The sequence below is a fragment of the Eurosta solidaginis genome, chromosome 3 (genome assembly GCF_040869045.1).
Source record: "Eurosta solidaginis isolate ZX-2024a chromosome 3, ASM4086904v1, whole genome shotgun sequence".
Taxonomy (NCBI): Eukaryota; Metazoa; Arthropoda; class Insecta; order Diptera; family Tephritidae; genus Eurosta; species Eurosta solidaginis.
In genome coordinates this window covers 115,725,487-115,869,665 of record NC_090321.1, presented here as the reverse complement: position 1 = coordinate 115,869,665, position 144,179 = coordinate 115,725,487, and the positions used below count along the sequence as shown (strand labels likewise).

Here is a 144,179-nt window from a genome sequence, read left to right as displayed (position 1 = left end):
GAAGTTGGTTGTAGTCCCTCCTAAAAAATCGATATTCGTGTCAAGATTCGACAGGGATACTACTGAGGAGGATCTGAAATCGTATATCTTCTCAAAAAGGAAAACCCATGACGTAACAATTCGGAAATTTAATTTTAGTTATGAAAGAAACGTATCTTCCTTTAGATTAGATGTACCTATTGACCATTTTGACACTATCTTGAGTAACAATTTTTGGCCCTCTGGGGCACTTGTGCGGGAATTTGAATATAGGCGGAATAAGAGTGTTCCAAACTTGGCAAAGATCCCTGTTAATAACACTGAGTCAAAAAACTGAACGAAAAATCTGCTTTAGATATACTTTACCAAAATGTTAGAGGCTTAAACACCAAGTTAACAGAACTGTTTTTAAAATCATTTAACTCAAGCTACGATATAATTGCTTTAACCGAAACCTGGCTGAAACCTCATGTTTTTAACTCAGAGATCCTCTGTAATGACTACCAGATATATCGAAATGACCGCCTGAACAGGGTTGGAGGTGGGGTTCTGCTTGCTGTACACTCTTCAATACCATCTGAAGAGATTTGCGTAACCGCCACCGATACAACTGAGTTCTTGTGCATACGCACACAACTAGCAAATATCCACATTTATTTGGCCATCTGTTATATCCCGCCATCTTCTGAACTGTCCGTTTATATGAATCACATTTCCTTGCTAAGAACTGTTAATTCGATGCTAAAGCCTTCCGATTCCATTATTGTCTTGGGTGACTTCAATATGCCACACATATCATGGTGCATCTCTGACTTTAATATCGTACCAGTTTCGTCAAAGTCTTCCAACAATGAATTTCTAGACGGAATGTCTGAGCTGTGCCTTCAACAAATCAACATCCAATCGAATAAATTCGGAAGAGTGTTGGATTTAGCCTTTGTGGATGATGAATCTAAATATTCCATTAGTCGATGCGAACCCATTATTGAACCTGAAGATGCTTACCACCCTTCCCTCAAAATAGTTTACGAAGTTGTAAATTATGCTTGTAACAGCGGAAATAAACGATACGACTCCAGTTATCGCTTCGACTTTGCGAAGGCCAATTTTAAAAAATTAAATCGTGATCTATCTCGAATAGTGTGGCCAACATTTAATGCTGATGTGGAGCAAAGCGTTTCTCACTTTTACAATACCATTTACTGTCTTTTTGAAAAATACGTACCTAAGCGGATTTGTGTACATTCCGATACAAGCCAAGTATGGTTCACTAAAGAGCTTAAAATTTTAAAGAATAAAAAGTCTCGATCTTTCAAGTTGTTCAAAAAGACGGGTTTACATAACCATTACTTACAGTACTCGATTCTACGCTGCAAGTATTTTCAATTGAACAAAAAGTGTTACAAAGCTTATCTTTGTAAAATGAAAAGAAATATAACTTGCAACCCGAAGGCATTTTACGGATTCGTAAACTCTAAACGCAGGGTGAAAGGGTTTCCATCATCCATGAAATTCCAAGATAATATTTCCAGCGATGATCAAGAGATCGCCGACTTCTTTGCGGAATTTTTCAAATCAAATTACTCTACTGAGACCAACGTTCCACCTAATGAATACCCATACCATATTGATTCATGTTATTCAATCAGAGCTCCATTTATATCTTCAGAAGATGTATTATCTTATTTAAAAACTTTAAAAGTATCATATTCATACGGCCCCGACAGGATCCCGACACACTTTCTTAAAAAATGTGCCGCAAACATCTATCAGCCGCTAACAGATTTATTTAATTTATCTTTAATTTATGGCGTTTTCCCAACAATATGGAAGGAATCTTTTCTTATTCCGCTTCATAAAAATGGAAGCAGGTCTTCAATAGAAAACTACCGGGGCATAGCAAAGTTATCCGCTATCCCAAAGTTATTTGAGGCTATTGTTACCCACCACCTAACATTCCCTATTTCCCCCATAATTGCAAGCTCGCAGCATGGGTTCTGTAAGGGCAAATCACCTATCACCAATTTACTAGAATTTACCACCCACGTTTCTAATGGATTTAGAAAAGGCCTTCACACTGATGTAATTTACACCGATTTCAGTAAAGCTTTCGACAAAGTATCACACCCATTACTTACTCGGTTTTCAACCCCGTCTTATATGTTGGATTTCTTCGTATCTTGGTTATCGTACGCAAAAAGTAATCTTTAAAAATACACTTTCTGGGGTCATCAATGTTTCTTCTGGTGTTCCTCAGGGCAGCCATCTTGGTCCGATTCTGTTCTTGTTGTTCATAAACGATATATCTGGTACAATTAAATACTCAAAAATCTTGATGTACGCAGACGATGTAAAACTTTTCAAATCATGTGCCTCGGTTGAGGAACATTCCTTGCTTCAAATGGATTTAAATCACTTGGTTACCTGGTGCAATGTAAATTATATGCCGCTCAATCTCAAAAAATGTAAATTCATGTGTTTTTCTCGGAGAGTTTCGCCACCAGCTTCATATACAATTAACAACTATAGTCTAGAAACTGTAAATAATTTTATTGACTTGGGAGTCATGATGGATTCCAAACTTAGTTTCAATCTTCATATTAATGCTACAGTGAATAAAGGCAAAGGTGTTTTTGCATTTGTTAAACGGTGGTCAAAAGAATTTAACGACCCTTACATAACTAAAGCACTTTTTACAACATTAGTTAGGCCAATATTAGAATACGGCTCGATAATTTGGAATCCGCGTTATCAAGTCCATGCAGACAGTCTCGAATCAATACAAAAACAATTTTTACTATTTGCCTTAAGAAATTTCCAATGGGACTCTTTAACTAATCTTCCACCTTATACTAATCGATTAAAGCTTATCAATCTTCCAACTCTTGCTAGTCGAAGGGAAATGCTTGGTGTGATATTTATGACAAAACTTTTAAATGGATCAATTTCGAGCCCATTCCTTCTGAATGAAGTGAACTTTTGAGTTCCCTCTCGGACATCGAGACACTTCAAACCTCTTCTGCTGAAACAATGTAGAACGAATTTCGAACAAAATGAACCTTTTCGGCGTTTATGCCAAGATTATAACTCTCACTCAAACACATTTGATAGTTCTCACCTCTCTAAATTAATGTATACTACGTTTGCTTCTGTTCTCTTTAAGTATTACGCTTGGCTGATGAAATTTCTTCTGTAGCTGAGCAGTCTCAGATCATGACGCTTGACAAACCGCTGCCCATCAAAGACTCGGCAAAATAAAAAAAAAAAAAAAAAAGTTATTATATATATATATAAATCGATCGCGTGAACAGGATTAGCCTGGTTTCATTGGGCCACTTGAGGGCAGCGCGCTGCCACAACGTCCATTAAAAAAAAAAAAAAAAAAAATCAGCTGTTCGATGCGGCCACCTTGTATCGTTCCGCCATGCAGACAATGACATTTGCTTTGACAAATGACATTTTTAAGCACTGAACACACCAAAAACTAAGAAGCGGAAACGGAAACGGAACGCTGCCAACAGAGTTGCATTGTGCTTTTGACTTCATTAGGCATTCGATTAGCTACTAATGAAATAATAATAGATTCGAATTTTGTAGGGAAGATTGAGCTCAATAAGCGTCTTAATGTAGAAAATTGCCTTTATTATTCAATAAGCCGTCTGTGTGAAAATAGTATTAGCGACAATGCTAATTAAACAATATTTTCAGCAACACGTTTATGGATGTGTGTAGCGCTAAAATCTGCAATTTATTTTTCTATTAATATTCACAGATTCAACAATATAATTAATTCAACTTACACTTGTGTTTAACTATGCAAATATAAGCTACTTGATTACAAAGATATTTATTGATAAAAATTTGATTATGCTGTTAATTTTAGTTGTTTAATGAAATACTTTCGCTCGCTTCCAAAGGCTCGTTGAAAAGGAAAGATGTTGATGTTAGCGGAGAACAACAGGTGAAAATGCACTGACAGCTGACGAGCGGGTTTGTTTCGTTAGCACAGGTTATGGCGCCGCGCTAACAACTCAACGGCGTGGATTTAACCACACTACCAGCGACGTAACATCCCCCCTCCGTAAACTTCGTAAACCTTGGAGGTTTACTCCTTGACGTCCAGCTTGGCGAGCTTCACGACGGGACGAGTGAGTAATCCATCGGTTGTTCTCACGACTGCGCTGCTCACCTCTCCATCTTTGCTCCTATGAACGTCGACTACTATACCCTTTCGCCAAATATTCCGTTTGGTGTTGTCGTCTACTATAATGACGATGTCGTTAAGTTCAACGGGATCTGGTGACCTTTCGAACCATTTTGCACGCCTTGTCAAGCTGGGTAAGCATTCGCGAATCCATCGCTTCCAGAATTGATCTGCTATCTGGTTTGAGATACGAAATATTTTGTTGAGTGTAGGACCGCTTCCTTTAGTTTCATCACCCACGCGAATACCACTCGAACTTCCTAAAAGGAAGCGGTTGGGTGTTAATGCCTCCATTTGCGGAGCGTCAAGGGGCAGGTAGGTCAGCGGACGAGAATTTAAAATATGTTCCACGTCAGCTAAAGTCGCCCGAAGGCACTCCTCTCTCAAACTTGTTGTTTTCAAAATATCCATTAAAATTGATTTGACTGATCTAACCATTCGTTCCCATGAGCCACCCATATGAGGTGATACGGGTGGTATAAAGTTCCACTTTATTTTTGGATAGCGGCATTCAACATCACCGCACGACAAGCGCTGAATTTCTTCTTCCATAACGCGGCTAGCTCCGCGGAAATTCGTTCCATTATCCGTCCAAATACAGTGGGGAGTACCACGTCGCGCCATAAACTGCTTTAAAACCAGTAGGAATGAATCAGTGGAAAGCGAAGACGATATTTCGATGTGGACAGCGCGGATCGTCAAGCACGTAAAGAGAACTCCCCATCGTTTCTCACGGCGTCTGCCAACGGCTACTTCGAAGGGCCCAAAAAAGTCAATGCTTGTGTTCGTGAAAAGCCTGGAGAATGTCGCTAGCCTCTCTTTTGGAAGTTCACCCATTTCTGGCGGTCTCGGAACAGCGCGCCGAATTCGACACCATTGACATGATTTTGTCGTTTCCCTAACTACTGCCCTCATGCCTGGTATGAAATAACGCTGTCTCATTTCGTTGACCACTATTTCATTGTGATGATGGTGCAATTGACGATGATAAAGGTCGACGATGAGCTGCGTTATGCGGCTGCGGCGTGGTAAGATTAAGGGTCGTTTTGTTTCAAATGAAACGTTTTCTGCCATATCGATTCTACCCCGTACTCTAAGCAGACCTAAGTCGTCGATGTATGGCGAGCACTTAAAGGGGATGCTTTCGCGTGGAACTGTCTTACCGGCTTTGATACAATTTATTTCCTTTCAAAATGCATCTTCTTGATAGCACCAAATAATAGCGAACTCAGCAGCTTCTACATCAGCTGCTCCGATAAAGTTCTTAAAATGACTTGATACATTTGCTACCCGTGAAATATTTTGGAGAAAGAGAAGTATGCAACGCTGGGCTCTGCACAGCTTTTCCCAGGTAGAGAACCGCGAAGGGTCGGGTATCGAAATCCCCAATGGTGACTGTTGCGACGATTGCATCTCTACATGACAGATCAATTCCGTCTCATATTTTTCGTTGAGATTTGCTGCAGGCCACTTCTTCAGTTTCTTGCAGGAATGGTGGCCCTGTGAACCACCTATTTGTGCTGCTAAATTCTGGATCTTTTGCCCATTTCGTACCTTCATCTGCGACGTTATCCACTGATGGAACCCAGCGCCACTCGTCAACTTTGGAGTCCTCTAATATCTCTCCCACACGTACTGCAACAAATTGTTGAAACTTCCTTGCGTCTGACCTTATCCAGAATAACACATTTTTAGAGTCACACCAGAATAAGCGGCGATTGATTGCGACTGAAAGTTCATTTGAAATAAACCGACATAGGCGAAGTCCCAATATTGCACCCATTAATTCTAGTCTTGGAATCGATACCGGTTTAAGAGGGGAGACCCTTGTTTTAGACGCTACTAGACTGCAAGGGATATCTGGCCCTCGCTTTGCTCGCAGGTAGACTACGGCAGCGTAAGCATCAATACTAGCATCCACGAAGGTGTGCAATTCCAGTTCCTCCGAAAAACTTACCAGCGGAAAACAACGTGGAATGCGAATATCTGGGATTTTTCGCAAGTTACGAACCCAACGAAACCATTTCTCTTCTTCTTCACGATGGAGAAGTTCGTCCCACTGGACAACGGAACGCCATACCTCCTGCATAAGGATTTTCGCGTAAATCATAAAAAACCCAAGGAGGCCCAAGGGTTCAAAGACCGTCATTATTACCCTTAAGATTTGCCGGTTTGAGGGAGTGATGTTTTCGTCTAGGACGCCTTTCGGAAAGTTTTTGAAAAATGAGAAGGTGTCGTCACTCGGGAGCCACCACATACCAAGCACCTTCTCGTGCTTCGCGTCTGCTTGGTCGATATTTTTAATACCGTGGACCGAATGGCTCGTTAATGCAAATAAGACATCTTTGGAGTTGGATATCCAGTTACGCATCTCGAGTCCCCAGTCGGCGTGAATATCTCTCACCTTCGTAGCCACACGTATCATCTCATCCACTGAAGTCGTGCTTTGCAGCCAGTCATCCACATATGTGTTCTCCAAAATGGCCTTAACTGCTACAGGATGTTCATCTTGGAAACGTGACGCGTTTTTATCTTTGACGAAATTCGATAACGACGGGGAACAGCTTGCACCAAAGGTCATGACCTGCATGACGTACGTGTCCGGATCCCTAGTGGCATCGCCATCACGCCACAAGAACTTTTGCGCAACCTGGTCATCCGCGCACACACGTATCTGGTGGAACATCTCTCTAATATGACCACAAAGGGCAATAGGCCTCTCCCGAAACCTAATGAGTATGCCTATTAGTGAGTTAGAGAGATCCGGTCCTTTCAACAGTACGGAATTGAGTGCCACGTTATTGACTGCGGCAGCAGCATCCCAAACTAGGCGTCTTTTATTTTTGTTTACATTGGTCACAGTAAATATGGGAATAAACCACGATTTGCGGCTAGCTATATTTTCTTCAGGTGTCGTCTTCCTAATGTAGCCTTTTCGTTCATAATCCCTAATTGTATCGATGAGGAAAGATTTCAGATCCGGATCTCGGACCATTTTATTTTCCAAACAGCGAAGGCGGCGGTAAGCCATCGGCAAAGAATTCGGTAGTTCAATGTGGTCGTGTTTCCAGAGTAGTCCAGTTTCCCATCGTTTCTCATCGGGCAGATACCGTGTTTTCAAGTCCATAATAAGCTGACAACGTTCATTCTCCTTTGACATCAAAGGTTTAAGGGGACGGGTACCTATAGCCTCAAGCGAGAAATGGGACTTTACGAGTTCTTCGAGACGACCGTCAACGTTACATGCGTGCAATACGCGGGAGAGGGAAGTATCCGCTTCATCTTTTCGGCCGTAAACTGACCACCATAACTTGCACTTTGCTGCCATAAGATCGTCTCCCTTGCCTTCCCGTATCTCCAAAGGCGCACCTAATTTTAAATTATCAAGGCCTATAAGGATTCGTGCTCGCACCGCTTTGTATGGAGAGATTGGAAGATTCTTAAGATGTCCACGCGCAGTTATTGTAGACAGTTCAAGCGTTTGAACAGGTAAGTTCAGGTTTGATACCGTACGGACGCCGTGTAAACAAAATTGTTTCGCACCGTTTCTTTGGGCGGAAATTTGGATGGATACACATTTCGAGTCAGCTTCGCTCTGCAAAATTTCCCCTGTCCACTGCAAACATAGCTCCTTTGTTGGTCCGTCGATGCCAAGTTCATCTGTCACTTCATGTTCGTCCAGAGTACAAGCAGACCCTTCGTCTATAAACGCAAACGTGTCAATGGACTTTCCTTTATTGTAGAGTGTTACCGGAACGTACCGAAATAATGCTTGAGAATTCTTTCCATGAAACATAACAGTGTCGTTCTTTGTACCTTGGTTGGATTCCGAGGCCCTAGCATTAGTTTGCGCGGAACCATGCAGCAACGGGTTATGTCGCATTTTACAACCATCAATACCACATAGCTTACTTGAGTTGCACCGACGGACGAAATGCGAGATCGCGAACCATCCGCCATCTTGCATCTCTGCTCTAGTTTCGAAAATCAGCACAATCGGAGAGACGATGGTCCTTACCGCATTTAGGACACCTATCCCCCTTATTCGCATCGACGACATCGTGTACCATTAATCTTTCGCCTCGTCTGTGAGCAGACTTTTCTTCTGTTTGACCAGACCCATTGCTAATTGGAGTAACCTGACTAGCACACGTTGCTAGATTAAAGAGCCACTCATCGAACAACTTTAAGTCTACCCTCATGTGTGTCAACCTATATCTACCCCAATCTAGTTTCAACTCGCATGGTAATTTCGTTAAAAGTTCATTTATTAGCATTGGATCGTTCAAGTAATCGCTCAGCCCGATCGCTTGTATGGTTGCGCGGTAATTTTGCAGTGCCAATGCAAAATTTATTAGAGTTTCCATCTTTTCCATTTTTACGTTCGGATGTTGTCGTAGTTTTCGCTGCAAAGTGTGATGTATAACGTCAGGTCGCCCATAGAGCATTCTCAATGTTTCAATAGCTAGAGAAATCGTACTCGGCATCATTAATTTTCCACGTACGGCTTCAAGTGCCGGGCCTGTGAGGCACTTTTGTAGTCGTATAAGGTTCTCTTGATCGGTGAAACCACACCTTTCCGTAGACTGCTCAAAATTCGTGATGAACACGGGCCACTCTTCAAGGTTACCGGAAAACGTTGGTAAATCTTTGGACATAACGTGGCGCGTAGCAACCTGAGAGGACGAGAGGGTTATATCAGCCAACGAGGGGTGAAACGAATGATTTCCTGTTACATTAGTCGGGTTTGGCAAAAATATTCGCGTGGGGCATTAAAGGTGTCGTACCGTGGAGCGGTGCTAAATTTCTATTCACATCTGCATTTGAAAAAATACCTGCAGTATTAGGTAAACCCATACCTGAAAACAATCCGCTGTCATGCATGGTGGAGCTAGGTCCGCCAACCCTACCTGCCCATGGGTATTGAGACCACGTATACACTGGATCGTAGCCAAACCCAGCTAAACCTATGGAGGATCTTGTGTTGTTTGGCCCTATGCTATATAGTGCCGATACAAAGGCCGACAACGCATTCGTCGTATAAAATATTTTTTGGGAAGTGTTTCGATTATTTATGTTGAGACTGTTTAACTCACCACAAATATTCAGTGATGGACTTGCATTTTCAGTTCCGTGCGATGCAGAGGTATATGTCATAGGACACCAAGTTACCTGAGTTCTTTCTTCGCCTATGGGAGCAATTATAGATGCACTTGTGCGTGGTATGCCTGCGCGCTTACGTGGTTTCTCCGTTCGTAAAATCCCTGACCGTCTACGAAGTGGTGACGTTTCGGTTTCAGCAAAAACACCTCCAGCTTGACGAGGGGTTGATGCGATAACTGTACTTGCCTTAGTTACAGTTCCCAATCCAGCCGTAGTTGTTAGCGCAGGTGGTGGCGCGAGCATCTCCATTGACGCGCTCCCAGTACTAACAGTGTCGCCGGTAGAGATAGCAACGCCAGTCGTGGCTGTTGTAACGGAATTGGTAGTGAAGATAGTTGTGTCGGTGACTATACCATCAGAGGGTATGCCGCTCACCTTCGATAAACTAAATGCCATTTCACCTAGTACTTTAACTAAAGGTTGAGGTTATGTCGCACCGCGTGATTAGTGTCCCCAATGCAGTCTATAAAGCTGAGATTTAAAGTTGTAAATCCCTGTGTTCTGCAAGCTTATGAAGAGCTCTCGAGCGAAGTATTGATCAAACAAGTATTTTAGAAATGTTAGCGACAATGCTAATTAAACAATATTTTCAGCAACACGTTTATGGATGTGTGTAGCGCTAAAATCTGCAATTTATTTTTCTATTGAGATTCACAGATTCAACAATATAATTAATTCAACTTACACTTGTGTTTAACTATGCAAATATAAGCTACTTGATTACAAAGATATTTATTGATAAAAATTTGATTATGCTGTTAATTTTAGTTGTTTAATGAAATACTTCCGCTCGCTTCCAAAGGCTCGTTGAAAAGGAAAGATGTTGATGTTAGCGGAGAACAACAGGTGAAAATGCACTGACAGCTGACGAGCGGGTTTGTTTCGTAAGCACAGGTTATGGCGCCGCGCTAACAACTCAACGGCGTGGATTTATCCACACTACCAGCGACGTAACACTTACGTTTATTCCATTTCGCGATTTTTGCACTAAACAGCTGATTTCTGTTTACTTTATTTAGGTCACCACAGAATGGTGAAAAGCACAGGTCGTAGAGTTTTTTAGAGTTGTCAATTTATGCTCAGAATAGAAATAATTGTCAACTTGATAAAAATCTTGATTACTTATCAACTTATTGACAATTTGTCAAATGCAAGAATAGGGCTGTAAGAGTCTGTTTCCCTTACCTATACGACTGCTGCTGGAAAAGAGGGGGCGGAGGCTGATGTTCGGCATTGCTACCGACTCTACTATGGATATTGTTGTTATGAGTGAGAGCGGCCGTATGAGCTGGTGGCGACGTAGGGCTCGAGCAGCAGCGGGTACTTTTTGTGACTTGCTAAGCAGCAGATCTGCTGAAAGATATTGGGGGCGATGAGGCGTATACTATGGGACGCCATTGGGCGTGAACAGCAAGGTGCCACAAAAGATTTATAAAAGTTACGAAGGCGTCGGGTTTTGGGATCTAGCCCAGAATAACCTGTCCGATGCAACCATCACTTGCACGTGACACATTGGCAGGAGAATGACCGCCCTAAAATATTCTTTTCCGGCATTCGCAGCAAAACCATTTCTCAGGACCGGGGTCAGGAGAAGGACCCGGATTGGGTTCGACACCTTCCCGGAGCAGGACAGTATGGCGCAGTCCCGCTGCAAGGAGCTACTGGGAGGATGACAATTTGTGGGGTAAAAGTCTAGTTGAGGGTTCAACTACTAATACGCTACCAAAGATATCGAGAGAAGTGCCAAAAGACGCGTATTGACCTCGACAAGAATAATCCGAAGGCGGAAAAGAAAAATGTTCTCTCCGTCCGGAGATATTTGCAGATGAACTAGGCGATTTTCATGTGGTTGTTGTAATGTTGTTTACTCACAAAAAAAAATTGTGAACATAAGTGTTTTGCGTGGATATAGTTTTGGTCTCCAAACCGATGTTGGACCCACCCAGGGTAATTTTTTATAAGCGCGGCCGAAGACCGCCAATGCAGAGAGGTGCTCTGCGCAAAAATACTATGGATCCCATCCCATGTGTCGGAGGCACCCGCGGGTATTTTTTCGGTTTTTCGTTAATATCTTTTGAACGAGTCAAAATTTTTATTTTCCGCCTTTGGATTAATAATACTGATGTCAAGACGCGTCGTTTGACACCTCTCTCGATATTTTTGGTAGCTTATTAGCAGTCTACCCCTCAACTAGACTTTTACAGCGACTCCTACCAAATCGTGGTACACTGTGCAAAATATTCCCCCAAGAAATGTAAATAAACAAAAAAATATATAAAATTCAACTCTGCTGCTTTCACCTGCATATTAGCTGTGTTTTTTTACATCTATAGACGTTTACGCTTAAACTTTATATCTCCCTGATCTTTCCGGTTTCTTCACCTCGCGCAACTTGGCATTATCGTCAACAAAATCGACGGCCACCCTGTTTACGACGTGGAAGGAACAGATGTCGCAAATATTGGACGTACGTGTCGATGGTGTCACACTACCGACTGTCGTTCACCCAAACATCTTAGAGGTAACGTTCCATAATAGTCTAACCTTCAAGGCTCATGCCACCGAGATTGTTTCTAAAGTACAAAGTCGCAACAAAATCCTGAAGTCGCTTGCCGGCAGCACATGGTGAAAAGATAAAGAAACGTTGCTGACCACGTATAAAGCAATTGGCCGGCCGCTCATGAGCTACGCGTCACCAGTCTAGTCGCCTGGTCTTAAAAATACACACTGGAGAAGGCTACAGGCCTGTCAAAAGGCTGCAATAGAACTGCCACCGGACGTCTCCTTATGACTCCCGAACACCATCTACATAGTGAAGCCAAAGAGCTCAATATTAAAGATCGCAATGAAATGCTGAACAAACAGTTCTTGCTTAATTGTCACAAACCAGGACATTCTAGCAAACAAGTGCTTGATATAGCACCGCCTCCACGGCGATTAAGGGAACACCTCCTAAAGCACTATGACGAGATCCGGCACCTACCTACTCAGCCGCTTGCTTCAGACCCTTAGTCAAATTCACACAAATTCGGTAAACGCCTTTGTCAAGGCGCGCCCGGTGAACCCCGTTATTAATATGCAATATCCCACCCTTGCACAAAAAGAAAAAAGCACACTACCAAGGGAAACACGAGTCACCCTGGCCCAACTTCGTTCTGGATATTGTAACAGGTCAAACTCTTACTTGTCCAGAATCAAGCCCCACATACGTAATGTATGTCCTGCATGTTATGTGTCCCCACTTGGCACCAAACATCTTTTCAATTATAATGGGGAACCTACGCCTCTAACACCCATCTCCCTATGGTCCGCCCCTGCTGAAACAGCCGGTTTCCTTGGATTCCCTTTAGAGGATTTTTATGAAAATTTGTGAGTGGTTGTGCCCATTTAATGGGGCGAAGCACTGTTAATACAACAATATGGACTGCTAAGCGTCAAACTTTAAATATACCTCTGAAATGGCTGCGCATAAAATTGGTACTACTAAATTTCAATACGCATTATACCTACTCAGATATAACTGAAATAAGTTTCTATGTTTCACCTCTACACTAATTCTATGTATCACCTCTTAAAATGGTGCGTGTCCGCTATTCATCGCAACTAATTCAGCAATATGTTATACACTATGGCCATCAGAATGTTGTGTCTCTGGTTTTAGGTACACCGTGTGCTGTAGCTAGTTATTTAAACACTGCCGCTAGATGTGTCTCCTAAGCACTATTTACGGCATTATTATGTATAACGCAAAGCGACGCGAGGAGTCACTTTCACCCAAGGGAAAACAAATTCGTATCATATAAGAGCATTCATTCACTTCAGTGACTCTCGGTGACTGCAGGTAATTGTCTTACGTTTTTTCGTATTATATAGCGACGCAAAGTGTCATGAACACTCATTTTTGCTGTCAAAATATTCACTTGCTTCTGGGTCGCGTTTGCTTCATTCACTTCGCTTTTTTATTGTCGTTTTTTTATAATTTGAGTAAAAACTGAACAATATTAACATTTCGTGAGAAAAAATATTGAAATTTTCCATAAACAGCCGATAAAGGTTATGTAACAGAGCCTTAATAAATAATAAAATGTCAACCTGTGTTCAAGTTGCTGCAACACCCGTTGTCTACTCACGGGTGTGGAACAACTTGAACACAGAGCAAATCGGCTGGCAGAATGATAATTAAAATTTTGGACTTGGTGTGTGCGTCGTGAAATTATTAAAAACTAAAATAATTAAGCTAAGCCTACAAACTAAACTAAGTGTAGGCAAATTATAAAACATTTCTTTAATTTAATAAAACCTAATAAATAAAGAACTAAACTAAAATTACCGTGTGTGGCAATTTGGTGTCTTGAGTGGAGTAACTGCGTTGCGCGTGCAAAGCGCACGTCCATTTTTCGGAGGTTCATAAGATGAACCTTACAGTTATATTTAGAGCTTCATTCAATGTGGATGCATATTTCTTCAAATTTCACAGGAATAAAAAAAAGCGAAACCTATAAAAATTATAGCCAGGGACCCAAATTGTTATTCCTTTTGTAATAAAAGTCCTTCAGAAAAATTTAATGGTGGTATGGCCTAATAGGTTCAATGTGGTCATATTAAATCGTTCCCGATATGGTCGAGCTTGTACCTTAATGGTGCTTGTTACCGGAACATACCGGGTATATATCCGCTAAAGGACCATCAACAGCGATAACACTCCCCGAAACCTTCGGGGAGTTTCTATTATTAGTAGCAAAAATTGTAGTGTCCCTACAGGTTTCAAATCCAGATATTTACGATAATGAATTGGTAAACATTTTTTTTCATTTGGACGAACCGTATCTTAGTTATGGGGTCGCACTTTTATTCTGTTCTTAAAAAATAGAAGTCCGGATTTAACTTTTATTTTCGGCCTTATAAAAAAAAAGTCCGGATTTGATGAAGTTAGGGACTCCCTCGGTGTAATTTGGGGGATATTCCGGAATGGTTTTGGGACTCCATTGGGTCGTCCCGGCATCATATAGTGGTCATCCCAATCATCCCACAATGACCCCGAGGAAGTCCCCAAAAGCATCCCAGAATGTCCCCCAAATGACCACGATAGTGTCCCCAAAAACATCCGGGAACGCCCACTAAATGACGCCGGGACGAACCGATGGAGTCCCCAAACCTTCCCATAATGTCCCCCAAATGACCCCTAGGGAGTCCCCAAAAACATCCCGGAACGACCACTAAATGACCCCTAGGAAGTCTTCAAAACCATCCCAGAATGTCCCCCAAATTATCCCGGGGGAGTCCCCCAAATTACCCCAAGGGAGTCCCCAAAACCATCCCAGAATGTCCCCCAAATGACCCCGGGAGGACCCAATGAAGTCCCCAAAACCATCCAGGGATGACATCCAAATGACCCCAAGGGAGTCTCCAATGCCATGCCGAAATGACCCCCATTCCCATTTCGGGGCTAGCAGCATAAAATGAGATATATCGCTCCAATTGCTCATGCGTAGCACGTTCCAATTTTGATTTCCTTGAAAGAACCATGATTTTAAACTATTTGTTACAAAAAATAATGAACAGTATTTAATTCTTACGTTTATTCCATTTCGCGATTGTTGCACTAAACAGCTGATTTCGGTTTACTTTATTTAGGTCACCACAGTATGGTGAAAAGCACAGATAGTAGAGCTTTTTAGAGTTGTCAAGTTATGCACAGAATAGAAATCATTATACAAAAAATAAGGTAGTTCCACTCAAAATTTTTTGACGTATTTGGGGATTTTTCAAGTTTCATAATATTTGTTGTTTTGCCAGAATCGTTGCCATACCGTTACTGCTTAAGGCGAAATTGTGGTTTTTCGAGATGGAAATTTCCTTTAGAAAGAAAACGCAATGGTCGTCTGAGATAATAATAATATGTTTTGGCACGATTTATGTGATATATATCCATTGAGAATACAGTAAAACATGCAATTTTATTGAAAAATATTGGATAATGACTCATACATTGGTTAATGACTCATATCTTTATGGCAGCTTGACCCCTAGATAGAAAAAAAAAAATACACAAAAATCCTGTTGATATTTCTCAAGGCATTTTGCGAAAAAGTGTACCTCCAAAGTCTGCACTTCTACGTCAATGCTTAAAGTGCACAGAATGTGTATAGGCTGGGCCCTGGTACAACGGGCAAAAACACTCTCATAACTAGTGGCTAACCTGCAGAGCTACAGGGAAACGTTCTCCCTAAAAAACTGTTTAACAATTCCCTCTTAAAGCGCAACGCTGGAATTATACGATAAATAAAAAAAATAAAAAATGAGGACTTTCTTATTAAGAAATTACGGAGTCGGTTTATAAGGACATCTCTTGAGCAAGCAATTGACAAACGTGTATGTTTCGTCAAAATGTTCTGAGCAAACGTACGGACACTTAAAAAGGCTATATTCTCTTGCTTTGTATACTTCCATCCATGTTTCTTCCACCAAAACAATTTTCGGGAGCTCGAAAAACTGATTAAACACCTTTTCTAGGCTGATATTTCGTTATAAAATATTTCCAAGGCGTGGGGCTCATTTTTTTCTTTTTTATTTAAAATACCTATGAAAGTAATTTAGTCAATTTCGTTAATATGAAATCCATCAAAATTACAAAAATTCGTAAAATTTTTCAATATGGTAGCCTGTTTTTGGTGAAATTGTCATTGTCCTCGCAAAAGTAGAGTGGCTAACGTCACACTAACGGGAACTACCTCCATTTTTTGTATCATGATAGAAATATTTGTCAACTTGATAAAAATCTTGATTGTCAACTTATTGACAATTTGCCAAATGCACAGAATCGGGCCGATAGTCTTGTTGAATTTTGACTAAAACACTTTAACAATAGCTCTTGTAAAAGGATTTTGGGATTTAAAACTATAAAGGTAGAGCGCGTGTTTAAATTTTAAATAATCAATTAGTTAATCCCAAGTACATGGTTTGCCTTAAATTGAAAGATTGCGCTCCACCTTATTAGTTTTAAATCACAAAATTCTATTACAAGAGCTATTGTTAAAGTTTTTTAGTCAAAATTCAACAAGACTATCAGCCCTATTCTGTGCACTTGACAAATTCACCATCTTGCTTATTTGTCAGGTTTGACAATTTATCAAGTAATTGCTATTCTATGTAAAAAATTAAAAGCTTTTTCGCTGACAAATTGTCATTAAGTCAAACGCTCTTGATAATTTTATTACACGGATAAATTTAAATTAGAATTCTGTTATTGTGCGATCGAGAGAAAATGGAAGAACATTTATTACTTTTGCTATTATTGTGGCAACATCCTCCTGGGGTTTTTGGGGCTAATTTCGGGATGGTGTTTGAAACTCCCTCGGGGTCCTCCCGGGGTCATTTAGGGGTCGTTCTGGGATCTTTTTGGGGACTCTCTCGGGGTCATTTGGGGACATTCCGGGATGGTTTTGGGGACTCCATCGGGTCCTATCGGGGTCGTTTGGGGGACATTCTGGGATGGTTTGGGGACTCCATCGGGTCCTCCCGGGGTCATTTTGGCGGGCATTCTGGGATGGTTTTGGGGACTCACTCGGGATAATTTGGGGAACATTTTTGGATGGTTTTGGGGACCCCTCGAGGTAATTTGGGGGATATTCCGGGATAGTTTTGGGGATTGCATGACTAAATGACGCCGTGACGACCCGATGGAGTCCCCAAACCCATCCCAGAATGTCCCCCATATAACCCCGGGAGGACCCGATGGAGTCCCCAAAACCATCCAGGAATGACCCCCATATGACCCCGAGGGAGTCGCCAAAACCATTCCAGAATGTCCCACAAATTACCCAGTGGTAGTCCCCAAAACCATCCCAGACTGTCCCCCAAATTAACCCGAGGGATTCGCCAAAACCATCCCGGAATTACCCCCAAATGACCCAGAGGGAGTCGCCGAAACCATCCCAGAATGTCCCCCAAATTACCCCGGAAGGACCCGATGGAGTCCCCAGAACCAACAAGAAATTACCCCGAGGGAGTCCCCAAAACAATCCCAGAATATCCCCCAAATTATCCCGAGGGAGTCCCCAAAACCATCCCGGAATGTCCCCTCAAATTACCCCGAGGGGTCCCCAAAACCATCCCAGAATGTCCCCCAAATGACACCGAGAGAGTCCCCAAAAAGATGCCGGAATTACGCCCAAATTACCCTTAGGGAGTCCCCAAAACCATCCCAGAATTACCTCCAAATGACCTCGAGTGAGTCCCCAAAAAGATCTCGGAACTACCCCTAAATGACCCCGGGAGAACCCGATGGAGTCCCCAAAACCATCCAGGAATGACCCCGAGGGAGTCTCCAAAGTCATGCCGAAATGGCCCCGAAAAAACCCCGCGGATTATTTTTTGCTATTCCCATTTCGGGGTTAGCAGCATAAAATCAGATATATCGCTCCAAATGCTCATGCGTAGCATGTTCCACTTTTGATTTCTTTGAAAAAACATGATCTTAAAATATTTGTTACAAAAAATAATGAACAATATTTAATTCTTACTGTTAGCGACAATGCTAATTAAACAATATTTTCAGCAACACGTTTATGGATGTGTGTAGCGCTAAAATCTGCAATTTATTTTTCTATTAATATTCACAGATTCAACAATATAATTAATTCAACTTACACTTGTGTTTAACTATGCAAATATAAGCTACTTGATTACAAAGATATTTATTGATAAAAATTTGATTATGCTGTTAATTTTAGTTGTTTAATGAAATAATTTCGCTCGCTTCCAAAGGCTCGTTGAAAAGGAAAGATGTTGATGTTAGCGGAGAACAACAGGTGAAAATGCACTGACAGCTGACGAGCGGGTTCGTTTCGTTAGCACAGGTTATGGCGCCGCGCTAAGAACTCAACGGCGTGGATTTATCCACACTACCAGCGACGTAACATTCCCCCCCTCCGTAAACTTCGTAAACCTTGCGAGGTTTACTCCTTGACGTCCAGCTTGGCGAGCTTCACGACGGGACGAGTGAGTAATGCATCGGTTGTTCACACGACTGCGCTGCGCACCTCTCCATCTTTGCTCCTATGAACGTCGACTACTATGCCCTTTCGCCAAATATTCCGTTTGGTGTTGTCGTCTACTATAATGACGATGTCGTTAAGTTCAACGGGATCTGGTGACCTTTCGAACCATTTTGCAGGTCTTCTCAAGCTGGGTAAGCATTCGCAAATCCATCGCTTCCAGAATTGATCTGCTATCTGGTTTGAGATACGAAATATTTTGTTGAGTGTAGGGCCGCTTCCTTTAGTTTCATCACCCACGCGAATACCACTCGAACTTCATAAAAGGAAGGGTTGGGTGTTAATGCCTCCATTTGCGGAGCGTCAAGGGGCAGGTAGGTCAGCGGACGAGAATTTAAAATATGTTCCACGTCAGCTAAAGTCGCCCGAAGGCACTCCTCTCTCAAACTTGTTGTTTTCAAAATATCCATTAAAATTGATTTGACTGATCTAACCATTCGTTCCCATTAGCCACCCATATGAGGTGATACGGGTGATATAAAGTTCCACTTTATTTTTGGATAGCGGCGTTCAACATCACCGCACGACAAGCGCTGAATTTCTTCTTCCAGAACGCAGCTAGCTCCGCGGAAATTCGTTCCATTATCCGTCCAAATACAGTGGGGAGTACCACGTCGCGCCATAAACTGCTTTAAAACCAGTAGGAATGAATCAGTGGAAAGCGAAGACGATATTTCGATGTGGACAGCGCGGATCGTCAAGCACGTAAAGAGAACTCCCCATCGTTTCTCACGGTGTCTGCCAACGGCTACTTCGAAGGGCCCAAAAAAGTCAATGCCTGTGTTCGTGAAAGGCCTGGAGAATGTCGCCAGCCTCTCTTTTGGAAGTTCACCCATTTCTGGCGGTCTCGGAACAGCGCGCCGAATTCGACACCATTGACATGATTTTGTCGTTTCCCTAACTACTGCCCTCATGCCTGGTATGAAATAACGCTGTCTCATTTCGTTGACCACTATTTCATTGTGATGATGGTGCAATTGACGATGATAAAGGTCGACGATGAGCTGCGTTATGCGGCTGCGGCGTGGTAAGATTAAGGGTCGTTTTGTTTCAAATGAAACGTTTTCTGCCATATCGATTCTACCCCGTACTCTAAGCAGACCTAAGTCGTCGATGTATGGCGAGCACTTAAAGAGGATGCTTTCGCGTGGAACTGTCTTACCGGCTTTGATACAATTTATTTCCTTTCAAAATGCATCTTCTTGACAGCACCGAATAATAGCGAACTCAGTAGCTTCTACATCCGCTGCTCCGATAAAGTTCTTAAAATGACTTGATACATTTGCTACCCGTGAAATATTTTGGAGAAAGAGAAGTATGCAACGCTGGGCTCTGCGCAGCTTTTCCCAGGTAGAGAACCGCGAGGGGTCGGGTATCGAAATCCCCAATGGTGACTGTTGCGAAGATTGCATCTCTACATGACAGATCATTTCCGTCTCATATTTTTCTTTGAGATTTGCTGCAGGCCACTTATCTTCAGTTTCTTGTAGGAATGGTGGCCCTGTGAACCACCTATTTGTGCTGCTAAATTCTGGATCTTTTGCCCATTTCTTACCTTCATCTGCGACGTTATCCACTGATGGAACCCAGCGCCACTGGTCAACTTTGGAGTCCTAATATCTCTCCCACACGTACTGCAACAAATTGTTGAAACTTCCTTGCGTCTGACCTTATCCAGAATAACACATTTTTAGAGTCACACCAGAATAAGCGGCGATTGACTGCGACTGAAAGTTCATTTGAAATAAACCGACATAGGCGAAGTCCCAATATTGCACCCATTAATTCTAGTCTTGGAATCGATACCGGTTTAAGAGGGGAGACCCTTGTTTTAGACGCTACTAGACTGCAAGAGATATCTGGCCCTCGCTTTGCTCGCAGGTAGACTACGGCAGCGTAAGCATCAATACTAGCATCCACGAAGGTGTGCAATTCCAGTTCCTCCGAAAAACTTACCAGCGGAAAACAACGTGGAATACGAATATCTGGGATTTTTCGCAAGTTACGAACCCAACGAAACCATTTCTCTTCTTCTTCACGATGGAGAAGTTCGTCCCACTGGACAACGGAACGCCATACCTCCTGCATAAGGATTTTCGCGTAAATCATAAAAAACCCAAGGAGGCCCAAGGGTTCAAAGACCGTCATTATTACCCTTAAGATTTGCCGGTTTGAGGGAGTGATGTTTTCGTCTAGGACGCCTTTCGGAAAGTTTTTGAAAAATGAGAAGGTGTCGTCACTCGGGAACCACCACATACCAAGCACCTTCTCGTGCTTCGCGTCTGCTTGGTCGATATTTTTAATACCCTGGACCGAATGGCTCGTTAATGCAAATAAGACATCTTTGGAGTTGGATATCCAGTTACGCATCTCGAGTCGCCCGTCGGCGTGAATATCTCTCACCTTCGTAGCCAGACGTATCATCTCGTCCACTGAAGTCGTGCTTTGCAGCCAGTCATCCACATATGTGTTCTCCAAAATGGCCTTAACTGCTATAGGATGTTCATCTTGGAAACGTGACGCGTTTTTATCTTTGACGAAATTCGATAACGACGGGGAACAGCTTGCACCAAAGGTCATGACCTGCATGACGTACGTGTCCGGATCCCTAGTGGCATCGCCATCACGCCACAAGAACTTTTGCGCAACCTGGTCATCCGCGCACACACGTATCTGGTGGAACATCTCTCTAATATCACCACAAAGGGCAATAGGCCTCTCCCGAAACCTAATGAGTATGCCTATTAGTGAGTTAGAGAGATCCGGTCCTTTCAACAGTACGGAATTGAGTGACACGTTATTGACTGCGGCAGCAGCATCTCAAACTAGGCGTCTTTTATTTTTGTTTAAATTGGTCACAGTAAATATGGGAATAAACCACGATTTGCTATATTTTCTTCAGGTGTCGTCTTCCTAATGTAGCCTTTTCGTTCATAATCCCTAATTGTATCGATGAGGAAAGATTTCAGATCCGGATCTCGGACCATTTTATTTTCCAAACAGCGAAGGTGACGGTAAGCCATCGGCAAAGAATTCGGTAGTTCAATGTGGTCGTGTTTCCAGAGTAGTCCAGTTTCCCATCGTTTCTCATCGGGCAGATACCGTGTTTTCAAGTCCATAATAAGCTGACAACGTTCATTCTCCTTTGACATCAAAGGTTTAAGGGGACGGGTACCTATGGCCTCAAGCGAGAAATGGGACTTTACGAGTTCTTCGAGGCGATCGTCAACGTCACATCCGTGCATTACGAGGGAGAGGGAAGTATCCGCTTCATCTTTTCGGCCGTAAACTGACCACCCTAACTTGCACTTTGCTGCCATAAGATCGTCTCCCTTGCCTTCCCGTATCTCCAAAGGCGCACCTAATTTTAAATTATCAAGGCCTATAAGGATTCGTGCTCGCACCGCTTTGTATGGAGAGATCGGAAGATTCTTAAAATGTCCACGCGCAGTTATTGTAGACAGTTCAAGCGTTTGAACAGGTAAGTTCAGGTTTGATACCGTACGGACGCCTTGTAAACAAAATTGTTTCGCACCGTTTCTTTGGGCGGAAATTTGGATGGATACACATTTCGAGTCAGCTTCGCTCTGCAAAATTTCCCCTGTCCACTGCAAACATAGCTCCTTTGTTGGTCCGTCGATGCCAAGTTCATCTGTCACTTCACCAGAGTACAAGCAGACCCTTCGTCTATAAACGCAAACGTGTCAATGGACTTTCTTTATTGTAGAACGGAACGTACCGAAATAATGCTTGAGAATTCTTTCCATGAAATATAACAGTGTCGTTCTTTGTACCTTGGTTGGATTCCGAGGCCCTAGCATTAGTTTGCGTGGAACCATGCAGCAACGGGTTATGTCGCATTTTACAACCATCAATACCACATAGCTTACTTGAGTTGCATCGACGGACGAAATGCGAGATCGCGAACCATCCGCCATCTTGCATCTCTGCTCAAGTTTCGAAAATCAGCACAATCGGAGAGACGATGGTCCTTGCCGCATTTAGGACACCTATCCCCCTTATTCGCATCGACGACATCGTGTACCATTAATCTTTCGCCTCGTCTGTGAGCAGCCTTCACTTCTGTTTGACCAGACCCATTGCTAATTGGAGTAACCTGACTAGCACACGTTGCTAGATTAAAGAGCCACTCATCGAACAACTTTAAGTCTACACCTATATCTACCCCAATCTAGTTTCAACTCGCATGGTAATTTCGTTAAAAGTTCATTTATTAGCATTGGATCGTTCAAGTAGTCGCTCAGCCCGATCGCTTGCATGGTTGCGCGGTAATTTTGCAGTGCCAATGCAAAATTTATTAGAGTTTCCATCTTTTCCATTTTTACGTTCGGATGTTGTCGTAGTTTTCGCTGCAAAGTGTGATGTATAACGTCAGGTCGCCCGTACAGCATTCTCAATGTTTCAATAGCTAGAGAAATCGTACTCGGCATCATTAATTTTCCACGTACGGCTTCAAGTGCTGGGCCTTTGAGGCACTTTTGTAGTCGTATAAGGTTTTCTTGATCGGTGAAACCACACCTTTCCGTAGACTGCTCAAAATTCGTGATGAACACGGGCCACTCTTCAGGGTTACCGGAAAACGTTGGTAAATCTTTGGACATAACGTGGCGCGTAGCAACCTGAGAGGACGAGAGGGTTATATCAGCCAACGAGGGGTGAGACGAATGATTTCCTGTTACATTAGTCGGGTTTGGCAAAAATATTCGCGTGGGGCATTAAAGGTGTCGTACCGTGGAGCGGTGCTAAATTTCTATTCACATCTGCATTTGAAAAAATACCTGCAGTATTAGGTAAACCCATACCTGAAAACAATCCGCTGTCATGCATGGTGGAGCTAGGTCCGCCAACCCTACCTGCCCATGGGTATTGAGACCACGTATACACTGGATCGTAGCCAAACCCAGCTAAACCTATGGAGGATCTTGTGTTGTTTGGCCCTATGCTATATGGTGCCGATACAAAGGCCGACGACGCATTCGTCGTATAAGATATTTTTTGGGAAGTGTTTCGATTATTTATGTTGAGACTGTTTAACTCACCACAAATATTCAATGATGGACTTGCATTTTCAGTTCCGTGCGATGCAGAGGTATATGTCATAGGACACCAAGTTACCTGAGTTCTTTCTTCGCCTATGGGAGCAATTATAGATGCACTTGTGCGTGGTATGCTTGCGCGCTTACGTGGTTTCTCCGTTCGTAAAATCCCTGACCGTGTACGAAGTGGTGACGTTTCGGTTTCAGCAAAAACACCTCCAGCTTGACGAGGGGTTGATGCGATAACTGTACTTGCCTTAGTTACAGTTCCCAATCCAGCCGTAGTTGTTAGCGCAGGTGGTGGCGCGAGCATCTCCATTGACGCGCTCCCAGTACTAACCGTGTCGCCGGTAGAAATAGCAACACCAGTCGTGGCTGTTGTAACGGAATTGGTAGTGAAGATAGTTGTGTCGGTGACTATACCATCAGAGGGTATGCCGCTCACCTTCGATAAACTAAATGCCATTTCACCCAGTACTTTAACTAAAGGTTGAGGTTATGTCGCACCGCGTGATTAGTGTCCCCAATGCAGTCTATAAAGCTGAGATTTAAAGTTGTAAATCCCTGTGTTCTGCAAGCTTATGAAGAGCTCTCAAGCGAAGTATTGATCAAACAAGTATTTTAGAAATGTTAGCGACAATGCTAATTAAACAATATTTTCAGCAACACGTTTATGGATGTGTGTAGCGCTAAAATCTGCAATTTATTTTTCTATTGAGATTCACAGATTCAACAATATAATTAATTCAACTTACACTTGTGTTTAACTATGCAAATATAAGCTACTTGATTACAAAGATATTTATTGATAAAAATTTGATTATGCTGTTAATTTTAGTTGTTTAATGAAATACTTCCGCTCGCTTCCAAAGGCTCGTTGAAAAGGAAAGTTGTTGATGTTAGCGGAGAACAACAGGTGAAAATGCACTGACAGCTGACGAGCGGGTTTGTTTCGTAAGCACGGGTTATGGCGCCGCGCTAACAACTCAACGGCGTGGATTTATCCACACTACCAGCGACGTAACACTTACGTTTATTCCATTTCGCGATTTGTGCACTAAACAGCTGATTTCTGTTTACTTTATTTAGGTCACCACAGAATGGTGAAAAGCACAGGTCGTAGAGTTTTTTAGAGTTGTCAAGTTATGCTCAGAATAGAAATATTTGTCAACTTGATAAAAATCTTGATTACTTGTCAACTTATTGACAATTTGTCAAATGCAAGAATAGGGCTGTAAGAGTCTGTTTCCCTTACCTATACGACTGCTGCTGGAAAAGAGGGGGCGGAGGCTGATGTTCGGCATTGCTACCGACTCTACTATGGATATTGTTGTTATGAGTGGGAGCGGCCGTATGAGCTGGTGGCGACGTAGGGCTCGAGCAGCAGCGGGTACTTGTTGTGACTTGCTAAGCAGCAGATCTGCTGAAAGATAGTGGGGGCGATGAGGCGTATACTATGGGACGCCATTGGGCGTGAACAGCAAGGAGCCGCAAAAGATTTATAAAAGTTACGAAGACGTCGGGTTTTGGGATCTAGCCCAGAATAACCTGTCCGATGCAACCATCCCTTGCACGTGACACACTGGCAGGAGTATGACCGCCCTAAAATATTCTTTTCCGGCATTCGCAGCAAAACCATTTCTCAGGACCGGGGTCAGGAGAAGGACCCGGATTGTGTTCGACACCTTCCCAGAGCAGGACAGTATGGTGCAGTCCCGCTGCAAGGAGCTACTGGGAGGATGACAATTTGTGGGGTAAAAGTCTAGTTGAGGGTTCAACTACTAATACGCTACCAAAGATATCGAGAGAAGTGCCAAAAGACGCGTATTGACCTCGACAACAATAATCCGAAGGCGGAAAAGAAAAATGTTCTCTCCGTCCGGAGATATTTTCAGATGAACTAGGCGATTTTCATGTGGTTGTTGTAATGTTGTTTACTCACAAAAAAAAAATTGTGAACATAAGTGTTTTGCGTGGATATAGTTTTGGTCTCCAAACCGATGTTGGACCCACCCAGGGTAATTTTTTATAAGCGCGGCCGAAGACCGCCAATGCAGAGAGGTGCTCTGCGCAAAAATACTATGGATTCCATCCCCTGTGTCGGAGGCACCCGCGGGTATTTTTTCGGTTTTTCGTTAATATCTTTTGAACGAGTCAAAATTTTTATTTTCCGCCTTTGGATTAATAATACTGATGTCAAGACGCGTCGTTTGACACCTCTCTCGATATTTTTGTTAGCTTATTAGCAGTCTACCCCTCAACTAGACTTTTACAGCGACTCCTACCAAATCGTGGTACACTGTGCAAAATATTCCCCCAAGAAATGTAAATAAACAAAAAAATATATAAAATTCAACTCTGCTGCTTTCACCTGCATATTAGCTGTGTTTTTTTTACATCTATAGACGTTTACGCTTAAACTTTATATCTCCCTGATCTTTCCGGTCTCTTCACCTCGCGCAACTTGGCATTATCGTCAACAAAATCCACGGCCACCCTGTTTACGACGTGGAAGGAACAGATGTCGCAAATATTGGACGTACGTGTCGATGGTGTCACACTACCGACTGTCGTTCACCCAAACATCTTAGAGGTAACGTTCCATAATAGTCTAACCTTCAAGGCTCAAGCCACCGAGATTGTTTCTAAAGTACAAAGTCGCAACAAAATCCTGAAGTCGCTTGCCGGCAGCACATGGTGAAAAGATAAAGAAACGTTGCTGACCACGTATAAAGCAATTGGCGGGCCGCTCATGAGCTACGCGTCACCAGTCTAGTCGCCTGGTCTTAAAAGTACACACTGGAGAAGGCTACAGGCCTGTCAAAAGGCTGCAATAGAACTGCCATCGGACGTCTCCTTATGACTCCCGAACACCATCTACATAGTGAAGCCAAAGAGCTCAATATTAAAGATCGCAATGAAATGCTGAACAAACAGTTCTTGCTTAATTGTCACAAACCAGGACATTCTAGCAAACAAGTGCTTGATATAGCACCGCCTCCACGGCGATTAAGGGAACACCTCCTAAAGCACTATGACGAGATCCGGCACCTACTTACACAGCCGCTTGCTTCAGACCCTTAGTCAAATTCACACAAATTCGGTAAACGCCTTTGTCAAGGCGCGCCCGGTGAACCCCGTTATTAATATGCAATATCCCACCCTTGCACAAAAAGAAAAAAGCACACTACCAAGGGAAACACGAGTCACCCTGGCCCAACTTCGTTCTGGATATTGTAACAGGTCAAACTCTTACTTGTCCAGAATCAAGCCCCACATACGTAATGTATGTCCTTCATGTTATGTGTCCCCACTTGGCACCAAACATCTTTTCAATTATAATGGGGAACCTACGCCTCTAACACCCATCTCCCTATGGTCCGCCCCTGCTGAATCCGCCGGTTTCCTTGGATTCCCTTTAGAGGATTTTTATGAAAATTTGTGAGTGGTTGTGCCCATTTAATGGGGCGAAGCACTGTTAATACAACAATATGGACTGCTAAGCGTAAACTTTAAATATACCTCTGAAATGGCTGCGCATAAAATTGGTACTACTAAATTTCAATACGCATTATACCTACTCAGATATAACTGAAATAATTTTCTATGTTACACCTCTACACTAATTCTATGTATCACCTCTTAAAATGGTGCGTGTCCGCTATTCATGGCAACTGATTCAGCAATATGTTATACACTATGGCCATCAGAATGTTGTGTCTCTGGTCTTAGGTACACCCTGTGCTGTAGCTAGTTATTTAACCACTGCCGCTAGATGTGTCTCCTAAGCACTATTTACGGCGTTATTATGTATAACGCAAAGCGACGCGAGGAGTCACTTTCACCCAAGGGAAAACAAATTCGTATCATATAAGAGCATTCATTCACTTCAGTGACTCTCGGTGACTGCAGGTAATTGTCTTACGTTTTTTCGTATTATATAGCGACTCAAAATGTCATGAACACTCATTTTTGCTGTCAAAATATTCACTTGCTTCTGGGTCGCGTTTGCTTCATTCACTTCGCTTTTTTATTGTCGTTTTTTTATAAGTTGAGTAAAAACTGAACAATATTAACATCTCGTGAGAAAAAATATTGAAATTTTCCATAAACAGCCGATAAAGGTTATGTAACAGAGCCTTAATAAATAATAAAATGTCACCCTCTGTTCAAGTTGCTGCAACACCCGTTGTCTACCCACGGGTGTGGAACAACTTGAACACAGAACAAATCGGCTGGCAGAATGATAATTAAAATTTTGGACTTGGTGTGTGCGTCGTGAAATTATTAAAAACTAAAATAATTAAGCTAAGCCTACAAACTAAACTAAGTGTAGGCAAATTATAAAACATATATATATAATTTAATAAAACCTAATAAATAAAGAACTAAACTAAAATTACTGTGTGTGGCAATTTGGTGTCTTGAGTGGAGTAACTGCGTTACGCGTGCAAAGCGCACGTCCAATTTTCGAAAGTTCATAAGATGAACCTTACAGTTATATTTAGAGCTTCATTCAATGTGGATGCATATTTCTTCAAATTTCACAGGAATAAAAAAAAGCGAAACCTATAAAAATTATAGCCAGGGACCCAAATTGTTATTCCTTTTGTAATAAAAGTCCTTCAGAAAAAGTTAATGGTGGTATGGCCTAAAAGGTTCAATGTGGTCATATTAAATCGTTCCCGATATGGTCGAGCTTGTACCTTAATGGTGCTTGTTACCGGAACATACCGGGTATATATCCGCTAAAAGACCATCAACAGCGATAACACTCCCCGAAACCTTCGGGGAGTTTCTATTATTAGTAGCAAAAATTGTAGTGTCCCTACAGGTTTCAAATCCAGATATTTACGATAATGAATTGGTAGAAAAAATTTTTCATTTGGACGAACCGTATCTTAGTTATGGGGTCGCACTTTTATTCTGTTCTTAAAAAATAGAAGTCCGAATTTAACTTTTATTTTCGGCCTTATAAGAAAAATGTCCGGAATTTATTAGTTTGTAGATTTTTTTGAAAAAGGATGCATGATTCGTCATGAAAATGCTATCGGTTTCCCCGGAATCCCATAAACTTTCACAAAGGAAACGTTTTAACCGGACTTTTACGAGTCAACAAAAAAAACCTATTAAATGAGTCACTGATTAGAACTAACAGTTATACTATGGTTTTGTCACTGTTTTATGTCAAAACCTAATTACGAGTAATAGGAAAATAATAATTTTATTGTGGATGCTTAATAACTATAATAATTATACCTCCGTGCTACTTTTTTTTTAAATTTTCATATAAATCAGTGATTCTGCTGATTCTAGAACAACGTAGTAAATTAAGCCACAAAGGTGTATCGCAAATTATCTGTCTCGTCGGCAAACATCGATACAATTCAGGTACGCAACATCTAAGCCCAGAAGAATTAAACAAGGGGTACCACAGGGTGGTATCCTATCCTCGCTTCTGTTTAACTTCTTCATATCGAATCTCCTTTCACCACCAGAAAGAGTTACCATTCTATCCTACACCAATGACTTCACGATAAAGGCTACAGGTCCCGGGCCACCCATCGATGAGCTAGGTAATAAAGTAAAAAACCATTTCCTTATTTACAACATGGACGCGCCAAATGTCGACCATATTGAACATCCACGCCGATGGCATCACGCTACCGTCTATCTTACACCCAAAAATCCTATGTGAGACGTTCGATCTGGATCTACATTTGGGAGAGCATGCAACCGAAATTATCCCTACAATCCAGAGCCGTAATAAAATCCTTAATTCCCTTTGCCGGCAGCACTTTGGGTAAAGATAAAGGGACGCTCATTACCACTTACAAAATAATTGGCCGGTTTCTTGCATGCTACGCGTCCCCGATATAGTCGCCAAGCCTAAAGGCCACTGGAAGAAAATGGAGGCCTGCCAAAATACTGCCTTCATAACCGCTACGGCCTTCCTTCTTATGTCCCAGAACACCGTCTACATAATGAGGCGAGAGTACTCCCCATTAGGAAGAGAAATGAAATGCCAATCAAACAGTTTCTGTTAAATACCCAGAAACCTGGGCATCCCAACAGACATCGGATTGATGAGGCTACACCTCCCAGCGACTTAAGGGGTCATCACCATAAGCATTATGAGGAAATACGGCACCTGAGAACACACCCGTATGAAGCAGAAAAGCGCAAAGAGATCCTCAGTGATATCCACATACAGGCGTCGGACCTCTATGCCAGGAATTGCCTGGAAAATCCGGTACTCAAAGAAAATATTCCAGAACTAGCAGAGGAAGTACTCACTCTCCCTAGGGAAATGCACGTCACTCTAGCTAAACTTCGATCTGGGTACTGTAAGGCAAGGTGCACACGAGGCTACGCGTCATAGACGCTACAGGCGAAATTTGTACGCTTTGATGCCGAACACATGTATTTGAATGGAGAGTTGCATACGAGGCGTCAGCTGCATGAAAGCGACAAAGTATGAAATTTTCGTGTAGCTAAGCGTAAAGCAATGTTGGTCGCTGAGCGTACGTACGCTTGAAAAAAAGGAAGAACAAAATGTTTGTTTACATTTTTTGTATGCAAATTTGTGTAATTTGTTAAAAAATGTTACTTTAGTTAATAAAAGTGCGTGAAAGGTATATTACCAAAGCGGAAAAGAGTATTAAACATTACAACAGCATTGTTAGACATTGTTGAAGCGTTTAAAAGGCTAAAAAGTGTTGGAAACTAGAAATCACCCTTTTCTCTAGTCCGCGGTGGTTTAAAATTGCCGTTCATAATTTACAAAGGCACGGGGATGCAAACAACGTTTAATACCTATTTTCCTTTGATTTCGGGGACGGATATAGCTGAAGAAATTTAATTTTTTATTTTTTTCAATAATTGTTTGCTTTTTGTAGCGACCATCGAAAGTAGCTTCGTGTGCAGATCTTGAGGCGTAGAGAAATTGTAGCTATATGAATTATCTTGTACGCGTCTATGACGCGTAGCCTCGTGTGCACCTTGCCTAACAGGAATTTTGTAATAAATTTCGAACACAAAATATTAAAAAAAAGAAATTAGAAAATTTGCAATACTCTAGAACTGCTAATACGCGCCCAAAAATATCGTGAGAGGTGTCAAACGAAAAGGAAAATATTAGCTCGTTCAAAATTTATTAACGAAGCGCCGAAAAATTACCCCGGGTCCCTCCGAAACCGGGGGTGGCATCCATAGTATTTTTGCGCAGAACACCTTTCTGCGTTGACAGCCTTCGGCCGTGCGTGGGATTAAAATTAAATGCGTGCAAAATCCCTTTGTACACAAAACTTTTTTCAGTGCACAACATTACAACAACCATATGAAAATTGCCAACTTCAACTGTAAATATCTACGGACAGAGATAACATTTTTATTTTCCGCCTTCGGATTGTTGTTTTCGAGGTTAATAAGCGTCTTTTGACACCTCTCTGGATATTTTTGGACGCGTATTAGCAGTCGACCCCTGTTATAGACTTTTACCAGAAATTTTGTTTGCCTTAAAAAATTTCAGCTTTTATATTGTGAGAAAGAACAGGTTAACGTTACAAAGAGTGTAGCGTTAACAACTGCAATGAGGCTGTGCCTAGGGAAGCTTGAGCGCAGCCCATACGGCCATAGTGGTATGAGCTTCAAGGCGCATGGTACCAAAATTGCAGCTGTAGTGCAAGGCCGCAACAAAATCCTCAAATCGATTGCCGGCAATACTTGGAAAAGAGTTAAGGAAACATACAAAATTCAATCGCAACTCGTAGCCACTTTTATTAAGTACACACACTCCAAAAAGCTGCAAGCCCTCCACAACACTGCCCCGGAATTTAAACGGAATTTGCCATGTCACAAATATTTTTATGCTATATATAAACTATAGTTATGAACAGCTCAATATAAAAGAGCACATTGGAAAATAAACAAGTAATTGGTTTTAAAAACATTCAAACAATCAATATTGAAATGTTTTCTTTTTTTTACCATTGTCAGGTCGTTGAAACAATATTATTCCGAAAAAATTGCACTACAAAGTTTTCCGAAATAACAAAAGTAATAAGTGGCTATACTTGCTACGTATTTGGTTTGACAGTCTCAGTGAATACGTAGTGACTACGTAAGACGATAAACGCAAATACTTAAGAAGTTATAAAATACGAATTCTGGGTGAATGTGAATGTAAGTGAATGCGATGCAAACATTCACGGTGACATACATAATATGGGCCTTAAGCGTGGATAAGTTTTTTTTTTTCACGTGCAGATGTAAACGTAAACGCGTATAAAAAAACACGGCAATTGTACCATAATTCATTTACTACCATCATAGGGATGTGTTGAAATAGCTGATATTCGCCATACTGCAGAGCTTTCGTAAATAAATTTATCGGTACTTAGAAGTAAGTTTCGTCCCTACATATTAATGTTGACTATTTTTTAAAACATGGTTAAACGCAGCTTATTTTTACTTGTTGGAAATCATCGGGTCCCTCTTATACGCTTCCGTAAGGGGGGAATTAAAATAAATGGATTCTCGGGAAAGGTATCTGGTTTTCAAAATGTGAGTTTGTCCAAATTGGTTGTGTAATATCGTTATGCCTTCAGTTTTCGGGAAAATGTGGAATATTTTGAAGTTGAGGGGTCGAAAGCTAATACGCGTCAAAAAACATCAAGAGATATGTCAAAAGACGCGTATTATTCTCGAGAACAATAATCCGAAGGCGGAAAAGAAAAAATTTATCTCTGTCCGGAGATATTTGGGTAATAGTCTAGTTGAGGGGTCGACTGCTAATACGCTACCAAAAATGGTAATAGTCTAGTTGAGGGGTCGACTGCTAATACGCTACCAAAAATATCGATAGAGGTGTCAAACGACGCGTCTTGATATCAGTATTAATAATCCGAAGACGGAAAATTTTAAACGTTTTAACGCGTTCAAAAGATGTTAACGAAAACCGAAAAAAGACCCGCGGGTACCTCCGAAACCGGGGGTCGGATCCATAGTATTTTTGGTAATAGTTCAGTTTACGGTACCCACCGAAATTTGGCCCAAAATTTTCGAGTGAGGTTACAAAAGACGCGTATTCACGTCTAGATCAAGAATCCGAAAGCGGAAGTTAACTTTTTTTACCCGTTGAAAAGATATTAACGAAAAACCGAAAAAAACCCGCGGGTCCCTCCGAAACCGGGGGTGGGATCCATAGTATTTTTGCGCAGAACACCTTTCTGCGTAGGCGGCCATCGGCCGCGCTTATAAAAAATAACCCTGGGATACGCCATGCCATGTTATGAACTAGTGGACAGGGTGGAAAAAGGAAACGATTGAGGGTCGTCTAGAAAGGCCGGGTAAGTCTTGTCCTACGACTGCCGCGTGTGCGCTGGCTCGGTCCCTAGCCCTAACAAGACAAAATATATTGCACACGACTCAAAAAAAAAACACCCATCGACTTACCCATTGACATCCATACTTACTCCTTCAGAGCTTCGACGCCCATCACCTTGCAGCACATGTAGATGGTTTGGCTGCTCTAGACCCACCCAACCATTGCCTTTAATGTGGTTAAAAAGGCCCCAATAAACTCTCACTATCCTTAATCAGACGAAACTAATAGATTTATGTACTCATGTTAACAATATTTTTATTACAATTCAAAGCATGATTTATCTTAGAAGTAAAGATAAGGAGTCAAAGCTATCTTATAAGTTGTACAAACCACCAATTCAAAAAAAAAAATTACATTACTTAACTTCTAACAATTTTTGTTTGGGGGTACTTAAATGCATATCCCTAACCTACCTCAACAGCTGATCTGTATATGTATGGTCATTGAACTATCTTTTTCAAGAGAATGGAAAATCATATGTACAGGTTACATATTCATTCACATACGTATGCTTTCGGAGGGCGAAAAAATAAAAAAAACTGATATGTATGTAGCTGGGATTGATGACTTTGTCATCAAAAGAAAATAGGTGGAAAAAGAGAAAAAAAAAACCACTTGTTGATCACTAACTTTGGCAATCGCAACTAAGAAAGAAACTCATCCATATGTACATATGTATGTATATATATATATGCATATACAGGTTCTCACTCAAATCATTCCGGTCAAATGAGAGTATTAGCTAAAATAACCAAAGCTAGGCACACTATGGTCAGGTGTGTAACCACACGTAAATGTATGCATAAATATGTACATAAATCAAAGCGACTTAATATTTTATTTGTTTACAAAAGAAAACATAATAACCATGTTACTTACATGTGGAGCATTTCGACGTAGCGTTGAGGCCTTCTCGCTGTGACGTAGTGCTGAAAATGAATGCGTTATCTCGCCTAACTCCCTGTTGTTGTTGTTGTTGTAGCAATGCTCGCCCCACCTAATAGCCGCGACCGATCACAAATTGTCATCAATATCCTCTAACGGGAGTCCAAAGAAACTTGCCGTTTCAACAGGGGTGGACCATAAGGAAAGGGGTCTTAGAGGCGTTGGTTCCACATTACAATTAAAGAGATGGTTGGTGTCATGTGGGGACACATTGCAAGCGGGGCATACATTTTGTATGTCGGGGTTGATTCTGGATAGGTAATAGTTTAACCTGTTACAGTATCCAGCACGAAGTTGAGCAAGAGTGACACGCGTTTCCCTGGGGATTATGCGTTCCTCTTCCGCGAGTTCTGGATATTTTTCTTCAAGTACTGGATTCACCGGGCAATTCCCGACATAAAGGTCCGACGCCTGTCTATGGAGTTCACCAAAGACCTGCTTGTGTTTTTTCGCTTCATACGGCTGGGTTCTCAGGTGCCGTATTTCCTCAAAATGCTTACGGAGACGACTCCTTAGGCCCTTAGGCGGTGCTGGTTCATCAATCAGATGTCTGTTGGGATGCCCAGGTTTCTGGGTATTCAACAGAAACTGTTTGGTCAGCATCTCATTTCTCTCCCTGATGGGGAGTATTCTCGCCTCATTATGCAGATGGTGTTCTGGGGACATAAGAAGACAGCCCGTGGCGATTCTGAGAGCAGTATTTTGGCAGGCCTGTAGTTTCTTCCAGTGGATAGTTTTTAGGCTTGGCGACCATATGGGTGACGCGTAGCACGTAATCGGCTGGCTAATTGCTTTGTATGTGGTCATGAGCGTTTCTTTATCTTTTCCCCAGGTACTGCCAGCAAGGGATTTGAGGATTTTATTACGGCTCTGAATTCTCGGAACAATTGCGGTTGCGTGCGCACCAAAATGTAGATCCTGATCAAACTTCACACCCAAGATTTTGGGGTGTAGGACAGTCGGTAGCGTAGTGCCATCGACGTGGATTTTCAATATGGTCGACATTTGGGGCGTCCATGTTGTAAATAAGGTCGCGGAAGATTTAGTCGGTGACAATGCCAGGTTTCGCGTGGCGAAAAAACTGGAGAGATCAGGGAGATAGCCCTTTATTTTATTGCATAGCTCATCGATCTCTGGGCCTGGGCCTGTGGCCATTATTGTGCAGTCATCGGCGTAGGAAACGATTGTGACTCCTTCCGGTGGTGAAGGTAGCTTAGATATGTAGAAACAAAAGTGGGGATAGGACACCACCCTGTGGCACCCCTTGTTTAATTCTCCTTGGTTTTGATGTTTCGTTTCTGAATTGCACCGATGCCTGCCGACCACCCAGATAATTTGCGGTCCACCTTTTACGACATTGGGGAAGGGTAGACCCTTCCAGTAGCCCGTTTCTGTATCCTTGCGATACGAATTATATCGCAAAAAGCAACCCTGATGCTTTGTTATCGCAAGGTAGTGTTTCTGTATGAGTGTTGAATATGTATTTTCGTTATTTCTTGCGATATTCATATCACTAGCTCCGAAGGTGGTAGCATACATTTTCTGTAATTTGAATTTTTTGTATGCTAAGCTGCTTTTCATTTTTTCATTCTTGAGTTTGTCAATTTTAGCATTTAAAAAAGCTGCAACACCAAAAATATTTCACGGTGAACGTGTGAATACTTAATAGAGAGCAGAAATTTGTTTTTTGGGCGAGATTGAGCAGAAAAGCGAGGGATTGTCTCTGATGAAGTGTGAATTTGGAGGAAGAAATATTGATCAATTTATTATATACATCTAAGAACTGTCCATACATATATCAGCAATGGAGTTGGATGCCAAGCTTTTAGTTTTGAAGAAAGTATTGCATAATACTACGCTCATATGACGTGATGAACCAATTTTCGTATACGCCGTTTATTTAGACAGCGAAGTCGATATTAAATGGAAGATTTTACAGAAAAGCTTTTCCGGCACTTACACGAAATGATTAAGACCTTTTCTTGTTCTGTAAATATGCTGCACTTATACAGCGTGAACAAAAACGTAAAGGATTTTCTAAAAAATATACAAAAGAATTATAGGAAGGGGGACTTTCTGAAGTAAATGTACATAAATATTCTCGGTAAAAACGTCGGAACCCAAAGGTTCAAAATAAGTTCGGCAAGGCGAATGTTTTTTTGGATTGTGTCGTGAATCCAAATGTTTATTCCTGCTTGTTTATGTATACTAACATTTTATGTTTTTATTTGCAGACAAATGAAATAAAAGATGACCTAGAATTTTTGGATCTTACTAACCAAACTCCAAAAGTGACTTCAAGGGCGACTCCACAACCAAAGACAAACTCTACCGTACTCGACCCAGCTACATCTCAACCTGGTTATAATACTTTCAGCGGTGCTTTTGCCGAAAAAAAACATATGGAAGACCAAGACGAAAGGCAAAGAGAATTTAATAATGGGCAACAAAAATTAACCTGCGAAATTTTAAATACGCTTAAAGCCATACACGAAACCCTCAAGTCAATAGAAATGTCGTTAAAACCACAGTCTATTAATGATTAAATTACCATTATACACATTCTCAAAAGCCATTACAACTTAAAAATGCCCAGCATCAGCGTTTTTCTATAAACTGGTTGAAAGAATATATCTCTAGCGACAGACAAAAAAAACCGTGGCCGTAGTCAAAAATATAGGACCAAATTTAAACACAAATATATGTAAATTTTATCTATTTTACGTTGTTTTGTCAATTTCTAAATTTTTTTTCATAATTTTATATCAACAAGCATAGTAATTAATTTGGAACACTCCAAATTCGAGAAACTTTTTAAGTCACCCCAAGCTTTAAAATAGTTTTCTTAATCTTAAAAACTTTCTGAATATGCATTTTTTTAAGGCCCATTTCTCTATATAAACTTATTTCTTTTGTTTGGGAGAATATGCTAAACACTTCAGAAAAAAAAAAATTGTCAAAAATAAGCAGAAATTTTAGGATTAAAGTTGAATTTTTTTATCTAGTATTGATGGAATTCTGGTTTTCTGGAATTTTCTTGAAATTTGAATAAAGTGTTTCAAATTAATTGCAATGCTTTGTACATACATATAAAGTATCTATTTCATACAAAACTACTTATGAAATGAATTTAATGAAGAAATATTGAATATTGAAACAATAGTCGCAAAGTAGTTTATATAGTAGTGCATACATATTAATTATAATTAAATAAATCAGCATTCAAATAGATAACGTTTTCTTTTTTCTCTAACTCATTACACAACATTAATATAAACGTAATAACGCACCTGAAAACACATTACAACTTCCATTATATTTAATAATTATATTTACAAGAAAAAAAATATCATTTATATATATAAATAATTATAGTTAAAAAATTGTTGTTCTTGTTGTTGTAGCGATAAGGTTGCTCCCCGAAGGCTTTGGGAGGTGTTATCGATGTGATGGTCCTTTGCCGGATACAGATCCGGTACCATAGCACAATTAAGGCGCTAGCCCGACCATCTCGGGAACGATTTATGTGGCCACATTAAACCTTCAGGCCATTCCCTCCCTCCCCACCCCAAGTTCCATGAGGAGCTTGGGGCGTCAGAGCCTCGTCTGTTAGTGAAACAGGATTCGCCGCGGATAGGTGACAATTGGGTTTGGAGAAGCTATATATTGCGCTGCCACCTGAAGGGTTGCGCCACACAGCCCCTTGAATCTGGTATTTTAGTCGCCTCTTACGACAGGCATACCTACCGCGGGTATATTCTGATCCCCTAACCCGCTGGGGGTGTTCTGCGCATATATGTAATACTCCTATATTGCTACAAAAGGCTAGGTACATTCCCAAACATCAGAGTGCCGATATATTGATGTTTAAACGTTTTTGTTTTTGTATTCAACATTCGAATGTACCTAAATTTAAATTTTTTCTTGTCACACTTATGCTGCTACAATCACACAAATTTTATGGACTGTCTTGTTTTGATTTCGAATTCAAAACACATTGCGAGCATTTTCTATTAGCAATATAGGAGTATTACATTTATGGTTCTGTGAGAACTTTATTGAATGGTCTCATTCTGTCTGCTGTGTATAATTTTATGCAACTTGTTTGCCTTTTTCACCTTGGTCGCTAATTTTGTTCTTGCTAGTCTAAATTGTACAATTATCCGTAGCCAATCAACGGCCAGTATCCTCTTTTCTACAATCCCAGGGAAACGTATTCGCCGGCCTGCAGCTCAACCAAATCCTTTTTACGATCTGGAAGGGAATGAAGAGGGTAGAAGGGTTAATGCGGTTTCCCGAGATGGTCGGGCAAGTACCTTAATGGTGGTATTTTCCGGAATGTACCGAATCAATATTCTGTCCACATCGACAACAGCAAAACTCCCGAAAATCTTCAAGGAGTCTCCTTATCACTAGAGTGAAAATAGTTTTCGATCCGTGATCTTGAGCGGGAAGCTATTGTTATACTGGTCATTAGCACCGACTGTTGATTGTCCCTTAACATTTTACAAATAATATCATTAACCATTTGTAAAGAGGCATATCCCGGTATTATTTACCCATCGGTTAAGAGCCAAAACTGATTCTTCGCCAGGAATCTGGCCACCACGTTTCTCTGCATACTTCAATGTCAGCTTAGAACGAGCCAAGGGGTATCTATGCCAAGTTAAAACCTTGAATGCCAAGTTTTCACAACCCGGTAACGGATGAATATTAGCCATACTAAAGACCATATTACATTGGGTTAACCGCAGACAAGCACTTAATTCTGGCATATGATGTTTGCGCGCAGAAGCATTATGTTCATACCAACGTTTTACAGCATTAAAAACACCTTTCTCGCACCGTACATGCAAATTGTCTCTTTCTATGATAGGTTGCAACTTTTTGGCGTCAAAATCTAAAAATTCACTGCTCTGGGTTACCTGCCTGGGAAACCAGCTAACGTAGGTGAGTCATATCGTCCGATATCTCTCCTATCACCAGTGGCAAAGACGCTTGAAGCCATTTTGCTCCCTCATTTCCAAGCACATTTGCAGCTAGCCCCTCATCAGCATGGCTTCAGAAAACTCCATAGCACTACCTCCGCGCTAAATGTCATTAGCACCCAGATAAATTGCGGTTTGAATCAATATCCCCACCATAGAACAGTACTCGTAGCGTTAGACCTATCAAAAGCTTTTGATACGGTCAACCATGGCTCGTTACTGGAAGACCTGGAAGGGTCCACCCTTCCCCCATGTCTTAAAAGGTGGACCGCAAATTATCTGGGTGGTCGGCAGGCATCGGTGAAATTCAGAAACGAAACATCAAAACAAAGGAGAATTAAACAAGGGGTGCCACAGGGTGGTGTCCTATCCCCGCTTTTGTTTAATTTCTACATATCTAAGCTACCTTCACCACCGGAAGGAGTCACAATCGTTTCCTACGCCGATGACTGCACAATAATGGCCACAGGCCCAGGCCCAAAGATCGATGAGCTATGCAATAAAATAAACGGCTATCTCCCTGATCTCTCCAGTTTTTTCGCCTCGCGAAACCTGTCATTGTCACCGACTAAATCTTCCGCGACCTTATTTACAACATGGACGCCCCAAATGTCGACCATATTGAACATCCACGTCGATGGCACTACGCTACCGACTGTCCTACACCCCAAAATCTTGGGTGTGACGTTTGATCAGGATCTACATTTTGGTGCGCACGCAACCGCAATTGTTCCAAGAATTCATAGCCGTAATAAAATCCTCAAATCCCTTGCTGGCAGTACCTGGGGAAAAGATAAAGAAACGCTCTTGACCACATACAAAGCAATTAGCCAGCCGATTACGTGCTACGCGTCACCAATATGGTCGCCAAGCCTAAAAACCACCCACTGGAAGAAACTACAGGCCTGCCAAAATACTGCTCTCAGAATCGCCACGGGCTGTCTTCTTATGTCCCCAGAACACCATCTGCATAATGAGGCGAGAATACTCCCCATCAGGGAGAGAAATGAGATGCTGACCAAACAGTTTCTGTTGAATACCCAGAAACCTGGGCATCCCAACAGACATCTGATTGACGAACCAGCACCGCCTAGGGGCCTAAGGAGTCATCTCCGTAAGCATTTTGAGGAAATACGGCACCTGAGAACCCAGCCGTATGAAGCGGAAAAACACAAGCAGGTCCTTGGTGAACTCCATAGACAGGCGTCGGACCTTTATGTCGGGAATTGCCCGGTGAATCCAGTACTTGAAGAAAAATATCCAGAACTCGCAGAAGAGGAACGCATACTCCCCAGGGAAACGCGTGTCACTCTTGCTCAACTTCGTTCTGGATACTGTAACAGGTTAAACTCTTACCTATCCAGAATCAACCCCGACATACAAAATGTATGCCCTGCTTGCAATGTGTCCCCACATGACACCAACCATCTCTTTAATTGTAATGTGGAACCAACGCCTCTAACACCCCTTTCCTTATGGTCCACCCCTGTTGAAACGGCACGTTTCCTTGGACTCCCGTTAGAGGATATTGATGACAATTTGTGATCGGTCGCGGCTATTAGGTGGGGCGAGCATTGCTACAACAACAACAACAACCTGCGAGATAATAAAACAATAAATTTAATGCTCAAATAATCGCACACGTTGATTTACATGCATACAGTTTTGTGTTTCGTAAGCCAGAATTTTTTCATTTAGTGTCTCACACTGAGTCTACTTCTCCAGACTATATGCTGGCTGCAATGTGAAATGGGTTATATTCTCTATTATAAAATCAGCAGTTTGCAACAGCGCCTTTCAATTGTAGTATTAAAGCCGCTTTTAACAGCCGATCCACATTGTCAATGGTTATGAGCGTTTTGCCGGTATAGTAAAAGGTGATTAAGCGCTCGAAAGTGTCGCTGTCGATATTGGTGGTTTCTATAAGTGGACAAATCCCGTTGTCCCTTTTGAACAGTTCACCGAAATAAGGGCTTGCCGCCGATAGAATTAGACGATGAGCCGTAATTCTGTAAATACATATATAACAAGCGTAGTTAATATATGTGACATACAAGCTGCAATAGCGTTAATTCAAATAAAAGTTTACTTACAAGGAAGATGGATTTGTTAATTTGAATGTCACATCAACTAAACTCTGGTCGTCAAAAAGTTCATATATTTGAAACAAAAGGTTTTCAATAAAGTACTTGGCTCCATCTGAGGCGTTGTCGTGTGATGTTACATGCTGCCATTGCTATTGCGTCAGGAAGTATAGTTTTTTTGTAATTTTGAATTTTAGAATGTTAGATTACTTACTTGGATACTCCGTGGTGTATGCTTTTAGTTCGGAAGGTTGTCGTTGTTATATTTATGGACGTTATTGAAGTAGTTGCAATATATCCAGGAATTGCCCGATCGAAATAAAAAAACGGTATTTTTTCCGGTTTTGGGAATTGAATATTCCAATTCCAATAGCTGGCAAGAGGACGCTTAGATTGCCTCTTAAATCGCAAGATTAACAAACGTATAAGGGTAATATACTTGCGACATTCAGACGTGCCTAAGCAGCTAACACGTCGCAAAGTAAATACCTGTAGCACAATATTTTTCTTTTATTATTATAGTCAAGTGATGATTGTAAATCACTTATAATACCAGTTTAAGCAAAAGTTCACAATTTATATAATGAATCTTGAACTTCTTCTCTTGCTATTATTATTTTTTTTTTTTTGGGTTCAAAGTTCTATGGCCGCCAGGATCAATTGAATCTCTAATAGGCCAGGTTGTATTCCAAATGTGTTGTGATTCCAGTAGTGTTGTTGATTCCAGGTTTGCGTTTTAGTTTTAAGGTTCCAGGTTATATTCGACTCGTGTGAGGTTTTGTAGTTTATTACAAAAAGTTTTTGTATGTACAAATGTGTTGAATGAAACGAAATGACATTTGGTCAATTGACGTTTGTTTGGCGAGCGCATTTCATATGACATGTTGAAGTCATAACGACCGAGTAACCGACGTGCATTGGTTTATGCTTGGTGGATGGCATACAGGATTACAAACAAAATTTTGTTGTATCCTTTATACAAAAAATTATAATATACATATACGGTACAAAACATGTTTTTACATGAAATTTATTAAGCATTGATAGCTAGTCAAGTTAATTAAAATTTAAAAGTGGCTTTTTGGAAAAAATATATGAGCTCAGTGATTTTGGCTAAATTGTTATCACATAGAATATCTTTAAAATTATGATGATTTTTAAAAAGATTGAAGGTGTCACGGGTGTTGCTGAGAAGTCCACATACGAAAGTTTGATGAATGTAGTCATCAATATGGCCGCATCTACATCTTTCGGATCTGTTGGCGCCAATTTTAAATAAATAGGACTTGTCATATGTGTGACCTGCCAAGATTCTGTTTAGTCTCTTCAGTTCCGTTGTCGGAAATTTTAATTTCCTGAACCAGCAGTGATTTTTCCTGGTTCTATGTATGTCTGCATATAAATTTGGATGTTCAATTGAAAATTCCAAAAATTCGTTGTACCAAGTGTCGTGTATTTCATTTCGAATGAGTCTAAGACCCTCTTGTATGGTAAGTTTAACATCTTTGAAGATGTCAGTTTCGGTTGCGTTCTTGGCAATTGTATCGGCTCTCTCATTTCCTGGAATACCCATATGACTGGGTGTCCAGATTATGTGTACTTGATTGAAATTGTGATTTTGAATAGTACGAAAAATATTTTGAGCTATGTAGTTATTGGTTCGACGGTCTTTTAAAATGTGACAAACCGCTAGACTATCTGTGAAGATAGCTATACTTTCACTTTCGTTTGTAATGGCCAAATTAATGGCTTCCTCTATGGCTAATATTTCACCAAAGGCAGAAGAGGATTTGAAGGGCAAACAAAAAGAGTGTTCGCTGTTGGTGTTTAAATAAAAGATACCACAACCAGTTTTGCTTTCGCCAAGAGAAGCATCTGTAAATATAATGTCGAAAGCTAAATTTTTGTAATTGTCAATTATTTCATGATAGTTTGCAACAGCATATTCATTTGTCATATTGGCTTTTTTTAAGTTTAAAATTTTGTCTCGGATGATGATCTTGGGGTAAGGGAAAGAAAAATCCACCGTACCAAGACTGTTGAAAATCCATTTGAATTGGTTGTAAATTGTTGTGTAATTAGTGTTTAAATGAGAATACTCAGTTATAGAAGATCTTATTGGATCATTTGTAGTGAATATCGTAACCATTTCTTTTGCCATAAGCCACTTACATCTTCCTTGGGGTGGAAGTTCGTTTGCGATAGCATAAAGTAGGGGTACCGGCGTAGACGGAGTGAGACCTAAAGCTCTACGTAAGAATTTGTTTTGCAGTGATCGAACTTTGTTGTGTGAAGATTGAGCAGCATTTACACAGGTTGTGCTACAGTACTCAATTTTGGACCTTACTAAGGACTTATATAAATTTAAACCAGTTTGCGGATGAAGTCCTGATTTGATATTTGTTAGACATTTGAATAAGTTGTTATTGGATTTTGATTTTTCCATGACGTTTGAGAAATGTTCCTTCGCACTAAGGGATGAATTTATGTACCGCCCTAAGACTTTAATGTTACGGACTTGAGCTATATTGATGCCATTTACTTCAACTCTCCATTCTTTCTTACTGCTTTGGTTGATGTACATGGCTTTAGTTTTGTTTGGATTGAAACTGAGGTTGAGTAGATTGCATTTTTCCATTAGAATGTCTAATTTTGATTGAAGATTGAAATTTGCTTCAATGAAATTGTTTCCTGATGAGATTATAAACAAATCATCAGCAAACTGGTAAATATGTGTGTTGTCATCACTGAGATTGTGTAAGGAGGCTGTATATAAATTAAATAGAAGAGGCGACAGACAGCTGCCTTGAGGAAGGCCATTAAAAACTTCAGATTCGTCATTACCTAGCCTTAATTTCCTATATGATAAGAAATTACAAATCCATTCTATGTATGCTTCATTGATTTGCATGTCCAAGAGAATGTTTTTAAGAATATGTATATCTACACAGTTGTATGCGTTACTAAAATCGACTGTACATAGAATGGAGTGAGCTTTATTACTTTTCAGAACTTTAAGTTGATGCAATATGTTATTTACACATGAGGTTGCCGATCTATTTTTCCTATAGGCAAACGTTGATAAAGGTAACTTGTTGTGTTTTTCTAAGAAGTTATATATTCTGTCTTTAATGCATGTATTTAATAATTTGAGAGGGACAGATATTAATGAGATAGGTCTAAAATTTTCGAAATTATTTAGGTCTTTCTCCTTTTTTGGGACTGGAACAATTTTTATTGTTCTCCAGCTGTCTGGTATTTTATTGGAAAGGAAAATGTCATTTAGTGCTGCTCGGAAATTATTAAAGGTAACATCAGGGAGTGACTTTATCATGCTGTAGGAAATTTTATCCGCTCCAGTAGCTGTGTCCTTTTTCTTTTTCTTAAGAGCATTTTGCAGATCTTCGTATGTTATGATTAAGTTTGGGTCTGTGTCTGTGGCAATGTTAATTTCTAGTCTGGTAGATATTTGATGAACTTGATTTTGTAACATGGTCAGGAAATTTAAGTTATTATCACTGTTCCATGCATTTTTACTATTGGAACTATAATCCCCCCTGATGGCTTTAACGAACTTCCACCCATTTTTATCAATACCGGAGTTCAGTTCTTTAATTTTATTATCAAAATTGGCTTTTTTGGCTCGCTTTATTTCTTTTTTCCAACGTTTCCTCGCTTCTGTTAGAGCATGATAGTTTTCGGGATTTGGATATCGTTTGGCTTTTTTGAAAGCAACAATGAGGAACCTATAAAATTTTTCAGTATTGTAATCCCACCAGCTTTTTAGTACTTTTGAATCACTTTTTGTGACAGTAGCATTCTTAATTTCTTCCTGGAATTTGTTTTCAAACATTTCTAAATTGGATTCGCATTCAAGATTGCTTAAGTTTTTTAATAACTTTTTTTTGGACAAAAAGGTGGTAATGTTTGTTTTGATGTTGTTTATGTCAATAGTTATAGGATAGTGGTGACTACCCCCAATTCTGATTTTATCCACTGACCATTTAAAAGGGGCATTGAAATTGGAAAAAGCGAGATCAAGTACAGATCCACCTGGTGATCTGATATCTTTTTGGAACGTGTAGTCTCCATTATTAAGTATTTGGAAAGTAGATTCCTGAATCAAATTGAAGAGATGCTTTCCTTTGCTGGAGCTTAATGTGTCACCCCAGTTGCTATGCCTGGCATTAAAATCTCCAATGAAAAGAGTATTTGGAAGCGAGTCAAGAAAATTTAGAGTTCTTTGGATTTCAATGCTGAATTCGGAGGTATTTACCCTGGGTGGAAGGTATGCTGTGCATACAGTTAGGTTTGGTTTAAGATTTGTTGTTTGTATAACTAAAATGTCAAAGTTGGTAGCAAAATTTATTTTTTTGAATTTTATGGTATTTTTGAGGGCTATTGCGACACCCCCATAACCATCTTCTCTATATTTTTTGATTAAATTGAATCCTATAAGTTTTCTATGAGTACTAACTCTAGTTAAAAAAATTTCATTAAAGCAAGCTATATCAAAGTTATATTTAGATAAATAAAATTCAATGGCATCTAAATTTGCTTTAAATGATTGGCAGTTTAGTTGTAAAATTAACATTAAGGTTTTTTGGAATGTGACAAGGCATTAATTTTTTCCTCGTCCAATTTTATCATTAGTCTGTCATATTTGGATTTAACTTGGAAAAAACCTTCCAAGACTTCCTTGTTATTAATTTGGAGGGATATTGTTTGGGTGACTTTCATGAGATCAGTCATGACTTTTTCAAATTCTTTTACAATACCTTTTTGGTATTCATCGGTTTCAAATGCAGGTTTAGTTGATAGTTTCTTTTCTCGTTTTTCAGCAGATTTTGGAGTTATTTTTCTCCTGACAGCTATTTCATCACCTTTGCTGGCTATTTCGCTATATAACTTTCTTGTTAAGCGTTTGTTTACTACTACTTCCCTGTCATGAAAATCATCAGAATTGTGTGGAAGTGTTGGAAAATGTGTTTCCTCATCCAAATCAAATATGTCGAACCTGTTTTTGGTAGGGAAATACGTATTTAAAACTTCCTTCCTGCTGAGACTCTTGACTGTCTTGATACGGTTTATTGTAATTTCCCTCTCCCACATTGCACATTTGTTTTTTTCTTTGGCACTGTGGCCAGTTTTACCGCATAGAATACAATTGTTACTTTGGCAATTTGCGTTTTTGCATTCATTACTGCCGCAGTTTATGCATCTTTCCTTGGCTTTGCATCCTAACATGGTGTGGCCAATACGACCACATTTTGAACATTGCCGTAAGGGCGGGATGTAGTAATCTACATCAAGTTTAGTATATTCGAAGAAAATTGATGTTGGCAGTTCTCTTCCAGTAAACCCAATTTTTATTGAATTTAATGGAGTTTGTTCACCAGTTGTGGGATCTTTTCTGATAAATCTGCGTACAGACACTATTGGTACACTCGACTCAGCTTCTTTTAAAATATCTTGTTCCGAGTAGCATGTGGGAACACCTCTAACTACCCCATATATTTCTAAGGCTGTTCTGGGAACAAATTGCCTTAATCCTCTTTTGGCTAGGCGTTCGTCCATTATGAAGGAGTTTGCCGAATAGGTATTCTTGAAAATTACTTTATAGAGCGTTCTTCCTAAGGCCTTGACATGATCAATGTCACGAAAACGTAAGTCTTTTATTTGGCTACATAAAGTAAGCCCAGTTGTAAATTTTTCGTTTTTTAAGCTGGGGCATTGGGAGCTATCTACTAATACAAAAATTTCACCAGTAAATCTGGGAGGATATAAAATTTTTAATGAGTCATTGTTGTTGTTTTTTGGTACATCACTGTGCTGTTGTGTGTTGGCAACACTGCTTTCTGCAGTAGTTTTGTCATTTGTTATGTCCGTTGTTTTTTGTGTTAATGTTTCGTTTGTCTTTGTTCCTGTAGCTAACGGAGTCTGAGAAGACGCAACAGAATCCCCGTTACCTACATTTTTTTCCTTTATTCTGACGATGCCGTTATTCGACATTTCAAAGAATCTCGTGACATTTTCATCGTTTAAAATTTTAGGCTTTTTTGTAGGCCCACGTTCACCATCTTTACTTAAAGACGATGAAGATGCCATTTTGGTGTTTCTTTTTCGTGTCCCAACGGACACTCTATCTTTAAATTTACCCAGGAGTGAGCTTTGGAGCTGCACTCTAGGGTTGAAATTTATTAATCTTTTCTAGAATTTAACAATTTAGCCACTTCACTTACCCAGAGTTTTTATTATGCTTGTCAGCGTTTAAAAATTGTCCTTTTTGTTTGTAGCACTAAAGCACAGTTTATTTATAAAACATATTAAAGCACTTTCGTGCATATAAACGCACTACATACGTTTTCAAGACTTTATTTTATCTATTTTGTTTCAATTTGCGACACATAAAACAATTGCGAATACAAAAACAATAAAATTTATCACTTAGTGTGCAAAGAAGAACTGTACTTCACAATTTATAAGTTTCACTTTAAAATTTAGTTAAACCATCCACACTCGCTAAAGGTTGCACTCGGAATGGCATCTCTTGCTATTAAAAAGAATTTGTGTTTGTTATTATATCTTTTTCGCTATTGGTGACAGATCCTATGTTCCATTTCGATTGTTCCATCGATATGATAAAAACTCACCACTATTATATCGCTAGGTGAATTGAGTGCGTTACAGAAACACTTTTCATATCGAAAGCGATACGTGCCTTGCGATAGCAAATCGATCGTATTATAACGCAAGGTTACAGAAACGGGCTACAGGTCTTGCAGTAATGAGCCATGGTTGACCGTATCAAAGGCTTTTGATAGTTCTAGCGCTACGAGTACTGTTCTATGGTGGGGGTATTGATTCAAACCGCAAGTTATCTGGGTGCTAATGACGCGCGGAGGTAGTGCTATGGAGTTTTCTGAAGCCATGCGGGGCTAGCTGCAAATGTGCTTGGAAATAAGGGAGCAAAATGGCTTCAAGCGTCTTTGCCACTGGCGATAAGAGAAATATCGGACGATATGACTCACCTACGTTAGCTGGTTTCCCAGGCTTTAGTAGCGGGACCACCTTGGCCATTTTCCATTTCTCGGGTATGGCAAAGGTGGAGAGAGACAGGTTGAAGACATGCGCTAAATATTTGAAACCCTCTTTCCCTAGGTTTTTAAGCATCGGCATGGCTATGCCGTCTGGGCCCACTGCTTTGGATGGTTTAGCGCGACCAATGGCGTCCTCAACCTCTCTAGCGGTGATGGTGATTGGTGACGCGCTGAATTTGTGTTTATGTGCGTGTCTATTGGCTCTCCGTCTATCTTTGTCGACCGTAGGATGCATTATATATTGTCGGCAGAAAGCGCTCGCGCATTTTTCCGCATCCGATAGCACCTTATCGCCAAAGGCGATGGAAACTTTGTCTTTGTGCTTAGTCGGATTCGATAGGGACTTTACGGTGGACCAAAGTTTATCTACACCGGTAGAGAGGTTACAACCTCTTAGGTGCTCTTCCCATTTCGCCCGCGTGTGTTCGTCCACAAGCAATCTGATGCGTTGGTTTATATCCCTTATTTGGGGGTCGCCTGGATCAAGCTGTCTTATAAGGTCGCGTTCCCTCGCTAAGCTCGCGGCCTCCGCCGGGAAGTGGGGCCGGTTTTCGGGAATTCTCCCGGCGGGAATGAAATGTGCCGAGGCGGATTCAATGACCTTACGGAAGGCACGCTCCCCTTGGCGGGCATCAGTCGGGATAGGGAGGGCAGCAAAGCTGCTGTCTGTTGCAGATTTATATTCTTCCCACTTTCCTTTTTTGAAGTTTATGAAAGTGCGTTTTTCGGTGACGATGAAGTCGGCGTTACGCTCGAACGAAATAAGTATGGGCAGGTGGTCGGATGCCAATGTTACCATCGGCTGCCAGTTGACGCAGTTTACGAGTTCTGCGCTCACGATTGAAATATCTGGCGAGCTATGACAGCTTCCTACCATACGTGTGGGGGCGTCTCCGTTTATTGTGCAGAACGACGTTTCTTCTATTTGATCCACCAACATCTCACCCCTACTGTCCGCCCGCAAGTTTGAATGCCATAGGTCGTGATGGGCATTGAAATCGCCTAAGATAATTCGATTGTTGCCAGTGAGTAAGGCCTCGATTTTAGGGCGGTATCCACTGGGGCAACAGGTGACAGGAGGGATGTAGATGTTGATGATTTCTAGATTTGCATCGCCTGACCGGACAGATAGGCCTTGACGTTCTAAGACATTGTCCCTGCGGTCGATGCCAGGATCAAATATATGATATTGCACAGAGTGGTGTATAATAAACGCGAGGCCGCCTCCATTTCCGCTCTCGCGGTCCTTCCTGTGGACATTATACCCAGAGCAGGTCTGCAATGCAGATCTTGCTGTGAGTTTAGTCTCTTGAATCGCAGCAATGCGGATGTTGTGCCGCTTCATGAAATCGACTATCTCCGTAATCTTCCCAGTTAGTCCATTACAGTTTAACTGCAGAATTCTGAAGTGCATGAGGGGTGACGCCGCCACTCTAGGGGTAAGTGACGGATGACTACGCCTAGGTTGTGGAAGGCCAGGTCGCAATTGCTGTTGTGGCCTTGGGACTGGGCGCCCTTGGGCAAGCATTGGGGTACCCGGATGATTTGGGTTTGCGACGTGGCAACATGGCGCGATTAAACCCGTCGAGGGGTTGCCGTCGCGGAGACCAGAACATCTAGGAAAGTGGCACAACCCAAGGCAGGAGCTGCATTGGGCGGATGTCGCAAACCTATATATTCTGTGCTGGCAGACGGTGCAAACGGAGGTAGGGACTAAGAGTCTGTTTCCCAGACCTGCACGATTGCTGCCAGAAAAGAGGGGGAGAAGAAGACGGGGGCAGGGGCTGATGCTCAGCATTGCTACCAGCTCTACTACGAAGGTAGTAGTTATGAGTGGTATCAGCTGTTTGAGTTGTTGGCGTCGTGGGGCGCGAGCAGCAGCGGGTACTTGTTGTGGCTTGCTGAGCAGCGAGGCTGCTGGAAGGTAGTGGAGGGGCGCTTAGGCGTAGACTACGGGACGCATTTGGGCGTGAGCAGCAAGGAGCCACAAAAGATTTATAAAAGTTACGTGGACGTCGGGTTTTGGGATCAAGCCCAGAACAACCTGTCCGATGCGGGACACACTGAACAGAGTATGACCGTCCTAAAAAGATTCTTTTCTGGCAAATGCAGCAAAACCATTTCTCAGGACCGGGGTCAGGAGACGGACCCGGATTGGGTTCGATACCTTCCCGGAGTAAGAGAATATGTAGCAGTCCTGCTGCAAGGAGCTGCTGGGAGGATGACAATTTGTGGGAGGGACGAAACAAATTAAATGGGGACACACTGAAATGACAGTCCTTGGTCGGGAAAAATCCGAGTCGCTCCGGTACATAGAACCGACTGCCTTGGGAAGCCTAACTCCCTAATAATTACTGCTTCGAACAACTAGTTATTACCCTCTTTTAAATCAAATAGTAGTTCTTTTTATGTATTTCTTCCTTATATGACGAAATTTCGCAACATAACGAAGAGACTAAAAAGAAACAATATTTATCCTAGGGAAAATTCGAGTAGTTTCGTGGCCATTTTTATTTACGCCACTGTAACTACTTATTTGAGTGAGCGCAGAGTTTATTTTTCTATTGAGATTCACAGATTCAACAATATAATTAATTCAACTTACACTTGTGTTTAACTATGCAAATATAAGCTACTTGATTACAAAGATATTTATTGATAAAAATTTGATTATGCTGTTAATTTTAGTTGTTTAATGAAATACTTCCGCTCGCTTCCAAAGGCTCGTTGAAAAGGAAAGATGGTGATGTTAGCGGAGAACAACAGGTGAAAATGCACTGACAGCTGACGAGCGGGATTGTTTCGTAAGCACAGGTTATGGCGCCGCGCTAACAACTCAACGGCGTGGATTTATCCACACTACCAGCGACGTAACACTTACGTTTATTCCATTTCGCGATTTTTGCACTAAACAGCTGATTTCTGTTTACTTTATTTAGGTCACCACAGAATGGTGAAAAGCACAGGTCGTAGAGTTTTTTAGAGTTGTCAAGTTATGCTCAGAATAGAAATATTTGTCAACTTGATAAAAATCTTGATTACTTGTCAACTTATTGACAATTTGTCAAATGCAAGAATAGGGCTGTAAGAGTCTGCTTCCCTTACCTATACGACTGCTGCTGGAAAAGAGGGGGCGGAGGCTGATGTTCGGCATTGCTACCGACTCTACTATGGATATTGTTGTTATGAGTGGGAGCGGCTGTATGAGCTGGTGGCGACGTAGGGCTCGAGCAGCAGCGGGTACTTGTTGTGACTTGCTAAGCAGCAGATCTGCTGAAATATAGTGGAGGCGATGAGGCGTATACTATGGGACGCCATTGGGCGTGAACAGCAAGGAGCCACAAAAGATTTATAAAAGTTACGAAGACGTCGGGTTTTGGGATCTAGGCCAGAATAACCTGTCCGATGCAACCATCCCTTGCACGTGACACACTGGCAGGAGTATGACCGCCCTAAAATATTCTTTTCCGGCATTCGCAGCAAAACCATTTCTCAGGACCGGGGTCAGGAGAAGGACCCGGATTGGGTTCGACACCTTCCCGGAGCAGGACAGTATGGCGCAGTCCCGCTGCAAGGAGCTACTGGGAGGATGACAATTTGTGGGGTAAAAGTCTAGTTGAGGGTTCAACTACTAATACGCTACCAAAGATATCGAGAGAAGTGCCAAGGGATTTAAGGGGTTGTGTAGCGCAATATATAGCTTCTCCAACCCAATTGTCAGCCTCACCTTCGAGCGGCGAATCCCGTTTCACTAACAGACGAGGCTCTGGCGACCCCAAGCTCCTCATGGAACTTGGGGGTGGGGAGGGAGGGATGGCCTGAAGGTTTAATGTGGCCATATAAATCGTTCCCGAGATGGTCGGGCCAACACCTTAATGGTGCTGTGTTACCGGAGCGTATCGGATCTGTATCCGACAAAGGACCATCACATCGATAACACTCCCCAAAGCCTTCGGGGAGTAACTAATCGCTACAACAACAACAACAACAGAGAAGTGCCAAAAGACGCGTATTGACTTCGACAACAATAATCCGAAAGCGGAAAAGAAAAATGTTCTCTCCGTCCGGAGATATTTGCAGATGAACTAGGCAATTTTCAATGTAATGTTGTTTACTCACAAAAAAAAAATTGTGAACATAAGTGTTTTGCGTGGATATAGTTTTGGTCTCCAAACCGATGTTGGACCCACCCAGGGTAATTTTTTATAAGCGCGGCCGAAGACCGCCAATGCAGAGAGGTTCTCTGCGCAAAAATACTATGGATCCCATCCCCTGTGTCGGAGGCACCCGCGGGTATTTTTTCGGTTTTTCGTTAATATCTTTTGACTCGTTATTTTCCGCCTTTGGATTAATAATACTGATGTCAAGACGCGTCGTTTGACACCTCTCTCGATATTTTTGGTAGCTTATTAGCAGTCTACCCCTCAACTAGACTCCTACCAAATCGTGGTACACTGTGCAAAATATTCCCCCAAGAAATGTAAATAAACAAAAAAATATATAAAATTCAACTCTGCTGCTTTCACCTGCATATTAGCTGTGTTTTTTTTTACATCTATAGACGTTTACGCTTAAACTTTATATCTCCCTGATCTTTCCGGTCTCTTCACCTCGCGCAACTTGGCATTATCGTCAACAAAATCCACGGCCACCCTGTTTACGACGTGGAAGGAACAGATGTCGCAAATATTGGACGTACGTGTCGATGGTGTCACACTACCGACTGTCGTTCACCCAAACATCTTAGAGGTAACGTTCCATAATACTCTAACCTTCAAGGCTCTTGCCACCGAGATTGTTTCTAAAGTACAAAGTCGCAACAAAATCCTGAAGTCGCTTGCCGGCAGCACATGGTGAATAGATAGATAGATAGATAATTAATTGAGGATCGCACTGTGACAATTGGTCTATTGTGCCCTCAACTGCTTCACAACACCTCATCCAAGCCGACATCTCTGATGAACCCTAGCAGTTCACCTGGCTTGAGGGATTTGATGTGAGAATGCTCAGGCCATGGTGAGCCCATAAACTTAGCTCTACGTCTTGAGATTGCATCGCACTCCAAGAGGATATGGTCCGCCGTCTCCGCTGATCGATCACAAAATCGGCATGTGTTGTTCGATATTATACCCAGCCTTTGCATGTGACTGTTCAGTCTACAGTGTCCTGTAAGAATAGCTGTTAGAATTCTTAGGTTATTTTTCGAGAGGCCTATAAATGCCCTGTATCAAGTTGTGCAGTAACCCCCTAACAGTAGCTTAGATTGCCTCAGGCCTGGCATATTACGCCAGTGTTTTTCCCTGTTTTCCTTTTCTTCTGCTAATAGATGCCCCCTAATTTCCTGCGGGCCTACTGGCAGGAACGGCTCAGGACCAATAGGTCGTATCGTTGCTGCCTCTCTGGCCAGGCTGTCCGCCTGCTCGTTTCCCTCGACTCCCCTGTGCCCAGGAACCCAGGCCAACAGTAGTTCATTGTGTGCTCCTAGTTGATTCAGCCTTTCCACGCACTCAAGGACTAGTGCTGATTTTATTTCAAATGCCGAGATGGCCTTGAGGGCGGCCTGGCTGTCATTGAGTATGGCAATTTTCTCATTGGAGTATTTTCGCTGAAGGTTCAGGTCCGCGCACTGGCTTATGGCGAATACCTCCGCTTGAAAAATGCTCGGGTACGATCCCAGAGGTATTGATATCTTGGCTCTGGGTCCAACGACTCCAGATCCAATCCCCTCTGGGGTCTTCGAGCCATCGGTATACCATACTATACTGTTTAGCTGCTGAATGCTCTCAATTCTGTTTTCTTCCCACGTACCCTTGTCTCCCAGTTCTACTTTATATCTTTTCTCATATACTATCTGCCTGAGGATATCATCCCTCGGGAGTGGAGAGATTGCGATCTTCTCTCTCAATTCCTCCATGTTCCGAGACGATATGACTTTACCTTTGCCCGAGCCCTCCTTGACGATATTAAGGAGGGCTCGCTTGGCTGACTGCTCTATCGATAAATGCAGCGGGGTTAGATCGAGGATAGCTTCCAGCGCTGTTGTGGGGCATGTGCGCATAGCTCCCGTGATGCACACGCATGCCAGTCGCTGAAGTTTTGACAGTGCTTGCCTCGTCGTCGCCCGAGTTGTTCTTGATGCCCAGGCTATTGAGCCATATGTTATCATAGGTTTTACTATCATGGTATACATCCATCTTAGCACGTGTGGGCTGCAGCCCCATGATTTGCCTGCTAGACGTTTGCATACCATGATGGACCTCGTGGCCCTAGTCTTCATGGAGTCGAAGTGTTGTTTCCATAAGAGCTTGGTGTCAAACATGATCCCCAAGTATTTCACTGCGGTTCCATATTCTAGTTCCACGCCATCTATTGTTATTGCTCTCAGGGCTGGTAGGACCCTTTTTCTGGTGAAGGGGATGATGGTTGTCTTAGATGGGTTGATGTTAAGACCCACATTGGCGCACCATTCCCTTGTAATGTTCAATGCTCTTTGTATTATATCACAGAGCGTACTCTCGAATTTACCCCTTGCAATTATGACGATGTCGTCAGCATATCCTTGGCATCTTATGCCACTGTCTGATAGCTTTTGCAGGAGTTCATCCACTACTAGGCTCCACAAAAGGGGTGACAGGACACCTCCCTGGGAGCACCCTCTCGTGGTAATAACCTTAACTGCGCTGCTGCCTACTTGAGCTTCAGCGATTCTTGTACGGAGTAGATTGTCAATCCATCTCTGGATAGGCAACTGAACTCCTCTTCTCTGCAGTGCTATGTTTACGTTTTCGTGAGATGTGTTGTCAAAGGCACCCTCGATATCAAGGAAAGCGCAAAGCACTGTTTCCCCTGTTTCGAACGCCCTCTGTATTTCAGATGATAACTGGTACAGAGCTGTATCCGTGGACCTACCCGCTCTGTAGGCATGCTGGCTATAATATAGGGGCCAGCTCTTGAGGGCGTTCGACCTGATTTCTTGGTCTATTATCTTTTCCATTGCCTTCAAGACAAAGGAGGTTAGACTTATTGGTCTGAAGGACTTTGCTTGTGAATAGTCCTTTTTACCTGCTTTTGGTATGAATACTACTCTTGCTCTTCTCCACATCGTGGGTATATATCCCAGTGCCAGGCTATCTCTCATGATCCTGGCGAGATGTGGGATGATCTGTGTCCCTTGCTGCATTAGCGCCGGGTAGATGCCATCCACCCCCGGAGATTTGTATTTCTCAAAAGATTCCACTGCCCATCTGACTCAGGCCTCACAAAAGAGGGAGTTTGCTAGTTGCCAGTCTGATGGGGTTGGTCTAACTCTGGGGAACACAGGTTCCGGTACTTGCGGTGAGGCCTCAGGAAAATGCGCTTGCAGCAAGGCCTTTGCTCGCTCTTCCCCCGTTTCGGTATAGTTACCGTCTGGGAGTCTGATTGCTAGGTTTGTCTGTCTCTGCTCTTTGGCTAGGGCCTTGTGTAGCCTTGCCGCTGCAGGCGTGCTGGAAATTCCCTCACAGAAATTCCTAAAACTTTCCCTTTTTGCTTTTCTTATCTCCTTATTGTACTTAGTTAGATTCTGGGTGTATTCCTCCCAGTTGCCGGTTCTCCTTGCCTCGTTAAAGAGTTTCCTGACTTTCCCCCTTAGCAACGTCAGGTCATAAGACCACCAGGGGGTTGCCTTCTTACCTTTAATCAAGGAGACCCGGCAACTGGAGTTATAGGCATCTATCATTATTTGATTTGCCCTTTCCACCCTGCTCTCTAACTCGGTACAATTGGTACTTCTGCCTTTACTCTTAAGGCTATCTATGTTAGCTTCTATAATACTTTTGTAGCTGTCCCAGTCTGTTTTCCTGGGATTTCTTCTATGGTTGGTTTGCCCCGACACAGCGCCCAGCTCAAACCTTATGATTCTATGGTCCGAAAGGGAGGGTTCTTCTGAGACCCTCCATCTCGAGATCATATTCTCAGTTAGGTTGTTGCCGAGCGTTATATCAAGGACTTCTGCCCTAGCTCTCGTAACAAACGTCGGTTTACTCCCGACGTTGTATATGCTTAAATCATTACTGGCTATATATTCTAGCAAACACTCACCCCTTTGGTTGGTATCACTGCTGCCCCATTCCGTATTGTGGGAGTTAGCATCGCTTCCTATGATTAGAGGAAGTTTCGCTCTTCTGCAGTGAGCTACCAGCTTCTGTACGTTATCTGGGGGGACCATGTTGTCGTCCCCCGGGAAGTAGGCTGCGGCTAGCACAATGCTGGAGTCTTCACCATTGACTTCCGCATCTATTTGTACCGCCACCAGATCTCGACTTAAAAACTCTGTGTTGCAAAAATAGTTAATATCTGCTTTAAGCATTACACATGCTCTAGGTCTCTGCTGGGAGAGATCCCAAATTACTCTACTGTTACTTACATTAAGGCCCCTCACCTGTCCCTTGTATGCCCAAGGTTCCTGTATGAGGGCTATGCCCAGATCATCCGAGGCAAACCTCCTCGCCAGTACAGCCGAAGCTGCAATGGCGTGGTGGAGGTTGATCTGGGCTATCTGTATGCTTAAGCCGGTCATTTTGGCCCGGCCGGCCTCATCGGGTCGTCGTAATCCGACAGCCCGCTTTCGCTGTCCTCCCGCTTGTCCAGTGCCAGCTCTTGGAGATCCAAGCCCTCAATGAGCTCCTGTGTGGTGGGTATTTGTTGTTCCGTTTGTTCCGCGGCCTCATCGCTATTACTCGCTGCGGTACGAGAGTTTGTAGTCACACGAGCCTTGATGGTGTCGGTGCTCGCATCTGACATGTCCTCGTCCGACATCTTGCCTATGTCGGCGTCCTCGACCGCCTTGTCTTCCTGCCGCTCACTATTCCCTGGTAGCTTCTGCCTCGAGGGTCTTACTTGGATCAAGCCGTACCTGTAGTGCAGCTTGAATCCATTCCTACGTGTGAGCTGGTAGGATTCTTCATCAATGCCCACGTCGAGACGTAGGCCCGTTTCTTCAGCGCTGCTATTTATAACGCGCCACCTCTGCGTCTTAAGGCCCTCGTTCTGGTTAGCGAGGAGCCGGATCGCAAATTCTCTGGGGCGGTCCGCACTCCTGGGGAGGAACATTGTCACGTTATGCGTGGGCGGTATGTCATCCCCGCGCCTTGTGCGTAATTGTGCCCCTTTCCCCCCTCGAGTGTTGGCACTACTTCCTCGAGCCACTTTGCGGTTTTCTCGCCCTCGCAGTCAACGAGGAGGAGCCCTGCTCGGAAGTACACCCCGCAAAATACTAGAGCATGCCCACACCCCCTGAACACTCCATCCATAATTAGCTCCTGGAGATTTGTCAGGTCCTCCTGACTTAGGGCATCCGCCGGGTAGTTCCTGGGCAGCACAGCCACTCGGGTACCCCTGAGGGCATCCGAGTAGCTCTGCTGTCTTGGTGCTACTTCAGCGGGTCTCCCAGTCGCCCTGTTCAAATTCTCCCGTCGCATGGTTGCCGTGTTCTGCGGAGCATGGGCCCGTTGCCTCTTTGAGCTGGGAGTTTCCTCCGGTGTGATCTGCCCGATCCTACGCTTTCCAGCGGGAGCGGGTGTATGCTGGCCAGCTACCGCTGGCTGTTCTTTACTTCCGACTCTGTTTCTCCGTTCGGCGGTCGCTGTACTGTTCTCGTGGGCTGGTTTATGCCTGTGCTCGTCTGCCCTGGCTCTTGCTTCCCTGGGCGACAGGCCCTCCTCAAGGTATCGGAGATACCATTTTGTACCAGACCCACTTAGTCCCAAGCGCCATTTATCTGTAAGCGATCCTGGTCTGCCCGGTGGTGGTAGTGCAGGTTGCCTGCCCCTGTTATGCCTTCTGTTGGGCCGCTTCCACTCTTCCCGGTTTCGCTCGGTGTCGCTCCCTTTCTGGGACCAGTCGCAGCTGCCTTGTGAGCTGCTTCCAGAATCCTGCCTCGACGGTGAGCGCCCATGTTTACTTGGCTCCCTAGAGGGCCTGCTGTGGTTGTTTTTGCTACCTTCGCTCATTTGTATAGAGGTACTGTCGGAGCTACGCCTAGTTGGTGTACCTCTTTCCTCGGGGGGCCCGCGCTGCTCTATGGTGGTACTGGGCCCTCCATGGTTCGCGGGTTTGTTCCTGGACGCCTGCCCCTCCTGCTCTCCTTTTTTGATGTGCCCGCGCTGCTCACCAGTGGCCGAGATGCCTCTGGGGATCGCGGGTTTCTTCGCATTTTGCTTACTATGCTCTTCTGGCCCGCGTTGCTTTCCTTGGGTTTCTGTATTGCCCTTAGGGTTTGCGGGTTTAAGAGCCGGTTCTCTGCGCACTCCAGCGCTGGTGGAGGGAGATTCATCGTCCCTCATATGCTCTAAAAAGAGCATTGCCTCCTCTCTAGAGAGGCTGTCCAGGAATTTCCTGGAGTATCTGCGTGGCCTGCTACTGCTTTGCCCGCTGCTCTTATTGGAGCCCGTTTTCTTTGTTGCGTTGCTGTTGTTGTTTGTTTTTTTGTTCTTTTTATTTGTTTGTTTATCCATTCTTGTCGTACGACAACATGCTTGACGTGGCAAGCGTAGTTGTCAATTATTTAAGTGGGGAACTGGGTTGGTCCGCCGCGGCAGAGCCCCTTGACGCGGTAAGGCCATGGTTACTCCCCAAGGTGGCCCGGTGTTGGGGAGGCGCCGTTATAATACAGCCGGTGTTGTGAACCTCCTGGCTGCAAACCAGTCCAATGGGCACGGTGACGCATGACACCCTGGATTAGGAGGTGACAGTTCCTGGTTACCGATAGCATTCGACCATATCTGTCAGGTGAGTGCGGTTGCGCCGCTCCCATCTGACCAATTAGTATCAAATGCGATCGGCATAAGCCCTGCACCGCTACAAGGTGACTGTCTTCGCAGAGGTGGTGAATAGATAAAGAAACGTTGCTGACCACGTATAAAGCAATTGGCCGGCCGCTCATGAGCTACGCGTCACCAGTCTAGTCGCCTGGTCTTAAAAATACACACTGGAGAAGGCTACAGGCCTGTCAAAAGGCTGCAATAGAACTGCCACCGGACGTCTCCTTATGACTCCCGAACACCATCTACATAGTGAGGCCAAAGAGCTCAATATTAAAGATCGCAATGAAATGCTGAACAAACAGTTCTTGCTTAATTGTCACAAACCAGGACATTCTAGCAAACAAGTGCTTGATATAGCACCGCCTCCACGGGGATTAAGGGAACACCTCCTAAAGCACTATGACGAGATCCGGCACCTACCTACACAGCCGCTTGCTTCAGGTCCTTAGTCAAATTCACACAAATTCGGTAAACGCCTTTGTCAAGGCGCGCCCGGTGAACCCCGTTATTAATATGCAATATCCCACCCTTGCACAAAAAGAAAAAAGCACACTACCAAGGGAAACACGAGTTACCCTGGCCCAACTTCGTTCTGGATATTGTAACAGGTCAAACTCTTACTTGTCCAGAATCAAGCCCCACATACGTAATGTATGTCCTGCATGTTATGTGTCCCCCTTGGCACCAAACATCTTTTCAATTATAATGGGGAACGTACGCCTCTAAAACCCATCTCCCTATGGTCCGCTCCTGCTGAAACAGCCGGTTTCCTTGGATTCCCTTTAGAGGATTTTTATGAAAATTTGTGAGTGGTCGTGCCCATTTAATGGGGCGAAGCACTGTTAATACAACAATATGGACTGCTAAGCGTCAAACTTTAAATATACCTCTGAAATGGCTGCGCATAAAATTGGTACTACTAAATTTCAATACGCATTATACCTACTCAGATATAACTGAAATAAGTTTCTATGTTTCACGTCTACACTAATTATATGTATCACCTCTTAAAATGGTGCGTGTCCGCTATTCATCGCAACTGATTCAGCTATATGTTATACACTATGGCCATCAGAATGTTGTGTCTCTGGTTTTAGGTACACCCTGTGCTGTAGCTAGTTATTTAACCACTGCCGCTAGATGTGTCTCCTAAGCATAGTTTACGGCGTTATTATGTATAACGCAAAGCGACGCGAGGAGTAACTTTCACCCAAGGGAAACCAAATTCGTATCATATAAGAGCATTGTTGTTGTTGTAGCAATGCTCGCCCCACCTAAGAGCCGCGACCGATCACAAATTGTCATCAATATCCTCTAACGGGAGTCCAAGGAAACTTGCCGTTTCAACAGAGGTGGACCATAAGGAAAGGAGTGTTAGAGGCGTTGGTTCCACATTACAATTAAAGAGATGGTTGGTGTCATGTGGGGACACATTACAAGCGGGGCATACATTTTGTATGTCGGGGTTGATTCTGGATAGGTAAGAGTTTAACCTGTTACAGTATCCAGAACGAAGTTGAGCAAGAGTGACACGCGTTTCCCTGGGGAGTATGCGTTCCTCTTCCGCGAGTTCTGGATATTTTTCTTCAAGTACTGGATTCACCGGGCAATTCCCGACATAAAGGTCCGACGCCTGTCTATGGAGTTCACCAAGGACCTGCTTGTGTTTTTTCGCTTCATACGGCTGGGTTCTCAGGTGCCGTATTTCCTCAAAATGTTACGGAGATGACTACTTAGGCCCCTAGGCGGTGCTGGTTCGTCAATCAGATGTCTGTTGGGATGCCCAGGTTTCTGGGTATTCAACAGAAACTGTTTGGTCAGCATCTCATTTCTCTCCCTGATGGGGAGTATTCTCGCCTCATTATGAAGATGGTGTTCTGGGGACATAAGAAGACAGCCCGTGGCGATTCTGAGAGCAGTATTTTAGCAGGACTGTAGTTTCTTCCAGTGGGTAGTTTTTAGGCTTGGCGACCATATGGGTGACGCGTAGCACGTAATCGGCTGGCTAATTGCTTTGTATGTGGTCATGAGCGTTTCTTTATCTTTTCCCCAGGTACTGCCAGCAAGGGATTTGAGGATTTTATTACGGCTCTGAATTCTCGGAACAATTGCGGTTGCGTGGGCACCAAAATGTTGATCCTGATCAAACGTCACACCCAAGATTTTGGGGTGTAGGACAGTCGGTAGCGTAGTTCCATCGACGTGGATGTTCAATATGGTCGACATTTGGGGCGTCCATGTTGTAAATAAGGTCGCGGAAGATTTAGTCGGTGACAATGCCAGGTTTCGCGAGGCGAAAAACCTGGAGAGATCAGGGAGATAGCCGTTTATTTTATTGCATAGCTCATCGATCTCTGGGCCTGGGCCTGTGGCCATTATTGTGCAGTCATCGGCGTAGGAAACGATTGTGGCTCCTTCCGGTGGTGAAGGTAGCTTAGATATGTAGAAATTAATGTTTCGTTTCTGAATTGCACCGATGCCTGCCGACCACCCAGATAATTTGCGGTCCACCTTTTAAGACATGGGGGAAGGGTAGACCCTTCCAGGTCTTGCAGTAACAAGCCATGGTTGACCGTATCAAAGGCTTTTGATAGGTCTAGCGCTACGAGTACTGTTCTATGGTGGGGGTATTGATTCAAGCCGCAATTTATCTTGGTGCTAATGACATTTAGCGCGGAGGTAGTGCTATGGAGTTTTCTGAAGCCATGTTGATGAGGGGCTAGCTGCAAATGTGCTTGGAAATAAGGGAGCAAAATGGCTTCAAGCGTCTTTGCCACGGGCGATAGGAGAGATATCGGACGATATGACTCACCTACGTTAGCTGGTTTCCCAGGCTTTAGTAGCGGGACCACCTTGGCCATTTTCCATTTCTCGGGTATGACAAAGGTGGAAAGAGACAGGTTGATGCGCTAAATATTTGAAACCCTCTTTCCCTAGGTTTTTAAGCATCGGCATGGCTATGCTGTCTGGGCCCACTGCTTTGGATGGTTTAGCGCGACCAATGGCGTCCTCAACCTCTCTAGCGGTGATGGTGATTGGTGACGCGCTGAATTTGTGTTTATGTGCGTGTCTATTGGCTCTCCGTCTATCTTTGTCGACCGTAGGATGCATTATATATTGTCGGCAGAAAGCGCTCGCGCATTTTTTCGCATCCGACAGCACCTTATCGCCAAAGGCGATGGAAACTGTCTTTGTGCTTAGTCGGATTCGATAGGGAATTTACGGTGGACCAAAGTTTACCTACACCGGTAGAGAGGTTACAACCTCTTAGGTGCTCTTCCCATTTCGCCCGCTTGTGTTCGTCCACAAGCAATCTGATGCGTTGGTTTATATCCCTTATTTGGGGGTCGTCTGGATCAAGCTGTCTTATAAGGTCGCGTTCCCTCGCTAAGCTCGCGGCCTCCGCCGGGAAGTGGGGCCGAATTTCGGGAATTCTCCCGGCGGGAATGAAGTGTGCCGAGGCGGATTCAATGACCTTACGGAAGGCACGCTCCCCTTGGCGGGCATCAGTCGGGATAGGGAGGGCAGCAAAGCTGCTGTCTGTTGCAGATTTATATTCTCCCCACTTTCCTTTTTTGAAGTTTATGAAGTCGGCGGTACGCTCGAACGAAATAAGTATGGGCAGGTGGTCGGATGCCAATGTTACCATCGGCTGCCAGTTGACGCAGTTTACGAGTTCTGCGCTCACGATTGAGATATCTGGCGAGCTATGACTGCTTCCTACCATACGTGTGGGGGCGTCTCCGTTTATTGTGCAGAACGTCGTTTCTTCTATTTGATCCGCCAACATCTCACCCCTACTGTCCACCCGCAAGTTTGAATGCCATAGGTCGTGATGGGCATTGAAATCGCCTAAGATAATGCGATTATTGCCAGTGAGTAAGGCCTCGATATTAGGGCGGTATCCACTGGGGCAACAGGTGACAGGAGGGATGTAGATGTTGATGATTTCTAGATTTGCATCGCCTGACCGGACAGATAGGCCTTGACGTTCTAAGACATTGTCCCTGCGGTCGATGCCAGGATCAAATATATAATATTGCACAGAGTGGTGTATAATAAACGCGAGGCCGCCTCCATTTCCGCTCTCGCGGTCTTTCCTTGAGGGGTGACGCCGCCACTCTAGGGGTAAGTGACGGGTGACTACGCCTAGGTTGTGGAAGGCCAGGACGCAATTGCTGTTGTGGCCTTGGGACTGGGCGCCCTTGGGCAAGCATTGGGGTACCCGGATGATTTGGGTTTGCGACCTGGCAACATGGCGCGATGAAACCCGTCGAGGGGTTGCCGTCGCGGAGACCAGAACATCTAGGAAAGTGGCACCACCCAAGGCAGGAGCTGCATTGAGCGGATGTCGCAAACCTATATATTCTGTGCTGGCAGACGGTGCAAACGGAGGCAGGGACTAAGAGTATGTTTCCCTGACCTGCATGATTGCTGCCAGAAAAGAGGGGGGGGGGGGGGGGGAAGAAGACGGGGGCAGGGGCTGATGCTCAGCATTGCTGCCAGCTCTACTACGAAGGTAGTTGTTGTTGTTGTTGTTGTAGCGATTAGGTTACTCCCCGAAGGCTTTGGGAGTGTTATCGATGTGATGGTCCTTTGTCGGATACAGATCCGATACGCTCCGGTAACACAGCACCATTAAGGTGCTGGCCCGACCATCTCGGGAACGATTTATATGGCAACATTGAACCTTCAGGCCATCCCTCCCTCCCCACCCCCAAGTTCCATGAGGAGCTTGGGGCGCCAGAGCCTCGTCTGTTAGTGAAACGATATTCGCCGCTCGAAGGTGAGGTTGACAATTGGGTTGGAGAAGCTATATATTGCGCTACACACCCCCTTGAATCCCTACTACGAAGGTAGTAGTTATGAGTGGTATCAGCTGTTTGAGTTGATGGCGCCGTGGGGCGCGAGCAGCAGCGGGTACTTGTTGTGGCTTGCTGAGCAGCGAGGCTGCTGGAAGGTAGTGGGTAGGGCGCTTAGGCGTAGACTACGGGACGCCCTTGGGCGTGAGCAGCAAGGAGCCACAAAAGATTTATAAAAGTTACGTGGACGTCGGGTTTTGGGATCAAGCCCAGAACAACCTGTCCGATGCAACCATCCCTTGCACGAGACACACTGAACAGAGTACGACCGTCCTAAAAAGATTCTTTTCTGGCAAATGCAGCAAAACCATTTCTCAGGACCGGGGTCAGGAGACGGACCCGGATTGGGTTCGATACCTTCCCGGAGCAAGAGAAATGTAGCAGTCCTGCTGCAAGGAGCTGCTGGAAGGATGACAATTTGTGGGAGGGACGAAACAAATTAAATGGGGTCACACTGAAATGACAGTCCTTGGTCGGGAAAAATCCCGAGTCGCTCCGGTACATAGAACCGACTGCCTTGGGAAGCGATATAAGAGCATTCATTCAGTTCAGTGTCTCTCGGTGACTGCAGGTGATTGTCTTACGTTTTTTCGTATTATATAGCGACGCAAAGTGTCATGAACACTCATTTTTGCTGTCAAAATATTCACTTGCTTCTGGGTCGCGTTTGCTTCATTCACTTCGCTTTTTTATTGTCGTTTTTTTATAAGTTGAGTAAAAACTGAACAATATTAACATTTCGTGAGAAAAAATATTGAAATTTTCCATAAACAGCCGATAAACGTTATGTAACAGAGCCTTAATAAATAATAAAATGTCACCCTGTGTTCAAGTTGCTACAACACCCGTTGTCTACCCACGGGTGTGGAACAACTTGAACACAGAACAAATCGGCTGGCAGAATGATAATTAAAATTTTGGACTTGGTGTGTGCGTCGTGAAATTATTAAAAACTAAAATAATTAAGCTAAGCCTACAAACAAAACTAAGTGTAGGCAAATTATAAAACATTTCTTTAATTTAATAAAACCTAATAAATAAAGAACTAAACTAAAATTACTGTGTGTGGCAATTTGGTGTCTTGAGTGGAGTAACTGCGTTGCGCGTGCAAAACGCACGTCCATTTTTCGGAGGTTCATAAGATGAACCTTACAGTTATATTTAGAGCTTCATTCAATGTGGATGCATATTTCTTCAAATTTCACAGGAATAAAAAAAAGCGAAACATATAAAAATTATAGCCAGGGACCCAAATTGTTATTCCTTTTGTAATAAAAGTCCTTCAGAAAAAGTTAATGGTGGTATGGCCTAAAAGGTTCAATGTGGTCATATTAAATCGTTCCCGATATGGCCGAGCTTGTACCTTAATGGTGCTTGTTACCGGAACATACCGGGTATATATCCGCTAAAATACCATCAACAGCGATAACACTCCCCGAAACCTTCGGGGAGTTTCTATTATTAGTAGCAAAAATTGTAGTGTCCCAACAGGTTTCAAATCCAGATATTTACGATAATGAATTGGTAAAAAATTGTTTTCATTTGGACGAACCGTATCTTAGTTATGGGGTCGCACTTTTATTCTGTTCTTAAAAAATAGAAGTCCGGATTTAACTTTTATTTTCGGCCTTATAAAAAAAAATGTCCGGATTTTATTATTTTGTAGATTTTTTTGAAAAAGGATGCATGATTCGTCATGAAAATGCTATCGGTTTCCCCGGAATCCCATACACTTTCACAAAGGAAACGTTTTAACCGGACTTTTACGAGTAAACAAAAAAAAAACCTATTAAATGAGTCACTGATTAGAACTAACAGTTATACTATGGTTTTGTCACTGTTTTATGTCAAAACCTAATTACGAGTAATAAGAAAATAATAATTTTATTGTGGATGCTTAATAACTATAATAATTATACCTCCGTGCTACTTTTTTTTTTAATTTTCATATAAATCAGTGATTCTGCTGATTCTAGAACAACGTAGTAAATTAAGCCACAAAGGTGTATCGCAAATTACCTGTCTCGTCGGCAAACATCGATACAATTCAGGTACGCAACATCTAAGCCCAGAAGAATTAAACAAGGGGTACCACAGGGTGGTGTCCTATCCTCGCCTCTGTTTAACTTCTTCATATCGAATCTCTCACCACCAGAAAGAGTTACCATTCTATCCTACACCAATGACTTCACGATAAAGGCTACAGGTCCCGGGCCACCCATCGATGAGCTAGGTAATAAAGTAAAAAACCATTTCCTTATTTACAACATGGACGCGCAAATGTCGACCATATTGAAAATACTTACAAAATAATTGGCCGGTTTCTTGCATGCTACGCGTCCCCGATATAGTCGCCAAGCCTAAAGGCCACTGGAAGAAAATGGAGGCCTGCCAAAATACTGCCTTCATAACCGCTACGGCCTTCCTTCTTATGTCCCAGAACACCGTCTACATAATGAGGCGAGAGTACTCCCCATTAGGAAGAGAAATGAAATGCCAATCAAACAGTTTCTGTTAAATACCCAGAAACCTGGGCATCCCAACAGACATCGGATTGATGAGGCTACACCGCCCAGCGACTTAAGGGGTCATCACCATAAGCATTATGAGGAAATACGGCACCTGAGAACACACCCGTATGAAGCAGAAAAGCGCAAAGGGATCCTCAGTGATATCCACAAACAGGCGTCGGACCTCTATGCCAGGAATTGCCTGGAAAATCCGGTACTCAAAGAAAAAATTCCAGAACTAGCAGAGGAAGTACTCACTCTCCCTAGGGAAATGCACGTCACTCTAGCTAAACTTCGATCTGGGTACTGTAACAGGAATTTTATAATAAAATTCGATCACAAAATATTAAAAAAAAGAAATTAGAAATTTTGTAATACTCTAGAACTGCTAATACGCGCCCAAAAATATCGTGAGAGGTGTCAAACGAAAAGGAAAATATTAGCTCGTTCAAAATTTATTAACGAAACGCCGAAAAATTACCCCGGGTCCCTCCGAAATCATAGTATTTTTGCGCAGAACACCTTTCTGCGTTGAAAGCCTTCGGCCGCGCGTGGGATTAAAATTAAATGCGTGCAAAATCCCTTTGTACACAAAACTTTTTTCAGTGCACAACATTACAACAACCATATGAAAATTGCCAACTTCAACTGTAAATATCTACGGACAGAGATAACATTTTTATTTTCCGCCTTCGGATTGTTGTTTTCGAGGTCAATAAGCGTCTTTTGACACCTCTCTGGATATTTTTGGACGCGTATTAGCAGTCGACCCCTGTTATAGACTTTTACCAGAAATTTTGTTTGCCGTAAAAAATTTCAGCTTTTATATTGTGAGAAAGAACAGGTTAACGTTACAAAGAGTGTAGCGTTAACAACTGCAATGAGGCTGTGCCTAGGGAAGCTTGAGCGCAGCCCATACGGCCATAGTGGTATGAGCTTCAAGGCGCATGGTACCAAAATTGCAGCTGTAGTGCAAGGCCGCAACAAAATCCTCAAATCGATTGCCGGCAAAGGCTAAAAGTGTTGGAAACTAGAAATCACCCTTTTCTCTAGTCCGCGGTGGTTTAAAATTGCCGTTCATAATTTACAAAGGCACGGGGATGCAAACAACGTTTAATACCTATTTTCCTTTGATTTCGGGGACGGATATAGCTGAAGAAATTTAATTTTTTATTTTTTTCAATAATTGTTTGCTTTTTGTAGCGACCATCGAAAGTAGCTTCGTGTGCAGATCTTGAGGCGTAGAGAAATTGTAGCTATATGAAATATCTTGTACGCGTCTATGACGCGTAGCCTCGTGTGCACCTTGCCTAACAGGAATTTTATAATAAATTTCGAACACAAAATATTAAAAAAAAGAAATTAGAAATTTTGCAATACTCTAGAACAGCTAATACGCGCCCAAAAATATCGTGAGAGGTGTCAAACGAAAAGGAAAATATTAGCTCGTTCAAAATTTATTAACGAAACGCCGAAAAATTACCCCGGGTCCCTCCGAAACCGGGGGTGGCATCCATAGTATTTTTGCGCAGAACACCTTTCTGCGTTGACAGCCTTCGGCCGTGCGTGGGATTAAAATTAAATGCGTGCAAAATCCCTTTGTACACAAAACTTTTTTCAGTGCACAACATTACAACAACCATATGAAAATTGCCAACTTCAACTGTAAATATCTACGGACAGAGATAACATTTTTATTTTCCGCCTTCGGATTGTTGTTTTCGAGGTTAATAAGCGTCTTTTGACACCTCTCTGGATATTTTTGGACGCGTATTAGCAGTCGACCCCTGTTATAGACTTTTACCAGAAATTTTGTTTGCCTTAAAAAATTTCAGCTTTTATATTGTGAGAAAGAACAGGTTAACGTTACAAAGAGTGTAGCGTTAACAACTGCAATGAGGCTGTGCCTAGGGAAGCTTGAGCGCAGCCCATACGGCCATAGTGGTATGAGCTTCAAGGCGCATGGTACCAAAATTGCAGCTGTAGTGCAAGGCCGCAACAAAATCCTCAAATCGATTGCCGGCAATACTTGGAAAAGAGTTAAGGAAACATACAAAATTCAATCGCAACTCGTAGCCACTTTTATTAAGTACACACACTCCAAAAAGCTGCAAGCCCTCCACAACACTGCCCCGGAATTTAAACGGAATTTGCCATGTCACACATATTTTTATGCTATATATAAACTATAGTTATGAACAGCTCAATATAAAAGAGCACATTGGAAAATAAACAAGTAATTGGTTTTAAAAACATTCAAACAATCAATATTGAAATGTTTTCTTTTTTTTACCATTGTCAGGTCGTTGAAACAATATTATTCCGAAAAAATTGCACTACAAAGTTTTCCGAAATAACAAAAGTAATAAGTGGCTATACTTGCTACGTATTTGGTTTGACAGTCTCAGTGAATACGTAGTGACTACGTAAGACGATAAACGCAAATACTTAAGAAGTTATAAAATACGAATTCTGGGTGAATGTGAGTGAATGCGATGAAAACATTCACGGTGACATACATAATATGGGCCTTAAGCGAGGATAAGGTTTTTTTTCACGTGCAGATGTAAACGTAAAGGCGTATAAAAAACACGGCAATTGTACCATAATTCATGTACTACCATCATAGGGATGTGTTGAAATAGCTAATATTCGCCATATTGCAGAGCTTTCGTGACTAAATTTATCGGTACTTAGAAGTAAGTTTCGTCCCTACATATTAATGTTGACTATTTTTTAAAACATGGTTAAACGCAGCTTATTTTTACTTGTTGGAAATCATCGGGTCCCTCTTATACGCTTCCGTAAGGGGGGAATTAAAATAAATGGATTCTCGGGAAAGGTATCTGGTTTTCAAAATGTGAGTTTGTCCAAATTGGTTGTGTAATATCGTTATGCCTTCAGTTTTCGGGAAAATGTGGAATATTTTGAAGTTGAGGGGTCGAAAGCTAATACGCGTCAAAAAACATCAAGAGATATGTCAAAAGACGCGTATTATTCTCGAGAACAATAATCCGAAGGCGGAAAAGAAAAAATTTATCTCTGTCCGGAGATATTTGGGTAATAGTCTAGTTTAGGGGTCGACTGCTGATACGCTACCAAAAATGGTAATAGTCTAGTTGAGGGGTCGACTGCTTATACGCTACCAAAAATATCGAGAGAGGTGTCAAACGACGCGTCTTGACATCAGTATTAATAATTTGAAGGCGGAAAATAAAAATTTTAACGCGTTCAAAAGATATTAACGAAAAACCGAAAAAAGACTCGCGGGTACCTCCGAAACCGGGGGTCGGATCTATGGAATTTTTGCGCAGAACACCTTTCTGCGTTGGCGGCCGCGCTTATAAAAAATAACCCTGGGCTACGCCATGCCATGTTATGAACTAGTGGACAGGGTGGAAAAAGGAAACGATTGAGGGTCGTCTAGAAAGGCCGGGTAAGTCTTGTCCTACGACTGCCGCGTGTGCACTGGCTCGTTCCCGGAGCTTCAGCCTGGGGCAGGGTATTAAACAGCTGCAGGACCCAGACACCTTCTCCCTAATCCCTAGCCCTAACAAGACAAAATATATTGCACACGACTCAAAAAAAAAAAACACCCATCGACTTAACCATTGACATCCATACTTACTCCTTCAGAGCTTCGACGCCCATCACCTTGCAGCACATGTAGATGGTTTGGCTGCTCTAGACCCACCCAACCATTGCCTTTAATGTGGTTAAAAAGGCCCCAATAAACCCACTCTCACTATCCTTAATCAGACCAAACTAATAGATTTATGTACTCATGTTAACAATATTTTTATTACAATTCAAAGCATGATTTATCTTAGAAGTAAAGATAAGGAGTCAAAGCTATCTTATAAGTTGTACAAACCACCAATTCAAAAAAAAAATTACATTACTTCACTTCTAACAATTTTTGTTTGGGGGTACTTAAATGCATATCCCTAACCTACCTCAACAGCTGATCTGTATATGTATGGTCATTGAACTATCTTTTTCAAGAGAATGGAAAATCATATGTACAGGTTACATATTCATTCACATAAGTACGTATGCTTTCGGAGGGCGAAAAAATAAAAAAAACTGATATGTATGTAGCTGGGATTGATGACTTTGTCATCAAAAGAAAATAGGTGGAAAAAGTCCGGGTGTGGTATAACCGTGGCTACCGCCACGGTGATGCACAAATTTTTTTGTGGGTACAAACACAACAACAACCACATGGAAATCGCCACCTTCAACTGCAAATATCTCCAGACAGAGATACAATTTTTCTTTTCCGCCTTCGGATTATTGTTTTGGAGATTTATACGCGTCTTTTGACACCCCACTCGATATTTTTGGTAGCGTATTAGCAGTCGACCCCTCAACTAGACTATTACCCCAAAAATATCGATAGAGGTGTCAAACGACGCGTCTTGACATCCATCAGTATTAATAATCCGAAGACGGAAAATTTTAAACGTTTTAACGCGTTCGAAAGATGTTAACGAAAAACCGAAAAAAGACCCGCGGGTACCTCCGAAACCGGGGGTCGGATCCATAGTATTTTTGGTAATAGTTCAGTTTACGGTACCCACCGAAATTTGGCCCAAAATTTTCGAGTGAGGTTACAAAAGACGTGTATTCACGTCTAGATCAAGAATCCGAAAGCGGAAGCTAACTTTTTTTACCCGTTGAAGAGATATTGACGAAAAACCGAAAAAAGACCCGCGGGTCCCTCCGAAACCGGGGGTGGGATCCATAGTATTTTAGCGCAGAACACCTTTCTGCGTAGGCGGCCTTCGGCCGCGCTTATAAAAAATAACCCTGGGCTACGCCATGCCAAGGCCAGGTGTGTGGTATAACCGTGGGTAATAAGCTAGTTGAGGGGTCGAATGCTAATACGCTACCAAAAATATCGATAGAGGTGTCAAACGACGCGTCTTGACATCAGTATTAATAATCCGAAGACGGAAAATTTTAAACGTTTTAACGCGTTCAAAAGATATTAACGAAAACCCGAAAAAAGACCCACGGGTACCTCCAAAACCGGGGGTCGGATCCATAGTATTTTTGCGCAGAACACCTTTCTGCGTTGGCGGCCTTCGGCCGCGCTTATAAAAAATAATCCTGGGCTACGCCATGCCAAGTCCACGGTGATACACAATTTTTTTTTGTGGGTACCCACAACAACAACCACATGTAAATCGTCAACTTCAACTGCAAATATCTCCGGACAGAGATAAAATTTTTCTTTTCCGCCTTCGGATTATTGTTCTCGAGATTAATACACGTCTTTTGACACCTCACTTGATATTTTTGGTAGCGTCTTAGCAGTCACCCCTCAAATAGACTATTACCTTCGATATTTTTTGACGCGTATTAGCAGTCGACCCTTCAACTAGACTTACCATTTTGAATAAGGTGACACGATTTTCAAATTTTTTATTTTTTTTTGGTGGGTAAGGGGTCCTAAAAATGACAAAATAATCGTTCGGAAATCTAGGAAACTTAGTTTATGAAAAAAAGCTTTTAAATTCCGAAATTTGGTAATATTATAACTTAAGTTTTGCACTTGAACTTCGCATCGAACTTGTCGAAAGTGGTACCCAAAGACGCGTATTTTCGACTTGGCATGACGTAGCCCAGGGTTATTTCTTATAAGCGCGGCCGAAGCCGCCAACGCAGAAAGGTGTTCTGCGCAAAAATACTATGGATCCCACCCCCGGTTTCGGACGTACCCGCGGGTGTTTTTTCGGTTTTTCGTTAATATCTTTTGAACGAGGTAAAATTTTTCTTTTCCGCCTTCGGATTATTGTTCTCGAGATTAATACACGTCTTTTGACACCTCACTTGATATTTTTGGTAGCGTATTAGCAGTCAACCCCTCAAATAGACCAAAAGTTATTCGCAAAAAACCGGTCGGTACTATAGTTTTTGTTGTTGTTGTTGGTGTTGTTGTTGTTGGTGTTGTTGTTGTTGTTGTTGTAGCGGTAATTGTGCAGTTTAGGGGCCCTACCCTAAAATTGGGCGTTTTTTTTGAGTGAGGTATCAAAAGACGCGTATTCACGTCCAAATCAAGAATCCGAAAGCGGAGGTTAACTTTTTTTACCCGTTCAAAACATATTAACGAAAAACCGAAAAAAGACCCGCGGGTACTTCCGAAACCGGGGATGGAATCCATAGTATTTTTGCGCAGAACACCTTTCTGCGTTAGCGGCCTTCGGCCGCGCTTATAAAAAATAACCCTGGGCTACGCCATGCCAATTCCGGGTGTGTGGTATGATGCACAATTTTTTTTGTGGGCACAGGCACAACAACAACCACATGAAAATCGCCTACTTCAACTGCAAATATCTCTGGACAGAGATAAAATTTTTCTTTTCCGCCTTCGGATTATTGCTCTCGAGATTAATGCGCGTCTTTTGATACCTCACTCGAAAATCTTGGCCCAACTTTAGGGTGGGGCCCCTAAACTGCACCACTGCCGTTGTAGCGATAAGGTTACTCCCCGAAGGCTTTGGGGAGTGTTATCGATGTGATGGTCCTTTGCTGAACACAGATCCGGTACGCTCCGGTAACCCAGCACCATTAAGGTGCTAGCCCGACCATCTCGGGAACGATTTATATGGCCACATTAAACCTTCAGGCCACCCCTCCCTCCCCACCCCCAAGTTCCATGAGGAGCTTGGGGTCGCCAGAGCCTCGTCTATTAGTGAAACAGGATTCGCCGCGGATAGGTGAGGTTGACAATTGGGTTTGGAGAAGCTATATATTGCGCTGGCAACCTGAAGGGTTGCGCTACACAGCCCCTTGAATCTGGTATTTTAGTCGCCTCTTACGACAGGCATACCTACCGCGGGTATATTCTGACTCCCTACCCCGCTGGGGAGTCGGTACTGTAGTCGCTTTCTTCGTTGTTGCAATTAAACAATCGAAAACATCGGCGTTATTATGTATAACGCAAAGCGACGCGAGGAGTTTTCTTCTCCCCCCCTCTTTTCTGGCAGCAATCGTGCAGGTCAGGGAAACAGACTCTTAGCCTCCGTTTGCACCGTCTGCCAGCACAGAATATATAGGTTTGCGACATCCGCTCAATGCAGCTCCTGCCTTGGGTGGTGCCACTTGCCTAGATGTTCTGGTCTCCGCGACGGCAACCCCTCGACGGGTTTCATCGCGCCATGTTGCCAGGTCGCAAACCCAAATCATCCGGGTAACCCAATGCTTGCTTAAGGGCGCCCAGTCCCAAGGCCACAACAGCAATTGCGTCCTGGCCTTCCACAACCTAGGCGTAGTCACCCGTCACTTACCCCTAGAGTGGCGGCGTCACCCCTCATGCACTTCAGAATTCTGCAGTTCAACTGTAATGGACTAACTGGGAAGATTACGGAGATAGTCGATTTCATGAAGCGGCACAACATCCGCATTGCTGCGATTCAAGACACTAAACTCACAGCAAGATCTGCATTGCAGACCTGCTCTGGTTATAATGTCCACAGGAAAGACCGCGAGAGCGGAAATGGAGGCGGCCTCGCGTTTAGTATACACCACTCTGTGCAATATTATATATTTGATCCTGGCATCGACCGCGGGGACAATGTCTTAGAACGTCAAGGCCTATCTGTCCGGTCAGGCGATGCAAATCTAGAAATCATCAACATCTACATCCCTCCTGTCACCTGTTGCCCCAGTGGATACCGCCCTAATATCGAGGCCTTACTCACTGGCAACAATCGCATTATCTTAGGCGATTTCAATGCCCATCACGACCTATGGCATTCAAACTTGCGGGCGGACAGTAGGGGTGAGATGCTGGCGGATCAAATAGACGAAACGACGTTCTGCACAATAAACGGAGACGCCCCCACACGTATGGTAGGAAGCTGTCATAGCTCGCCAGATATCTCAATCGTGAGCGCAGAACTCGTAAACTGCGTCAACTGGCAGCCGATGGTAACATTAGCCGTGTTTTTTAACGCGTATATCCGTTTACGCTTAAACTTTATATTGACTGCTAAGAGACAAACTATAAATACACCTCTGAAATTGCTGCGCATAAATTTTGTCCTACTAAATTTCAATACGCATTATACTCAGATGTAACTGAAATATGTGTCTTTGTTTCACCCTGTACACTAATTCTATGTATTATATGTGTGTCCACAATTCATCGCAACTGATTCAGCTATATGTTATACCCTATGGCCATCAGAGCGTTGCGTCTCCGCTTTTCGGTACACCCTGTTGCTGTAGCTAGTTGTTTTACCACAGCCGCTAGATGGGTCTCCGGTCTCCTAAGCATTATCTAAGCGAAGATAGGCGTTTTTTAACACGCGCAAACGAAATGTATACGCGCGTGTTAAAAAACACGGCTATTGGCATCCGACCACCTGCCCATACTTATTTCGTTCGAGCGTACTGCCGACTTCATCGTCACCGAAAAACGCACTTTCATAAACTTCAAAAAAGGAAAGTGGGAAGAATATAAATCTGCAACAGACAGCAGCTTTCCTGCCCTCCCTATCCCGACTGATGCCCGCCAAGGGGAGCGTGCCTTCCGTAAGGTCATTGAATCCGCCTCGGCACATTTCATTCCCGCCGGGAGAATTCCCGAAATCCGGCCCCACTTCCCGGCGGAGGCCGCGAGCTTGGCGAGGGAACGCGACCTTATAAGACAGCTTGATCCAGGCGACCCCCAAATAAGGGATATAAACCAACGCATCAGATTGCTTGTGGACGAACACAAGCGGGCGAAATGGGAAGAGCACTTAAGAGGTTGTAACCTCTCTACCGGTGTAGGTAAACTTTGGTCCACCGTAAAGTCCCTATCGAATCCGACTAAGCACAAAGACAAAGTTTCCATCGCCTTTGGCGATAAGGTGCTGTCGGACGCGAAAAAATGCGCGAGCGCTTTCTGCCGACAATATATAATGCATCCTACGGTCGACAAAGATAGACGGAGAGCCAATAGACACGCACATAAACACAAACTCAGCGCGTCACCAATTACCATCACGCTAGAGAGGTTGAGGACGCCATTGGTCGCGCTAAACCATCCAAAGCAGTGGGCCTAGACGGCATAGCCATGCCGATGCTTAAGAACCTAGGGAAAGAGGGTCTCAAATATTTGGCGCATGTCTTCAACCTGTCTCTTTCCACCTTTGTCATACCCGAGAAATGGAAAATGGCCAAGGTGGTCCCGCTACTAAAGCCTGGGAAACCAGTTAACGTAGGTGATCAATACCGTCCGATATCTCTCCTATCGCCAGTGGCAAAGACGCTTGAAGCCATTTTGCTCCCTTATTTCCAAGCAGATTTGCAGCTAGCCCCTCATCAGCATGGCTTCAGAAAACTCCATAGCACTACCTCCGCGCTAAATGTCATTAGCACCCAGATAAATTGCGGTTTGAATCAATATCCCCACCATAGAACAGTACTCGTAGCGTTAGACCTATCAAAAGCTTTTGATACGGTCAACCATGGCTCGTTACTGCAAGACCTGGAAGGGTCTACCCTTCCCCCATGTCTTAAAAGGTGGACCGCAAATTATCTGGGTGGTCGGCAGGCATCGGTGCAATTCAGAAACGAAACATCAAAACAAAGGAGAATTAAACAAGGGGTGCCACAGGGTGGTGTCCTATCCCCGCTTTTGTTTAATTTCTACATATCTAAGCTACCTTCACCACCGGAAGGAGTCACAATCGTTTCCTACGCCGATGACTGCACAATAATGGCCACAGGTCCAGGCCCAGAGATCGATGAGCTATGCCATAAAATAAACGGCTATCTCCCTGATCTCTCCAGTTTCTTCACCTCGCGAAACTTGGCATTGTCACCTACTAAATCTTCCGCGACCTTATTTACAACATGGACGCCCCAAATGTCGACCATATTGAACATCCACGTCGATGGCACTACGCTACCGACTGTCCTACACCCCAAAATCTTGGGTGTGACGTTTGATAAGGATCTACATTTTGGTGCGCACGCAACCGCAATTGTTCCAAGAATTCAGAGCCGTAATAAAATCCTCAAATCCCTTGCTGGCAGTACCTGGGGAAAAGATAAAGAAACGCTCTTGACCACATACAAAGCAATTAGCCAGCCGATTACGTGCTACGCGTCACCCATATGGTCGCCAAGCCTAAAAACCACCCACTGGAAGAAACTACAGGCTTGCCAAAATACTGCTCAGAATCGCCACGGGCTGTCTTCTTATGTCCCCAGAACACCATCTGCATAATGAGGCGAGAATACTCCCCATCAGGGAGAGAAATGAGATGCTGACCAAACAGTTTCTGTTGAATACCCAGAAACCTGGGCATCCCAACAGACATCTGATTGACGAACCAGCACCGCCTAGGGGCCTAAGGAGTCATCTCCGTAAGCATTTTGAGGAAATACGGCACCTGAGAACCCAGCCGTATGAACCGAAAAAACACAAGCAGGTCCTTGGTGAACTCCATAGACAGGCGTCGGACCTTTATGTCGGGAATTGCCCGGTGAATCCAGTACTTGAAGAAAAATATCCAGAACTCGCAGAAGAGGAACGCATACTCCCCAGGGAAACGCGTGTCACTCTTGCTCAACTTCGTTCTGGATACTGTAACAGGTTAAACTCTTACCTATCCAGAATCAACCCCGACATACAAAATTTATGCCCCGCTTGCAATGTGTCCCCACATGACACCAACCATCTCTTTAATTGTAATGTGGAACCAACGCCTCTAACACCCCATTCCTTATGGTCCACCCCTGTTCAAACGGCAAGTTTCCTTGGACTCCCGTTAGAGGATATTGATGACAATTTGTGATCGGTCGCGGCTATTAGGTGGGGCGAGCATTGCTACAACAAGAACAACAACAACGCGAGGAGTCACTTTCTCGTTTCCCAAGGCAGTCGGTTCTATGTACCGGAGCGACTCGGAATTTTTCCCGACCAAGGACTGTCATTTCAGTGTGACCCCATTTAATTTGTTTCGTCCCTCCCACAAATTTTCATCCTCCCAGCAGCTCCTTGCAGCAGGACTGCTCCACACACTCTTACTCCGGGAAGGCATCGAATCCAATCCGGGTCCGTCTCCTGACCCTGGTCCTGAGAAATGGTTTTGCTGCATCTGCCGGAAAAGAATCTTTTTAGGACGGTCATACTCTGTTCAGTGTGTCTCGTGCAAGGGATGGTTGCATCAGACAGGTTGTTCTGGGCTTGATCCCAAAACCCGACGTCCACGTAACTTTTATAAATCTTTTGTGGCTCCTTGCTGTTCACGCCCAAGGGCGTCCCGTAGTCTACACCTAAGCGCCCCCCCCCCCCCACTATCTTCCCAGCAGCCCCGCTGCTCAGTACCCGCTGCTGCTCGCGCCCCACGGCGCCAACAACTCAAACAGCTGATACCACTCATAACTACTACCTTCGTAGTGGAGTTGGTAGCAATGCTGAGCATCAGCCCCTGCCACCGTCTTCTCCCCCCTCTTTTCCGGCAGCAATCGTGCAGGTCAGGGAAACAGACTCTTAGTCCCTACCTCCGTTTGCACCGTCTGCCAGCACAGAATATATAGGTTTGCGACATCCGCCCAATGCAGCTCCTGCCTTGGGTGGTGCCACTTTCCTAAATGTTCTGGTCTCCGCGACGGCAACCCGCCAAGGGGTTTCATCGCGCCATGTTACCAGGTCGCAAACCCAAATCATCCGGGTACCCCAATGCTTGCCCAAGGACGCCCAGTCCCAGGGCCACAACAGCAAATGTGTCCTGGCCTTCCACAACCCAGGCGTAGTCACCCGTCACTTACCCCCAGAGTGGCGGCGTCTCCCCTTATGCACTTCAGAATTCTGCAGTTAAACTGTAATGGACTAACTGGTAAGATTACGGAGATAGTCGATTTCATGAAGCGGTACAACATCCGCATTGCCGAGATTCAAGAGACTAAACTCACAGCAAGATCTGCATTGCAGACCTGCTCTGGGTATAATGTCCACAGGAAAGACCGCGAGAGCGGAAATGGAGGCGGCCTCGCGTTTATCATACACCACTGTGCAATATTATATATGTGATCCTGGCATCGACCGCAGGGACAATGTCTTAGAACGTCAAGGCCTATCTGTCCGGTCAGGCGATGCAAACCTAGAAATCATCAACATCTACATTCCTCCTGCCACCTGTTGCCCCAGTGGATAACGCCCTAATATCAGGACCTTACTCACTGGCAACAATCGCATTATCTTAGGCGATTTCAATGCCCATCATGATCTATGGCATTCAAACTTGCGGGCGGACAGTAGGGGTGAGATGTTGGCGGATCAAATAGAAGAAACGACGTTCTGCACAATAAACGGAGACGCCCCCACACGTATGGTAGGAAGCTGTCACAGCTCGCCAGATATCTCAATCGTGAGCGCAGAACTCGTAAACTGCGTCAACTGGCAGCCGATGGTAACATTGGCATCCGACCACCTGCCCATACTTATCTCGCTCGAGCGTACCGCCGACTTCATCGTCACTGAAAAACGCACTTTCATAAACTTCAAAAAAGGAAAGTTGGAAGAATATAAATCCTTTACAGACAACCGCTTTGCTGCCCTCCCTATCCCGACTGATGCCCGCCAAGGGGAGCGTGCCTTCAGTAAGGTCATTGAATCCGCCTCGGCACGTTTCATTCCCGCCGGGAGAATTCCCGAAATCCGGCCCCACTTCCCGGCGGAGGCCGCAAACTTAGCGAGAGAACGTGACCTTATAAGACAGCTTGATCCAGGCGACCCCCAAATAAGGGATATAAACCAACGCATCAGATTGCTTGTGGATGAACACAAGCGGGCGAAATGGGGAAGAGCACCTAAGAGGTTGTAACCTCTCTACCGGTGTGGGTAAACTTTGGTCCACCGTAAAGTCCCTATCGAATCCGACTAAGCACAAAGACAAAGTTTCCATCGCCTTTGGCGACAAAGTGCTGTCGGATGCGAAAAAATGCGCGAACGCTTTCTGCCGACAATATATAATGCATCCTACGGTCGACAAAGATAGACGGAGAGCCAATAGACACGCCCATAAACACAAATTCAGCGCGTCACCAATCACCATCACCGCTAAAGAGGTTGAGGACGCCATTGGTCGTGCTAAACCATCCAAAGCAGTGGGCACAGACGGCATAGCCATGCCGATGCTTAAAAGCCTAGGGAAAGAGGGTTTCAAATATTAAGCGCATTTCTTCAACCTGTCTCTTTCCACCTTTGTCATACCCGAGAAATAGAAAATGGCCAAGGTTGTCCCGCTACTAAAGCCTGGGAAACCAGCTAACATAGGTGAGTCGTATCGTCCGATATCTCTCCTATCGCCAGTGGCAAAGACGCTTGAAGCCATTTTGCTCCCTTATTTCCAAGCAAATTTGCAGCTAGCCCCTCATCAGCATGGCTTCAGAAAACTCCATAGCACTATCACCGCGCTAAATGCCATTAGCACCCAGATAAATTGCGGCTTAAATCAATACCCCCACCATAGAACAGTACTCGTAGCGTTGGACCTATCAAAAGCTTTTGATACGGTCAACCATGGCTCGTTACTGCAAGACCTGGAAGGGTCTACCCTTCCCCCACGTCTTAAAAGGTGGACCGCAAATTATCTGGGTAGTCGGCAGGCATCGGTGCAATTTAGAAACGAAACATCAAAACCAAGGAGAATTAAACAAGGGGTGCCACATGGTGATGTCCTATCCCCACTTTTGTTTAATTTCTACATATCTAAGCTACCTTCACCACCGGAAGGAGTCACAATCGTTTCCTACGCCGATGATTGCACAATAATGGCCACAGGCCCAGGCCCAAAGATCGATGCGCTATGCAATAAAATAAACGGCTACCTCCCTGATCTCTCCAGTTTTTTCGCCTCGCGAAACCTGGCATTATCTCCGACTAAATCTTCCGCGACCTTATTTACAACATGGACGTCCCAAATGTCGACCATTTTGAACATCCACGTCGATGGCACTACGCTACCGACTGTCCTACACCCCAAAATCTTGGGTGTGACGTTTGATCAGGATATACGTTTTGGTGAGTACGCAGCCGCAATTGTTCCGAGAACTCAGAGCCGTAACAAAATCCTCAAATCCCTCGCTGGCAATACCTGCGGAAAAGATAAAGAAACGCTCATGACTACATACAAAGCAATTAGCCAGCCAATTACGTGCTACGCGTAACCCATATGGTCGCCAAGCCTAAAAATTACCCACTGGAAGAAACTACAGGCCTTTTAAAATACTGCTCTCAGAATCGCCACGGGCTGTCTTATGTACCCAGAACACCATCTGCATAATGAGGCGAGAATACTCCCCATCAGGGAGAGAAATGAGATGCTGACCAAACAGTTCCTGTTGAATACCCAGGGCATCCCAACAGACATCTGATTGATGAACCAGCACCGCCTAGGGGCTTAAGCAGTCAACTCCGTAAGCATTTTGAAGAAATACGGCACCTGAGAACCCAGCCGTATGAAGTGAAAAAACACAAGCAGGTCCTTGGTGAACTCCATAAACAGGCGTCGGACCTTTATGCTGAGAATTGTCCGGTGAATCCAGTACTTAAAGAAAATTATCCAAAACTCGAGGAAGAGGAACGCATACTCCCCAGGGAAACGCGTGTCACTCTTGCTCAACTTCGTTCTGGATACTGTAACAGGTTAAACTCTTACTTATGCAGAATCAACCCCGACCTACAAAATGTATGCCTCGCTTGCAATGTGTCCCCACATGACACCAACCATCTCTTTAATTGTAATGTGGAACCAACGCCTCTAACACCCCTTTCCTTCTGGTCCACCCCTGTTGAAACGTCCAAGTTTCCTTGGACTCCCGTTAGAGGATATTGATGACAATTTGTGATCGGTCGCGGCTATTAGGTGGGGCGAGCATTGCTACAACAACAACAACAGGAGTCACTTTCACCCAAGTGAAACCAAATTTGTATCAAATAAGATCATTCATTCACTTCAGTGACTATCGGTGACTGCAGGTGATTGTCTTAAGTTTTTTCGTAATTTTTGCTGTCAAAATATTCAACTGCTCTGGGTCGCGTTTGCTTCATTCACTTCGCTTTTTTATTATCGTTTTTTATCATTTTTGAGTAAAAATTGTAAAATCTTAACACTTCGTGAAAAAACAGATTGAAATTTTCCATAGACAGCCGATAAAGGTTATATTTTTAGAGCTTCATTCAATGTGGATGCATATTTCGTTAAATTATACAGGAATACAAAAAAAAAAAAAAAAGCGAAACCTATAAGAATTATAGCTAGGGACCCAAACTGTTATTCCTTTTGTAATAAAAGTCCTTCAGAAAAAAATATTGGTGGTTCAATGTGGTCATATTAAATCGTTCCCGAGATGGTCGAACTTGTACCTTAATGGTGCTTGTTGCCGGAACATACCGGATATATATCCGGTAAAGGACCATCAACATCGATAACACTCCCCGAAACCTTCGGGGAGTTTCTTTATCGCTACAACAACAACAGCCATTGGTTATGGTTTTTCGATAACAAGTTTTTAGTGTTAGTAGGAAAAATTGTAGTGTCCCTACTAGAGATATACGCCGCCGATAAACGCCGGCGCCGATTAGGGTCGTTTTCCGCTTCCCAAGGCAGTCGGTTCTATGTACCGGAGCGACTCGGGATTTTTCCCGACCAAGGAATGTCATTTCAATGTAACCCCATTTAATTTGTTGCGTCCCTCCCACAAATTGTCATCCCCCCATCAGCTCCTTGCAGCGGGACTGCTCCATATTCTCTTGCTCCGTGAAGGTAACGAATCCAATCCGGGTCCGTCTCCTGACCCCGGTCCTGAGAAATGGTTTTGCTGCATCTGCCGGATAAGAATCTTTTTAGGACGGTCATACTCTATTCAGTGTGTCTCGTACAAGGAATGGTTGCATCGGACAGGTTGTTCTTTTGTTCTTTTATAAATCTTTTGTGGCTCCTTGCTGTTCACGTCCAAGGGCGTCCCGTAGTCTACGCCTTAGCGCCCCCACTACCTTCCAGCAGCCCAGCTGCTCAGCAAGCCACAACTAGTACCCGCTGCTGCTCGCGCCCCGCGGCGCCAAAAACTCAAACAGCTGGTACCACTCATAACTACTATCTCCGTAGTAGAGTCGGTAGCAATGCTGAGCATGAGCCCCTGCCCCCGTCTTCTCCCCCCTATTTTCCGGCAGCAATCGTGTAGGTAAGGGAATGGGGGAAGGGTAGACCCTTCCAAGTCTTGCAGTAACGTGCTATGGTTGACCGTATCAAAAGCTTTTGATAGGTCTAGCGCTACGAGTACTGTTCTATGGTGGGGCTTCTGATTTAAACCACAATTTATCTGGGTGTTAATGGCATTTAGCGCGGTGGTGGTGCTATGGAGTTTTCTAAAGCCATGCTGATGACAGGCTAGCTGCAAATTTGCTTTGAAGTGGGGGAGCAAAATGGCGTCAAGCGTCTTTGCTACTGGCGATAGGAGAGATATCGGGCGATATGGCTCTCCTAAGTTAGCTGGTTTCCCAGGCTTTAGTAGCGGGACCACCTTGGCCATTTTCCATTTTTCGGGCATGACAAAGATGGAAAGAGACAGGTTGAAGACATTTGCTAAATATTTGAAACCCTCTTTCCCCAGGCTTTTAAGCATCAGCATGGCTATGCCATCTGGGCCCACTGCTTTGGATGGTTTAGCATGACCGATGGCATACTCAACCTCTTTGGCGGTGATGGTAATTGGTGACGCGCTGAACTTATGTTTACGTGCGTGTCTGTTGGCCCTCCGTCTATTTTTGTCGACCGTAGAATGCATTATGTATTGTCGCCAGAAAGCGCTCGCGCATTTTCTCGCATCCGCCAGCACTTTGTCGCCAAAGGCGATGGAAACTTTGTCATTGTGCCTAGACGGATTCGATAGGGACTTTACAGTGGATCACAGTTTACCTACACCGGCAGAGAGGTTACAACCGCTTAGGTGCTCCTCCCATTTCGCCCGCTTGTGTTCATCCACAAGCAATCTGATGCGTTGGTTTATATCCCTTATTTGGGGGTCGCCGGGATCGAGCTGTCTTATAAGGTCACGTTCTCTCGCTAAAATTGCGGCCTCTGCCAGGAAGTGGGGCCGAATTTCGGGAATTCTACCGGCGGGAATGAAACGAGCCGAGGCGGATTCAATGACCTTGTGGAAAGCACGCTTTCCTTGGCGGGCATCAGTTGGGATAGGGAGGGCAGCAAAGCGGTTGTCTGTAAAGGATTTGTATTCGTCTCATTTTCCTTTTTTAAAGTTAATGAGAGTGCGTTTTTCTGCGGCGATGAAGTCGGCGGGACGCTCGAGCGAAATAAGTATAGGCAGGTGGTCGGATGCCAATGTTGTCATAATACAATAACAACAGTGGTACAACAAAAAAGTTTAATATAATATAGCTACCAAAAACTGAAAATCTCCCGCCAATTTCTGTACTGAAAGCTTTCAGTAATTTAACATTCGCATTCGCGCCATCTATCGGTTGATAGCCTAAAATTAAGGAAGGATTTAAACGAGTTAAGTGGTAGAATTAATCGCATGGAGGGTATGTTTGAGAGGATTTGTTATGGAAACGCATTTACGATGGAAGCAGTAAGGAAGGTAGTCGGCATGATGTGTTGGTGCACAGTGGCTAGTCATTGTCGGCTGGGGCGGGTACTTGCCAACCTTACTGTTCCTGCGCCATAAACAGAAAAAAGTTCCTATCATGCCTATCAAAACTAAAAGCTGTCAAATTCAAAAAAACCTGATAGAAGCGCAGAGACCGACTCAAAACGCTTATCAATACAAAATAAAACAACATCCGGCCGAACCGGATATCACGGACAGACTCTTAACATTCAAAAATTTAAATACAAATTCAAAAAAAAAACTGACGCAAAAAAAACTACCGAACCGGACATGGCCGGTTACTAACGCAGAAATTCAAAATAAAAAAAACTGCTGAAAACTAGAATTGCAAAAAAAAAGGCTGAAAATTAAAATGAAACAGAAGGGCCGAATATACATAGGGGGCGCCGCGGGTGTTGTTGCGACGCCCGGTGCTTTGTCCCGCCCTCAAAAACCATGGCCACCGACGCACCTAAATTTTCGGTGGCCCCTTACCTGATTTACCTAGTGCCTTCTAAATCAGAAAGACTGTCAGCATTCCCATTTTAGAATACACAATTTATTGACAATTCATTTCTATTAACGTATGTATGCAACTAAAAAAATAAGATAGTGCAGGTTTCTTAACCAGGGGCTACAGCATAGGCTCCAAAGCCAAAACAAGGCTGCTTATAGCATCGTCCCAAGACAAATTCAGAACGAAAAAAAAAAAAATGTTGAACTACGAATAGCTATCTACACTATGAAAACGTATGTAGGTGTGTGTAGTGTATAAAGTGAGAGAAAAAAAATGATCCAACAGTTCACACTTTAGTGGGCCGAAATCGAAAACGAAATCTAATATGAATACTTAAGGCTGGCTAAGCTTGTTCTGTTGGGGTTCTTTTCTTTTCTCTTACTTTTGCTCGTAATATTTCAAATTATACATATAATTATGTCTCTTTTTTTTTGATAATCGTTATAAACGCTTTGTGTGAGAAAACTTATGTAAATAAATGTGCTTATGTATAGTAAATATACTACATACAAAGTAAGAATTTGGTTAAATTTTTTTTCCATTCACAAAACATATTTTAGGACTATAAAGTTTGGATACAAATTTCGATAATTGGGGCTCTGTTGGGGTTTCGTTTTTTTTCTTTTTTTTTTTTGTGCACTTACAAAATTATTATGTTGTTGTAGTAGAACTTATTTTTGAGTGTAACAAAATATCAATTTGGTATAATGCGCATAGTATAATGATAATAATATGTAATATGTACTAAGAAAATTTGTTACAAAAGCAATAGAGATGAACTTCCAATAGCAATATGTATTACATGCACGTATATTATTTTCTTCTTGTTGTTCGAAAGATATTGCAAGCAATAGTGATTCATATGTATATATATATATTGTATTTGTATGACATAAGAAAAAAGTTGAAATCTTTTAGCCAATTCGTGCATATCGACCAATGGCTGCTGCCTTTTTTTAATTTTATGGTTGAGCTCCAAAATGGAACGCTAAAACTTTTCAAATGATAAAGACTCTTTTTATGAATAAAAACTTATAGAGCTAACTTCAATCATTTTAAAGCAATAAAGTATTATTAAAATGAAAAAAAAAAATGTATGCCCCTTGTTGTAAAGCTAACTATTTCAAGTATTCAATACTACAATTTGACAAAAAAATCGACCCTCGTTAAATAGTTAAACCGGACTGTATAAAACTCTCTAAGTATTACTTAGAAGCTTCTTTGACTAACTATATCTAAGTTTATACATTGCTGGTACTTACATAGCCGCCAGAGTACGTACCATGGGCCTCTGCCGGCGTGGTTACTGGTGATGTTGTTGTTGCTGGGGAAGTTGTCGCTGTTGTTGGTTATGGCGCGCGGTCTTGGGCGCGCTGTGTTGGTACTGTTTGTGGTTGTTGCTCTCTGGTCTGAGGTGATTGAGTGAACCTGGTAGCAATAAAATTCGTGTTGACTTTTACGATCTGGATGACTTGGTGCTAATTTTGGCGTTCGTTGTATTACACTGCAGCGTACTGCTGGCCCTGGAGGCGGAGGTGGTGTTGGACGCTTTTCCAAAGGTGGTGGTGTACTTCGTAAACGTAGAGAAAGGGGTTTGTCTTCTCATCACCAATTAGTTTAGTGCCGTCCGAATCCGAATCGGAATCACTAGAACTTTCCTCACTAGGTGTGACTGTGAAACGCCGACCTACTTCAACTGGATATTCTATACTTGGAGCTTGTGTCACCACAAAACAACCGTTGTAAGGTTTATTACCACCCAAAATAGACGAGTAGAAACGAGGTTTGTCGGAATGGACTGTGTCGGTACTTTGCGCTATCGACTCTTCCTAGTTTCTGGGCATTTCCCGGTTTATTCTTTGGTAATTGGGTTAAGGAATCGGCCTGCGGTTCCTCGTTGCAGTCCTTTGGTTCTTCACAATACTCTCTTGAAAATGTGCACAGCACATGAGTTGAATATAGTTGGGGACGTGCAGTTGAGGTAAGCAATAGTGCTAATGAAGCAGTCTCTGAGCTTGACGCCTTTGGTGTTGAAGTTGTGTCCTAGATGTTACACGATCCTTTTGGTATGGTCGCAGGGCCGCCAAAATTTAGGCTGAAGCAAATCACAAATCTTCCCGTTGGTATAACGCCTTATAGGACTAGTTTTACGATAAACCTTTTTGGTTTTATAAACATTTCCGATTAACTGCGCAAGTAAAAAGCTAATTCTTGCGTTTTTTCCCGGCCGGAAAACTCGTGGCTATCTTTTTCTTTTCTTTTCTCAAATTTTCTACTCCTTCTTGGTGTTTCTACGGCCGGAAACTCGTGGCTTTTTTTCCTAGTTTCTAAAATTTTCACGTCTTTATTTCTTTCACGGCCGGAAACTCGTGGCTTTTTTCGCTAGTGATCGCCGGTCTTTTCTTTCTTGTTTCGATACTATTGCATCGCAACTTTTTGATCCCATCACTAGTCATTAGGTGTGTTCGCACGAAAACACTCCCAAGTGGACCGTAACCGTAGACCATAACTACAGACCGTAACAGATTGGGCACCTCGAAAATGAAATAGCCACACTAAAACAGAGAGTATGTATGCAGGAAAACTTTATATCTAAGCAAGAACTCCAAATTGCTGCATGCGACGTCCGAGTTCATGGGATTCCCTTCGAGGAAGGGGAAAACTTACAAAAGATTTTCCACCACCTCTGCTTTACGCTAAACTTACAGCCCCCCCCCCCCCCCCCCCCCCCCTAAAAAGTGTTTTTCGGCCGAAACGTAAACTACCCCACGGTACGGTTGATCCGGCCGTTATCATTAAATTTTACACACCCGCGGACCGAAATACGCTGTTGAAAACGATTGCGAGCGTCAGGCGCCACAACAACACCAAAGGGCTGCGACTCGTGCATGTGGGAATAAATTCCAATGAGCCTATCTTTGTTAATGCATCGCTGACCAAAAACAACTATGATATCTTCAAGGCTGCGATCCATCTAAAGAAGAGGAAAAAGGTTTCATCGGTCTTCACAATGCGGGGTATGGTGCATATAAAGCGAAAAATCAGCGACCGACCCGAAGCAGTCCTCAGCCTGAGTTTTCTCGTCAGTCTCGACCCGGAAAACAATACTTCCTTTCGTGAAGACGACACGCCGGTTGCGAACAACGCCCTGGAGGGCCACCAAAGGCTTAACTAACAGCCTCCTGCTAATAAATACTTCTCTTTGCTCTCTTCTAATCTATTCCTTCCTTGTCTTTTTCTCCACCTACAACATCACAAAATCTTTAATTATGTTGTTAGTCAATTTCAGTGTAAATCATTCACTTAATTATTTTTATAATGTTGGTCTCCGATAGTGAGTCCCCGACTTCTATTTTTAATAATTTTGTTAACTTTGAAAAAATTTCAGTTTTGTATTCGGTACCTAAATCAGTTTTAATTGTTTTCATAACGCCATATATTAGTATGAAATTTTCAAAAATAGCTGATGCAACCGTTTTGGCGCTTTTATCAGGTATTGCAACCGTTACTAAGTATTTGCTAAGATCGCATATAATGGTGACAGCGAACTTGTTACCATTATCGGATTGAGGTAGAGGTCCTATAGTGTCAATAACAACAATGTCGAATGGCTTACAGGGTGTTTCGGTTAGGACTAAATTTTCTTTTGTTTTTGGCTTAACCTTATTCAAAAGACATTTTTCGCAGTTTTTAACAAATTTCGCTATATCGCGCGTCATGCCTTTCCAATAATATTTGGTTCTTAGTTTTGCATAAACTTTTTTGCTACCGAAATGTTCTCCTAAAATTGGGTCGGTATGGTAAATTGTTATTAATTGTTGTTTTTTGTCTTCGTCTGTCACAGTTTCTACGGGTTTGGTTAGGATGATTTCTAAACGTTTTAAAATTTTATTCCCAGTGGTTTTCAGATCTGATATCGAAAAATATTTAAAAAGATTATCATTTTTTTGCAATTCGATTATATTAATATTGCGTTTGCCAGCTTCTTTTTGGAGCTTCAAAAGTAATTCATCTAAATGTATTATTTTGTTAGCACACGCAACCTTAACCCTTTCGACCCCAACGTTGCTTGTGGGCATCTTCATATGTTTGACGCCTAACGGTCAGCGTCGTTTTTATACTCAGTTGAGCAGAGCTCACAGAGTATATTAAGTTTGATTGGATAACGGTTGGTTGTACATATATAAAGGAATCGAGATAGATATAGACTTCCATATATCAAAATAATCAGGATCGAAAAAAAATTTGATTGAGCCATGTCCGTCCGTCCGTCCGTTAACACGATAACTTGAGTAAATTTTGAGGTATCTTGATGAAATTTGGTATGTAGGTTCCTGAGCACTCATCTCAGATCGCTATTTAAAATGAACGATATCGGACTATAACCACGCCCACTTTTTCGATATCGAAAATTTCGAAAAACCGAAAAAGTGCGATAATTCATTACAAAAGACCGATAAAGCGACGAAACTTGGTAGATGAGTTGAACTTATGACGCAAAATAGAAAATTAGTAAAATTTTGGACAATGGGCGTGGCACCGCCCACTTTTAAAAGAAGGTAATTTAAAACTTTTGCAAGCTGTAATTTGGCAGCCGTTGAAGATATCATGATGAAATTTGGCAGGAACGTTACTCTTATTACTATATGTACGCTTAATAAAAATTAGCAAAATCGGAGAAGGACTACGCCCACTTTTAAAAAAAATTTTTTTTTAAAGTAAAATTTTAACAAAAAATTTAATATCTTTACAGTATATAAGTAAATTATGTCAAGATTCAACTCCAGTAATGATATGGTGCAACAAAATACAAAAATAAAAGAAAATTTAAAAATGGGCGTGGCTCCGCCCTTTTTCATTTAATTTGTCTAGGATACTTTTAACGCCATAAGTCGAACAAAAATTAACCAATCCTTTTGAAATTTGGTAGGGGCATAGATTTTATGGCGTTAACTGTTTTCTGTGAAAATGGGCGAAATCGGTTGATGCCACGCCCAGTTTTTATACACAGTCGTCCGTCTGTCCTTCCGCATGGCCGTTAACACGATAACTTGAGCAAAAATCGATATATCTTTACTAAACTCAGTTCACGTACTTATCTGAACTCACTTTATCTTGGTATGAAAAATGAACGAAATCCGACTATGACCACGCCCACTTTTTCCATATCGAAAATTACGAAAAATGAAAAAAATGCCATAATTCTATACCAAATACGAAAAAAGGGATGAAATATGGTAAGGTAAGGATTGTTTTATTGACGCAAAATATAACTTTAGGAAAAACTTTATAAAATGGTTGTGACACCTACCATATTAAGTAGAAGAAAATGAAAAAGTTCTGCAGGGCGAAATAAAAAACCCTTAAAATCTTGGCAGGTATTACATATATAAATAAATTAGCGGTATCCAACAGATGATGTTCTGGGTCACCCTGGTCCACATTTTGGTCGATATCTGGAAAACGCCTTCACATATACAACTACCACCACTCCCTTTTAAAACTCTCATTAATACCTTTAATTTGATACCCATATCGTACAAACTCATTCTAGAGTCACCCCTGGTCCACCTTTATGGCGATATTTCGAAAAGGCGAACACCTATAGAACGAAGGCCACTCCCTTTTAAAAATACTCATTAACACCTTTCATTTGATACCCATATCGTACAAACAAAGTCTAGAGTCACCCCTGGTCCAGAAAGGCCCACTCCCTCTTAAAATACTCATTAACTCCTTTCGTTTGATACCCATATTGCACAAACGAATTCTAGGGTCACCCCTGGTCCACCTTTATGGCGATATCTCGAAACGGCGTCCACCTATGGAACTAAGGATTACTCCCTTTTAAAATACTCATTAACACCTTTCATTTGATACCCATATCGTACAAACGCATTCTAGAGTCACACCTGGTCCATCTTTATGGCGATATCTCGAAAAGGCGTCAACCTATAGAACTAAGGCCCACTCCCTCTTAAAATACTCATTAACTCCTTTCGTTTGATACCCATATTGCACAAACGAATTCTAGAGTCACCCCTGGTCCACCTTTATGGCGATATCTCGAAAAGGGGTCCACCTATAGAACTAAGCCCCACGCCCTTTTAAAATAATCATTAACACCTTTCATTTGATACCCATATCATACAAACAAATTCTAAAGTCACCCCTGGTCCACCTTTATGGCGATATCTCGAAAAGGCGAACACCTATAAAACGAAGGCCCACTCCCTTTTAAAAATACTCATTAACACCTTTCATTTGATACCCATATCGTACAAACAAAGTCTAGTCACCCCTGGTCCACCTTTATTGCGATACCTCGAAAATGCGTCCACCTATAGAACAAGGCCTACTCCCTCTTAAAATACTCATTAACTCCTTTCGTTTGATACCCTTATTGCACAAACGAATTCTAGAGTCACCCCTGGCCCACCTTTATGGCGATATCTCGAAACGACGTCCACCTATAGAACTAAGGCCCACTCCCTTTTAAAATACTCATTAACACCTTTCGTTTGATGCCCATATTGTGCAAACAAATTCTAGGGTCACCCCTGGTCCACCTTTATGGCGATATCTCGAAACGGCGTCCACCTATGCAACTAAGGATTACTCCCTTTTAAAATGCTCATTAACACCTTTGATTTGATACCCATATCGTACAAACGCATTCTAGAGTCACCCCTGGTCCATCTTTATGGCTATATCCCTAAATGGCGTCCACCTATAGAACTATGGCCCACTCCCTCATAAAATACTCTTTAATGCCTTTCATTTGATACACATGTCATACAAACACATTCCAGGGTTTCCCTCGGTTCATTTTCCTACATGGTTATTTTCCCTTATGTTGTCACCATAGCTCTCAACTGAGTATGTAATGTTCGGTTACACCCGAACTTAACCTTCCTTACTTGTTGTTTTTGCTGTTGTAACGGTATCGATATCGGAAGCTACAACAGCTAATTTGATCGCCAATTAGCAAAGTTATTTTCATTAGTGCACGCGTGTGTCAAGACAAATATATTTGCGAATTTGGAAAGAGGTTTTTATACACGTGAATTTTTTTCAAAATTATAATAAAAATTTAAAATATTTTTATTAAATCTGTTTAAGTAAATAACAAGTAAAATATTTGTGAATGTTAAATCTTACCATTGCAAACAAACCACAGGTGAGTAATTTCCAAAACTGTCAAGTTGCTTGTGAGCAACTTTGGGCAATTATGGTTATTAATTTATATACTTTTAGACATGAGACCCCAACAGAAAGGCTTGACAAACAAAGATATTGAAGAAATGTTGAACTTCGATTGGGATGTTTCCAGTGACGAGGAAAGCGGTGATGAGGTGGAAGACATATCGGCAGTGCTGGAGAGGAATTTGGAAGGGATCGTGGAAATAGGAGAAAGCATAGAGATCGACCTTCTTGACAATACGCTGGCGGACGAGGTTGAGCAAGAATCTTCTAATGCTGTTAATATGTGCTTTGAAAAAGTTGATTCAAAATTTCTCAAATGGAGATCAAGGCCCTATGAAGCCCCTGACACTAGTTTGAAGGACGATATCCTGGAAATTATTGAAGTTTTGACGTCAGTTGAATATTTCGAAAAAATTGTTGACACTCGTTGTATTGATTTGATCATACAGCAAACAAATTTATATGGACTACAGGAACTCGGCATTGAGCTTAACTGTACTAAGGAGGATATAAAACGGTATATTGGCGCTTTGTTATACTTAGGTGTTTTTAGACTACCCCAGTTTAAAATGGCTTGGGCCCAAAACACAAAGCTTACGGCTATATCAGAAGCAATGTCTCGCGGCCGGTTTGAAAAAATTAAGCAGTGCTTTCATTTCAATGAAAACAGCCAACAACCTAAAAAGGATGATTTAAATTATGACAAGCTGTACAAGATACGCCCTTTGCTAAATATCCTCAAGGAGAACTTCAATAATCTACCTCAGGAAGAGCATCAAAGTGTTGATGAACAGATAATTGCATTCAAAGGTATACATCGATATAATTCATATATTCATAAATTTATACTGTTACTCTTGGCTTAGGACGGTCTATTTATAAACAATATAACCCAGCCAAGCCCCACAAATGGGGTTTTAAAATGTTTACTCGTGCTGGAACTACTGGCATGGTATATGATTTTACAATGTATGTTGGCGAAGGAACCTGTCCGTCATACGGATTGGGACTATCTTCGGATGTTGCCCTTTATCTGGCTCAAAACCTGCCCAAAAACAAGAACTTTAAACTTTATTTCGACAACTGGTTTACATCAGTAAGTCTTCTTATTGCGTTGAAAGAAAAGGGGCATATTTGCAACAGGTACTATCCGTAAAAATCGGGTAAGCAGTTGCCAATTGCTTTCAGATATTGAACTCAAAAAACAGGTAAGAGGATCTTTTGACGTGATATGTGAAGCTAATTTTAATATAGTACGCCTGAAGTGGTTTGACAAGAAATCAGTTTTGCTAGCATCTTCGTGTATAGACCACCAGCCTGTTGGAGCCCGAAGGAAAAAACTTACATTGATGTTCCAAGACCTGCTATAGTTGCTTCCTATAATAAAGGCATGGGAGGGGTTGACCTAGCTGGTATGCTCATGGAGCTGTACAAGGTTAACCACCGCTCAAGAAAATGGTACATAAGAATCTTCTATTGGTGCCTAGGAACATCCGTTACAAATGCCTGGTTGCTTTATAGAAAACATCTTGGTCTTCTGCATCCCAACCAGAAACATATTCCATTAATACAATTTCAACTGGAAATTGCTAATGCACTTTTGCAATATAGTTCAGTTTCTGAAGATTCCATCCAAAGGAAAAGAGGTCGACCATCGAATTCGGAAAAAAATAATCCAACATCTTCCGATAGTATCTCTCCCTCGAGCAGTGTGTCTTCGCAAAGCACCAAAAAGTATAGGTTCCAACCGAACCCTCCAGATGCAAAGCGGTATGATAAAGTGGATCACTGGGTAGTATTTGGCGAAAGAGGTCGCTGCAGATTGTGCAAAACAGGAACTCCAATGTCCAAATGTCTTAAATGTAAAGTACATCTTTGCTGTAACAATAACAAAAATTGTTTTTTGTCCTTTCATACTTAACATTTAAAATAATTCAATAAATCTTAATACGGCTATAATAACAAAACAAAATTTTTTTATATACCACAATTGCCCAACGTTGCTCACAAGCAACTTTCTCTACCGCCCAAACGAATGGGCGTGGCGACTTGAAATTTTGGCCAGACACTCCTTGAGTGACTACAAAATGATTAAAATTAAAAAAAAAATTTTATGGATACGGATAGAAAATTGGGGTCGAAAGGGTTAATTAACTCAATTTTTTTGTGTTTTAAATGCGCATTTATCTTACTTACTTACTTAATTGGCGCTTAACCGTCTAAACTGTTATGGCCGTCCAACAAGGCGCGCCAGTCGCTCCTTCGCTCCGCCAACCGGCGCCAATTGGTCACACCAAGGGAGTTTAAATCGTTTTCCACCTGGTCCTTCCAACGGAGTGGGGGCCGCCCTCTACCTCTGCTTCCATAGGCGGGTTCCGATAGAAACACTTTCTTGGCCGGAGCATCATCTTTCATTCGCATAACATGGCCTAGCCAGCGCAGCCGCTGCGCTTTAATTCGCTGGACTATGTTGATGTCTGCGTATAGCTCGTACAGCTCATCATTAAATCTTCTTCGGTACTCGCCATCGCCAACGCGTAGAGGTCCATAAATCTTTCGAAGAACTTTTCTCTCGAACACTCCCAAAGCCGCTTCATCTGCTGTTGTCATGGTCCATGCTTCTGCCCCATATAGCAGGACGGGTACGATAAGTGACTTGTAGAGTACGATTTTCGTTCGCCGAGAGAGGACTTTACTTTTCAATTGTCGACGAAGAGGTGATGTGTGTCGATTCTCTTTTCACGGGTTTTTTCCAAGATTTGGCGCATTGTGAAAATCTGGTCGATGGTAGATTTACCAGGTCTGAAGCCGCACTGATAAGGTCCAATCAGCCGGTTCACGGTGGGCTTCAATCTTTCGCACAATACACTTGAAAGGACCTTATATGCGATATTAAGAAGGCTGATTCCACGATAGTTGGTGCATTTTCCAGTATCCCCCTTCTTGTGGACTGGGCAAAGAACACTTAGATTCCAACCGTCGGGCATGCTTTCGTCCGCCCATATTTTGCTAAGAAGCTGCTGCATGCGCCTTACCAACTCCTCGCCGCCGAACTTGAATAGCTCCGCAGGCAATCCATCAGCGCCCACGGCCTTGTTGTTTTTCAATCTGGTTATTGCTATTCTGGGCGGGGGGACATATATTCCATCATCATCGATTGCGGGATCGGGTTCTTCATCTCTGCGCGGTGAATTGCTGCCTCAATTTAGGAGAGCAGAGAAGTGTTCCCTCCATAATCTAAGCACTCTCTGGACATCAGTTACAAGGTCGCCGTTTTCATTCCTACAGGAGTTTGCCCCGGTCTTAAAACCTTCCGTCTGTCGCCGTATGTTTTGGCAGAATTTTCGGGCGTTATTCCTGGTGGCTAGCAGCTCAAGCTCCTCGCACTCACGCCTTTCTGCTTCTGCTTTTTTCTTCCTGAAAAGGCGTCTCGCTTCCCTTTTCAACTCACGATAGCGTTCACACACTCCTCTTGTCGCGCTCGCTTTTAACGTAGCCCTGTAGGCAGCGTCTTTTCTGCAACGCGGCATTCTTCATCATACCAGTTGTTTTTTCGTGGCCGCCGGTAACCAATTTTTTCCTCGGCGGCGGTACGAAGTGCTTTGGAGATATGCTCCCACTGCTCCTGTATTCCTTCAGGATGAGTTATGCCCTCAGAGAGCAGGTGTGAGAGTCGAGTTGCGAAATCATTGGCAGTCTGTTGTGATTGAAGCTTTTCGACGTCTAGCTTTCCTTGTGTTTTTTGTTCCTTGTTTTTAGCCGCGTTGAGGCGGGTGCGTATTTTGGCTGCAACGAGATAATGGTCCGAATCGATGTTAGGTCCTCGGATCGTGCGCACATCTAAAACACTGGAGGCATGCCGTCCGTCTATCACAACGTGATCGATCTGATTGCGAGTATTTCGATCAGGAGACAGCCATGTAGCATGCATTTATCTCAAAATTCGTAATTTTACCACTTTTATCATAACTTATTTGGGATTTTACTCTGGGTATTTTCTTTGAAAATTTGTTTGAAAAATTTTCATAAACTTGTAATTTTATGTTTTCCTTTACTTTTTCTTCGTTGCCTATTTGTTGTTGCGTTAATTGTTCTTGTTTTGTCTGTGATCCTGTCTGTACTACTAAAATTGATTTGCCTGAATTTTTAATTTCTTCTATTGTGATGCGAGAGAGTGCATCTGCTCCTACGTTCGTTTTACCTTTTATTTCAATAGTGAAGTTGTATTCTGCCAGTTCAAGTCTGATACGTGAAAGTTTTGAAGAGGGGTCTTTCATTTTAAACAAATAAACTAATGGACGATGATCGGACTTGACGGTAAAGTGTGTGCCATAGACGTATGGTCTGAACTGTTTTATTGCAAAAAATATAGCTAAAAGCTCTAACTCAATTATTGATTTCTTTTGTTCTGAATTATTAAATGATTTTGACGCGAAACAAATTGGTAAGTCAATGCCATCTTTATTTTGACTTAAAATGGCACCACAGCCAATTTTTGAAGAGTCGACAGTAATTATAAATTCCTTTTTGAAGTCTGGGTATTGGAGAATTTGAGGAGAAATTAAAGATTTTCGAAGTTTTTCAAATGCTGTATCACATGACTCATCCCAATTAAATTCTACTCTTTTCCTGCTAAGTTTATTTAAAGGTGCTGCTATTGAAGCAAAATGTGGTATAAACCTTCGATAGTAATTGGCGAATGCCACGAATCGTCTTTCTGCATCTTTATCACAAGGTTTCGGATATTTCTTTATTGCAATTATTTTGGAATCGTCGGCAAGTAGACCTTTGCCGAACATTTGTGTCCTAGGAAAGTGACTTCTGAACGCATGAAGTTGCATTTTTCGGGATTTAGACGCAAATTAAATTTTTTGCATGTTTGAAAGACTTGTTCTAAATTTTTTAAATGGTGAGCTTCGCTACACCCAATGACTATAAGATCATCGACATATAAAAAGGCTTGGTTTGGAGAAATTCCTGAAAAGGCAATTGACATCATTCTTGAGAATGAATTCGGAGCTACGTTTAAACCGAATGGTAAAACTTTCCATCGAAAATCACCACGATCAGTGCTGAATGAAGTGATGTCTCTAGAATCTTTATTTAATGGGATTTGGTGGAAACCTGAATACAAATCCAATGTAGGCAAATATTTGGCTCTGCCTAGATTATCAAGAATATCGTCTATTCGTGCAAGTGGGAATTTGTCTGCTATCAATTTTTTTGTTTACGGCTCTAAAGTCGACACACATCCTGTAGGATTTCTGTCCATTTGGATTTTTCTTTGGCACAAGTATCAATGGGCTATTATAATTGGAATAACTGTGTTCTATAAGATCATTTTGTAATAAGTTATCAACTTGTCTATTAATTTCCTCTCTCTGACAATATGGTAAGCGGTAATTTTTTATGTAAACAGGATTTTTATCTGTCAATCGTAGTTTTTGTTCATAAAAGTTGTTAAGCGTCATACGATCGGTCTTTTAGTGCAAAAATATCATCATATTTTAGACATAAATCGAGAAGTTTTGGTTTGGCATAATTTGGCATTTGTTTTTCTAAAATTGATTTTAATTCCTCTGACCTTTTCGAATCTTTTAAAATATCATTGATTTTATACACGTTATAGTTGGTGATTTCATCCGTAACTATGTTACAATTTCTTACGTATTTTACCTCATCAGTGACGTTTAAAACTTTTATTATCGGATTGTTAGTGTCAACGATACACTTTGCGGTGAACACACCACTACAAATTTCCTGAGCGTCTATAAAAACTGGATGTTTAGATTTTTTCAGCTTAAATTAGCGATAAACTTCGCATCTAGGAGGAATTACCAATGTATGATCGGTTGTATTATGTAAAATTGAAATTTTATGAATATTTTTGCCAATGCCAATTGTTATGCTCTCGTTTGCATAGTCTATTATGCAATTGTATTTTTTCAAAAAGTCTTTGCCCAAAATACCATCCGACGGTATGTTGAATTTGTCATCTACTACATTTAGAGTATGTGGAATTGAAAAATTTGAATAAAAAAGTTCTGTTTTAATGGTACCCAATGTTGAAACTGTATCTGTCGTAACACCCGTTATATATATGATATTGTTGTTATTTATGGAAGTATTTTGTTTTAAACTTGAAAGTTTTATAATTGATATATCAGCCTGTGTATCTACTAAGAAAGTGCATGTTTTAAAAGAGTCATTGCAATTCAATTCGATAAAATCTGAGTAGTTCAGGTTTAGACAATAAATTGATTTATTTTGAAAAACTTTATTTAATTCAGAAATCCAGTGTTCGCTCCTGAGGGCCGTTGGCGTTTAAAGTGCGAACACTAGCGTTATTTGTTGTATTTGAACGTCGATTGTTGTTGTTACTGTTGTTATTGCTATTGTTTCTGTTTACGGGCCTGCTATTGTTATTACGAAAATTACCATTACTTCGCGAGCCATAATTATTGTTGATATCATGCCTATAATTGTTATTGTTGTTTCTGCTAAAATTGTTGTTGTACCTCGAAAAGTTGTTCCTATTATATTGATTTGACCTGAAGTTACCTTGAAAACTACTATTTTGCCTGTTATAACGCGATCTAAACGCTAATACCTGCCTTTCACTCGCTTGGTTATTTTGTTCTACGATCATTTTCGCGACTACATCCTTAGAATCAGTGAACGTAGTTGACGCTAAAATTGATTTTACTAGGTCTGAGCGAGTGTTAAGCCGACAAACGTTGACGGTTTGTTCGACTGCCATCTTGTGCGCTTTTTCCTGAGTCATTCCTTCTATAACTAATGATCGTTCTAAAGCATCGGAAAGTTCCTCAACACGTTTTGCGAATTCAGTATGATTATTATTAAAAACTTTTAAAGATGCAATTTTTCCTGCAACAACTTTTGAGTTGTCAGGTTTTATTCTACCTTTTAACGCATCTTTTATTTGTTGAATTGTTGTTACTTCATTTGGAATTGCCTCACGCGCTTTCCTTTCTTACTTGGATTTTATAAACGAAATGAAAGTATTTTTCACATTTTCTTCCATCAAATCTTCTATCAAAACTATTTTATCTATAAAGGATGCAGGTGAAAGCGGATCGCCGCTGTAGTTTTCTCTAATTATGGATGCACACATAGTAATAAAAGTTTTCTTTTGCTCTGGAGTCGCCATTGTCGGTTGTTCTTCGCTAATTGTATCTAAATTATTATTGTGAAGTGAATTGGAAAATCCAGGAAAATCCTCGAGAAAAGATATGGTACTTGTTTTAATAATACTAGCTTTGTATGCTGAAGTTGTCGGTGCGTCAGAGATTTCTTCCTCAGTATCAAAATCAGAACTTGATTCGCTTTCTTGTATTAATTCAGAAAGATCTTTGGGAATTTTTATATTGCAGTTAATTCTAGAGACACATTTAGTGAGTTGTTCTCTGCACTTTGACAAAATATGAGTTTACTTGTTTTATAATTTCGTTATAGCTTTTAATTAAAGTATCTTCATATTCTATTGACTTTTTTGCTGAGGTTGATCGGTTATTTTAAACTCGTTTAGTAACTTTAGTGAAATTCGAGCGTAAATTTTTGAAATTGGAATCAAAATCTGACATTTGACAACTGACATCTGAAAACTTTATTACATTTATTGAAAATGTTTATCTCCGTAGCAGTAAAAGTTGTTTTATGAAAAAAAAATTCGGAAAAATGTTAAGATTAACACTGTAGGAACTGTTTATACAAAAATGAATTTGAAACTATTCATTCACTCAGTAATTGTGGTATGCAATTTAAAAAATTTTTTTTTTTGTAAAATCGGAGAAGATTCGAAATATTCAGAATCGATGAGTTAATTGATAATCGTAAAGAAGATTCGCATATTCGAGAGGCACCGTATTCGTGAATTACTTTGAAGGAATTTGTAAGTGAATGTTGAAATATTTAAACCGTACTGTATTCATTTAAGAATGCAAAGAAAAAAAACTGTTGGAGTTTTTGAAAGCCACTGTATATATGATGCACAGTTTGAAAAGAGTCGCAAATGTAAAATATGTTGAAATATTTGAAATACACTGTATTCGTGTGATACTTCGAAGAAATTGTTAGACTATTTGGATGGCACTGTATTTGTTGAGAAAAATATGTAAATATTTGTAATATCTAAGATTTTTAATTTCCGAAGAAGTAATTTGAAAAAGAGAAAAAGTAAGTTTTCACCGATAAAAAGTAAGTTTTCACCGATAAAAATAAATTTTCACCATTACCATTATGTGACTGTAACCTGTCTATATTGATATTTAAAGTCAATGAAAATTTTCAAAATTGATTAGCTTTGAATAATTATCGCAAAATTTTGGCGAAAAGATTTGATATTTCTGGTATTATACATATAAAATTGATGCATAATTTGCGTTTCAAAAAGGTTTTAAAAAAAAAAATTTGTAAATTTGAAAAAAAATATTTTTCCGATTGTGTTTATTACGAAGCAATGTTTGCATTTAAAATAAAAAAATTCAAGTTCCATATTAATGTTCGAAAAAGAAAGAATATAGTAATATACGTGATAATATGCATGTGGTGGCTGTATATTTAAAATTATTTTTAATGTACATTCAAAAAAGTTTTCGATATTTAAATGTTTATATTAAATATTTGGTTAAATTGTGAGAAGAAAAAATGTGTTGCTACATGCGCAGTATACAAATGTTTAGAAACAAAGTGTCAATTTTTGTTGCTACATGCATAGTATACAAATGTTTATAGAAAAAGTACATATGTACAAAGGCAAAAGTGTCAAATTGATTTGCTACATGCATAGTATACAGGTATTGAAGAAGATTACATACAGAAGCAAAGTGTCTACTTATACACAGAAATGAAATATTAGATATATACGTATGTTCCAATCTACTCTACTGTACCGCTTTTTGTGTTTTCTGCTTGCTGGTGTATGTGTTGTTGGTATTTTTCCGCTTCTTGCCGATGTAGATGTTGCCGTCCAAAGTGATGCTGTTGCCGACTGATTTTTTCCTTCCTCTATTACTTTCGTTATGTATGCTTTTCTGGTTGAGTTGATGGTATGGAGTAACTGGCGTGATTTTACCGCTATTAACGTTAGTGCGTTTTAAAGACGTAGCGGGTGGTTGTGCTTATGTGTCACCGTTATGGCATAGTACAGCCAGTTCAAAAAATAATAACTTGTAAAAACTTTTTTTTTTGTAGTCTTTTTATAATTTTATATTTTTTTTTGTATTTTTTGAAATTTTATATATTTTTTTGTCTTTTTGAGATTTTATGAAAATTTTTTTTTTGTGGTTTTTTTTTCAAATTTTATAATTTTGTATTTAGATTTTGTATTTGAAATTTTATAATTTATAGTGAAGTATATGTTGAATTTAGGTATTACCTCGTGTAATTTTGGAAATTTTCTGTCTTCGCACAACCACCGCGCGCTATTTTTGCACTACCACCACGCACATATTTTTAGATTAATGTCTTTTGACTTTATGTTGCGGGGGATTTTTCCACTTCCCCGGAGCCGTTTTTCCGCAAGCGGAGTCACGGTCGCCATGTGGTGCAACCATTTTCGACTTGGCCGAGATGGTCGCCATGAATTTGTTGAAACGCTTCTTTTAATATGAGGCACGATAGCCGCTTGTGGAAGAACTCACGATACTGTTTTATAATCCCGAAAGGATGCCGTTTTCAATAAAAACAAAGTGCTACACTTTATAAATTACACTGTATAGTCTTTTTTTATTAAACCGAAATTAAAAGGCTCTGATATAGTGAGATATATATATATCTTAAAATGATCTTGAAATTACGAGCTACTGAATTTTACGTCTGTACAAGTTAAATTCGCGGAATTAATTGGCTTCTATTCATTTGACAGATAGCCCTTATTGTGAATGTGTTGTTTTGACAGGTAACCCTTATTGTGAACTATGGTTGTGTTTAATAAGCATTGCTTGACTTTATGGTCACGCAACACTTGCCGTAAGGGTTACCTTACATAACTCTTCTCTATTAGATTTATTTTTTGTCAATGATCTTCATAAAATGATTCACTACATGCAACTATCCGCCTCCTGCTTCTCAAAACACGACCTGATATTCCTAAACTACAACTTCCAAACATCATATAGGCCAAGTTCGTTCGCGTATCGCGATTACAGAAGTATAGATTATTCTCTTGCTGAGTCCGTTGAGTCGGTTGAATGGAGCTTGATTCCTACGTTAACATCGGTTGATGACTAGACAAAGTTTCTGCAGGATAACATAAATAAATTATTCGATGATCACGTTCCACTAAAAATAAAAACACCTAAATACAAGAATAGCCCTTGGTTCAATGCTAAATTAAAACACCTTATCCACCTTCGTAACCAAGCCTACTCACGGTGGAAAAGGTACAAAACAGTCGAAGCGCATAGCTGCTTTAAAACAGCTCGGCTTACTGCAAACAAAGCCATAAGGCTGGCTAAGGCAAATTATTTTAAGTATAAGTTTAGTTCTGCCTTGAATACAAAAGAAAAGTGGAACAAAATCAAGCAAATAGGAATTGGTAAGCCCAAAAGTGACCTGTCTCATCCCCCTGATGTCGACATCAACGAAATAAATAATACTTTTGTAAGACTACCAAACTCAGCCGACAACTAGCCCTTTCGAGTTTGTTTGTGTCGATAATTGTGATGTTGTCCAAGCCATACTTTCTGTGAAGTCTAACGCAATGGGGCTTGATGGTATATGTTCAAAGTTTTTAAAAGTCATTCTTCCCAAAATCCTTCCCCACATTACTTACTTGGTCAACTAAATTTTGACGACCGGTGTATTCCCAATATACTGGAAAGCTGCAAACGTAATTCCAATCCGTACACAAAATAATGAGTATCGACCAATAGCCATACTCCCTTTCCTCTCTAAGGTCGTTGAACGTATTCTACATGGGCAAATCGTATGATATGTACATGAATACAAGCTCCTGTCAGACAGTCTGGTTTCAGGTCAAAGCGGAGCTGTACAACGGCACTATTATCTGTGACAGAAGAAATTCGTGAGCGAGTGGATGAAAGTTACATTGCCTTCTTAACACTTCTTGACCACTCTAAAGCTTTTGATTCTGTAGACCACACTCTGCTCTGTAGGAAGCTGGTAAACTTATTTAACTTCTCTGGTCATGCAGTTGCCTTATAAGATCATATCTTGGCGATAGGACTCAAGCAGTATGTATAGATGGTGAAAAGTCTGACTTCCTACATGTCTTAAGAGGCGTCCCTCAAGGCTCTATCCTGGGTCCTCTGTTATTTGTTCTGTATATCAATGACTTACCCGATGTCCTTAAGTATTGTAATGTTCATATCTACGCTGATGATGTGCAGTTGTTTACGTGTTGTCCTCGTGATCAAACTAGCTTGTGCATAAGTAACTTAAACCACGATTGGAATCAAATATTTTCATGGGCTAATATGAATGGCTTATGTATAAACCCGAATAAGTCAAAATGTATTGTTATTCATAGAAGGTCTTTTCCCACTAATGATTTAAGAGAATGTAGTGTTCGACAATTCCGTTATAGAATACGTAGATACGGCGAAAAACTTAGGTGTAATTTTTAACAAAACATTGACATGGATGGAAAGACCATATTTTTAGAACGGTTGGAAAAGTGTATGGAATGCTTCGTACACTATGGTTAACACAGTATTTCACGCCTTTGCACATAAGACTACTTCTGGCTAAAGCGTACTTAATACCTACGCTACTCCATGGTTGTGGGATTTACTCAAACTGTGACCATCTGTGCAAGAACAAACTATATGTTGTTTAGAACAACATTGCTAGATATGTTTATGGGTTGAAAAGACTTGACCACGTATCACAACATGCTGAAAGGTTGCTAAAAATTTCTTTCGAAAATCTTTTAAAAGTCAAAGGGGGGGAAGACTGGGGCAGGGGCCTTAATACACACGAATGAACCTGACTATCTATATCGTAAGCTTATTTTTCTGCAATCATCAAGATCGGTGCTTCTTCTTAAGCACATTAGATACCGCACGCTAACCTCTGAGCGCCAATTCTTTGTTACTACAATACGTCTTTGGAACTCCCTGCCTACAAGTCTTCGACTCTTAAGTAATGCTTTGCACTTCAAAAAAGAGCTAACATCATTTTTTAACGACTCTTAAACTGGATCTCAAATTGTTGTTAAAATGTTCATTTCTAAGTAGGAAGAAGACACTTTATTTGTTAAATACTATTCGATATATAACCAGCCAAAGGTTATCATCACTACTGCTGTCTTTTAATATTTAGTTTTAAGATTTACATTTACATACATAAATATTTCACTATTATCTGTTATATTTAATTTAATTTGATTAATCTAATTTATTATTATTATAAATGTTCAATTTTTATAGCTAATGCTATTCATGACTAGCACTGTTAAATAATTTGCCAAAATTGTGGTGCAAGGAACAAATTTTCAAATAAATACATACATACATACATACATCTCACCCCTACTGTCCACCCGCAAGTTTGAATGCCATAGATCGTGATGGGCATTGAAATCGCCTAAGATAATGTGATTGTTTCCAGTGAGTACGCCGCTGATATCAGGGCGGTACCACTGGGGCAACAGGTGACAGGAGGGATGTAGATGTTGATGATTTCTAGATTTGCATCGCCCGACCGGACAGATAATCCTTAACGTTCTAAGACACTGTTCCTGCGGTCGATGTCGGGATCAAATATATGATATTGCACAGTGTGGTGTATGATAAACGCGAGGCCGCCTCCATTTCCGCTCTCGCGATCTTTTCTGTGGACATTATACCCATAACAGGTCTGCAATGCAATGCAGATCTTGCTGTGAGTTTAGTCTCTTGAATCGCAGCAATGCGGATGTTGTGCCACTTCATGAAGTCGACTATCTCCGTGATCTTCCCAGTTAATCCATTACAGTTTAACTGCAGAATTCTGAAGTGCATAGGGGGAGACGTCTTCACTCTGGGAGTAAGTGACGGGTGACTACGCCTGGGTTGTGGAAGGCCAGAACGCAATTGCTGTTGAGGCCCTAGGACTAGACGTCCTTGGGTAGGCATTGGGGTACCCGGTGTACTTGGGTTTGCGGCCTGGCAACATGGCGCAATGAAACCCTTCGGGGGGTTGCCGTCGCGGAGACCAGAACATCTAGGAAAGTGGCACCGTCCATGGCAGGAGCTGCATTGGGCGAATGTCGCAAACGTATATATTTTGATGGCAAACGGTGCAAAGGGAGGTAGGGCTAAGGGTCTGTTTCCCTGACCTACAACACTGCTGAGGGGGGGAAGACTGGGGCAGGGGCCTGAGTTCTCAGGTGCCGTATTTCCTCATAATGCTTACGGAGATGACTCCTTAAGCCCCTAGGCGGTGTTGGCTCATCAATCAGATACCTGTTGGGATGCCCAGGTTTCTGGGTATTCAACAGGAACTGTTTGGTTAGCATCTGATTTCTCTCCCTGATGGGGAGTAGTCTCGCCTCATTATGTAGATGGTGCTCTGGGGACATAAGAAGACAGCCCGTTGCTATTCTGAGAGCATTATTTTGGCAGGCCTGTAGCTTCTTCCAGTGAGTAGTTTTTGTAGGGTTCTTATTATTTTTATTTAACTTTGTACTTAAGTTACTTTGAACTTTGTAATTTTAAAATGTTTTATCAATATTTTAATTTTCAATATTGATTTTTCAATTTTCCAAAATTTTCATTGTGAAAAATAAAAGATATTGACGCATACATTTAGGCGTATTCTTTATTGAATAAAAGTTTCTTTATATATAAAATTAAAAAGTGGTTTCAATCTCCACATTGGCAATCTCTGCCTATTTTAAAAAATTGTGTGGTGTGCATTTTTTTGAACAACGTGAAAGGCGAAAGAAAAAGCAAGCCAACTAACTTTGGAGCGTGGACGTGAAAAGAAAAAGTATTGAAAAAGAATTTTCTAACACACACCAACACAACGGCAATAATCAAATAAAAGCAGCGGAAACGCTCTCGTGAGTTGAATTACTGAAGACAAAACGGCATGCACATTTGATCGTAACTGCTCGCCGAGCTAAATATATTAAAAAAAAGAGTTAAAAAAAAAAAACTAATGGATCACCAATGACCAAACATTGTATAATGAAAATTGGAAAATTTCAATAAAGGGAGAAAAACTACTACACAACTAAACTTTTTGAAAGCACCGGAGTGCATTTTCAAAAACTACTATCATACTTGAAATCATTCGCCATTGCACAATACATTGTCCAATTTTATGATTCAATTTTAAAGCCATTGCACAATACATTGTCCAATTTCATCAATCAATTTTAAAGCCATTGCAGAATATTAAAACCATCGTCAAATTTCATCAATCAATTTTAAAGCAATTACACAATTTAAAAGGGAACAAAATTTGGAAGGAAAAAATAACAAAAATTTTGGAAGAAGAATTTGAGATTGGTTTGTGCTAAGTTAAATATATTTTGTTTAAGATCGCGGGTTCGAATCGAGCTCAAGGCCTAACAATAATTTTTTATCATTATTATTGTTATGATAAATTTTTTCTTAATTGAAAAAATTTTTTTTAAATTAGAATAGAAGAAAGAAAAAATTTTAGACAACTGCCAAAGCTCGTTGTATAGATCCATTTCGGGAACTGCTAAATTCCTTCATCGGCAACGTTTAGGCGCCGCTGCTATAACCATTATAGCAGCGGCGCCTAAACGTTGCCGATGAAGGAATTTAGCAGTTCCCGAAATGGATCTATACAACGAGCTTTGGCAGTTGTCTAAAATTTTTTCTTTCTTCTATTCTAATTTAAAAATTTTTTCAATTAAGAAAAAATTTATCATAACAATAATAATGATAAAAAATTATTGTTAGGCCTTGAGCTCGATTCGAACCCGCGATCTTAAAATCAGTAGGCCGATATAACAACAAAAATATTTTGTTTATTTAAACAGTTATTATAAAATATAAATATTTTTAATATTGATATTTAATATTTTATTAAATTTGTAAACTGCTTCCATTTAGTTAAAATGTTTCATTCTCCACGACACAATACACACACTTCTACACAAAATTTAAGTGATTCGCTTATTGATTTACAGAATAATTCTTCTCAAGAAGAATTAATAAATCCATGTGCAAATCAAAATAATTCTGAAATTTGTGCTACATCCAGTATGAAAACTTATTTAAGTCTTTCAAATATCCGGATGACTTAACTAACGTAAACCAACATAGAAGTTGTAATGCCTCCTCTAGTGCTCCGACACTCAATGCCGTTGCTGAAGTTCCTCCACCCGTAGTTACAGCACCCCCAACTATCGAATTAATAAATCTGGCATCTCCAAGTCCCTTACCAGCTCAGCCATCTTCATCCAAGGTTTCTTTAACAAAACCTAAAAAATATTCTGCAAAAGATAATCAAGATCCACAAAACCCTTCTACGGAATCCGAACCGCCGTCTAACAATCTTATTGTTGTCCCTATTAAAAAATCTGTTTTTGTGTCAAGTTTTGATAAAGACACCACAGAAGAGGACCTAAAGTCGTACATCATCGCTAAGCTTAAATTTGAAAACGTGACAGTTCGAAAATTCAATTTTAACTATCCTAGGGATATTTCGTCTTTTAGGATTGATGTATCCGCACAACATTTTGATACTATATTAAATAATTCGTTTTGCCGCCCGGTGCTTTTGTGCGGGAATTCGAGCGTAGGCGTAATACTAATATTTCAAATCTTGGTTTACTTCCACATAACAATATTGCATCAAAAAACTGAATGTTAAATCGGTCCTAAATTTGTTTTATCAAAATGTTAGAGGTTTAAACACTAAACTAACTGAATTGTATTTGAAATCGTTTAACTGCAATTACAACATTATGGCTTTAACTGAAACTTGGCTAAAACCTCATGTATTTAACTCAGAGATTCTTTGCCATGATTACCAAATATACAGAAATGACCGCTTGAACAGAATTGGAGGGGAGTTTTGCTTGCGGTACATTCTTCTGTAACTTCAGCTGAGGTTAATTTACCCATTATTGATTCTACAGAATTCAAATGCATTAGAATCAATCTCGGAATGGGTTGTGTCTATATCGCGGTCTGCTATATCCCACCATCTTCTGATCCTTCGGTGTATATGGATCATATTTCCCTGCTCAAAATTGTTAATTCATTGATGAAGCCCATTGATTCGATGATAGTCCTGGGTGACTTTAATCTCCCGCATGTATTATGGACCATATCTGATCAGAATATTGTACCCATTTCTTCTAACCTGTCCAACAACGAATTTTTAGCCGAAATAACTGAACTTTACCTTAAACAGATAAATATAATTCCTAACATGTTCGGGAGGACCCTTGATTTGGTATTTGTCGATGATACATCAAAATGTACTCTAAGCCGGGGTGAACCTCTTACTGTACCTGAAGACCCTTACCATCATTCCCTGGAAATAGCATACGAATTCGAAAGAAATTCTCCGAGTAGCATTGCTACTAAATACGACTCTAGTTTCAGATTTCAATTCGCGAAGGCTAATTTTAGTAAACTTAATCAAACTTTATCTATAGTGGCTTGGCCCAAATATGGTGTAGATATTGACAAAAATGTTTCTGACTTTTATACCACCATTTACGGTATTTTGGAAAAACACGTACCTAAGCGAAAACGTGTGTCTACCGAATCAGTCCAAATATGGTTCACTAAAGAGCTGAAGTCCTTAGAAAACAGAAAATCTCCCTCTTCAATTTATACAAAAGGTCGGGCTCTCACTCCGATTACTTGCATTACTCTATTTTGCGTCATAAATATTTTGAATTAAACAAAAAGTGCTATAATACGTACATCTGTAAGATGAAAAGGAAAATAACTTGCAGTCCGAAAGCTTTCTATAATTTCGTGAACTCTAAACGTAGGGTTAAAGGATTTCCCTCTGCTTTAAAATACCAGGGTGATTTGTCTAGCGACGATCAAGATATTGCTAACTTCTTTTCACAATTTTTCAAGTCCAACTATTCCAATGAATTTAATACTTTTTCAAATGAATATCCATTTCAGCTTAACTCACTTAACACCATTAATATTCCAGAAATATATCCGGATGAAGTTTTTTCATATTTAACGTCTTTGAAAGAATCTTACAAGTACGGTCCTGATTTAATTCCCACTTGTTTTCTTAAAAAATGCGCTGAACACATTTATCAGCCTCTAACTGATTTATTCAATATGTCCCTAAAAAGACTCCACTTCTGCTTGGAAGGAATCTTTTCTCATACCCCTTCACAAAAGTGGTAGTAGGTCGAGGAATAGCAAAGTTGTCGGCCATCCCAAAGTTGTTTGAAGCTATCGTTACCAATCAGCTAACATTTTCCATTTCTACTTTGATTGCAGAACCGCAACACGGATTCTGTAAAGGCAAATCTACCATTACTAATCTACTTGAATTCACAACTCATGTTTCTAAGGGATTTGGAGAAAATCTTCAAACAGATGTTATTTATACTGATTTCAGTAAAGCATTTGACAAAGTATCCCACTCCTTACTTATCTACAAGCTGGATCGGCTTGGCTTCCAACCTGGTCTCACCCAGTGGATCTCGTATCTCTGCGGTCGAACGCAAAAAGTTATTTTTAAAAATACTTTTTCAAATGTCATCGATGTTCCCTCTGGCGTCCCACAAGGCAGCCACCTTGGTCCAATTCTGTTCTTGCTATTTATTAATGATATCTGTACCACTATAAAATATTCCAAAATCTTAATGTATGCTGATGATGTAAAACTTTTTAGGTCTTATGCGTCTATCGAAGAACGCCCCTTGCTTCAAGCGGATTTAAACTGCCTAGTTACTTGGTGCAACGTAAATTCAATGGCGCTGAACCTCAATAAATGCAAATTCATGTGCCTATCTCGAAGATCTTTGCCAGCAGCCTCTTACGTAATTAATAATTTTTGTCTTCTATCAGTAAACTATTTTGAGGACTTGGGAGTCACGATAGATGCTAAACTTAGTTTCAACCTTCATATTAATGCTACTGTCAATAAGGCTAGAGGTGTTCTTTCATACGTGAAACGGTGGTCCAAAGAATTTAGTGACCCTTATGTAACTAAAACCCTTTTCATCACTTTAGTTAGACCGATACTAGAATACGGATCAATAGTCTGGAATCCACAATATCGAGTTCATGCAGATAGACTTGAATCAATACAAAAGCAATTTCAGTGGGACTCTGCGTATAATCTTCCACCTTATACTAGTCGGTTAAAGCTTATCAATCTCCCAAGTCTTGCAAGTCGTAGAGAAATGCTAGGCATTATATTTATGGCTAAACTCCTGAATGGACTGATTTCTAGTCCAATTCTTTTGAACGGAGTAAATTTCAACGTCCCATCACGGGTGTCAAGACATTACAAACCTCTTCTTTTGAGGCAGTGTAGAACTAATTTCGAATTAAATTAATCTTTTCGGTGTTTGTGTCATGATTTTAACACTCATTCTAATTCATTTGATATAACGGATTCACTTTTTACCATAAAGAAAACTGTCTTATCCTATCTTAACTCTTAACAAAAAAAAAAAAAAAAAATCAAATAAATTAAAAATGTTCACTTATTTAACAATGTAGTATATATATGTATAATTTCTATGTAATTTCTAACTGTTATGTATAGTACTCAGCTGATGATTTTTATTCTGTAGCTGAGCAGTTTTAGATCTCGACGCTTAACAAACCTCCGCCTATCAACAACTCGGCAATAACAAATCCGTGCGTCATGCGGATGCGCCCCTCGCGCCGGTCGGGCGGGCTTTGGAGGGTTTAATCTGTTGGGTATTATTATTATTATTAGTCAAACTTCCACAATTTTGGACTAATTGTCCGGAAGCATGGTTTATTCATGCCGAAACACAATTTAGTGCTAAAAATATTACACAAGAAAAGACTAAATATGAACACATCATTACAGCACTTCTGCAGGAAGTGATAATAACTATTTTAGATTTTATCCAAAATCCCCCTATTAATAACAAATTTACTGAACTTAAAAAAGTGTTGATAGAAAGACACTCAGCGAAAATTCGAAACTTGATAAAATTTTAAACGATTCTGAGATGGGTGATCGTAAGCCCTCAGAATTTCATCGTTCATTAATTATATTAAAAAATAAAAAAAAAATAAATGTAAGGCGCGATAGCCTCCGAAGAGATCTAAGGCCGAGCTTCTCTCATTAATTATATTAGCCGGGTCAAATTTTAGCGAAAATATGTTAAAGAAAATTTGGATGCGTAAACTTCCTAAAAATTTGAGTAGTTCCAGTTCTAATAATATTAACGAATTAACAAAATTAGCAGATAATATTTGGGAAGTGATAAATAAAAATGAAGTTTTTTCGGTTAATACAATTTCAGATACAAAGGTTCAAAATTCGGTTGTTGAAAATTTAGTTAAAACCACTTTTTTAATGTGTGAAAGTTTTCAGAAACTTTCTTTGGAATTAGCAGAAATTAAAACAGAAGTTTATCGGAGTCAATCTAGGTCGCGTTCTAATTCTAGGAATAATTTTAGAAATTCTTTTAGGCATCGTTCTAACTCGCGTAATAATCCAAATTGGTTGTGTAGATTGCACTACAAATTTGGAAGCAATGCCAGGAAGTGTGAACAACCGTGTTCGTATAACAAAAACAAAGATTCAACAAATTAAATTAATACAAATGATTCATTTACCAATGATGTTATTATTTCTGGTGCTTCCGGCACTGCTGATGCTGCCGTAACCGATGCGCTGTCACCGATGTCCCTGTCACTACAGACGCCATCACCACCGCCGCTGTCATCGCCATTCCCGACGCTGAAACCGCCGCCATTACTACCACCGCTGCCACTGCTACTACCACCGCTGCCACTGCCACTACCGACGCCATCACCACCGCCGCTGTCATTGCCAATACCGACGCCATCACCACCGCTGCCACTATGGCCAATACCACAACCGAGTTCACTGAAGAAGCTGCAGGCATATTATACGGGGAAATGCCTAACAGTCCACAACATATAAAAGATGAAATGAACAAAAAGATAGAAATCCTAAGAAAGGAAAAAGAAATCCTGACGTTGGAAAAATCCGTTGCGAACTTAAAACGTGAATTCCAAAACGCACGAAACGACACCCCCATTGGTAACGGTAGGCTACAAATCCCAAATCGTTTAAATTTTCGGGACATCGAACATACCATCACAAAATTTGACGGTGAAAATAAAGCATATAGCGTGCACGACTTTCTTCGCAATTTTGATAGAGTCATGCAGATGGTAAATGCAGACGATATTTTTAAGTACACTTGCTTGTGCAATTCTCTTTGCGGTGACGCTAAACTTTTACTGTATAGAGACGTTCTAAATTACGAAGATTTAAAATCGCTTTTGGGTAGAGAATTTGGTCGGGTGGTGAGCCGTCACGAAGTATACAAAGCGTTGGCCACTCATAAATGGGATAAAAAAGCAGCATTCGCCGATATGTGTTGGAAATGGAAAACATCGCTGCTCGTTGTGACTATGTCGACGAATTTGAACTGATCAACTTTATAGTTGATGGCCTCCAAGACAGGTCCCCGGAAATATATATCCTAATAAACGCAAGGACGATGAAAGAATTCAAACAATCGCTTGACCTATACGAGCGTCGTCGCTCATCTCGCCCATCTATATACGACAACGTTCAAAAACCGAAACCATCAAAATCAAATACGCCAAAGAACGATGAAACTGATGCAGCAGAAATACGCTGCTTCAATTGCACCCATATGGGACACTTTCAGAGCAAATGTCCATACGAAAAAAGGCCGGTGGGAAGTTGTTTCCGTTGCTGGAAGATGGGCCATGACCACCGCAGTTGTACTAACTCAAAAAAGGTACTAAACTTGAAGAAAACCGTTGCTGCAGTCGGGAGCGACACTGAAGATGGGTATGAAGAACGTTGCTACCGAATGTTAGGATCTATGAATATGGTAAGTGTCGCCTACGTAACAAAACAAGTTAAGTGCAAAAGATTTATGGATTGTTTATCTCTCTTTGATACTGACAGTCCAACTAGCTTTGTTCGCAAGTCCGCCATGCCATTTGATGTGAGCGGAGTCGCCAAGCAGTCAAAATATCGAGGATTGGGAAATAACAAATTAATGATTTTTGGAAAAATTAAATGCGAAATAAAATTTAAAAATAAAATAGATGAATTTGTTTTAAATGTGGTGCCTGATGACACTATGGAGATTCCTCTAATTTTAGGCAGAGATTTTTTAAAAAGATTTCATATTTGCTTATGCTTATTAGGTGATGCGACAATTAAACATACAAAACAAGAAAATAATGATATGCCAGATAACACTTCTTATTTCTGTGCACTTAACTTGAATAATATACCTAGTCTTAAGGGTGAAAAGAGGCATTCAGAATTACAAATCTCTGTACCAAATACCAGTATACGGGTAGAAGATGTTGAGCTCGAAGAAATAAACGTAGTGTCTCATGAGGCTTGCAGCGATGGGTTATGCCCACTTGATCAAAATTTTAGTGAGAATATTTTTAATAAACAGGCCGCCTGCATATCTGAAATTAATATAAATCAAGAATTAGAAGAAAATAGTACTGATGTATTGAGAAAGACCTTAGAAGATAACTATTTGAGGCCAAGAAATATCGAATCTAAACCGTATGATTACGAGATGAAAATAAGGTTAGTTGAGGATAAACCATTCCATGCGTTTCCAAGGCGACTTTCTCATTATGAAAAAGCTTAACTTGGAAAGATAACAGATGAATTATTGGAAAAGAGTATCATTAGGCCAAGCGATTCACCATATGCCTCTGCGGTTGTATTAGTAAAAAAAAAAAGAATGGCGAAATTCGTAAATGTGTTGATTACCGACCGCTGAATAAATTAACAGTTCGGGACAATTTCCCGCTCCCCTTGATCGAAGACTGCCTCGACTATCTAGGCGGAAAAAAATTTTTCTCAACACTAGACCTAAAAAACCGGTTCTTCCATGTTAAAATGGCCCCAGATTCCATTAAATATACATCTTTTGTAACGCCTTACGGTCAATTTGAATATATGCGTATGCCATTTGGTTAAAAAACGCCCCCGCTGTATTCCAGCGATATGTCCACAACATTTTCAAAGATTTGGTTGACGATGGATCGATAATGATATATATGGATGATTTAATTGTAGCCACGGTAGAATTCCAAACCCACGTTAAGATCCTCGGCAAAGTACTTAGAAGAATGAAGGAAACGAATTTAGAACTTAGGCTAAATAAATGTATGTTCGGGTTTACTCTCGAATATTTAGGCTATTCAGTCAGTTCGGATGGCATTCGCCCCAGCGATGCGCACATAGAAGCAATTAAAAAATATAGGCTCCCGAAAAATTGTAAAGAACTTAAGACCTGCTTAGGCCTCTTCTCATACTTCAGAAGGTTTATTCCGAATTTTGCTAAAATAGCTGGACCATTACAAAAACTGACACGAGATGGTGTTAAATTCGAACTGTCAGAAGACTGTTTACGAGCCTTTAAGGAACTTAAAATAAAACTGTCGTCCGCCCCAGTGCTTGCAATATACGATCCGAAGAAACAAACTGAGTTTATTTATTTATTTATTTATTTGTTTAAGTCTATGAATTTTAATCCTTACAGACTATGATACAAGGAAAATTTAAAAAATACTTATGCCTAAAAGTAATCGGTTTACTTAGAAAGCAGACTTCAAAATATTCATAAATTCAGCTCTTTGTATAGAAAAATCAAGAGCAACGGAATTACTTATTGAGTTAAGCTCCCGAATAGCACGCGTAATGGGAGCATTACCAGCGTAATTCGTTCTGAAATAATCGTAATAAAATGGAAAGGAATTTCTGAGAGATCTTTGGGGAACATTAAATCGAATCCTTTCCAGCAAATAAGGGCAATCAATGTAGCCATTAATAACATTATACATGAATGACAAGCACAGTATAGATCTACGATTTTCCAAAGACTTGAGGCTTAAAAGTAAAAGACGTGCAGAGTAGGAAGGAATCGGCTCCGAAAAGTTTAACGGGCGAAGGGCATATTTAAGGAAAATTTTTTGAATTCTCTCAATTCTACAAATGGCCGTTTGGTTGCTTGGTCTCCAAATGAAGACAGCATATTCAATGTGAGATCTAACGTATGACGTGTAGAGCAGCTTAAAGGTATAGGGGTCTGAGAATTTTGAAGCATTGCGCCGTACAAATCCGAGCATAGAATATGCTTTCGACGTTACGTAGTTAATGTGATTAATGAAGGAAAACCTTTTGTCAAAAACGACACCCAGGTCTTTAATCTCGTCAACACATTGAAGTTCACAGTTAGATATACTGTATTTTGTAGAGAAATTGTTAGTTGATTTTGAATAAACTATTTGGAAGCATTTTTGCGTATTTATAGAGAGACAGGAGTTCAGGCACCATTGGTGAAGCTTATTTATATCATCCTGCAGCTTTATGGCATCTTCTTGCGATTTAATAGCTGAGAATATTTTTAAGTCATCTGCATAAAGTAAACACTTTGCAAACGAAAAACAACTGCTGATGTCATTAATACATAATATAAATAAAAGTGGGCCTAGTATACTTCCCTGGGGAACGCCAGAAGTCGCAACGAACGGACTAGACATTTTCCCATCAATGGTAACAACGCAGTGTCTATTACTTAAATAAGAACGAATCCACAAAAGAAACGTTGAATGAAAACCGATACAGCTTAATTTTTTTATCAGAACTGTGTGAGGAACTCTATCAAAAGCTTTGGAAAAGTCAGTGTAAATGCAATCAACCTGTAGTCCAGCAGAGAAAGAATCTACACAGTATTCGCTAAAAACAGCAAGATTTGAAACCGTGGACCTATCAGCAACAAACCCGTGCTAGTTGGGTGATATAAGGGATTTAACAGCAAAACTCAACTTGGCATTCACAGCATGCTCAAAAATTTTAGAGATTGTGGACAGCTTGGATATTGGTCTATAGTTACGCACATCGTTCTTATTTCCACATTTGAAAACGGGCGTAATCGAGGTGAGCTTCCAATCATCGATGAACGTCCCACATGATAATGATTTATTGAAAATCAGAGTCAACGGATAGACCAAGGCTGGACAGTTTTTTAACAAGACAGAAGAAAACCCATCAACGTCAGTTTGGGATGAGGATTTAAGTATAATAATAGCCTTACTAACATCCTCACAGGAGAGAGTAAGTATACCGAAGTTCAGGGTACTAACGGCATCCAATGAAAAATCAACCGCTTTATTATTATCATCCTGAGAAAAATTTGACTTAAAAAACCCAGCAAATAAGTTCGCTGCCTCACTTAGAGATCGCGCAGGTTGATCATCAAGGAAAACTCCAGAGGGTACAATGGAGCCGCCTTTTTTTGACTTTATATAGTTCCAAAAAGTTTTAGGATTCGATTTAATATTCGACTCAATATTATAAATATAGTTATTGTACAGAAACTTATCCAAATGATTAAATATCTTTAAATAGTGCTTGTACTTAGTAAAGAATATATGATTCTTTGACCGTTTGAAGTTACGCAAATATTTATTTTTTATGTTCTTCAGTTTTTTTAATTCTTTCGAATACCACGGAAGTTTATACGGCCTCTTTCGCTTTACTGGAATTTTATCCAAACAGTGACTAAATAGAGTGGATTTGAACGTGGCGAAGCAGTTAGAGGTATCAAGTCCCTCCAGTAATTCGTCCCAGTTTATTTCCATTAAAAAATCGTTAAATCTAGGAAAATCGCACGAATTGAAGTTGAATGTTAATCTGCTATCTGAAGTATCCGACGCATAACAATAAAAACTACAAGTAATGACCAGGGGTAGGTGATGCCTATCCTTGGGAATAACTGCATTAGAGCATTCGCTGACTTCACAATTAATGTTGTCACTTATAAATACTAGATCCAATAATCTATTTAGGGCATTAACACTTTTACTAATTTGCTTTAAATTGAGACTCAATAAATTATCAATGAAATACAGTTCGTGATTCAAAGAAAGATTATTAGGTGTGAGACCATAACTAGAATTATTTGTTGACCAGTGACACTGCCATGCAAGTTCAGCAGGTTTCGGTTCGGTCATACTCCAAAGACAAACGGACTGTCGTTTGCACCCGATTATGTACTTTTCAAAAGCCACCTCACCCGCGGAAGCAAGATACCACAGCTTCGAACTGGAAACGCTGTCCATCATATACGCTCTACGCCGGTTTAGAGTTTATTTGGAAGGAATTCCGTTCAAGATAGTCACAGATTGCAACTCCCTTACGATGACTTTAAGTAAAAAACAACTTAACCCGCGGATAGCCAGATGGGCTCTAGAGCTTGAAAATTATAACTATACAATTCAACACAGAGGTGGAGTTAACACGGGACACGTTGATGTGCTTAGCCGCTGCCCTGAAGCCGGAACTGCCGATGAATGTGAATCAATCGTCGCTACTATCGACAAGAAGCCTGCGGGAATAACAAAACTTTGCGAAATGGTCTTCGCCGCGGATGCTGACGAAGCAGATTTTCACATCCAAGCGACACAATACCGCGACAATAACATAAAACAATTACGAGAAAAGCTAGAGACAGGTTCCGTACCGAACTTTGAATTAGTAGACGGTCTCGTCTTTAGGAAATAGGGCGAGGGGAGGCTACAGTTGTACGTCCCGAATGAGATGGAGAATAACATTATTAGACTGGTTCATGAGAAAATTGGTCACTTAGTCGTCGATAAGATCAACTAAAGAAACACTATTGGCTACCCAAGATGAAAGATAAAGTAGAAAACTTTGTTTGAAATTGCATTAAATGCATCATGTACTCAGCCCCAACCCGCGTGAACAAGCGAAATATGCATAGCATTGCTAAAATACCGATACCATTCGACACCATACATGTCGATCACTTTGGCCCTCTGCCCTCCATTAACTCGAAGCGCAAATATATTTTAGTGGTTGTTGATGCATTCACGAAGTTCATTCGTTTGTATCCAGTAAATTCAACGAGTACGAAAGAAGTCATAGCTTCCCTAGACAAATACTTCAGTTATTACAGCAGACCCAAGAGGCTGATATCTGACCGCGGCTCTTGTTTCACTTCTCTCGAATTCGACGCGTATTTGTTAAAAAACAACATACAGGTAGAAAGGGTGAATAGAATAATCAAGGCCATGTTGAGTAAAATCTCCGAGCCGATTAACCATGCCAACTGGTCAGCCAAGTTAGGTCAAGTAGAATACGGTCTTAATAATACCATACACTCCACCACTGGTAACGCACCAAGTATGTTGCTGTTCGGTGTGGTACAGAAAGGAGCGATAATCGATGAATTGACAGAACACCTAGAGGATAAAAACCATTACAGTGCGCTTCGTGACCTTGAGGCTACCCGTGCGTCTGCCTTAGCTGCTATAGCAAAGTCACAAGAATATAACTCAAAATACTTTTCCAATCGCTCCAAGCCTCCTGAGACATACAGTGTCGGTGACTTTGTTGTCATACGTAATGTAGATACATCGGCCGGTTCTAATAAAAAGTTTATACCAAAATATAGAGGCCCATACGTAATTCATAAGGTATTACCACATGACCGATACGTAATAAGAGACATAGAAAATTGCCAGTTAACCCAGTTACCCTATGATGGTATTATAGAAGCATCGCGCATTAGAATGTGGTCTGCCGATGCATCTGAATGCCACTCAACTCCCGTTTAGGCGACACTCCATGTATTTCAAGTATATTGTGTTTATTTTAAGTAAGAACAATTTAGCTTATAGTTACAAATAGAAATAAGTGACTTAATAATCGTGGTCGATTATAGTGTCAGATTGGCCGAAGCAGTAATCTATCAGAAATGAAGGTACTGACACTCGTCGTTAGTAATAATTGTGTGCCAGCCCTAATAGTCACTGGATGGATTACAGCCAACGCCATCTAACAGTCAGATCGGTGCACGAGCAGAAGGTGTAATGTGAAAAATATAAGTATGGCAGCGCTGTCTTTTAGGCAAGAATCTGGCGATCATCCAATCAGGTGCTCGCTTTGCCATTTCTCTACAAAATGTTTAATTTAAACATTCTATTAAAATTTTACTTTTTATTGTTTAAAAAAATGTCCTGAGCGGAAATCTTTGATTTCTGCTTCTGGTCGGGCAGCCGTTAGGTTGCCAAATTTGTTCTGTTGTATTAGAGATTTGTACACGCAGTTTCAGAGTAAGATGGCGACAAACTTTATTCAGTATAATACGAACAAGAGGTATAATGAAATAGTATGAAAAAACTGATGATTAGAGTTGCCAGATTGATATTATTTAACAATACTTCCCTTTAATAGAACATCTGGCAACATTGAAAATATATATAAGTATAAATTTACGACCATTACTTCAAATCCAAAATGTTTACATTGCAAAAACTATGCTAAGTAATACATATGTAAGTTTACTTTAAACCTATTCCGACATTAATAAATTCATTCTTAACAGCTGTCAATCATAAAGATTATAAATAATACTAACAATAATCAAATTGTAATAAAATACAATACAATAAAATAAGATAAACTAAAATAAAATAAAATAAAATGAGATTAACTGAAACAAAATAAAATAAAACCAATTTCAATAAAATTAAACTAAATATATCAAAAACAAAAGCAGCCTACGATCAAACAAAATATAATAAAATAATAAAGATCACAAACCATTAAACCATCTGCCAACATCTCGCTTGTAGAAATGTACTCAAGCTTTAACGACTTATCTTTCAGCCTCTCTTGTCTGAACTTCACCTTTATGTCGACATGTTTAGTACGTGGAGAAAAATTGTTGTTACGAACAATATGAATTGCGTAAGAGATTTTTTCTGACCAATTTGATTTTATTAAATTCAAAATTATTATAGGCTTGTATGGTCAGATATTTAAACAGTGCAAGGTAAAACTTCACTTATAAACCCGACGTTTCGCCAAACTCCTGAAATGCGTTTTTGTTATCGCAATACAGTGTTGCTGTTTTTGTGTTGCGAGGAATAAACTCATATTCCAATCGGTTCAACCAAATCGTTTCTTGCATTGCACCCATTATTGACATAAGTTCTGCTTCTGTTGATGACAATGCAATGGTTCGCTGTCTATGCGTTGACCAAGATATATCACCACCCTGCATAACGAATATGTAACCAGAAGTTGATCGACGCTGATCAAGATCTCCTGCCCAGTCAGCATCGCAAAATCCAACTAGACCTTCGGCAGATTTTTTGTACACGATGCCTTTGTTTATAGTTCCCTTCAAATATCGCATCACACGCTTCACTGCAAGCCAATGAGCTTTGCCGGGATTTTGTGTAAACCGACTCAGTAAATTGACCGCGAAGCTGATATCAGGTCGAGTCTTCTGTGCTGCGTACAATAGACAACCAATAGCCTCCATATATGGAACATTTTCCATCTCTTTCTACAGTTTGTGGACACATTTCAACAGTTAGCTTCTGTGACAAGTCAAGTGGCGTAGCAACGGCATTACAGTCATCCATTCCAAAATGTTTGAGTACACTGCAAATATATTCAGATTGATCAAGTTTTATTCGTTTTTTTACCTCATCTCTTTGAACTCGCATGCCCAATACGGATGACGCTGAACCCATGTCTTTCATTTTAAATCTGGAAGACAACTCGCTCTTAATACGCTGTGTAGCCTTTTTGTCATTGGAGAATACCAACACGTCGTCTACATAAATCGCTACGTAAGCCATGCTTTGATCTTTTACACAATAGTAGATACATTGATCGACTTCGCTCCGAACTAGTCCCAGACCGATGAGTACTGTATTAAATTTATCGTTCCAAACTTTGCTTGCTTGTTTCAAGCCGCATAGTGACTTTACCAAACGACATACTCTGCCTGAACCATCATCATAGCCTTCCGGTTGCTTCTGTGAGCAACCTTTCACGACGAGCCTTGCTTTATAACGAACAAGCTCACCAGCTGCATCACGTTTCACTTTGAACACCCATTTTGAACTTATTGCCTTTTTACCAGCAGGCAATTTCGTAAGCACCCAAGTGTTTTTTGACTTAAGAGAATCCATCTCCTCTTCCATAGCACGCTTCCAATTCTTGATTCTGCACTATCCAACGCCTCTTCAACACTAACAGGGTCATCAGCATCAGACGCCACTGTCAACAACAAATTTCTTTTCGTTTTGTTTGCAATACGCTCTGACCGATGCACTAGATACAATTTATCGTAATCGTCACTATGCATATCAACTGCTTCACTTTCATCAGGAGTATCGTAGTCACTGTCCGAAGATTTGTTGACATCTAACAATTCGCTCACATTATCCTCCTCTGAATTGTTAATGTTACAATCTTTCCTTGTATCAATAATCAAATTTGGCTCTGTATGGTTCGTTACGTCACATGAATTTTCTATAAATGTAACATGACGGCTCACAATAAACTTTTAATCAGATTTACGATAAAGCCGGTAAGCTCTTGACACAGCGCAATATCCTACAAATATGCGCTCATCTGATTTTGCACCTGATCATATTTATTCCGGACTTCGATTATTACCTCTAGATGGAATACGGCTTACCAAATATGCTCCGTGTTTGCAGCCTCTGTCCAGAATATGTTTCTCAGGCCAGAATCTAACAACATACATCTAACACGTTCAATCAAAGTTCGGTTCATACGCTCAGCCACCCCGTTCTGTTCGGGTGTGTACGGAGCTATTTTTTTATGAACAATGCCACAATCACGCAAAAAATTTACAAATGGTTCGTTGTAATATTCAGTGCCATTGTCTGCCCTCAGCACTTTTATTTTACGTCCACACTGTATCTCTACTTCGCTTTTAAACTCCTTAAATCTAGCAAATACAACCGACTTTCGTACAATTGGTATCGCAAATACCTTTCTTGAAAAATCATCAACAAATACAAGTAAAAATCTTGCACCGCTGAACGATTTTGTGCTAATTGGACAAGGGACAAATTTTCTGCACGCGTACCAGCTGATTTGCTTATGGTTCTGGTTTGTTTACCTTTACAGCATATAATACACCCTTTGTCACTTGTGCTGCTGTAATTAACTTCAAGCGTTGAATTCTGCACTCGTTTCATATTTTCCTTGGAAATGTGTGCCAGCCTACGATGCCAAAGCTCAAAGTTATCAACTGTAGTCATTGCTCTCCCAACTTTATTTTTAACGCAATCCAACTTGTATAAATCGTTGTGCGCAAATGCTTTTGCTATTAAATTTCCTTTCACATCGAACATTTTACATACATTTCCTTCGAACACCACCTTTTTGTTTTGCTTAGTCATTTGCCGAACTGACAAAAGATTTCCGCAAAGACTAGGCACATATTCAACATTTCGAACATCAGTTGGAATTTTCTGTTTGTGGACATTTAACAGTGGGCTAACATCTCCTACGCTGTTAACTGCAACTCGCTCACTGTTAGCTAAAATAACTTCGTTGTGTTCTGCTGCTCGAACTTTCGAAAGCAACTGCTGATCGTTTGTCATATGCGACGTTGCGCCTGAGTCGACGTACCATACACATTCGGAGCTCTGAGAATGTAAACACGAATTCGCTAGCAAAGAATTCGAAAATATAGCTGTCTTGCTTTTACTTTCGTTCCCATTTGCTTTTTTCGACTGTATAGATTTACGACACTCTTTACGCATATGGCCTTCCTGACCACCATTAAAACAACGAAACTTTTTACGATTCGAATTTTTTTCATTCTTTTTCGGTTGCAAATTGTTCGAATACAAAGCGTTGTTGGTGGATTCCCTAGTGCAATCCAATTTGACGTCTTGCAACAATAAACTTTTTACACTGTCGACGGTTAACTTCGATTTGGAATTTTCCACTGCCATAACAAGAGCTTGATACTCATTAGGCAACCCAGCTAGCAATAAAGATGCATCCACTTCATCACCGACATTTAAACCTGCACTTTGCAATTTTATTGAGGTCAGGACCACTTCGTTCACATAATCCTGTATGGATTGGAACTGTTCGAGTTTTAACTGCACCAGCTTTTTCAAAAGCTCTACCACTGTCCTCATACGCTGCCATTATTGAATCCCATGCTTCTTTCGCCGTCTGTGCATTTGTTATGTGCGAGAAATTACTCGGCTCCACCATGAACGTAATCTCCGCCAGCGCCCGTTCGTTTGTGTCACGATCTCTTTCCGATGCATTTTCAGACAAACCTTCTACGGTGATTTTCCAGCAACTTTTCAGCACCAAGTATGATTATGAATTTCGCCGCCAAACATCAAAATTTTCACGACCGCGAAGTTTTTCGAAAGGAAAACTGAGTGTGCCCGTCGCCATTTTAATTAAATTACTATATTTAACATTAATTTAACTCTATGTGGATAGGCCCATAACCTGTTGTAATAGAGATTTGTACACGCAGTTTCAGAGTAAGATGGCGACTAACTTTATTCAGTATAATACGAACAAGAGGTATAATGAAACAGTATGAAAAAAAACAGATAATTAGAGTTGCCAGTTTTATATTATTTAACAATATAATATTCATTTAAATACTTATATAACTTGCTGCCAGTCATGCTGCCAGTCAGAATATTTATCGTCCTGATGATATTCCACTCTTTTTTTATGCTTGCTGCCAGTCATTCCTTGTGCGATTGCTTCTGCCAGTCGGAAATTTGCATATTAGTGTGATTTGCTGCCAGTTTTTAGCCGTATCTTCTTAATTTGTTACTGAGTTCCTTATTCCACTTTGTTTTATGCTTGTCCTGGACTCGCCTGATAACTTGCTTGTTTGTGAATATTTGTGCAAGATTTCTGCCTCTAATTGTGGCCTGTGACCATTGGTTTATATATATATATTTTTTTCTTAAGATAAAACTTGGCAGGATCTCTATCCAGTAAGATCGTTCGGTCAATGTGACAAATAGACAAGAGTGTCAGTCAGCGTGACTAATTGACCCATGTAACCAAATATGCATGCTGAGTTCGATTGGCTATTTAGGTTATTAATATTTTGCTTCATGTGTGGTCTTCATGTGTGTAAACCAGTACTTCTTATTGACACGAATCAAGGAGCAAAAGAGTATAACATCACTGGAGGCGTCCCAGAGATCTGTTCTCGGTCCAATGCTTTGGAATGCAATGTATGACGGTAATACCGACTTGCAGCTATAAGAATAGCAAGAGCTTATCGGGCGGTGTCTGACGACGCGATCCTGGTCCTAACCCTAATCCCTGTGGACTTACTGGAAGCGAAATGATCGATCTGTATAACACTAATATCTGAAGACGCCAAGAAAAGAGCAAGGACACAAACAATAGCTAAGTGGCAAGAACGGTGGGAGGCCTTGAGTAAAGGGCGCTGGACCTTCACGTTAGTTTGGGACGTAGTTCATTGGAATGAGCGGAAGCACGGCGAATTGAACTACCATCTCACCCAGATACTGAGTGGACATGGCGGTTCCAAAGAGTATTTATGGAAGCCTAGGATAGAGGAAGATCCTATTTGTCCAAGGGGTACCACGGAGTTAGAAAACGCAGAACACGTTATATTCCACTACCCCCGTTTTCACGAGGAAAGACCTTGCATAAAGTTTTTGGGGAGGAACCTGCCACGAGAAATTTAGTATCACAAATGTGCAAAAGGAAGGATTGCTGGACTGCAGTGAGCAAAATGGCATTTATAATCATGACACGACTGATGAATGCTGAGAGGGAGCGTAGAGAAATGCATAGGCGAAGCAGTGGCGATTAAATCGACACTCAGCAAATAGCGGGAACCTGGACACAGCGGGTTAGGGGGTTAGAATATACCCGCCGTAGGTATGCCTGTCGTAAGAGGTAACTAAAATATCAGGATTGTGTAGCGCAACCCTTTCAAGGGGTTGCCAGCGCAATATATAGCTTCTCCAACCAAATTGTCAACCTCACCTATCCGTGGCGAATCCTGTTTCATTAACAGCTGAGGTTCTGGCGACCCCGAACTCCTCATGGATGTAGGGGGTGGGAGGGCGGTATGGCTTAGAAGGTGGGAGGAACGCAACAAATTAAATCGTATGTGGTCATAACAAATCGGAGTGTCCTTATCGCAACAACAAAAACGGTTCCAAAACTGGGGTTGTTTTTTAGTCTACGGACACAAGTTTGCTGCGACGGTAGCAATTATGGTGCGGCTATTCTTTATCAATGCCATTCGTATTTGGAACTCGATACCAATGTCCATTCGCAGTAGTATTACTAAAAGCAACTTTAAGGCAGTTTTATATGCATAAGTACTACCGGTAAAAGTTCCTTGTGTTATGACCAAACCTAGATTTAAGAATTATTTGTATTTTTGCTGTTCCATATTCCTTGCACTATAAGAGATCATAGATCTCATTGTACTAATGTGATTTATCAATAAATGGAATGAAATTGTAAAGACCAACCGTCATGAATGTGAATTCATATAATCCAAGAAAAAGTCAGGCTTGCTGTTCGTGTATGGGAACTTGGTGGAACGCACTTTGGAGGTCGATCTTTGAATATATAGTCTTAACTCGTAAATTCGCGGTGAAATCTGTTAAGTATGGAAGAGGTTATCTGTAGGGAAGCGTCTGCGTTGAGTGCACAATTGTCACCGCACTGTCTCTTCATTCCGTTGCTCATATTTACAAGGTGTAACGGATTTGCCTAATTACTGTTGGATGGACGACATATGCCTGTTTTCATCAAGAATTCGAACTATTTTCGCGCAGCTTCTAACTTGTCGGGCGGCAGTCGTCGAAGGCGGCAAGACACAGCCTGGCCGTTCGTTTTAATTTGATGAGTAATCCTGCACTTCAATATCAATCTCTGTGGATAATTTGGTTATGTCCGAAAATTTGTCTAATAGAACAGAAAATTTTTAGATTTTTTCGTTTAACTCCATAACAGCAGTACTCAGCACTGTAATTTCATATAGATAGTCCGCTTTGATTTTGTTAGTTTGGCTTGGAGTGATAGCATCTACAATGGAGCCAGCAATTTTTGTAAATTCTCTGGTGGTCCAACTATTACAGGCTGAGCAATTGCAGGCCTTTAACCGCAGCATTTCCAAGGGTGCTGCCTGCTACACGTTGCATTTCGTAATATAGCTCCGACGGATTCTTGTCCCTCAACACCAGCTCTGATAAAAGACGGTTGAGTCGTCTCTGCTCGCTGTCCGCAAAGCGCTCTATAATTTTACCCTTCACATAATCAAAGCAGTCGACTTGTGTGAGTGAATCTATAATGCGGTGAGTTGAGCGATAACTTTGGACCTAGCTTTGCCAAAATAGTAGCTGTCTTTTGCTTTTCTCAAACTTGCAAATCGCGTATTTCCCGTTGATGGAAACAACGTGCCATGATTATGTTACCAGTTTTTGGTGCTGCACGCATTTACCTCCTTGGGATTATTAAAACAAATCCTTACCTAGAATGCTCTTGACTTGTGATTAATCGGTAAACCGATAGTGCGTATCAAATTAAAAACTTTAGAAAATCACTTAAATTTTATGTAGCACAAATATGAAATGTCTTGTTCGTTTGCGGAAAAATATAATATAAGAATGAAATATCATTGTAAACAAAGATAAACTAATAAATTTTATGTAGCACAAATATGAAATGTCTTGTTCGTTTGCGGAAAAATATAATATAAGAATGAAATATCATTGTAAACAAAGATAAACTAATATGTAACTACGAAAGAAAGGATTAGAAAAGGGTGCCACAGATATATACAACTAAACTGGTAGTTGTTGCATTTGCATAGACCATTTTTTATTTGATTCCGGATCATTGCCACCAGATGAAATCTAGTTATAATATCTCTTGTCCCAAATATTTATATAGTTAAGGATGAACAATTTTTTATATAATCTGTACTAATTTATTTGTTTTTTATTTTAAATAGGTTTATGCAGGTCGCAACACTGCAATTCAGGATTGGGAATTGCCTCAGCGCTATGCCAGGCGGCCAATTGATCCAGTTGAAATAGCATATATAAACAATGGCGGCATTGTATAAAGAACAATAATATATAAATGAATAGCTTTGCAGATACAATTTATTATTTAAAAAAACTCTGTTGCTACTGCAGATTGGTATCTATTTGCATGGGGCCAGAAAATCGAACCTAAAATGAACAATTACTGAATGAATTCATACAAACATAAATATGTAAAACCGAGCGTGAGTTTACAAAAAGCTTCTTATTCTGCATGAAAAAGAACTTCACAAACAAATTCACGCTATACCAAAAATTAATAGAGACAGAATGTCTCAAACTGTGTTGTTGGTGCAAAAATGAGACAAACTGAAATAAGCACCAAAACAACTACAAGCAAAGAGGATAAATATAATAAAAGACGTCACTCGTTACATGTAGCATTTGGTAAATGTTTTCTTTGAGGTATTCGCTGGTTTTTTTTTTGGGCGAGCTGTGGATAAAATGTCTTCTATACATTTTCGTGGGGTATTTCTCTTTCCAACAATCACAGATGCACAAGGTGCCTTCACGGCATGGATGATGGATGATGATCCCATGACCCAGTGGGTCAGGGGATCAGAATATACCCGCGGTAGGTATGCCTGTCGTAAGAGGCGACTAAAATACCAGTTTCAAGGGGCTGTGTAGCGCAACCCTTCAGGTTGCCAGCGCAATATATAACTTCTCCAAACCCAATTGTCAACCTCACCTATCCGCGGCGAATCCTGTTTCACTAACAGACGAGGCTCTGGCGACCCCAAGCTCCTCATGGAACTTGGGGGTGGGGAGGGAGGTAATGGCCTGAAGGTTAAATGTGGCCACATAAATCGTTTCCGAGATGGTCGGGCTAGCACCTTAATGGTGCTATGGTACCGGAGCGTACCGGATCTGTATCCGGCAAAAGACCATCACATCGATAACACTCCCCAAAGCCTTCGGGAGCAACCTTATCGCTACAACAACAAAAACAACAACGGCATGCATAAATGCGAGACAATTAAAAATGTCCTTCTTAGAAAACATTAGACATAATTTTTTTTAATTTCCGGCCAGTTACTCGCCACTCGTAGCAGACTGGTGGCTCTTATTTTATTTATCCTCTTTTCTACAAGCGGGAATGGTTAAGGAAACTATATTTTCACCGAGTTATCCGTGACGATGATTACATTGCAGTTTTCAAAATAGCGTCATCGCAATATTCTAGTAAATTGTTTTTGTTTTCAGTTCCTCTTAATAAACGAAAATACTAATTGTTAAAGCACCATTAAGGTACTAGCAAAGAGGTAAAATATAATAAGAGCCTCCAGTGAACTGTTTAAAAACTATTGAAACAATTTAATTTAATAAGCGAAGGACGCGCAGTGGCTAGCGTCTGGAATATCATTGATTTTTATTTAGAAATACTTTCCCTTTAATACAAAAATTCTTACATGACTAATACGGGTTTACACTAATGCTTACAAACTAAAAAGTACCCACATTCCTAACACATGCATGTAAAGTCAGCAATTATTACTTCGACCTAATTATAGAAATAATGTAACAGAAATATTTTGGCAGTCACATTGACAATGTCGATCAGTCACGCTGATCGATAAGTGTGTTGGTCAATGTGACAATTAGCGCTGACAAATGTAAACAGATATGTGCATTGTATGTCGGCATGTCCGTATGATGTTAACCTTATGTCGGGTTCGATATAATTTACTAGGGTCGCTATGACTTGAATGTGTGTGTTCGATTGGAATATGCATTTGTATATGTATAAGACTGCATTATGTGTAAAAGCGTATTCTGGCATATGCATAAGAATGCATTGTGAGTAAAGCTTATTCTGGTAATACTACACCATCCGCCTTAAGAAGACTCATATGTAATTGACGACAATTGTATATGACTATTCAACAGACTTAATGACCCAATTAACTTTTTAATTGTTTTTCATATTCTATTGTAGTTTCTTACTTAATGGTAACTTGATATTACAGTGATGAGTGTGCTTCTGTCGTTTTTATTTGTTTACATTAGTTACATTTGTTTTGTTTTCCTTTTTTTATCATGCTATTTTTTTCTATTTGGCTTGTTTGTATATTTATTATTATCAATAAAGTATTGTATCATTTTACACATGTGTTACCTATTGAAATTCGTTTGACAAAATCGACTTTTAAGTGTGTCGACCCACTTAAAATCCGCTTGTGTTTACAAATTATTCTTTAACATATAATCGTTGTATGGTCATAATTTATGAGGTAATGGTAACTTGATTCTAAAATGAATTTGTATGTTTATGTGTTCTTTGATTTTGTTTGTTTACATTTCCTTTACATATGTATCTATTATGCTAATTTTTGTTTTGAACAGATTGTGTTGGCATTTGTTTTGTTCTCTTTTTTTTTTGACGAGTAAAGTGGTATGCTTATGTTTAAACTGTTATTTTTGTTAAATTATGTGAGTTACTAGCAGATGTTTAAGCCAATTCTTAAGGACTATTATTTCCTTATCTTTATTGGTCCTATCACTATTTCCTATTCAATGTGGTATTAATGTGAAATTGTTGTTTTTATAAATATTCTTTACCTTATACTGTCCTCTGTATTTATTATCTAACTTATGGCCGGCCTCTTCTCTAACTAACACTAGGTCACCTATACCTATTTCCTTACTGTAGCTACTTCTATAATAGTTTGTTTTTTGTTTTTCTTTAGTTTCTTGGACTAATTTCCTAGCTAGTTGCTGTGCTATTTGTAGTCTGTATTTTATTTCTTTATCGTATGCCTCGTGGTTATACACTGGGCTTATTTTATTTTCTACTATAAATTCGTAAGTCGGGGGGTTTTTCGCCAATATAAGCTCAAATGGAGAATATCCATGTATAGTCGATGGCGTTCTATTGTAACAGTACGCGAAATACCGGAGGTATTTATCCCAATCATCTTTGTCACTGGATATGTAGGAACGTACATATTCGTTAAATGTCCTATGACTGCGTTCTACAGTGCCCTAAGTTTGATGATGGCATGGTGCTGAGGTTTTGTGCTCAATTTTTAGCAGTTTGCATAGTTCTTCGAATAAGCAATTTTTGTATTCGGTTCCCATGTCTGTTAGGATTGTTTTCATGCACCCATAGATCAGAATGAAATGCTCGAATATAGCTTTAGCAACTGTTATCGCATGTTTGCTCGGGACTGGGATTGCTACCAAGTATTTAGTTAGATCGCATATAATGGTAACTGCATATTCGTTTTCATTTATCGAATTCGGTAGTGGTCCGACTGTATCGATTTGTACAATGTCAAAAGCCTTCGGAGGTGTTTCCGTTATTGTCATTTTATTAACTTTATTCGTTTTACAGTGGATGCAGTTGTTTACGAATTTCTTTATGTCACTTCTCAAGTTTTTCCAGCTATATTTTTGCTTGATTTTCTTTATCATGCGATTTATTCCTGGGTGGCCACCCCGGATGGGATCATCATGATATTTATGATTTATGAAGAATTTCCTTAATTGTATCGCGATTTGTCAAATTTCTAACCTCTGGGGTTATTGCTATTCTTAGATTTTTGAGAACCTTGATACCACTTTCTATAAATTTGCCTACTGCAGTATAATTACTTTTAAACAGTTTGTCCCCTAAGGAAAACTGTATTTGTACAAGTCCTAAATTGGCGGCTTCTTTTTCAAGCCTGATAAAAATTGTCCTAAGTCAATTTTATCATCAACAATTAGGTTGCTTGTATTTATAGTGCTACAAATTTTGTTTCCCTTTTTGAAATATATTTTCGAGCCTCACATGTCTTTTTACCTCAAATTTACTTAGCGCTTCATATATTTTGGGATCCTCTTTGTGACTTTCTTCATTTTTAATATTATCTTTAGAATTTTTAGCTGCTGATCTAGTTGTGACTCATTACTTTTCATGCTTCCACTGACATTTCTGTTAAGTTTGTTAGGTTAATGCGAGACAATGCGTCCGCGACGTAGTTTTCTTTTCCAGCAATGTACTCCACTTCAAAATCATATTCGTCTAAATCGAGTCTTAATCGTGTTAACTTAGATGAAGTGCTCTTCATCGAAAAAAGGCATGATAAAGGGCGGTGTTCCGTCTTAATTAGGAATTTTCTGCCATAGACGTATGGTCTGAAGAAGGTTATGGCCCAGTGGTTTGCTGCTAATTCTTTCTCTATAGTAGCTTTGTTAGTTTCACCTTTTGTGAAAGATCTAGAAGCGTAAGCAATTTATAACTGTTTGCCATCGTGTTCTTGGCTGAGGACTGCTTCGCAAGCATACCCACTAGCGTCTGTTGTTATGCAGAATTCTTTACTGAAGTCTGGGTATTGCAAAAGTTTTGGACTGATTAATTCTTCCTTTAAGTAGACAAAAGCTTTTTGACATGCTTCTGTCCAATCGAAGGAAACATTCCTTTTGCAAAGCTTAGTTAGTTTTCTTGAGTACTCTGCGAAATTCGCTACAAATTTTCTGTAGTAGTTGCAGAACGCTATGAACCTTTTAACTTCATCGGCTGTTTTGGGTGTTGGGTAGTTTTGAACTGTTTCAAATTTGCTTGGGTCGGGTAATATTCCCTTGCTTGTGCATTTATGTCCTAAGTCAGTTACTTCCAGGCCGAAAAATAGCCATTTATCTGGATGTAATTTTAGGTTGTATTTCCTACAAGTGGAGAACACGTCTCTTAGGTTTTTTAACATATAGTTTTTAGTACAACCTAATACAACCAAATCATCCATTTAGAGAAATGCTTGGGAAGGTTTGAGGCCTGCGAACGCTAATGTCATCATTCTTTGGAACGAATTAGGTGCTACTTTTAATCCATACGGTAGCCTTTTGAATCTGTATGTGTCGTCTTCGGCTGTGAATGAAGTTATATCCCTAGAGTCCGGGTCTAGTTCTATTTGATGGAAACCTGACATAAGGTCTAGACATGTAAAATATTTCGCTTTTACAAGTTGGTCTAGAATGTCTTGAAATATTTAAAATAAGTAAAGAGAAACGCTGATGTGTGGCGTAAGAATGTAATTAATTCTTGGGAGTGGAAATTTATCCGCTGCTAGCTTTTTATTGACTTGTCTATAATCAAGAACCAATCTCCATCTTTTTTCTGTTTGCCCTGGAAGTGATTTTTTAAGGACTAGTAAGATTGGGCTGTTGTATTCTGATATGGAAGGTTCTATTATGTCATCTTCGATTAGCTTATTAATCTGTTTGCTTATCTCCCCTTTTTGTGTCTGTGGCAATCTATAGTTTTTTATGTAAACTGGGGTGTCGTCTTTCATGTGTAGTTTTTGTTTATAAAAATTATTGGAAGGAATTGGTTCTGTTTCTAGTGCAAATATGTCTATGAATTCTGTGCATAATGATGTTAATTGAGAATTGACAAATTTTGGGAAGTTTTTGGTTAGTCTTTTTAATTTTTCTGTATCATTGCTATTTTTATTCCGTGTGCTTTTATCAATTGGTGTATAGTCATCTAAATTTTCAGTATTAATTTTGTAATTTTGAATAGTTGTGTTTTTATTTGTTGTGTTGGTAATTCTGACGAAAGTTTTGTCTTTAATTGTGATAATGTTTGCTATGAAAATGCCTTCAGATAATTGTTGATGGGGTATGAAGATGTTTTTACTATCAGTGCTCACTGTAACTTGTCTAATGACTTGAGATCTAGCAGGGATTGTAACTGTATTAACGGAAAGACAATTTTTCAGATGCATTGTTATTGTTTGGGGAAAATCGTATGGTCTTAGGATTAATTTATCCCCTGTTTTGCAATAATCTAGAATGCAATTATATTTCTTTATAAAGTCTAGCCCTATAATTCCATCGCATGGTATTGGGAAGTCGTCTTCTACGACGTGGAATTTATGATAAATTAGGAGGTCATCACCTTTTAAGCCCGCTTTGACTGTGCCTAATGTGCTGGTTATGCCTTGACCGATGCCCTTTAAATCCATTATTTGTGTTGTATTTATTTTTGCATGATTATCTATTTGATTCTTTTTTATAATTGAAATATCTGCTCCTGTATCTACTAGGAGGTTCGAAACTGAGGTACTTAGAGTCGTTTTAATGGATATATAGGTATTTAAATGTAAATTTAGTACACATATTTTTCTGCTTGCTGCTCTTGAAGTGGAGTAGTATGCTGGTTTTCCTGATGGGTACAGTTGCGTACGTTACGGGTGTGACTATAATTTCTACTTTCATTTTGGGTTGCGACCCTTTGGGAATTATTATTTGGTCTTGTGTTATTGTTATACCTTGGTTGTGGTCTGAACCTTCTGCCTCTATAACTTCCGTAGTTACTATTTCGGTAACCCCACGGAAATTACTCCGGTATTGATTTTGATGTCTTATATTCAAAATAGTGTTTGAGCTATTTTTTATTTCCGTGCAGCTGTTTATGAACTTGGAAATCGCGTTGTTGTTGTTGTAGCAATGCTTCGCCTCACCTAAAAGCTGCGACCGATCACAAATTGTCATCAATATCTTCTAACGGGGGTCTAAGGAAACTTGCTGTTTCAACAGGGGTGGACCATAATGAAAGGGGTGTTAGAGGCGTTGGTTCCACATTACAATTAAAGAGATGGTTGGTGTCATGTGGGGACACATTGCAAGCGGGGAATACATTTTGTATGTCGGGGTTGATTCTGGATATGTAAGAGTTTAACCTGTTACAGTATCCAGAACGAAGTTGAGCCAGAGTGACTCGCGTTTCCCTGGGGAGTATGCGTTCCTCTTCCGCAAGTTTTGGGTAACTGGAATCACCGGGAAACTCCCGGCATAAAGGTCCGACGCCTGTTTGTGGAGTTCACCTAGGGCCTGCTTGTGTTTTTTTGCTTCATACGGCTGAGTTCTCAGGTGCCCTTTTTCCTCAAAATGCTTACGGAGATGACTCCTTAAGTCCCTAGGCGGTGTTGGCTCATCAATCAGATGTCTGTTGGGATGCCCAGGTTTCTGGGTATTCAACAGGAAATGTTTGGTTAGCATCTCATTTCTCTCCCTGATGGGGAGTATTCTCGCCTCATTATGTAGATGGTGTTCTGGGGACATAAGAAGACAGACCGTGGCGTTTCTGGGAGCAGTATTTTGGAAGGCCTATAGCTTATTCCAGTGGGTAATTTTTAGGCTTGGCGACCATATAGGGGACGCGTAGCATGCAATCGGCTGGCCAATTGCTTTGTATGTGGTAATGAGCGTTTCTTTGTCTTTTCCCCAAGTACTGCCAGCAAGGGATTTGAGGATTTTATTACGGCTCTGGATTTTCGGTACAATTGCGGCTGCGTGCTCACCAAAATGTAGATCCTGATCAAACGTCACACCCAATATTTTGGGGTGTAGGACAGTCGGTAGCGTAGTGCCATCGACGCGGATGTTCAAAATGGTCGACATTTGGGACGTCCATGTTGTAAATAAGGTCGCGGAGGATTTAGTCGGTGATAATGCCAGGTTTCGCGTCGCTCATTGTGGTTAACGTTCCCGCTTGCATAATCATTTTCACTTTGTCATTGGAGCAGTTCTTGCACATGGCTTTGACTGCTGCTTGAGTAGCGTATCTGATTGTCAAGTCTGGATTTAGTCCATCGGAGATATAGGCTCCCTCCAATGACCTAATTATTACGGAGATGACTCCGTAGTGTATTGGTTTGCGGTTTTACTGCGCTGTTGTTTCTTAATTTTAGCTTTATTTGCGCAATTGTACTTTCATTGCTAATAAAATTTCTTGCTGTGCCTTTTAATGTTGGTTTTATTATCATCAAGCACTGGTAGCACTGACGAAGCAGTTTTAATGAATTCTACCACTGTTTGTGCCATTTTTATGTTCGTATTTGCAGATTCTGGTGGTTTATTTTTTTTTGTGCACAAGGTTTGAGTCTGTGACGACTTTGTTAACACAACTGGTTTATTTTCTTCGGTCAAAGAGGGCTCAGATATAAGAGTGTTAAAATCAATCTGAAGATTTTCTTCGATTGTAGTGGGTACTGTTATTTCGAAGTTATACCTTGCTAATGAAGATACCAATTTGTCTCTTACACTTAAAAAAATGCGGTATGCTTCAACCTGGTGATTTCTTGTTAATATGGAGTCTCCTCGAATTAATTTTCCTAGAGTATTTAATGTTAAGTATTTTTATTTATACATTTGTACGATTTTTCTGCTTTTATTTTTTCTTCAGATAGTGCTTCCCATTTGTTCATTTTTATCTTGGAAAAACATCAGTAAACATATCTAAAAAAAATTTCCCACATTTAAGGAGTTGCATGAGGACTACCTAAGCATTACAATTTACTGGTTTATTAATATTTAATCAATTCCTTTTTTTCAAACATTTTTCTTCAAATTTTAACAATGTAGCTTTTCAATTTACTTAAATTTTTTTCAATTAACCTAGTCCTAATTAAAAAAAATTCCTAAGCAAAAACAAAAGGGTTTGCTCATGGTTAAGCGTCCATAAGGCCGCCTAATTTATTGTAGTTTTAAGTATACTTATATTAATGTCTGCTAATCATGCTCGTCCTGAAGATATTCCACACCTTTTATGCTTGCTGCCAGTCAAAGTTGTTTGCTCTGGAATATTGATGTCAGTCTTATGTAATGCCATTCCCATGCCACTTCTGCCAGTCATATTCGTTTATTGCCGTTTAAATTTTTGTTCAGTGTATCCTGCTTTTCTCTACTATTTTTGGTTGCTTGGAATTAGTTCCTTGATTTGCGTTTGCGTATTATCGATTCTTTGCTCAAAGTATAAGTTTTCATCCTTTGACCATGGTGGCCATTAATTTTTTAGCAAAGGAAAAAAAACTTGGCACGCTCGCTGACCAGCTAGATCCAGCGAATTTTGCTTTTGGACAAATATTCAGCTAATTGAAGATCAGGCTGGCAGGATCACCATGAACTGTTTAAAAACTATTGAAACAATCTATATATTAATACGCTAACAAAATTTCCATACAATCAATTGACAGGCTGTTTCGCATACTTAGCATACGTAAAATCATATAAAAGTTATATGAATCGATTCGTATTGATCAGCCGCAGTGCATAGGCCTATTTTTGTTAACAATAGAAAAAGTTTTTTGTAAATTCGAAAATCTGTGCAACTATCGAAATTGCCGTCTGTAGGGCGCATTATGTTCACAAACCCCCTGAGTACATAGCTCCAAATGCTCAATTGTCGCGTTGCTCAAATGCTTCATCTCTACATATGTATATATTTGTACACGCCAAACCACAGATGACATGATATGAAACTTCTCGCTCTCTGAGAGCGCGTGAAAATGTGCATTTTTTATAATATTGGCCATAGATACCATCATGCTCAAAATCAAATTTGGGCATTTCAGAATAACTTTGGGGTATTTTACATGGTAAAGGTTTAATTTATAATTTTCACTGAAAAATTACTCAAGATTGTCAAATGGGATATGAAAAAACTCGAATTTTTGTCAGGATTACAAATCCGAAGAAAAAATAACTATTTTTCACCCGTGGAAAATTTATCAGTGACAACACCTTTCATCGAAGGGCTGCACACGAAACGGGTTTTGATAGCAGCTTTCGATTGGAGAAAAAGTCAGCTTCTTGGTCTTCGCATTGATGTAAATGGATGCATAAAGGCCAGGTTTTTGTGGAGCTGTTGCAACGCTCCACTTTTGACAGCTGAGATAAATTGTAGGTATACGTATAGGTTAACGCAACATGTATAATTAACAGCCTTTTGCGGACGACAACGCAGATACTTCACCAAGTGATCTAATTTCGTAATTTCTTATAAATTTTTTGCGTTTTTTATTGTATGTGGATATACATATGTATGTAAATAAACATTTTGGTCGCATCAAAGTGAAAAAGGGGCTAGCCGTTCATTGTTATCTTATGGCGGTGCCAGGGCAACAAAGCAAAGCAACGCAATCGAAATATATTATTTCATATTTTTTCACTTATCTACCACAAAATATTTCTACAAAACTTTGCCTTTTTTATAAATTTTAATAAGTTTTTATCACCTTACTTCCTGATTTTTTGAAAATAATGAAACCGAACGGATTTCTTGGAGTTTTTTTTTTTTTGGGTAGTTTAGGCAACTCTATAGCCATCTGATGTTCAAGACCCATTCTTGGAAACGAACGAACTTTTGTTTACAATCGAATGAACTTCAAGACCCATTCCTGGAAACGAATTGAGAGAGAATAAAAGTTTCGTATCATGTCATCAGTGCGCCAAACGGTGAGAGAACTACTGCTTCGCTCCTTTTCAGTTCAAATAAAATATTGTTTCCCATTGTTACCAATAACCTATATTGGTCTGTACCAAAATCCTTAAAAAATTGTTCTAAAATAATTGTTAGCGCACAAAAAACTTTAAAGAGAAGTAATAACTTAACCGGCCTATTTTTTGGACAAATTTTACTTACACGTAAAATATAGGTCTTTATTTCGCAGATTCTTTGTTTTTCATTTTCACTAATTTATTTATAATTTTTGTTGTTATATCGGCCTACTGATTTTAAGATCGCGGGTTCGAATCGAGCTCAAGGCCTAACAATAATTTTTTATCATTATTATTGTTATGATAAATTTTTTCTTAATTGAAAAAATTTTTTAAATTAGAATAGAAGAAAGAAAAAATTTTAGACAACTGCCAAAGCTCGTTGTATAGATCCATTTCGGGAACTGCTAAATTCCTTCATCGGCAACGTTTAGGCGCCGCTGCTATAACAAAAATTGTTAATACATCCCAGAGCACGGGGAAAAAAAAAAAAAAAAAAAAGTGTCAATAAAATATGACACTATGGCAGCATTGCCAACAAACAAGTCCAATTTTCACAGCTATTCTGCAACAGATGTCGCAGTGGTGTGAATATCAATTGGCACGAACCAGAATAAAAGTAGGATTAATGAAGACAAACAAAAAACCGCTGTCGTGGCTGAATGGTTATAGCAGCGGCGCCTAAACGTTGCCGATGAAGGAATTTAGCAGTTCCCGAAATGGATCTATACAACGAGCTTTGGCAGTTGTCTAAAATTTTTTCTTTCTTCTATTCTAATTTAAAAAATTTTTTCAATTAAGAAAAAATTTATCATAACAATAATAATGATAAAAATTATTGTTAGGCCTTGAGCTCGATTCGAACCCGCGATCTTAAAATCAGTAGGCCGATATAACAACAAAAATTGTTAATACATCCCAGAGCACGGGGGAAAAAAAAAAAAAAAAAAAAAAAAAAAAAAAAAAAGTGTCAATAAAATATGACACTATGGCAGCATTGCCAACAAACAAGTCCAATTTTCACAGCTATTCTGCAACAGATGTCGCAGTGGTGTGAATATCAATTGGCACGAACCAGAATAAAAGTAGGATTAATGAAGACAAACAAAAAACCGCTGTCGTGGCTGAATGGTTATAGCAGCGGCGCCTAAACGTTGCCGATGAAGGAATTTAGCAGTTCCCGAAATGGATCTATACAACGAGCTTTGGCAGTTGTCTAAAATTTTTTCTTTCTTCTATTCTAATTTAAAAAATTTTTTCAATTAAGAAAAAATTTATCATAACAATAATAATGATAAAAAATTATTGTTAGGCCTTGAGCTCGATTCGAACCCGCGATCTTAAATTTATTTATTTATAACAATTAATTGCAAATTTGACCCAAATGTTTTTTGCATTTCCAGATTTTATGCTCATTTTAGATATAGCACGTCTTATAGTGAACAAAAACTAAATAAATTTGCTACAAAGATATTACATTAAAATTTGTATATTGTCTTTAATGCTAATTTATTTTGATATTTCTTATTTTATTTTATTATATTATCTTTTATCACGTTGTATATTAAATTTGCTACAAAGATATTACATTAAAATTAATTAATTTATTTATTATATTGTCTTTTATGCTAATTTATTTTGATATTTCTTATTTTAATTTATTATATTATCTTTTATTTCAACTTAGTTTATTATTATTTAAATGCATTTTGATTGAATCGGAAAATTTCACGTTGTATATTAAACGAAAAAAAAAACGACCCAAAACGTTTTCGATTTTAGGTCGAAATATTGCATAAGCAGTATATTACCTACTATATTTATTATTAGGCTAACTTTGTTCGATTATATGCACATTAATCGGATGCTCAGATCCCATAATCCTAATTTGTTTATGTCGCTTAAAATTATGAAATCAATTTTATTTTAGTAAATATGTTTGCGTGAATAATTTCAAAGTTTTTGTTTCTTTTTCTTTTCTTTCTAATTTATTCTGCTCTGTTATATCTTAGTATTATATCGTTCACAGAAGATATTTTATGGTAGATGTGGTCATATATATTCATCTCCATTTCATGAATATGAATGTTTACAAATTTAATACAAATTAATTACGTACATAGATCTCAATGGGAATCCCAACATTAAATATCCGAATATTAGAATCTTCATATTTCCACAATGATAATATTAAAATCCGGAAAAAGGTCTAAGTGCACTTATTGCGTTTTTATATGGAACTGTTTATTCACTTCACTTAATTTTTTCGCACTTTAAGTACTTAATTTTTTTTTTTTTCATTTAAATTTTTTTAGTAAACTCTGAAATAGGCTAAATTCCTTAAGCACATTTATTCGTTTTTAACTAAAAGTTCGTGTTTTTGAATTATGACACTATTGAAGTAAATTGGCGATATATGTATATGGGAGATATAGGCCTACTGGGGAACCGAGCACACAAAACTAACTTCGGTAGCGCCCCAACGGGGACCTCCCGGGTGGTGTGGAAAAAGCTATTTGTCAATTTAATGTCAAGTAATTTCACCTTAATTCTATGTCAATTTCTTTTGATTTTACATATTTTTTATATTTTTGTTTAAGGAGCTCCATACCAAAACGTTATAATTACATTTGAAAATTTTGTGGAAAATTTAAGAAAATACAATAAAAATTATAATGTCTTAATGAAAAACTTAAGTAAGTTATACCAGTTTGCTATATTTCCGCTCACTGCTTAACTATTAACGCATTATTTCACTACCCCCAACACTGGATGCATAGACTGAGTTGAAAAACATAGGAGTTGGTCGAATTTCGACCACAGGCGATACTAGTTTAATTTAATAAGCGAAGGACGCGCAGTGGCTAGCGTCTGGAATATCATAGATTTTTATTTAGAAATACTTTCTCTTTTATACAAAAATTCTTACATGACTAATGCGGGCTTACACTAATACAAACTAAAAAGTACCTACATTCCTAATACATACATGTAAATTCAGCAATTATTAAAAAAATAAAAAATTATAGAAATAATGTAACAAAAATATTTTGGCAGTCACATTGACAAACCGACAATGTCGATCAGTCACGCTGTTTTATTTCACCCTGTTTTATTTCATCTATTTGTTTATTGCCTTCTTTAATTTTTTTACATTTAGCTTTATTTTCAGTTAAAATATCTGACAAGCAACTATTTGTATTATTAATTTTACAATAGGTATTTATCAATTCTTTTTTACAATTTTCAACATTAACATATTTGTCGTTACATTTGCAATTTCTTTTGCAATTAATAGCTTACCATCTATTTGGGCAATTGGCCTTACTTCAAACAATTTACAATCAAATATAATTTTTGGATATTTTATGTAAATAACTATTACATTTTCATTTTGCAATATTTTAAAAGTAGATACGTCTATTATATCTGATATAGACAGTCGTCCGTGCTAATTTTCGGTTATCTTCTCTATTTCATCAAAATGTAAAATTACTGAATTCCTACTTTTGCCATTGCTATAGTATTAACGAGATTTTGTAATTCCGACATTAAAAATTCATTTCTTCGTTTTACAAGTAATTTAACATATTCGTCTCCATTTAAGCTTTTTATTGTTTCAGTTAATCTATAAATTTCTTTAAAAATTTCAGAGTTTGTAGTGTACTGTTTATTATTATTATCCGTTAATTCGTTCAATTTGTTATTTACTAACACCAAATCATCATGGTCTGGTCATCCCGCTATCCATTTCCATATTGTCCCTAATTCATTAATACCTCTTTTATTTCTTCCACTCTTTCTTTGTAGTTGCTCCAATAAGGTTTCTATTAAACCGGTTTCAAATTCTATGTCTGACTTCTCAATATCTGGTGATTCAGACGTTTCCTCTAAATTATTGTATCTGAATTTTTTGTTGTACAACTTTTTATCTGCCATTATGGGATTTTCAAAATAAGTCAAATTGGTTATGTGGAAAATTGTTCCAAAGCTGCGGTATAAAGCAACATCACCATCTTCTATCACTACATAATCCTCCCGTGTATAGTCTACTCTGTCTGAGGTCGCTAGAGCAATTAGTGATACAATTATTACTGATATCATCTAAAAATGTATAATTAAGATTTTATATTATCTTTATGCACTACTCTATTTCTTTGTTTAATCCTAACCCTATTGCCTAAATCCTCCTTTACTATCTGTTTCCTATACCTAGGTCTTAATTTATTCCTCTCTCCTATGATTTTTTCGTATATAGTATCACAACATGAATACGTTTTTATTTTCCTGTTTTTATTTTGTCTGTCTAACAGCTTTTCTTGCGCCAGTACTAATTTTTGTGGCACAGTATCATCTTTAATCTTATTATACAATACCTCAAAAGGTTTATTCTCAATCACGGAGTGTATAGTTTTGTTATATTGTTGAACCGCTCTATATACTGATTCAGAAAAACTGATCAAATCATATTCCTGCTTCATATATCTCGCAATCTCAATTATCGTTGAATGAACCCTCTCTACCTGTCCATTTGTAGTACTGTGATTTGGATTACAAAAATAAATCTCAATATGAAGTCTCTCCGTCAAGGTTTTAAATTGCACAGTAGTAAATCCTGGTTCATTATCTAGTGTTATCATCTTTACATTAGGGAAACCCTGTAATATCTCCAATACTTTATCTTCCAACTCAGTCTTATCCTCAATTCGTTTAATAATCAAAAACTTTGAATATGCGTAAATACATGTAATAAATTTCAAAGATTGAGCATAAAATATATCCATATAAATCTGTATTCCTTCCTCATCAGGTACAGGAGCCTCTCCAATCGGTATTTTCTTCGGGTGCCTATCATATTTATTTCCATTACAAATATCGCAGCTTCTAATATACTCTCTGAATTGCTTATGCATTTCAGGCCAATAGTACATCTTACAAATTTGCTTTATATTTTCTTCAAAACTTCTGTATGCTCTGTTATGTGTTTGTTCTATTATCGCACCTTGGTCCTCCCTGTTTGTTACATCTATAGGAAAATTTCTGGCATACAAACATTTATTTGTAAACGTTTCCTTTAACTTAGTTTTAATCTCATAGAGATCTTCTGGTGTACAGTGAATTGCAGTCACAAGACCGGGTAGTATAAATTCCTTTAAAATTGTTATCAAATTTTCCACCGTATCGTATTCAATAAGTTGTCTTGTCCTGCCAAAGTTTATCACTGACTCATGTATGGTAAAACGTCCTTTACTCAGCAATATCTGCTGTTTAAACTGATTCAACGGTTTTTTTGTCTCCGGAATTTCTACATTATCTGAGCTTTCCGCAGAATGCTGCGTAGCACGATCCGATGAGTCATCAGATACCTGATTTAAATATTGCCTAGACAACGCATCCGCTACTATATTCACTTTACCTGGCTTATAAATTACTTTTGGAGCATATTCCTCGATTATAGTGTGCCATCTTGTCATTTTAACGTTAGGGTTTCTTGGAGAAACCGAAAAAGTTAATGGCTGATGATCTGTAAGAATCTCCAGATCTGATACCGCATAAAGGTAATTTCTTAAAGTTTTTAATGCCCAAACTATGTCATAGAGCTCCTTTTCGTTTGTCGCATAATTTCTTTCTGTTGAATTTAATGTTTTCGATATAAAAGTAATGGGCTTTCCTTCCTGACTTAATACTCCTCCCAATGCGTCATTTGAGGCATCTGTTGCCAATATAAATTTTTTTGTAAAATCCGGCTGAGTTAGTTCGACTTGGTTTGCAAGTAATTTCTTTAATCTTTCAAAAGCCATAATTGCGTCTTGTTCTAATCTAACCTCAATTTTTTTAGACATATGCTGTGACACATGCCCATTTTTGCCTGATAAATGCTTCATCAATGGTTTCGCTATCGCTGCATAAGCTTTAATAAATTTTCTATAATAACCTGTCATCCCCAGAAAACTACGAAGTTGTCTCACTGTTTTAGGTAATGGATACCTCGAAATCGTTTCAATCTTTTCCGGATCGGTTTTAATAATATTGTTAGCTACAATATACCCCAAAAATTCTACTTCCTTTCTGTAAAATTACGATTTTTCCAATGAAATTTTCATATTTGCTTTCTTCAACGTATCAACAACCATCTTTAAATGCTCCGTGTGCTCCGTAAATGCTTTGGGAAACACAATGATACCATCTATATATACGTGACAAAATTTGCCAATGTAATCCCTAAGAACGTTATCCATAGCTCTTTGAAAAATACTAGGTGCGTTTTTCAGTCCAAAAGGCATTCTTAGAAATTCATACTTGCCGTTATTAACCGAAAATGCTGTCTTTTCCACATCACTATCCTTCATCAAAATTTGATGAAATCGCGACTCAAGGTCAATTGTAGAAAAGTATTTAGAATCCCCAAATCAGACAGTATGACATTGCTGTCTGGAATTGGATATTTATCCGAAACTGTTACTTCATTTAATTTTTTGAAGTCCACAACCATCCTCAACTTTTGTGTACCATCTTCATTTATGCCTTTTTTTGGTACAACCCAGATGGGTGAATTGTATGGGCTTTTACTTGTAACAAAACCCTGATCTCCTCATTAACAAAGCTATTTCCACCTAGCGGATATTGATACTGCTTACTCCAAACCGGAGTATTAGTCGTAGTACGAATCTCCGCTCTAACATCTGTCCTAAACGGTAAATTCATATCTATTCCAGAATGAATTTTCTTAATTTCCGCTATTATTTCCTTTTCCATAAGAATAAATTTATTTGACCCTTTCAATGTCTTAATGAAAAACTTAAGTAAGTTATACCAGTTTGCTATATTTCCGCTCACTGCTTAACTATTAACGCATTATTTCACTACCCCCAACACTGGATGCATAGACTGAGTTGAAAAACATAGGAGTTGGTCGAATTTCGACCACAGGCGATACTAGTTTAATTTAATAAGCGAAGGACGCGCAGTGGCTAGCGTCTGGAATATCATAGATTTTTATTTAGAAATACTTTCTCTTTTATACAAAAATTCTTACATGACTAATGCGGGCTTACACTAATACAAACTAAAAAGTACCTACATTCCTAATACATACATGTAAATTCAGCAATTATTAAAAAAATAAAAAATTATAGAAATAATGTAACAAAAATATTTTGGCAGTCACATTGACAAACCGACAATGTCGATCAGTCACGCTGTTTTATTTCACCCTGTTTTATTTCATCTATTTGTTTATTGCCTTCTTTAATTTTTTTACATTTAGCTTTATTTTCAGTTAAAATATCTGA

At 40.4% G+C, this 144,179-nt stretch overlaps 1 protein-coding gene and 2 long non-coding RNA genes across 5 annotated transcripts; 2 read left to right on the top strand and 1 right to left on the bottom strand.

The window, feature by feature from the left end:
- Window positions 1-31,878: 31,878 nt before the first annotated feature.
- On the top strand, window positions 31,879-37,025 carry LOC137244244 (uncharacterized). The gene is made up of 2 exons (XM_067772970.1): window positions 31,879-32,024; window positions 36,027-37,025. The coding sequence occupies exons 1-2, from the start codon at window positions 31,908-31,910 to the stop codon at window positions 36,336-36,338; spliced, it is 429 nt and encodes a 142-aa protein (XP_067629071.1). The 5' UTR covers window positions 31,879-31,907; the 3' UTR covers window positions 36,339-37,025.
- Window positions 36,472-41,471, bottom strand: LOC137244245 (uncharacterized). Of its 3 annotated transcripts, XR_010950855.1 has the most exons (6): window positions 41,079-41,471; window positions 40,874-41,016; window positions 40,442-40,789; window positions 38,352-38,717; window positions 38,109-38,288; window positions 36,472-38,046 (listed from the first exon to the last, which is right to left on the bottom strand). It is a non-coding gene; the product is annotated as an uncharacterized lncRNA (long non-coding RNA). The 3 variants fall into 3 exon arrangements; XR_010950854.1 differs by having other exon boundaries at window positions 38,109-38,717; window positions 40,434-40,789; XR_010950853.1 differs by having other exon boundaries at window positions 38,109-38,717.
- A 27,372-nt stretch (window positions 41,472-68,843) lies between these two features.
- LOC137246610 (uncharacterized) lies at window positions 68,844-126,683 on the top strand. The gene is made up of 2 exons (XR_010951598.1): window positions 68,844-68,998; window positions 126,531-126,683. It is a non-coding gene; the product is annotated as an uncharacterized lncRNA (long non-coding RNA).
- The last annotated feature ends 17,496 nt before the right edge of the window (window positions 126,684-144,179 follow it).

Bases quoted from the DNA above. Each gene is read 5' to 3' on its own strand.
- LOC137244244 (XM_067772970.1), top strand. From the start codon at position 31,908: ATGGTTAAACGCAGCTTATTTTTACTTGTTGGAAATCATCGGGTCCCT. The intron at 32,025-36,026 runs GTGAGTTTGTCC...TTTTATTTGCAG, and splicing joins AGGTATCTGGTTTTCAAAAT to ACAAATGAAATAAAAGATGA.